Genomic DNA, 139,149 nt, shown 5'->3' with positions numbered 1-139,149 from the left:
ACAAAATCCGTTGTCGGAATTTCTGATTGTGTGTACACAAATCTGAAGCACAAAGTGCCACGCATGCTCAGAATAAATAAAGAGATGAAAGCTATTGGCCACTGCACCGTTTATAGTCCCGACGTACGTGTTTTACGTCACTGCGTTCAGAATGATCGGATTTTCCGACAACTTTGTGTGACCGTGTGTATGCAAGACAAGTTTGAGCCAACATCCGTCGGAAAAAATCCTAGGATTTTGTTGTTGGAATGTCCGATCAATGTCCGACCGTGTGTACGGGGCAGTAGAGGTGTCTGCTTTAATTGGTACCAGTGGTAGAGGTGTCTGCTTTAATTGGTACCAGTGGTAGAGGTGTCTCCTTTAATTGGTACCAGTGGTAGAGGTGTCTCCCTAAATTGATACCAATGGTAGAGGTTCAAGAACTTTAATTGGTACCAGTGGTAGAGGTGTCTCCTTTAATTGGTAAATTATATCTATAACTTTTTTTAAACGGGTTCCTCAAAATTTGGAAATTCCTCCAGGGGTTACCAGGTTGGGAAAGACCAGCTTAGAGTCTTTTTGAAGATTTTAATGCTGTGACTCCATTTTGGAGATTTCCACCGACTTTCACGACAGGAAGTGATGAGAAATCTCTCCAAAGGGAACACACAAAAACAAAATCACATTTTTTATCAGCTTGGGAAAGGGTTAGAAGAACTTCTGACAATGTCTCTATGGCTGGCTGGGCTGGTGACAACCGCTCCTCTCATTTTTTTTTTTTTTTTGGGTGCCACCACGAAACTCTCCCTATTGGGGGGTCACAGGAAGAAATAAAATAATCCCGATTGAAATTCCATCCAATACTGAAAAAAAAAAAAAATGTGTTTAGAGTTGGGGTTTAGAGTGGCGGCGTGCGCGCAGTTAGTTGTTTGTCTTCCTATTACGCCCTGGATAAATCTGACCTCGCTGGGTAAACACAACCATTTAAGTATCTAACAGCGGCGAGACTTCTTTAAACAAACAGAAAAGGAGAAAAACGCCGAGTGACAACAACGCAAGGCAAACAGATCGGGTGATCGCGGGGTCAGCCGAGGTAAAAGTGACACCAGATGTGACTGGACGGATTTGGAGCGCGCTCACTACGACGCTTCAGTCACGCTCGGACGGCGATGGGGAGCTTTATCGGAAAACCGCCACCTGTTGTCATTTTTAAAAAAAAGCCATCCTTGAGTTCCAGTGCAGTGACTTTGCCTGGGTCAAGAGGATGTCATCAGTTTGCTGCAGGCAGGAGGAAGAATTTCCTCAGTCTCCTCTCCCCTGTGATCAGTCTGCAACATTGTAACTTTGCAGCTCTACCTTCTGTCATTAGAATGTTGTTCTTGAACTTCATTGCAGCAACTATGAGAGAGTTGAGATGATGTCATCAGTCTTCTGCAGGCAGGAGGAAGCATTACCTCAGTCTCCTCACCCCTGTAATCAGACTGCAACACTGTAGGTACCTTAAAAAATAATAATAATAACACTGTAACTTTTCAGCTGTACCTTCTGCCAATACAACGTAGTTTTTGAAAATCATTGCAGTGGCTATGGGTGAGTTGAGATGATGTCATCAGTCCGCTGCAGGCAGGAGGAAGCATTTTCTTAGTCTCCTCTCCCCTGTGATCAGACTGCAACATTGAAACTTTGCATCTCTACCTTCTGTCATTAGAATGTTGTTCTTGAACTTCATTGCAACAACTATGAGTGAGTTGAGATGATGTCATCAGTCTGCTGCAGGCAGGGGGAAGCATTACCTCAGTCTCCTCACCCCTGTAATCAGACTGCAACACTGTAAGTACCCTAAATAATAATAATAATAATAATAACACTGTAACTTTGCAGCTGTACCCTCTGCCAATACAACATAGTTCTTGAAAATTATTGCAGTGGCTATGGGTGAGTTGAGATGATGTCATCAGTCTGCTGCAGGCAAGAGGAAACATTTCTTTAGTCTCCTCTCCCCTGTGATCAGACTGCAACATTGTAACTTTGTAGCTCTACCTTCTGCCATTACAACATAGTTCTTGAACCTCATTGCAGTGACTATGGGTGGGTTGAGATTATGTCATCAGTCTGCTGCAGGCAGGAGGAAGCATTTCTTCAGTCTCTTCCCCCCTGTGACCAGACTGCAACACTGTAAATTTGCAGCTTCACCTTCTGCCATTTCAACGTAGTCCTTAAACTTCATTGCAGTGACTATGGGTGGGTTGAGATATGTCATCAGTCTGCTGCAGGCAGGAGGAAGCATTTCTTCAGTCTCTTCCCCCCTGTGATCAGACTGCAACACTGTAAATTTGCAGCTTTACCTTCTGCCATTTCAACGTAGTCCTTAAACTTTATTGCAGTGAATATGGGAGGTTGAGATAATGTCGTCTGTCTGCTGCAGGCCGAAGGAAGCATTTCCTCAGTCTTCCCCAGTGATTGCATTATTTTTGACTCCCCTTGCTCTTCCATATTTTTGTTATTATATTTAAAGCTAAAGTTTAAAGTAGAACTATGTGCAAAACTTTTCTTTATCATTTTGGATAGAGCAGGGAAGGGTTATAACCCCTGTCAGGTTCCCCTCTGAAGAGTGATCTACATTTGGACTGCTTTTCAGAGGCGATCTGACCCTCTGTGATGACCCTCGACTCTTGGGTGCATCTGAAGTGCCCATCCCAGCCTACTGGGCAAAGTGTGGCTCGGAGATGCCACACTCCTAGGCAGCTTTGTATTAAATCAGTGGAAGAAAAGTTGCTCCTCCCCAGGCCACGCACTGACGTGTTTCGTCCCACTCTGGGGGCTTAGTCATAGAGGTTTCCTTTCCGTACAGGGAGTTGTACATATCTTCCTGCCTTAGTACTAATCTCAAGAGGCCCCACCCCTGATGTGAGCAGTGGGTTGGCTCTTGGGAGGAGTTATGCAAATATCAAACTGCCTTGATGGGAGGGTGTCAGTCTGGAGGAGTGGGCATTCCTAGGCAGGCTGTATTTGCATAGGTAACGCCCACGTGTGATGCTGAGCCCCTCCAATGAATGAAAGAACTGAAATCCAGTGAATAAAAGGGGTGGGCTAGAGACAGTCAGGCTGGGGAGCCTAGGCATGCGCACAGGGTGTGCAAGGTGTGCCTGGGCACACCCTAATTACCCTGTGTGGTGCAAATTCCCCCTGTTTAAACCCCGGGGGTTCCTAAAAAATTTGTAAAAGAAAAAATGTAAAATTGTAAAAAATAAAATACAAATAAAAAATTACTGACACTATCCACTGCCCTACTGACTCCTAACAGGGCTCCTAAAAAATTTGTAAAAAAATAAAAAGATAAAATTGTAAAAAATAGTAAAAAATAAAATAATACAAATAAAAACTACTGACACCAACCTCTGCCCTACTGACTCCTAACAGGGCTCCTAAAAAATTAGTAAAAAAAAAATTAAAATTAAAAAGATAAAATTGTCAAAAAAGATATAAAAAATAAAATAATACAAATAAAAACTACTGACACCATCCACTGCCCTACTGACACCAACCTCTGTCCTACTGACTCCTAACAGGTCTCCTAAAAAAATTGTAAAAAAAAATAAAAAGATAAAATTGTAAAAAATAATAAAAAATAAAATAATACAAATAAAAACTACTGACACCAACTTCTGCCCTACTGACACCAACCTCTGCCCTACTGACTCCTATCGGGGCTCCTAAAAAATTTGTAATAGTTATAATAAATAAATCTAATAAATAATACTGTACAATAATAATACATTTATATTATATATATATATATATATATATATATATATATATATATATATATATATATATATATTATAATAAAAAAAAAATATTATATAAATATACTGTAAATATAATATAATATGTTATAATAAATAAATAAAAAATATACTATAATAAATATATCTAATAATATAATATGTAGCAAGGTCTTTTACCTCTTTTGGTCCAATGAGAACCTCCAAGGCCAAAGATATCTGACATCCTTCAATATGTGGTGGGTTGTGAGGCATAGTGGGTGCAAAGATGGTGAAAGTCATTGGGCACCAGACTCTTCTTGGGCGTAAAAGAGGTTTTATTTCTTTTGACAGTCCTTTTTATATATTTTTGAGGGAAAGAGGGTTAGGGCCCCATTAGATAGTTGTAAACTCAATTAGCAGTCTCCGAGACTTCAATAGGAGGACAGCCTTGCCGGGAAAGGCCCCAGCAAGAAGCCACATCTGCACTTGCAGGAATGCTGTCTCCTATGGTAACAGTCCTTCAACAGTTCCTAACTCAAACGTAACAGTTCTCTCAGCTCCACTACAACTGCTCCTTGTAGTTCTTCAATACTGAGCTCCTGGCCTCTCACTAGACCCTTGAGCTCCTCAAAGGTTTGTGGTGATATCTCCCTCAAGCGTTACCCCAGCTTCTCTGCTGGGTCCCTAGTTGGCACTCCAGATACTCCTCAAGCTTCACCCCTGCAAACCGGCGAGGTCCTTGGCTTGACTCACAAGGCTGCTCTGCAAGCGTCTCCTCCACTGGTTGGGTCCCTGACTTGATCATCGCCTGAAGTTTCCCGACTCTCCACCGTGCCCTTTCAGTGAGAATATGGTTTCGGGACTTGCTTCAGTTACTCACTGTGGTCCCTGGTAAAGGTGATTGGTCCCTTTGTGGCGACAGCTTTCCCTTCTACCTCCAACCACTGACTGCAAGCCACAATCCCAACCCTGCGCAGCTCTCTCTTCTGGATAGGCCCTCACATGGCTTAGCAGCCAGATGCCCCCAGGATAGGCCCAATCTCCGGTCTAGCAGCCTGTGGCGTACGACACACATCCACCCAGACAGCCGTCCAGGTGGCACAGAACACAGATCACCTGACTCCACCCAAATATATAGGTTCTCCCAGCAGTCCAAGGGATTCAAGAAAACCCCTTCCCATATACCCATAACCCGACCTTGAGTTGTCCTTCTCATATCTAGTATCACCAAGTGCCCGGCCACCTAGTGGTAGAAGAGAAAAGTGCAACAAAGCCAAACTTAGGGAGAAATCAATTGATCTCTATCAACCAACCAAGATAACTACTCTTGGCAAGTCAATTCGTGAGGAGCTCCCTGCCTAAACTACAGGGTGCTACAAATATAATAAATACTATATATAAATAATTATAATAAATAAATATATTTATATGATATACTAGTAATATATCTATCTATCTATATACACACATTATATTGTCAAAAGTATTGGGACACCTGCCTTTACATGCACATGACCTTCAATGACATCCCAGTCTTAGTCCGTAGGGTTCAATATTGAGCTGGCCCACCCTTTGCAGCTATAACAGCTTCAACTCTTCTGGGAAGGCTTGTCCACAAGGATTAGGAGTGTGTCTATGGGGATGTTTGACCATTCTTCCAGAAGCTCATTTGTGAGGTCAGGCACTGATGTTGGGCGAGAAGGCCTGACTCGCAGTCTCCGTTCTAACTCATCCCAAAGGTGTTCTATCGGGGTTGAGGTCAGGACTCTGTGAAGGCCAATCAAGTTCCTCCACCCCAAACTCGTTCATCCATGTCTTCATGGACTTTGCTTTGTGCACTGGTGTGCAGTCATGTTGGAACAGGAAAGGGCCATCCCCAAACTGTTCCCACAAAGTTGGGAGCATGAGATTGTCCAAAATGTATTGGTATTCTGAACCCTTAAGCCCAACCCCTGAAAAACAATCCCCACACCACAAAATGATTTGGACCAGTGCACAAAGCAAGGGCCATAAAGACATGGATCTTCCTTACATTGGTGGTCAGTGAGAAGAATGCTCCTTACATTGGTGGTCAGTGGGAAGAATGTCCCTTACATTGGTGATCAGTGGGAAGAATGTTCCTTACATTGGTGATCAGTGAGAAGAATGTTCCTTACATTGGTGGTCAGTGTGGGAAGAATGTCTTCTCTGGAGGAACCCTGGTTGAGAAGGGCTGGTTTAGTGTCACCCTTCAGTGGTGGGTGCCTTCTGTACAATTAGAGAAGTAGCAGTATTGCTATGGAGAACAACACTGCCAGTTTGCAGGAGTGTGAAGACATCTTGGAGGGCACCAATTTAGTTTATATCTACTTTAGTCCTCGTATTTGGTCCTCCTGAGTCACTGAGAACTTTGAACCTTGTGTTGATGTCCTCCTATCCTGGACTATATAATATTTTTGGGTTTGGGCCTCAATACTCTTTAATACAAATATTCCTTTTATAACAAGATATTGCTGTTCCAAATATTTATTGGAGGCCCAGAAGAATTTACTGTACCTTCATTCTTGGACCTGGATGGTGAGCATTCGCTCAGCCCCACCACCGACTGTTCCTCTATTGATCTATCGGTGTGCGTGGAGCGCTGGGGCTGCGGTGACGCAGGTTTTGAAGGATAATGGACAAAGTCATGTATGTGGAAACATTTTTCTTGGCTGCGGACAGTCTCTGAAGAGTTGGGGAAGGGGGGGGGGGGGGGGGGGCCTGGTATAATTGAGGAAGAAAAAGATCCACTTGAGGGCCGTGTTTGCTCAGAGTATATTGAATCCAGCTTAGGCTGTGCTAAGCAAACAGCCCCCACCTCTCCAGAGGTCATTAATAGCTCAGAACTCAGGCTGAGCCCCCCCATCTCAAAGCAGGAGGAGAAGGGATGGGGGCTCTCACTGCAAGAATAAAGAGAACCACATGGGGGCTTATTGTTCCTGAAAACACTCAGATTAACCCTCTCAGCAACAGGGGAGCGGCCCATACGGATGACATATCGTTGTCATTAGGAGGCGTGAGGAGCGCTTTTCACAGCTTGTGACTGCGATTTTATATTTCTACAACGCTGACCTCTCAGCGGAACATGGATCGGAATTCTGCAGATTATTCCATTATTGCTGAGTCTAGTGATCTGCAGAACATTCCTCCATCCTGGCTGCCCTCTCTGCAGCACATTCCTCTATCCTGGCTACCCTCTCTGCAGCACATTCCTATATCCTGGCTGCCCTCTCTGCAGCACATTCCTATATCCTTGCTGCCCTCTCTGCAGAACATTCCTCTATCCTGGCTACCCTCTCTGCAGAACATTCCTCCATCCTGGCTACCCTCTCTGCAGAACATTCCTCTATCCTGGCTACCCTCTCTGCAGAACATTCCTCCATCCTGGCTACCCTCTCTGCAGCACATTCCTATATCCTGGCTGCCCTCTCTGCAGCACATTCCTATATCCTTGCTGCCCTCTCTGCAGAACATTCCTCCATCCTGGCTACCCTCTCTGCAGAACATTCCTCCATCCTGGCTACCCTCTCTGCAGAACATTCCTCCATCCTGGCTACCCTCTCTGTAGAACATTCCCTAATTCTGGCTGCCCTCTCTGCAGCACATTCCTCTATCCTGGCTGCGCTCTCTGCAGAACATTCCCCCGTCCTGGCTGCCCTCTCTGCAGAACATTCCCCCGTCCTGGCTGCCCTCTCTGCAGAACATTCCCTAATCCTGGCTGCCCTCTCTGCAGCACATTCCTCTATCCTGGCTGCCCTCTCTGCAGCACATTCCCCCATCCAGGCTGCCCTCTCTGCAGCACATTCCTCGATCCTGGCTGCCCTCTCTGCAGAAAATTCTTCCATTCTGGCTATCCTCTCTGCAGAACATTCTTCCATTCTGCAGAACACTCCTCCATCCTAGCTACCCTCTCTGCAGAACATTCCTCTATCCTGGCTGCCCTCTCTGCAGCACATTCCTCTATCCTGGCTGCCCTCTCGGCAGAACATTCCCCATCCTGTCTGCCCTCTCTGCAGAACATTCTTCCATCCCGGCTACCCTCTCTGCAGCACATTCCTCTATCCTGGCTGCCCTCTCTGCAGAAAATTCTTCCATTCTGGCTATCCTCTCTGCAGAACATTCTTCCATTCTGCAGAACACTCCTCCATCCTGGCTGCCCTCTCTGCAGAACACCCCCCCATCCCGGCTGCCCTCTCTGCAGAAGATTCCCCCATCCTGGCTGCCCTCTCTGCAGAACATTCCTCCATCCTAGCTACCCTCTCTGCAGAACATTCCTCTATCCTGGCTGCCCTCTCTGCAGAACATTCCTCTATCCTGGCTGCCCTCTCTGCAGCACATTCCTCTATCCTGGCTGCCCTCTCGGCAGAACATTCCCCATCCTGTCTGCCCTCTCTGCAGAACATTCTTCCATCCCGGCTACCCTCTCTGCAGCACATTCCTCTATCCTGGCTGCCCTCTCTGCAGCACATTCCTATATCCTTGCTGCCCTCTCTGCAGAACATTCCTCTATCCTGGCTACCCTCTCTGCAGAACATTCCTCCATCCTGGCTACCCTCTCTGCAGAACATTCCTCCATCCTGGCTGCCCTCTCTGCAGAACATTCCCTAATCCTGGCTGCCCTCTCTGCAGCACATTCCTCTATCCTGGCTGCCCTCTCTGCAGTACATTCCCCCATCCAGGCTGCCCTCTCTGCAGCACATTCCTCTATCCTGGCTGCCCTCTCTGCAGAAAATTCTTCCATTCTGACTATCCTCTCTGCAGAACATTCTTCCATTCTGCAGAACACTCCTCCATCCTGGCTGCCCTCTCTGCAGAACACCCCCCCATCCTGGCTGCCCTCTCTGCAGAACATCCCCCCATCCTGGCTGCCCTCTCTGCAGAAGATTCCCCCATCCTGGCTGCCCTCTCTGCAGAACATTCCTCCATCCTAGCTACCCTCTCTGCAGAACATTCCTCTATCCTGGCTGCCCTCTCTGCAGCACATTCCTCTATCCTGGCTGCCCTCTCGGCAGAACATTCCCCATCCTGTCTGCCCTCTCTGCAGAACATTCTTCCATCCCGGCTACCCTCTCTGCAGCACATTCCTCTATCCTGGCTGCCCTCTCTGCAGCACATTCCTCTATCCTGGCTGCCCTCTCTGCAGCACATTCCTCTATCCTGGCTACCCTCTCTGCAGCACATTCCTCTATCCTGGCTGACCTCTGTGCAGAACATTCATCTATCCTGGCTGACCTCTGTGCAGAACATTCATCTATCCTGGCTACCCTCTCTGCAGAACATTCCCCCATCCTGGCTGCCCTCTCTGCAGAACATTCCCCCATCCTGGCTGCCCCCTCTGGAGAACATTCCCCCATCCTGGCTGCCCTCTCTGCAGAACATTCCCCCATCCTGGCTGCCCCCTCTGGAGAACATTCCCCCATCCTGGCTGCCCCCTCTGGAGAACATTCCCCCATCCTGGCTACCCTCTCTGCAGAACATTCCTCCATCATGGTCACCCTCTCTGCAGACTATCCCCCCAACCTGTCTAGTCTCTCTGCAGAACATTCCTCTGTCCTGGCTGATTCTGATGGGGACCCGGATGTAAGAAGGAGCTCTGATATAAGAGGAACTCTAATGGGGACTATGAAAGGGACACTGATGTAAAAGGGGACTCTGATTGGGACTTTGTTGTAATGGGGACTCTGATAGGACACTGATGTAAGGTGGGTCAGTGGTGGCAAGTAGAAGAGCGCACATTGGGTGGAATTGTAGTTAATATTGTTCTATTACTAATCTTGTGATCTGCAGATCATTGCTCTGCCCCATCCCCCTCCATACTACTGATATATTACCTATTGATACTTATAATCTATTGCTATCTCTCCAGAGATCACGTCACTCAGTCCCACCTCCCCCCTCCTGACAGATACATATTGATATATTCTGCAGATGATTCCATCCCTGCCCCGCAGAACATCGCTCTGTTCCTCCATCCCGTGCATTTCCTCTACAGATCAGCTGGATGGAGAAGTGAGTGAAGTTCCTCTGGTGGGAACAGCTGCTCCTCCACCTGGGACGGCAATTATATCCTCCCACCGGCGGAGGTTTGGGGTTATGTAATTTGCCCACTTACCCACCACACCGCATGAACCTCAAGCAAAGCACAGCGATGTGGCTGCGTCTGCATGTCACATGACCCCCCCCTGTCTGCTCGGCTCCGACCTGGAGAGGAAACCTCGCTGCGGATCGGGCTCCGCCGCTAAAAAAACTACAAGAGAGTCCGCACAGTATTAGTTTTGTAGTTTTTTTTTTTTTTTTTCAGAGCTTTCTTTTGGTGATATTGTCTTGCAAAAAATGATTGTATTTTTTCATGCTATGCGCTACAAAAAAAACAACTTCCTTTCTAGTTTGACGTGCGTTCGTTTTCTAACTTCCTGGCCATCGCTCACAGTAATATCACTGCAAGCATGGAGGCAGGTACAAGCCTTCTTGCGGGTTTGGGACACCCCGCCCACCCGTGCTGTGATTGGACAACAGCACGAGTTTGGCAACAGGTTTCAGCCAATCATTTTTGGCTGAAATCAGCTGATTGGTGTTGTGTCCAATCACAGCACAGCGTTCTGGGCTTACAAACACACAGAGCTCTGGGAACATATAGGAACGGCAATCTGGCTGCTTCTTCTCCCTGAAAAGCAGGGAGAAAAAACAGATAGTAAAGTAAAAGCAACAGACATACATATTATTAAGACCCCTTCTCAGCCATTGTCATTAGTACAGTATTATCACTGATCACTGTATTAAGTGCCACTAGCAGGGCCATCTTTAATATTGATTGGACCCTGGGCAAATATTATATTGTGCCCTCCAAAATTCACTTATCAACTATTAAAGGGCTCAAGGGGCAGCTGCTTTGGGCCCCACAACAATGACTGAGCCCGGGGGGGAAGTTGCCCCTTTTGCCCTAAGTTTAAGATGGCCCTGGCCACTAGCAATGTCTGTGTCAGTTAGGGACCCTCCCAGCCAGTGTCTGTTAGTGCCAGTTTGTCCGTCACCCTATCACAGTCCCACTATATCGCTGATCACCACCAGTATAGTGTCATAGCTGCATAAATTCCAGTATATATATATACTGTACCGCCGTTTGCATAAGCTATGATTTCCACACAAAACAATTAATATACATTTATTGGGATTTTTTTTAATTCTATATTTTTTTTTTACAACAATGTATATGTATATATATATATATATATATATATATATATATAAACACATTTAATTGCATGCATACCATAAAGTATATCTTAACGCAAATCGATTATATTTTCATCAAATATATATAAGGCTACTATATGGATATTAATTAAGCAGGGGGGGGGGGGGGTACACAATTTTTTGTTTTTACCAAAGAGATGTAGTGGAATATATTTTGGCCTAAATTTATGAAGAAAGGTGATTTTTTTTTTTTTTTTAGGGTATGTCTTATCACGGAAATTATAAATCATTGTTTTCTTCTTTTTTCTAAATGTTTGGTCTTTTTTTTTTTCTTCGATTATATAGCAAAAAAATATAAATCCCAGGGGTGATCAAATACCACCAAAAGAAAGCTCTATTTGCGTAAAAAAAAGATAAAACTTTAATTTGGATACATTGTTGCATGACTGCGCAATTGCCAGTTAAAGTAGCGCAGTGCTGAATAGCACAAAATGCCCTGGTTATGAAGGAGTGTAAAACCTTTCAGAAGCTCAAGTGGGTAAATGCCACACCAAAAAAAAAAAAAAATAATAACAAACAAATAAACACATTTAAATATTAAGGGTTGGAGAAATAGAAACAAACAAAAAAATAAATAAATAAAATAGGAGCATCATTTATAAAGAATAATATCTGCAGATCAGGGTAGAGCTGTCCTGGGATTTTCAAACTAAATGTCTGAAGCGCCATCTACTGTCTGATAGAGAGTATGACCGTCTGGTCAACATAGAATCCTGCCACTGACTCCAACTATGTAGCGGCAACAGATTGCACAGCGCCTTACAAAATGAAGAGGGACAGTAGAGTTATAAAAAAATCGAAAAAAAAAATCTGTTTAGGCCAATATATATTCTGCTACATGTTTTTGGTTTAAAAAAAATCCCAATAAGCGTATATTGATTGGTTTGCGCAAAAGTTATAGCGTCTACAAACTATGGGATATATACTGGAATTTTTTATTTATTTTTTTTACTAGTAATGGCTGCAATCAGCGACTTATAGCAGGACTGCGATATTGCGGCCAACAAACTGACACTTTTGACACTTTGTGGGAACCAGTGACACTAAAAGAGTGATCAGTATATTATATATACGTGATTCTGCGCAGTGCGGCCGCCCAGTAGTACTGCCATGGATATATATATATAGTGCGATTTTTAAAGAAAACATGAGTGAGCAGCAAAACACATTTCTTGTATCTTTTTTAAGTATCATCATATTGTGCTCCTTGAAACAGCCACACCATCTTTTTTCCAGAGCAGCCTGTATTTCTCCTGAGGTCACCTGTGGGGGTTTTCTTTGTATCCTGAGCAATTCTTCTGGCAGTTGTGGCGCCAATCTTTCTTGGTCTACCTGACCTTGGCTTGGTATAAAGAGATCCCCAAATTTTTCACTTCTTAATAAGTGCTGACTGGCATATCCAAAGGCTTTGGATATCTTTTTATACCCTTTTTCCAGCTTTATAAAGTTCCATTACTTTGTTACGCAGGTCTTTTGACAGTTCTTTTCTGCTTCCCATGTCTCCGTATCTAGCCTGCTTAGTGCATCCCTGTGAGAGATAACAAACTCATTGACTATTTATACACAGACACTCATTGTGATTTAAAAAGCCACAAATGTGGGAAGTTTAAGGGGTTGTAAACCCTCGTGTTTTTTTCACCTTAAAGTGGAGTTCCAACTACAAACTATGTATATATTTTTTTAAACCTTTCACAAGCATTTAAAAAGGAATTTTAACACTCACGTCTTCTGTTAAATTTCTCCCCCGATGTCCGGTTTCATCTGTTTAAACAACTTTGATCCTGGTGTTCTGGCCGTTTTCATTTTGCTTGTGGGCATGTGAAGCCCACAAGCATCCTGTTCCGGGATACGGTGCCCGTTCTCTCTCCGATCTCACGCATGCGCATTGTGTCATTTTCGCAGCGCCGTTCTGACGAGAAATGCCCCCTGTCGAATAATGCCCGCCCTGTACTTGCGTACTATGGAGCCGCCGAACAGTGGAATCCAATGTTCGGTGGCTTTCGGCGGCTCCGTACTGCACAAGCGTTGCGCATGCGTAATACCGGGCGGGCATTATTCGACAGGAGGCATTTTTCGACAGGACACCATCAACGAATCCGGTTGCCATCACAACGGGCGTCGTCGTCGGAATTGCCCGCCCCACTGTGATGGCAACGAAGCCCTCTGCGTTTCCCACTGACTCCTGGGAAATGATGACACACATCTCCCGGGAGCAGTAGCGAGTGGAGGCGCCGAGGGAAGTGACGTCAGGAGCCGAGCTGATGAAGGAGGCAGATTTCGAGGGACCACATAGCAACAGGCATAAAAAGGTAAATTAAAAAAAAAAATTCTCCAAATTTATTTATTTATTTATTTATTTCATGCACATTAATGCCTTTTTTTTTTTTTTTTGGGTGGAACTCCATATTAAGTTGAAAAAACACCTGGCAGTCACCGGCCCCCCAAACCCCCCCCCTCGTTTTACCTACCTGAGCCCCTTCAGCTCTTCGGCGGGGAAGCGCTGTCCCTCTCTCCACGGGGTCCCGGCTCTTGATTGGATAGATTGATAGCAGCGCAGCCATTGGCTCCCGTTGCTGTTAATCAAATCCAATGACGCGGGCGCCGGGGGGAGGGGCTAAGTCCGGCATTCGTGTCTGTGTATGCAAATGCTGGGCTCGGGAGCGCGCCTGCAAGGTACCCCCCCCCCCGGGAGAGCGCTTCTCCCAGGGGGTTATCTAATGCGGGGAGGAGCCGCGAACCCCAGAAGACGAGGTTCGGGGGCCACTCTGTGCAAAACGAGCTGCACAGTGGAGGTAAGTATGATATGTTTGTTATTTAAAAAAAATTAAAAACGATCCTTTACAATCACTTTAAGCTTTAATTTCCATTTTAACCTGCGTGTGCCACCTTCTGTGTCTGTACCAGGGCCAGACATTCCAGGGTATGTAAACTTTTTATCAGGGCCATTTGGGAGATTTCTGTTATCATTATTATAAATATCAATGCCAAAATTTCACCATTTCTGCCAGAGGATTCACAACTTTATAGTGTGTGTGTGTAAGATATAAGTCTGATTTAAAGCGGAGCTCCAGCCCCCCCCCCCCCTACTGTAGCAGAGCTTCCCTTTTGGGGTGGAGCTCTGCTTTAAGTATCCTCTGCAACAAAAATGTCATTTTTTGATGAGACACTCAATGAGAGGTAAATACTTCTAAAGGGATGCAGACACTGCAACCTTTCTCATTAGAACACTGAGAGTGCACCAGGTGACTATAATTAACCAGACCCTCCCATTTAGAATCTGTCCGCACAGGACATGGTGGAACAAGCAGCTTTTTCTTCAGAGCAACAAAAAGGTAGGAATCTGCAACAATGTTTCTTTGTTAAAATCCCTGTGATGTGCATAGATCACCCAGAGGGGATTGTTCTTTTCTCAGGCAAAAGTGGAGCTACTCTTTATAGCGGAGTTCCACCCAAAATGGAACTTCCGCTTATTCGGCTCCTCCCCCCCTATGGTGTCACATTTGGCACCTTTCAGGGGGGAGCAGATACCTCTCTAATACAGGTATTTGCTCCCACTTCCGGCGATAGATCAGCACAGATTCCGTGGTGATCTACGCCATGTCTGGCCCCTCCTCCGTCCCCCCCCCGCTGTCTTCTGGGAGACACACAGGTCCCAGAAGACAGCAGGGACCAGTCAGAACGCGCATGCGCAGTAGGGAACCAGGCTGTGAAGCCGTCATGCCGCGTACACACGAGCGGACTTTACGTCAGACTTGGTCCGGCAGACTTTTCGACGAACTTTCCAACTGACTTTTCGAATGAACGGACTTGCCTACACGCAATCAACCAAAGTCCGACAGATTGGTACGTGATGACGTACGACCGGACAAAAACAAGGAAGATAGCCAGTAGCCAGTAGCTGCCCTAGCGTCGGTTTTCGTCCGTCGGACTAGCATACGAGCGGACTTGAAAGATTTGTAACGTGTTTCATTTCTAGGTCCGTCGAACTTTTGGGAAAAAAAAGTCCGCTGGAGCGCACACACGATCGTATTGTCCGACGGACTCCGGTACGCCGGACCAAGTATGCCGTAAAGTCCGCTCATGTGTACGCGGCATAAGGCTTCACTTCCTGATTCCCTTACTGAAGATGGCGGCGCCTCTACCCGGAGGGACGGGTCAGCTTTGGGTGAGGACATCGCGGGCGCCCTGGACAGGTAAGTGTCCTTATTTTAAAAGTCAGCAGCTGCAGTATTTGTAGCTGCTGACTTAAAAAAAAAAAAAAAATTAATTTTGACGCAACTCCGCTTTAAGTAAACTTACATATGCTGACGTTAAATTTGGACTGGACCTCTAGGCGTCAGTAACCTCTGGTCACAAATGGGTTGAACTTCCAAATGACCCAAAGTATTTATTCATGGTCTCCTTGATTTAGATATGGAATACAAATTCACACATGCAACATTTTCTCGGTTGCTATTCTTAGTCAGGAAGCTTAGAGCGCAAAAGTGTCCATCCCTTCCCCCACGCCTATTAAAATGAGGATCAATACTATCATCAACACTGTCACTTTGAATAAAGTAACTCATACACAAGCACAGAAGTAGGACTTTTGTACTTGGTGTAAAATCCCTTTTTTTTTCTTGTCCATTAAGGGACGCAGAAAGTCTTAAACCTTTGTGTTATACTGCCACCTACAGGAGGATTGGATACTGACAGCCTAGAGTAAAACCCATCCCACTACTCTTTGTCCCTTGGGGGACACAGAAAGTAATACACTTTTGTGTTATACTGCCACCTACAGGAGGATTGGATACTGGCAGCCTAGAGTAAAACCCTATCCCACTACTCTTTGTCCCTTGGGGGACACAGAAAGTAATACACTTTTGTGTTATACTGCCACCTACAGGAGGATTGGATACTGGCAGCCTAGAGTAAAACCCTTACCTGTGCTCCTTGCTCATTGAGGGTACACAGAAAGTCTTAAGTCTTCGGGTTATACTGCCACCTAAAGGTGGGTGGAAACTGGGAGACTAAGGTTATAACCCCTCCCACTACCCTAGGACTTTTGTACTCAGCGTAAAATCCCTTTTTTTGTTTCTTGTCCATTAAGGGACGCAGAAAGTCTTAAACCTTTAAATTATACTGCCACGTACAGGAGGATTGCTGACAGCCTAGGGATATAATACCCCTGCCACTACCTCCTGTCCATTTAAGGATACAGAAAGTTATAAATTCTCGGGATATACTGCCACCTACAGGAGGATTGAATTCTGGCAGCCTAGGGTATACCCCCTCTCACTACTCTTTGTCCATTGAGGGACACAAAGTCTTACACCTTCAGATTACACTGACACCTACAGGAGGATTGGATACTGGCAGCCTAGGCTAAACCCCTCCCACTACTCCTTGTCTATTGAGAGCCACAGAAAGTCTTTGGTTATACTGCCTCCTACAGGAGGATTGGATACTGGCAGCCTAGGGGTATATCCCTCCCACTACCCCTTGTTCATTGAGGGACACAGGAAGTTATAAATTCTCGGGTTATACTGCCACCTACAGGAGGACTGGATACTGGCAGCCTAGGTTAAAACCTCTCCCACTACTCTTTGTCCATTGAGGGCCACAGAAAGTCTTAAAGTGATTGTAAAGTCCTGTTTAAAAAAAATAAAATAGATAAGAAACATGTTATACTTACCTTCTCTGTGCAGTTGGTTTTGCAGAGAGCAGCCCGGATCCTCCTCTTCTTGGGTCCCTCTTTGCTGCTCCCGGCCCCTCCCTCTTATCAAGTGCCCCCACAGCCAGCAGCTTTCTATGGGAGCACCCGAGCCGAGTCAGAGCTTAGTGTATCCATTCAGACATGGAGCCCCACCCCCTCTCTCCCCTGATTGGCCGACTTTGATTGACAGCTGCGGGAGCCAATGGCGCCACTGCTGTGTCTCAGCCAATCAGGAGGAGTGTCCCGGACGGCTTAGACATTCGTAGACATTGCTGGAGAGAGAGGGGGCTGGGGTTAGTAATTAGGGGGTGCTGGGGAGGCTGCTATACACAAAAGGTTTTTTTATCTTAATGCATAGAATGCATTAAGATAAAAAAAAACCTTCTGCCTTTAAATCTTAGGGTTATACTGCCACCTACAGGAGGATTGGACACTGACAGCCTAGGTTAAAACCCCTCCCACTACTCCTTGTCAATTGAGAGACACAGAAAGTATTAAACCTTTGGGTTATACTGCCACCTACAGGAGGACTGAATACTGGCAGCCTAGGGTATAACCCTCCCACTATCTCAGTTTTCTGTTAGTGTCCTAGGAGGATGAACTTCTTTTCTTCAGCTCTGCTGTTTTAAAGAATAACCTGTGATTGGTTACATCCTCGGCTAATAGCCAACGTACTTTACCTTGGTACCTATGAAATCTGGGACTATACACCTCATATGAAACATAGGCCATCACCATACACAATGGGGGAGGGACAATTACATAACGTCTACCTAATGCAAAATACTTTATTGGTAGACATCGCAACTTCAAATACCTTCAAAGATAAACACAAAACAACCTGGACGGGGCCATGGCATACAACTTTATTTCATTTTATGAAAAACAATAAAAAGTTTCAACATTTAAAAAAATAAAAAAAAAAAGTGTCAACAGATTCCTGACGGATGTATTTCATTGTCTACTCTGCTGCTAAACCCATACTGACAAAGGGGTTTACATGGTCCGCATGAGACTTAAATTATCCAAATAACAGGTATAAATTAACGAAGGTAGCATCAAAATTCAAAAAACGTTCCATCATATTTCCCCCACCATGGATCACCTATGGGTGGGAATGTGATGTACGGTTTTAGGGTGTCATTACTGGCGGATGGGCGGTAGGATGCTCCCTCCTTTCTTGCTCAGCAGTGAGATCTCCTCCTTCAGGCTCTCCATCTCCTCCGCCTGAATCTGAGCACGATGGAGCAGCTTCTGTCTCTCGCGGATGTCTGCTTTCCGTGGCCCCTGGAATTCCGCCCCCTGAACAGTGATAAAGAAGGGTCAGATGGTTACATTAAAGAGCTGCCTGTTTTAGGATTGCTTAAATTGCATGTAAACCCTAAGACAGTGGCGGCTGGTGCTTAACATTTTTTGATAACTACTGGAAAAAAAAACATCAAATGCAGCCACCTTGCCCATCAATTGCAGCCACTGTGCCCACCAAATGCAGCCACTGTGCCATCAAATGCAGCCACCTTGCCCATCAATTGCAGCCACTGTGCCCATCAAATGCAGCCACTGTGCCCATCAAATGCAGCCACTGTGCCCATCAAATGCAGCCACTGTGCCCATCAAATGCAGCCACTGTACCCATCAAATGCAGCCACTGTGCCCATCAAATGCAGCCACTGTACCCATCAAATGCAGCCACTGTACCCATCAAATGCAGCCACTGTACCCATCAAATGCAGCCACTTTGCCATCAATTGCGGCCATTGTGCCCCATCAAATGCAGCCACTGTGCCCCATCAAATGCAGCCACTTATGCCCCATCATATGCAGCCACTTGTGCCCATCAAATGCAGCCAATTGTGCCCTATTAAATGCAGCCACTTTAGCCCATTAAATGCAGTCACTGTGACCCCCACCTGCCCGCTGTCTGCCCGGCACTTATCCCATCTTGGTGGCGGGTCAGGAAGCGGGTGACAGAGGCGAGCTGTGGGATGGCTCCTGTGTCCTCCATACCTCCCCCTTCCCCCTTCTCTAGGCGTCCAATAAGGGGTGCCTGTGCCTTCAGCCAATCAGGTGACAGGTATTAGACCAGCGTTGATTGATGAAGAGGCAGTTCAGTGTTAAAAAAACAAATCTTCATTTGCTTTTCTAACACATCTGGATAGGCTCCGTGCGCAATGCTCTGCGCTCCGCGTCCACCTTTTTTGAAGCCTATTAGAGCCTATGGCCTCTGGCTCTAATCAGGTGCTTCAAAAAAACACCCCCGCCGCTGGAATTCAGGCGCCCGGCGTCTAAAAAGGGGCCGGACACCTGAATAGGGGGTGGCAGCGGCGGTCATAGATAGATTAATGCAATGCATGAATCTATCCATTAGTCATATAGGGGAGGTGGCGTGATGGAGCAGGCGGCGCCCGTGCACCCTTAATGGACGGGCCACCTCTGCCCTAAGACCTCTTTACCCCCTTTGATCGCATTTTGTCAGAAGTGGATAGCAGGTTGTTGGCAGGCAACCAGGAGGCAATGTGCTGCCTCCCACATGCCTGTGCGAATAGGAGGGGTTCCAAACGGAAATCCCCCTTCAGCCCTGTTCAATGCAGCACCACCCCATTCACCTCTACAGGGCGCAGTGGCAGGCGTTAATAACTGCCGAAAGCAACATGCCCTAAATCTTTTGTGCGGCCGGCAATATATATTAGGGGCCGTCCAGTGGTCATTGCCTGATTCCGACAGGCGGCTGAGGCAGGTTACAGATGCAACTGAACCACCTACTTTTTGCCATCTGATAGTGGCCATGTGAAAGGGGCCTAGCAATGAACTTCTCTTAGTCGACATCGACTTTATGAAAGCGGAGTTCCAATCATTTGTGTGTTTATTAAAAGTCAGCAGCTACAAAAAGTGCCTTTTTTGTACATAGAAAAAGTCGTAGATCTTTAAGTTCAGCTCATGATAAATAGGGGAATACACAAAAGTGTTGTGTTTATAGTTTTGCTCAGTGTATATACAGCTGATGAGAAAAAGTATTTAGTTTATATTTACTAAAATAATTGCATTTCCATGTTCCGTGTACTGTTGTGCAGTGGCGGCCCGTAATGCAGGGCGCAGGGGCGCCGCCCCCCTATCCATGCGTCTAGGCCCCCCTAATTTACATGCGGGGCGCCGGATGCATGGCTTCCAATGGGGCAGGGATTGGGGGGATTGAAGCATGTGATCAGAGATGTTCTAATAGGCTTCAAAAAAAGGGCGGGCTCGGGGCGCAGCCCACTCAGTTGTGTGACAATAGCAAATTAATATTCGCTATTGTCTTCTTGATTCTTCTCCCAACTGGTCCTGAGACCCGACACCTGATTGGCCAAGAGGAGAAGCAATCCTAGGTTGAAGCCACCGTGATGCCGAGCAGGAGGAGACGCAGGGGAAGTGGCCGTCTGTAGGAAGCTCTGCCCATGACCTAGATGGGGTAAGTGCAGGGCTGGTGACCGACGGGGGGGGGGATGCGGTTGACCCGACCAAAGGTGGCAGGGGGGGGGGGTTCTGTGGGTGCATTGTTTGCCGCCCCCTCCTCCAAAAAATATACCACCAGCCACCACTGGTCCTGTGGGAGACCAGATATAGTGAATGCAGGGTCCTGGGTTTAGTAACACTTTAAGCTTTGACAATAAAACCTGGAAGCTGATTGGCTACCATGCTGAGCTGTTACCAGATTCTGCATGCTCCAGTTTTAGTAAATCTCCCTCAATTTTTGTAGAACACATTCATTAATAGTGTTTAATAAGTAGCAGTGATGAAGACATACCACAGCAGTCTGCCTGGTGTCCAGTTTTGCCTCTATGACTTTCTTCTCCGTCAGGATCTCATTCAATCTGTCCAGCTTCTTGGTGTTCTCTCGGGTCACCTCCACCACTTTCTTCTTGGTCTCCATTAATTTGGCCTTTTCACAGTAAAAATATGAAAGCAAAAATACGAGACAATGCATTTTTTTTTCCTACCTTCATAATCATCTTAGCAACTGCTGCATTGTAATTAGTTGCTCCTGATAGGTGCAGCTAGCTACATTGTAACAATGCTTGTTTACATTTGAACAATCACTGATTCCATGAGGTCCATGTTACACTTCTAATCCTAGAGACTGCCAAAGAACACTCACCTGTTTCTGCAGCATCGCTCCCTCGTTGGCCGGATCAGTAAGGCTTCACTCCCTTGCTGAGGAAGATCCTGCAGTATTCCAGCCAGAGAAGTGAGGCCATGCCAAGCTGGCCAACACCATAGAAACTGATGAGTAGCACACACAATTATACGTGTGGCATTGACCAAAAACTGGTTACAGCAGTTGGCGAAGAAAGATCTACTGACAACAGATCTGCTACATACAGCGGGTAAAATAAGAATTGAACACATCACCATTTTTCTAGGTAAATACATTTCTAAAGGTGCTATTGACATGAAATGTTCATCACATGTCGGTTACAACCCATGCAACCCATACATACAAAGACACCAACACAAATATGTTCAGAAATGAAGTTCTGTGTAATAAAATGGAATGACACTGGGAACAAGTATTAAAGAAAGGGAGGTGAAAAAAGGCATGGAAAGTCAAGACAACGGCTGAAATAGATCAGTGATTGGAAATCAATCCTGCCTCTTGTCAGGGCAATTAATATCAGCTGATTCAGTCTCAACTGATGGCCTATAAAAAGGTGTCTCATTACCAAGGTGTCACACAAAAAACATCTCATGATGAGTAAAAGCAAAGAGCTGTCTTTGCAACCTTATTGTTGCAAAACATACTGATGGAATTGGTTTAGAAGGATTTATAAACTTCTAAATGTTCCAGTGAGCACTATTGGGGCCATAATCTGGAAGTGGAAAGAACATCATTTCAACATACAGTATATCAGCCACAACCAGGTGCTCTTTACAAGATTTCTGACAGAGGAGTGAAAAGAATTACCAGAAGAGTTGTCCAAGAGCCAAGGACCACTTGTGTAGAGCTTCAGAAAGACCTGGAAATAGCAGGTAGAATTGTTTCAAAGAAAACAATAAGTAATGGACTCACCCGCCATGGCCTGTATGCACGCTCACCATGCAAGACTTCATTGCTGAAGAAAAAGCATGCTGAAGCTTGTTTAAAGTTTGCTGCACAACATTTAGACAAGCCTGTGAAATACTGGGGAGAATATAGTCTGGTCAGATGAGACCAAAATGGAACTCTTTGGATGCCATAATTAACTCCATGTTTGGAGGTCAAATGGCACATCACCCCAAAAACACTCCCCATACCAACAGTGAGGTTTGGAGGTGGAAACATCATGAGGGGTGGGGTTGTTTTTCAGCATATGGTACTGGCAAACTTCATATCATTGATGGACGGATGAATGGAAAAATGTACCAAGACATTCTTGATAAAAATCTGCTGCCATCTACCAGGATGATGAAGATGAAACGAGGGAGGACATTTCAGTAAGACAATGATCCCAAACACAAAGCCAAGGAAACTCTCAATTGGTTTCAAAGAAAGAAAGTAAAGCTGCTAGAATGGCCCAACCAATCACCTGACTTGAATCCAATAAAAAATCTATGTAAAGAACTAAAGATCAGAGATCATAGAAGAGGTCCACGGAGCCTTCAGGATTTAAAGACTGTGTGGAAGAACGGGCCAAAATCTCACCTGAGCAACACATGTGACTAGTTTCTCCATACAGGAGGTGTCTTGAAGCTCTCATTACCAACAAAGGATTTTATACCAAGTATTAAATAAATTTCAGTTAGCAGGTTGAATACTTTTTCCCTGTGTCATTCTATTTTATTACACAGAACTTAATTTCTGAACTTATTTTTTTTGGGGTCTTTGTATGTATGGGTTGCATGGGTTGTTACCAACATGTGGTGAAAATGTCATGTCAATAGCACCTTTACCAATATATTTACCTAAAACAATGGTGACGTGTTCAATTCTTATTTTTCCCGCTGTATATGGGACCTCAGCTGTTGATCTTTCCCACAGGTGTGCCCCCAGCAGGAGGGGTTCCAGAAAGTAACAGGTAGTCCTTGGTCATTATTAAGAATTACAAAATGTAAAATATAAAAGGTGTTTGTATGAATGTTTCTCGTATCTTGCTACTTTGGAAACAGGTATCCATGATGATCTCACAGTTTTAAAGTCAAGAGTGTTACAGAAGCATCAAGATATGAAGTGACAAATTATCTATTGGCCAACATAACAAAGTCCACGATGACCGTCTTACCTCCCACTCTGCTATCTCCTGGTCCATTTCCTTCTGTCTTTGTGATGATTTCATCTTCAGCTCCTCCAGGGTGGTGTTCACAGACAAGGTCTGTAGAGCTTCAAGGTCAACCAGGCGACCAAACTTCATCATCATCTGCTGACGACACTTCTCCTCCAGGCCTGACAAATGGAAGTTATTTGAAGTTATTTTTTAGAAGAAACAATTAGCGAAGTCGGTCCAGGAAAAAGCAGGCCACCCCAAGACAAGCATCTGCAGCTTTTATATATGGGCATAACAGGGACCTGTTTGGTCAGGAGGTTGAGTAAAAAACTAAAGAGGTGAGGCAGGGGAACTGAAGGCTCCTGAACAGGTGAGACCTTATATCTCACGTCTGCTGGATGACATATCACAGTAGAATCAGCAGTTAAAGTGGATAATGAAACCTGTTTAAAACATCTGGGATTCCATTCAAATAGCACATCTGGATGAAAATTTAAGGGCTACAGCAAAATGATTGTCAAGACAAAATGTTCTGTTGAACGGGTTTTCAAAACTTCCATACAGTATGAACAAAAATCTATGTATGCTTAGCTTAAGTTTTGCTGTGGCTCATCGGATCTGCGAGTGGATCACTGGATCGGCTCATCTCTACCCTCTGTTCCTCAAGGCGTTTAGAACTCACCCTCGATTTTACCCTCCATCTCCTTGCGTTCTCGGATCAGCTGCTTATGCTGCTCTCTGGCCTGCTTATACAGCTCCCTCTTCTCCACCTTCTCCAGATGTAGTTCTTTGATGCGATGCTGCAGACTCTCCAGGGAATGGTTGGTGAAGACCAGGGCCTGGGACAGGTCACTAGGAATCTCCCCGTTGATCATGTAATCAACCTGAACAAAGGACACACAAAGTTCAACAGAGGGTGGAACGCCGCTCAGGTGTATTTGTTAATCTGAAATCAATCCCAGGTGCCGGCCCTGGCTCGCCACTGCATAGACATGAAAAAAGTGAAAATTGGCCGCACACTGAAGATAGCATCCATAAAAGGTCCTTTATTCCACAACACAAGACAAACAGCACTGGGATGTGCAATACAGTTAATGCATTTCACACGAAAAGTGCTTAATCATGACTATGGTTATGATTAAGCACTCTTCGTGTGAAACGCGTTGACTGCATTGCACATCCCAGTGCTGTTTGTTCCATGTTATGGAAAAAAAGACCTTTATGGATGCTATCTACAGTGTGTGGCCAATTTTCACTTTTTAAAGGACACATAAAGTAACTCATTTAATTGGGGTAATAACCCAAGACAAGCAAGGCTACTGGGGAGTACCTACAGGAGTTGCAAAGGGTGCGATTACTACAGGCCCCCTGAGGCACACAGGTGAACAGTACAATTTAAATAAATGAACAGTTAACTTGCATGCAGATACTGGTCTCCCACTGTGATCGTTCACACATTGTACGCTGTTTTATTCATTTAAAACGCACTGACAATTACACAACATGTACCTCTCATTTCAGTCCATGCACCACAGAAGCTTACAGTCTAACACACCCAGTGTAGTCAAACTTATTTTTATTATAACTGGGCCGTTTTGTCTTGTGGTCTACTAAAGACAAAGCTGGTGTCTCTAACAAGCAGTAAATAGCTGGTTGTTAAGGAGTGGGCGGCCGCTGGCGTCCTTAATAACCAGAAACTGTCATGGTTGGTAAGAAGCAAGCAGTCGCGGTGTCCTTAACTACCGTAACTCATCTGCTATCAGCAGAGATTTCCTGCTGGCAGCGGAATGTAAACAAAAGAATTGTCGGCATTTAAAAATTAAGAAAGAAAAAACAGCATGGAGACACTGCCCCCCCCATACATACCAGGCACTTCAGGTCTGGTACAGATTTTAACGGGAATGCTAACATTTTTTAAAGAAACAGCGTGGGGTCCCCCCCAAAATCTTTACCAGACCCTCATCCGAGCATGCAGTCTCCTGAACCATACCAGGCCACATGACCTCAATGTCAGGGCTGGGCTCAGCCCTTCCTTCTCTGAGCTGGCCAGCTCCTATCTCTCCACAGTGACTCACCTGATGATGATATCCTGCACGTCAGTTCTGCCTAATTAAGCCGTCCAGTCCAGATGATCTCAGCCTTTGCCTTGGTCCCATCTCTAGAGACGCTCCCCTGTGTTCCTGTTAAAGACTTGCTTGGCTGACATTCCTTCTGGCTCAAGATCCTGCTTGCTGTTCTACTATGCTCATCTCTGGCTCCCTGATGTTTTGGCTTGTCTGATTATCCGTTCCGGTTCCTGAACTCTGGCTATGTTTTGATTACGTTTATTTTGTTTCATTTTTTTAATTATTATTAAACAAGTGAGATTTAACTGTACTTCAGTCTCAGTCTAATTCATGGTTTCTGACACTCAACATGGGGGCTGCTTTGGGGCAGGCGGGGCTCCCCCCCACCCCAAAGCACCCTGTCCCCATGTCGATGGGGACAAGGGCCTCTTCCCCACAACCCTGGTGGTTGTGGGGTCTGGGGGCCTTATCAGAATCTAAAAGGGCTCGGCTCCAGCTCCTCAGCAACCAGTTAAAATCAAGCACATTCCTTAAACATTGCATGCCTGGACCAATACTTAATTACCGCATGCATTTATTTTTTCCTTCTGTGAATTAACTTTAATGCTGTTTTATGTGGTATTTACCAAGTGTGTTTCCTTTTTTTTTTTTTAATACCATATGAAACAAAAGTGAATTGACATTTTTAGGATCGCATGCGGTATTTGGGAAAAATTTGGCAGATTTCCTAAATACAGCATGTAATCTGCTTTAGTAAATGGAGCCCATCATCACCAACTGATAAAATTGCAAGTAAAAGCACAGAAAACCAAGTATTTTTAAAGCTTACTTGCAGCATTTTGCCATTCCATAAACATTTTTTTTTACTTACATTGTGCCTGTGAACGTGCTAGAAAATTTGACTACCCTAGAAGGAGTCCATTCCTCAGCACAGTCCATTTTTTACTTACATATCATAGCCCTCTCCTCTCCTGGGAGTGTCTAGTTACTGTCTGTGCTGGCCACAGAGCCAGGACAAGGGGTGGACAGAGGATCTGTGCTTCCTGCACCTTTTATTACCCCACCAGTAATGAGATCGCCAGTCATCAGGCAGGCAGCTCTGGCATGAGGAAGAAAAGCCCTGCCTCTAACAAGATGGCAGCCTCTGCACACAGAAACAGAACATAGCAAGGCTTTGTAAGACAGTAATGAGGAAAAGATCAGCTGCAAGGAGACTACAAGGAAAACCGGTGACTAGTCCTTTGTCCTCTGCTTGCTTTTTTGGGCACAGCTTCCACAGTACAGGTCCTATTCATGCAGAACAATTCTTTCCAGGATTACATTGGGCTCAAGCGTGTTAAAGAGGGATGTAGGAGGGGGAAATATGGTACCTGGTGTAGCTTTAAGGGAACAACAACATGCAGCTCGTTCAGCTTCTGCTGCTTTTCCCTCTGGAATGCCTCAAGCTCCGCCACCGCCGACTTCAGATTCACTTCAACTATTTTCACCTGACAACGAAAAAGACTCTACATGTTACCAACTGTATGTATTTAAATAGAACTGGATTATAAATATACCTACTAATAATTATTATATCTACAGCTCACATTACATTTGAATGATAGTAGGAAGAAAGCTCCTAACATTGGTGGTCAGTGGGAAGAATGCTCCTAACATTGGTGGTCAGTGGGAAGAATGCTCCTAACATTGGTGATCAGTGAGAAGAATGTTCCTTACATTGGTGATCAGTGAGAAGAATGTTCCTTACATTGGTGATCAGTGAGAAGAATGTTCCTTACATTGGTGATCAGTGAGAAGAATGTTCCTTACATTGGTGATCAGTGGGAAGAATGTTCCTTACATTGGTGATCAGTGAGAAGAATGTTCCTTACATTGGTGATCAGTGAGAAGAATGTTCCTTACATTGGTGGTCAGTGGGAAGAATGTTCCTTACATTGGTGATCAGTGAGAAGAATGTTCCTTACATTGGTGATCAGTGAGAAGAATGTTCCTTACATTGGTGATCAGTGAGAAGAATGTTCCTTACATTGGTGATCAGTGGGAAGAATGTTCCTTACATTGGTGATCAGTGAGAAGAATGCTCCTTACATTGGTGATAGGTGAGAAGAATGTTCCTTACATTGGTGATCAGTGAGAAGAATGTTCCTTACATTGGTGATCAGTGAGAAGAATGCTCCTTACATTGGTGATAGGTGAGAAGAATGTTCCTTACATTGGTGATCAGTGAGAAGAATCTTCCTTACATTGGTGATCAGTGAGAAGAATGTTCCTTACATTGGTGATTAGTGGGAAGAATGTTCCTTATATTGGTGATCAGTGAGAAGAATGTTCCTTACATTGGTGATCAGTGAGAAGAATGCTCCTTACATTGGTGATCAGTGAGAAGAATGTTCCTTACATTGGTGATCAGTGAGAAGAATGTTCCTTACATTGGTGATCAGTGAGAAGAATGTTCCTTACATTGGTGATCAGTGAGAAGAATGTTCCTTACATTGGTGATCAGTGAGAAGAATGCTCCTTACATTGGTGATCAGTGAGAAGAATGTTCCTTACATTGGTGATCAGTGAGAAGAATGTTCCTTACATTGGTGATTAGTGGGAAGAATGTTCCTTACATTGGTGATCAGTGAGAAGAATGTTCCTTACATTGGTGATCAGTGGGAAGAATGTTCCTTACATTGGTGATCAGTGAGAAGAATGTTCCTTACATTGGTGATCAGTGAGAAGAATGTTCCTTACATTGGTGGTCAGTGGGAAGAATGTTCCTTACATTGGTGATCAGTGAGAAGAATGCTCCTTACATTGGTGATCAGTAAGAAGAATGTTCCTTACATTGGTGATCAGTGAGAAGAATGTTCCTTACATTGGTGATCAGTGGGAAGAATGTTCCTTACATTGGTGATCAGTGAGAAGAATGCTCCTTACATTGGTGATAGGTGAGAAGAATGTTCCTTACATTGGTGATCAGTGAGAAGAATGTTCCTTACATTGGTGATCAGTGAGAAGAATGCTCCTTACATTGGTGATAGGTGAGAAGAATGTTCCTTACATTGGTGATCAGTGAGAAGAATCTTCCTTACATTGGTGATCAGTGAGAAGAATGTTCCTTACATTGGTGATTAGTGGGAAGAATGTTCCTTACATTGGTGATCAGTGGGAAGAATGTTCCTTACATTGGTGATCAGTGAGAAGAATGCTCCTTACATTGGTGATCAGTGAGAAGAATGTTCCTTACATTGGTGATCAGTGAGAAGAATGTTCCTTACATTGGTGATCAGTGAGAAGAATGTTCCTTACATTGGTGATCAGTGAGAAGAATGTTCCTTACATTGGTGATCAGTGAGAAGAATGCTCCTTACATTGGTGATCAGTGGGAAGAATGTTCCTTACATTGGTGATCAGTGAGAAGAATGTTCCTTACATTGGTGATCAGTGAGAAGAATGTTCCTTACATTGGTGATCAGTGAGAAGAATGTTCCTTACATTGGTGATCAGTGAGAAGAATGTTCCTTACATTGGTGATCAGTGAGAAGAATGTTCCTTACATTGGTGATTAGTGGGAAGAATGTTCCTTATATTGGTGATCAGTGAGAAGAATGTTCCTTACATTGGTGATCAGTGAGAAGAATGTTCCTTATATTGGTGATCAGTGAGAAGAATGCTCCTTACATTGGTGATCAGTGAGAAGAATGTTCCTTATATTGGTGATCAGTGAGAAGAATGCTCCTTACATTGGTGATCAGTGAGAAGAATGTTCCTTACATTGGTGATAGGTGAGAAGAATGTTCCTTACATTGGTGATCAGTGAGAAGAATGCCCCTTACATTGGTGATCAGTGAGAAGAATGTTCCTTACATTGGTGATAGGTGAGAAGAATGCTTCCATTACAGATAGCTAAAAAGATCTTTAGTGTCAGTGGTAACTTATCTGAGAAGCAGAAATTGCTCATGGCTCAAGAAATCTTTAGCAACTTCCAGAGGAACTCTGGTTGAGAAAGGCTATTATAGTGTAACATGATATAGACCTAGGTTCCAATTTAAGGCACAGTATTTTCTGCACACATTTGAGTTAAGTTTGGTATAAAACACATATACTGTATATATGAATATTGTGATATCACAGTCCTAATAAACCACCTTTTTGGCCAATGCGTCATATTCCTTCTTCAGATTATCAACAAGTTTCTTTTCTTCTGCGAGGGCCTCCTCAATGTCCAGGCGCTTTTCTCGCAGTTGCAAGGTGTTGTCAAACAGTTGAGGGTCGCAATCTGTACAGGACAGAAAGATGGTGAAGAAATAAACATGGCTGACTCCAAAAACAATTATAAAAGTGGCGGCCCCTCCATTATGGGTGCCCGGGCACCACCCCCTCTCTCACCCCACCCCCTATATGAATAATGGATAGATTCATGCATAGCATGATACCAGGGCTGGTGGAAGGATTTTTGACACCCTAGGCAAAACCCCATTTTCTGCCCCCCCCCATTGGCTCCACCCCCTTTGCCCTGCCCATGTATACCCCACCTTTTTAATGAAGCGCCCATCAAATGCAGCCTCACCAACACCCATCAATGAATGTTTGCTTGCTTCTATTAATTCGTGAGTCAGGACAGAGACACAGTCCTGCCTGCTGGGATTTAGTTGCTTGCTGCAGAGAGAAGAGAGTAGGAACACCAGTGGCCGGGCGCCCTAGGCAGCAGTGCGCCCTAGGTGGCTGCCTAGTTTGCCTAGTAGTAACACCGGCCCTGCATGAATCTATCCATGGCCGCTGTAGTCATCCCTATTCAGGGCACCGGGCGCATGAATTACAGCGGCAGGGGATTTTTTTGAAGCACCTGATTAGAGCCACAGGCTCTAATACAATGGTTCTGAACCTTTCTAGTGCAGTGACCCCTTGATAACATTGCCCAAGTTGTGGGGACCCCAACAGTAAAATTATTTTTGTAGCGTGGGTTGTCAGCACCCAAGGCAAGACAAGTAATTTGTGCCCCTAAGCCACGGACATTTAGCCCTTCCTGAGTCCCTTCCACTCGTACAGTATGAAAACCCCTTCTGGTACATTTTAGGATGTACCACTCTTTCTCTTTGTTCTCCTTTCTTTGCCTTTTATCTCTCTCTATCCTAATTTCTTGTTTTTTTTTTCTACTCATCCCTCTCTCTAGCCCTCTTTCTTGTTCTTTCTCTTATTCTTTCTCTCTTTCTTTTTCTTTGTTCCCCCCCCCCCCCCTCTTTTCCTCTCCCTTCCATGTATTCTCTATTTTTATTCCTTCTCTTATTCCTTGGTGGGGGTGGGAGTGGGAGGAAAGGGGATGAGTGGCGGGGGTGGGAGTGGGAGGAATGGGATGAGTGGCAATGCTGGCGGGGAGTTGGGATGAGTGGCAGTGCTGGTGGAGGGTGGGATGAGTGGCAGTGCTGGTGGAGGGTGGGATGAGTGGCAGTGCTGGCGGGGAGTTGGGATGAGTGGCAGTGCTGGCGGGGAGTTGGGATGAGTGGCAGTGCTGGCGGGGAGTTGGGATGAGTGGCAGTGCTGGCGGGGGTTGGGATGAGTGGCAGTGCTGGCGGGGAGTTGGGATGAGTGGCAGTGCTGGCGGGGAGTTGGGATGAGTGGCAGTGCTGGCGGGGAGTTGGCGGGGAGTTGGGATGAGTGGCAGTGCTGGCGGGGAGTTGGGATGAGTGGCAGTGCTGGCGGGGAGTTGGGATGAGTGGCAGTGCTGGCAGGGAGTTAGGATGAGTGGCAGTGCTGGCGGGGAGTTGGGATGAGTGGCAGTGCTGGCGGGGAGTTGGGATGAGTGGCAGTGCTGGCGGGGAGTTGGGATGAGTGGCAGTGCTGGCGAGGGGTGAGATGAGTGGCAGTGCTGGCAGGGAGTTGGGATGAGTGGCAGTGCTGGCGGGGAGTTGGGATGAGTGGCAGTGCTGGCGGGGAGTTGGGATGAGTGGCAGTGCTGGTGAGGGGTGGGATGAGTGGCAGTGCTGGCGGGGAGTTGGGATGAGAGGCAGTGCTGGCGGGGAGTTGGGATGAGTGGCAGCACTGGCGGGGAGTTGGGATGAGTGGCGGTGCTGGCGGGGAGTTGGGGTGAGTGGCAGTGCTGGTGGGGGGTGGGATGAGTGGCAGTGCTGGCGGGGGGTGGGATAGGTGGCAGTGCTGGCGGGGGGGGTGGGATGAGTGGCAGTGCTGGCGGGGGGTGGGATAGGTGGCAGTGCTGGCGGGGGGGTGGGATGAGTGGCAGTGCTGGCGGGGAGTTGGGATGAGTGGCAGTGCTGGCGGGGGGGGGTGGGATGAGTGGCAGTGCTGGTGGGGGGTGGGATGAGTGGCAGTGCTGGTGGAGGGTGGGATGAGTGGCAGTGCTGGCGGGGGGGTGGGATGAGTGGCAGTGCTGGTGGGGGGTGGGATGAGTGGCAGTGCTGGTGGGGGGTGGGATGAGTGGCAGTGCTGGGGGGGGGGGGGTGGGATGAGTGGCAGTGCTGGCAGGGAGTTGGGATGAGTGGCAGTGCTGGCAGGGAGTTGGGATGAGTGGCAGTGCTGGCAGGGAGTTGGGATGAGTGGCAGTGCTGGCGGGGAGTTGGCGGGGAGTTGGGATGAGTGGCAGTGCTGGCGGGGAGTTGGGATGAGTGGCAGTGCTGGCGGGGAGTTGGGATGAGTGGCAGTGCTGGCAGGGAGTTAGGATGAGTGGCAGTGCTGGCGGGGAGTTGGGATGAGTGGCAGTGCTGGCGGGGAGTTGGGATGAGTGGCAGTGCTGGCGGGGAGTTGGGATGAGTGGCAGTGCTGGCGAGGGGTGAGATGAGTGGCAGTGCTGGCAGGGAGTTGGGATGAGTGGCAGTGCTGGCGGGGAGTTGGGATGAGTGGCAGTGCTGGCGGGGAGTTGGGATGAGTGGCAGTGCTGGTGAGGGGTGGGATGAGTGGCAGTGCTGGCGGGGAGTTGGGATGAGAGGCAGTGCTGGCGGGGAGTTGGGATGAGTGGCAGCACTGGCGGGGAGTTGGGATGAGTGGCGGTGCTGGCGGGGAGTTGGGGTGAGTGGCAGTGCTGGTGGGGGGTGGGATGAGTGGCAGTGCTGGCGGGGGGTGGGATAGGTGGCAGTGCTGGCGGGGGGGGTGGGATGAGTGGCAGTGCTGGCGGGGGGTGGGATAGGTGGCAGTGCTGGCGGGGGGGGTGGGATGAGTGGCAGTGCTGGCGGGGAGTTGGGATGAGTGGCAGTGCTGGCGGGGGGGGGTGGGATGAGTGGCAGTGCTGGTGGGGGGTGGGATGAGTGGCAGTGCTGGTGGAGGGTGGGATGAGTGGCAGTGCTGGCGGGGGGGTGGGATGAGTGGCAGTGCTGGTGGGGGGTGGGATGAGTGGCAGTGCTGGTGGGGGGTGGGATGAGTGGCAGTGCTGGGGGGGGGGGGTGGGATGAGTGGCAGTGCTGGCAGGGAGTTGGGATGAGTGGCAGTGCTGGCAGGGAGTTGGGATGAGTGGCAGTGCTGGCAGGGAGTTGGGATGAGTGGCAGTGCTGGCAAGGAGTTGGGATGAGTGGCAGTGCTGGCGGGGGGTGGGATGAGTGGCAGTGCTGGCGGGGAGTTGGGATGAGTGGCAGTGCTGGCGGGGGGTGGGATGAGTGGCAGTGCTGGCGGGGAGTTGGGATGAGTGGCAGTGCTGGCGAGGGGTGGGATGAGTGGCAGTGCTGGCAGGGAGTTGGGATGAGTGGCAGTGCTGGCGGGGAGTTGGGATGAGTGGCAGTGCTGGTGAGGGGTGGGATGAGTGGCAGTGCTGGCGGGGAGTTGGGATGAGTGGCAGTGCTGGCGGGGAGTTGGGATGAGTGGCAGTGCTGGCGGGGAGTTGGGATGAGTGGCAGTGCTGGCGGGGAGTTGGGATGAGTGGCAGTGCTGGCGGGGAGTTGGCGGGGAGTTGGGATGAGTGGCAGTGCTGGCGGGGAGTTGGGATGAGTGGCAGTGCTGGCGGGGAGTTGGGATGAGTGGCAGTGCTGGCAGGGAGTTAGGATGAGTGGCAGTGCTGGCGGGGAGTTGGGATGAGTGGCAGTGCTGGCGGGGAGTTGGGATGAGTGGCAGTGCTGGCGGGGAGTTGGGATGAGTGGCAGTGCTGGCGAGGGGTGAGATGAGTGGCAGTGCTGGCAGGGAGTTGGGATGAGTGGCAGTGCTGGCGGGGAGTTGGGATGAGTGGCAGTGCTGGCGGGGAGTTGGGATGAGTGGCAGTGCTGGTGAGGGGTGGGATGAGTGGCAGTGCTGGCGGGGAGTTGGGATGAGAGGCAGTGCTGGCGGGGAGTTGGGATGAGTGGCAGCACTGGCGGGGAGTTGGGATGAGTGGCGGTGCTGGCGGGGAGTTGGGGTGAGTGGCAGTGCTGGTGGGGGGTGGGATGAGTGGCAGTGCTGGCGGGGGGTGGGATAGGTGGCAGTGCTGGCGGGGGGGGTGGGATGAGTGGCAGTGCTGGCGGGGGGTGGGATAGGTGGCAGTGCTGGCGGGGGGGGTGGGATGAGTGGCAGTGCTGGCGGGGAGTTGGGATGAGTGGCAGTGCTGGCGGGGGGGGGTGGGATGAGTGGCAGTGCTGGTGGGGGGTGGGATGAGTGGCAGTGCTGGTGGAGGGTGGGATGAGTGGCAGTGCTGGCGGGGGGGTGGGATGAGTGGCAGTGCTGGTGGGGGGTGGGATGAGTGGCAGTGCTGGTGGGGGGTGGGATGAGTGGCAGTGCTGGGGGGGGGGGTGGGATGAGTGGCAGTGCTGGCAGGGAGTTGGGATGAGTGGCAGTGCTGGCAGGGAGTTGGGATGAGTGGCAGTGCTGGCAGGGAGTTGGGATGAGTGGCAGTGCTGGCGGGGAGTTGGCGGGGAGTTGGGATGAGTGGCAGTGCTGGCGGGGAGTTGGGATGAGTGGCAGTGCTGGCGGGGAGTTGGGATGAGTGGCAGTGCTGGCAGGGAGTTAGGATGAGTGGCAGTGCTGGCGGGGAGTTGGGATGAGTGGCAGTGCTGGCGGGGAGTTGGGATGAGTGGCAGTGCTGGCGGGGAGTTGGGATGAGTGGCAGTGCTGGCGAGGGGTGAGATGAGTGGCAGTGCTGGCAGGGAGTTGGGATGAGTGGCAGTGCTGGCGGGGAGTTGGGATGAGTGGCAGTGCTGGCGGGGAGTTGGGATGAGTGGCAGTGCTGGTGAGGGGTGGGATGAGTGGCAGTGCTGGCGGGGAGTTGGGATGAGAGGCAGTGCTGGCGGGGAGTTGGGATGAGTGGCAGCACTGGCGGGGAGTTGGGATGAGTGGCGGTGCTGGCGGGGAGTTGGGGTGAGTGGCAGTGCTGGTGGGGGGTGGGATGAGTGGCAGTGCTGGCGGGGGGTGGGATAGGTGGCAGTGCTGGCGGGGGGGGTGGGATGAGTGGCAGTGCTGGCGGGGGGTGGGATAGGTGGCAGTGCTGGCGGGGGGGGTGGGATGAGTGGCAGTGCTGGCGGGGAGTTGGGATGAGTGGCAGTGCTGGCGGGGGGGGGTGGGATGAGTGGCAGTGCTGGTGGGGGGTGGGATGAGTGGCAGTGCTGGTGGAGGGTGGGATGAGTGGCAGTGCTGGCGGGGGGGTGGGATGAGTGGCAGTGCTGGTGGGGGGTGGGATGAGTGGCAGTGCTGGTGGGGGGTGGGATGAGTGGCAGTGCTGGGGGGGGGGGTGGGATGAGTGGCAGTGCTGGCAGGGAGTTGGGATGAGTGGCAGTGCTGGCAGGGAGTTGGGATGAGTGGCAGTGCTGGCAGGGAGTTGGGATGAGTGGCAGTGCTGGCAAGGAGTTGGGATGAGTGGCAGTGCTGGCGGGGGGTGGGATGAGTGGCAGTGCTGGCGGGGAGTTGGGATGAGTGGCAGTGCTGGCGGGGGGTGGGATGAGTGGTAGTGCTGGCGGGGAGTTGGGATGAGTGGCAGTGCTGGCGAGGGGTGGGATGAGTGGCAGTGCTGGCAGGGAGTTGGGATGAGTGGCAGTGCTGGCGGGGAGTTGGGATGAGTGGCAGTGCTGGTGAGGGGTGGGATGAGTGGCAGTGCTGGCGGGGAGTTGGGATGAGTGGCAGTGCTGGCGGGGAGTTGGGATGAGTGGCAGTGCTGGCGGGGAGTTGGGATGAGTGGCAGCACTGGCGGGGAGTTGGGATGAGTGGCAGTGCTGGCGTGGAGTTGGGGTGAGTGGCAGTGCTGGCGGGGATTTGGGATGAGTGGCAGTGCTGGTGGGGGGTGGGATGAGTGGCAGTGCTGGCGGGGGGTGGGATGAGTGGCAGTGCTGGCGGGGGGGGGTGGGATGAGTGGCAGTGCTGGTGGGGGGTGAGATGAGTGGCAGTGCTGGTGGGGGGTGGGATGAGTGGCAGTGCTGGCGGGGAGTTGGGATGAGTGGCAGTGCTGGTGGGGGGTGGGATGAGTGGCAGTGCTGGCGGGGGGTGGGATGAGTGGCAGTGCTGGCGGGGGGTGGGATGAGTGGCAGTGCTGGCGGGGGGTGGGATGAGTGGCAGTGCTGGCGGGGAGTTGGGATGAGTGGCAGTGCTGGCGGGGGGTGGGATGAGTGCCAGTGCTGGTGGGGAGCTGGGGTGAGTGGCAGTGCTGGTGGGGAATTGGGATGAGTGGCAGTGCTGGGGGAAGTTCTGATCAGCCAACTTAGGTGCTCTTGATCAAGGTCATCTGCTGATCTCAGAACTGTAGTGGGGACTTTTAATGGCAACTCTAATCACAGGTAGTGTTACTCACTGCGTCTTCGGCTTCACTGTGTCTCTAGCTCCGTGGTGTCACGTAGCAGTGACACCTATGCTGAAATCAGGAGATAGAGTCTCCTCCAGCCCCTCCCACTTCACATTTCTTACCAGTCAGCTGACCTCTAGTCTCTGCCCCCCAGTCATGCCGTGAACTGAATCGGCGGCTGCGAAGAGGCTGAGTGGGCGGCCGCGGGCTCCAGGAGCAGCCCTGCTGGGCGGCCGTGAAAAGGCTGGGAGAGTGATGCAGGCTTCAGGAACAGTCTAGGATTCAGTGACCCCTGGCAAATCATCATTCGACCCCCGAGGGGGTCCCGATCCCCAGGTTGAGAACCACTGCTCTAATAGTCTTCAAAATAGGGTGGGCTTGGGTCGCAGAGCATGCAACCTGGAGCCTACCCAGGTGTGTTACAACAGCGAATTAATATTTGCTGTTGATACATTAATCCTCAATCCGGCCAATCAGAAGCGGGAGTGGGACCTCTTTTCCGATTTGCTGCAAAGAGAAGACTCCCGATTGGCCGCCGAGGAGGAGGGAGGAAACGGAACCCGCCGCTATGGAGAGCAGGAGAACGGGAGGCCGCCGAGCAGGAGAAGCCGCCGGTAATGGAGAGCAGGAGAACGGGAGGCTGCCGCCAAACAAGGGGAAGCTGCCGGTGATGGGGTAAGTCCTACTGACTGACCGACCGACGGGGGGGTTGGGGGGTTTTGGTGGGGTGGCATACTGTTTGCCGCCCCCCCCCCAACCCACCAGCCGTCACTGAATTATAATCAATCTTAGCTTTATTGGAAAATTATTGTTCAAACTGACAAATATACATACATTAATGGCAAAATCATACCATCAAACATCTTACAAATACATTATACAGACTAACATAACCAAAACAAAAAACAACAAACAAAATAAAAGAAAAAAGGGGGGAATGATGGCAACACATAGACATCATATATTGAAAATGTATTAGGTTGCGTTTAGGTTCTACTCTAATTCCCATAATACATTCTAGTTTCCTGTTGATTCCCTAAAGTCCTCCAGGGAGCCCATACCTGACGGCATTTTTCATATGTATCCAATTCATGTGCTAAGAGGGTCTCCATCCTCTCAATATAGTCCGTTTCCATTACCCATTCCTTCACCGATGGGGATTGTATTGATCGCCAATGACGCGGAATAACCAATCTCGCCGCCGTCAACCAGTGTCTGAGCAGACCCTTTTTAATATTTTTATAGGGGCCTGGTAAAATGGATAGCAAGGTACTTTGAGGTGTATTGTGGGCAATGGGTGGTGTTAGTGCATCAATCATCACTGCACCATGCTTGATATGGTGTCAGGGTGAAGCACATTATTTCTATTATTATTGCAGTGATAAATGAAATAGTTCAACTCACCATAATGCAGAATCAATGAGAGCCCTGAGCGTGTCACTTGGCACTGTCGCCTGCCACCAGAGTAATGGAGCATTTAGCAATAGCAATTAGACAGAACCCCTCTATCACTGGCATAAGGATAGATTAACAAGAAATAAAACTTGCCTTGTTCGCTGATGATCTGTTACTCTGGGTTACCAATCCACATATCTCTATGCCTTCTATTCTATCCCAGTACTGTGCCCTCCTGATCCCCCCCCCGTACTGTGCCCTCCTGATCTCCCCCTGTACTGTGCCCTCCTGATCCCCTCCTGTACTGTGCCCTCCTGATCCCCTCCTGTACTGTGCCCTCCTGATCCCCCCCTGTACTGTGCCCTCCTGATCCCCCCCTGTACTGTGCCCTCCTGATCCCCCCCCCGTACTGTGCCCTCCTGATCTCCCCCTGTACTGTGCCCTCCTGATATCCCCCCCGTACTGTGCCCTCCTGATCCCCTCCTGTACTGTGCCCTCCTGATCCCCCCCTGTACTGTGCCCTCCTGATCCCCCCCTGTACTGTGCCCTCCTGATCCCCTCCTGTACTGTGCTCTCCTGATCCCCCCCTGTACTGTGCCCTCCTGATCCCCCCCTGTACTGTGCCCTCCTGATCCCCCCCCGTACTGTGCCCTCCTGATCCCCCCCTGTACTGTGCCCTCCTGATCCCCCCCGTACTCTGCCCTCCTGATCCCCTCCTGTACTGTGCCCTCCTGATCCCCCCCTGTACTGTGCCCTCCTGATCCCCCCCTGTACTGTGCCCTCCTGATCCCCTCCTGTACTGTGCCCTCCTGATCCCCTCCTGTACTGTGCCCTCCTGATCCCCTCCTGTACTGTGCCCTCCTGATCCCCTCCTGTACTGTGCCCTCCTAATCCCCCCCTGTACTGTGCCCTCCTAATCCCCCCCTGTACTGTGCCCTCCTGATCCCCCCCTGTACTGTGCCCTCCTGATCCCCCCCTGTACTGTGCCCTCCTGATCCCCTCCTGTACTGTGCCCTCCTGATCCCCTCCTGTACTGTGCCCTCCTGATCCCCCCCTGTACTGTGCCCTCCTAATCCCCCCCCTGTACTGTGCCCTCCTGATCCCCCCCTGTACTGTGCCCTCCTGATCCCCCCCCCCCGTACTGTGCCCTTTGTGTTGATTAGTCTTGGATTTATGGCATGCTTTCTTATTGTTTAAAATCAGTTTTATTGAAAGTACTAATAAATATTTGTTTAATTCTATCACATATTTATACTTCTCGAGAGTAGGTGGGTAAATTGGGGCAGGCTGGTAAGGACCCCAGTACATTACTTTGCCCAGGGGCCCATGATGCTATTAAGATGGACCTGCTGACAAGTGGAAAGACAGAAAGGACTCACTGTTAGGACAAATGGAATCATCAAAGACACCGTCCTCTGAATCCGATTCCTCCTCATCGCTTTCATACGTCGACTCCTCATCAGACTCTTCATCGCTGTCCTCATCCTCTTCTAAAGAATAAATACAGAATATATTTATCCCGAGATAGAGCAGAATTGTGCTGTGATCACATACAGTACAAGATTCCATCAGAACGTCTGGGTTCCCTCTCTGGAGTGCAATCCCTATATATTCCTATAGTCTACTAGGGGGCCACCGACACCCACAATTTATAGTCAGAGAGTCCAGGTCCCAGTGGAGCCCCGGCTGACATTGTAAAACTGGAATGAATTTCCTCTAATGGGGTCACACAGACATATAAGCTTGGTAGGGGGGCAGATCCTTCCAAATATTACCCAAAACAAGATATTTTAGGTGGAGCTTGGTTATTACTCTCACCAATGGGGAGCACACTAAAGGGATTCAATGTCAATAGAAAGGCATTTTCGCTGTGAAATTAAGTTTTTCAAAATTTACACTAATGATGGGGCACTATTCCTCCCAGTGACACCAATGATGGGGCACTATTCCTCCCAGTGACACCAATGATGGGGGACTATTCCTCCCATTGACACCAATGATGGGGCACTATTCCTCCCATTGATACCAATGATGGGGCACTATTCCTCCCATTGAAACCAATGATGGGGCACTATTCCTCCCAGTGACACCAATGATGGGGCACTATTCCTCCCAGTGATACCAATGATGGGGCACTATTCCTCCTATTGATACCAATGATGGGGCACTATTCCTCTCATTGATACCAATGATGGGGCACTATTCCTCCCATTGATACTAATGATGGGACACTATTCCTCCCACTGATACCATTGATGGGGCACTATTCCTCCCACTGACACCAATGATGGGACACTATTCCTCCCACTGACACCAACAAAGGGGCACTATTCCTCCCACTGATACCAATGATGGGGCACTATTCATAGTTACATAGTAGGAAAGGTTGAATAAAGACAATAGTCCATCCAGTTCCTTTGTAGGTGTTCATGTGTCAGTGTCTATAATTATTTCCCATATCCCTGTATGTTGTGCTCTTTAGGATGTACATCCAAGAGTCTCTTAAAAATATCCATACTCCCCGCAGCCACCGCTGATTGTGGAAGAGAGATCCACATCCTTATTGCCCTCACAGTGAAAAACCCCCTGTGCAGTTTAAGTTTAAACTGCTTCTCCTCCAATCTTATTGTGTGTCCCCGTGACCTCCTACACTCCTTGAGACTGAATCGTTTTTTTTCCTATGCTGGGATTGCCATTGAGGTATTTGTAAATCGCTATCATGTCCCCTCTCAAGCATATTCCTCCCACTGAAACCAATGATGGGGCACTATTCCTCCCACTGACACCAATGATGGGGCACTGTTCCTCCCACTGACACCAATGATGGGGCACTATTCCTCCCACTGACACCGATGATGCGGCACTGTTCCTCTCACTGACCCCAATGATGGGGCACTATTCCTCTCACTGACACCAACAATGGGATTTTTTTCCTCCTACTGACACCAGCGATGGGGCACTATTCCTCCCACTGACACCAACAACGGGGCACTATTCCTCCCACTGACACCAACGATGTTTTTTTTTCCTTCCACTGACACCAACAATGGACACTATTCCTTCCACTGACACCAATGATTGGGCACTTTTCCTTCTCCTATTGACCACAGGTGCAATGTCGTTTTTTTTACTCCCACTGATCACCATAACTGATGCATTTTCTACTCCTACTGGCCACACTCAGCCCACTAAAGTCTGAAGGACAGTAAGCTGGCCCTTTGCTTAGAAAGTTTGGACACCCATGTTCTAGATCCTAGCTCTGGAAGCAGTCAATGCACCAACCCAGCAATGAATCTCGTTTATCCCATGATGAGCTGACACTCCTACAAACCTTCGTCCCCCGTCACCTCCTTCTTCTTGGTGCGTTTGATTTTCTTCTTAAAGACTTTGGTGAGAAAAGTGGCAAATTTGTTGTTCTCGCCCAGTGAGGTCTGAAAGGTGGCATGTAAGGTCTTTTCCTTCTCCTGCAGCTTCACAATGTCCTTCTTCTTCGTCTCCAGCTGCTGCAGATAATCTTCGGACTTCCTCTATGGAGAACCCAAAGAAGGTCTATATACAATGCTTAAGAAATCTGTTCCCTTGTCTGGCTGATCTTAGCTCTGTATACCCAGTGTGGTCATTGTTCACCTTCCTGGCTGGTCTTAGCTCTGTATAACCAGTGTGGTCACTGTTCACCTTCCTGGCTTAGCTCTGTATACCCAGTGTTATCAATGTTCAGTATTCTGGCTGGTCTTGCTTAGCTCATTATAACCAGTGTGGTCACTGTTCACCTTCCTGGCTGGTCCTAATTCTGTATAACCATTGTAGTCACCGTTCACGCTCCTTGACTGATCTTAGCTCTGTATAACCAGTGTGGTCACTGTTCACCTTCCTAGCTTAGCTTAGCTCTGTATACCCAATGTGGTCACTGTTCACCTTCCTGGTTGACCTCAGCTCTCTAAAACTAGTGTGGTCACTGTTCACCTTCCTGGTTGACCTCAGCTCTCTAAAACTAGTGTGGTCACTGTTCACCTTCCTGGTTGGTCCTAATTCTGTATAACAATTGTGGTCACTGTTGACGCTCCTTGGCTGATCTTAGCTCTGTATAACCAGTGTGGTCACGGTTCACCTCCTTGGCTGATCTTAGCTTTGCATACCTAGTGTGGTCACTGTTCCCCTTCCTAATTGACCTCAGCTCAGTATAACCAATGTGGTCTTTATAGACCGTCTTAGCTGATCTTAGCTCTGTCTAACCAGTGTGGTCACTGTTCACCTTCCTGGCTGATCTTAGCTCTGTATACCCAGTGTGGTCACTGTTCATCATCCTGGCTGGTCTTACTTAGCTCTTTATATTGAGTGTGGTCACTGTTCACATTCCTGGCTGGTCTTAGCTCTGTATAACCACCAGCGTAGTCACTGTTCATAATCCTAGCTGGTCTTACTTAGCTCTGTATACCCAGTGTGGTCACTGTTCAATCTCCTGGTTGATGTCAGCTCTCTATAACAAGTGTGGTCGCTATTCACCTTCCTGGCTGGACCTAATTCTGTATAACCATTGTGGTCACTGTTCACCTTCCTGGCTAATCTCAGTTCTGTATAACCAGTGTGGTCACGGTTCACCTCCTTGGCTGATCTTAGCTTTGCATACCTAGTGTGGTCACTGTTCACCTTCCTAATTGACCTCAGCTCAGTATAACCAGTGTGTTCTTTATAGACCGTCTTGGCTGATCTTAGCTCTGTATAACCAGTGTGGTCACTGTTCACCTTCCTGGCTGGTCTTAGCTCTGTATACCCAGTGTGGTCACTGTTCACCTTCCTGGCTGGTCTTAGCTCTGTATACCCAGTGTGGTCACTGTTCACCTTCCTGGCTGGTCTTAGCTCTGTATACCCAGTGTGGTCACTGTTCACCTTCCTGGCTGGTCTTAGCTCTGTATACCCAGTGTGGTCACTGTTCACCTTCCTGGCTGGTCTTAGCTCTGTATAACCAGTGTGGTCACTGTTCACCTTCCTGGCTGGTCTTAGCTCCGAATAACCAGTGTGGTAACTGTTCACCTTCCAGGCTGGTCTTAGCTCTGTATAACCAATGTGGTCACTGTTCACCTTCCTGGCTGGTCTTAGCTCTGTATAACCAGTGTGGTCACTGTTCATCTTCCTGGCTGGTCTTAGCTCTGTATAACCAGTGTGGTCACTGTTCTCCTTCCTGGCTGGTCTTAGCTCTGTATACCCAGTGTGGTCACTGTTCACATTCCTGGCTGGTCTTAGCTCTGTATAACCACCAGCGTAGTCACTGTTCATCATCCTAGCTGGTCTTACTTAGCTCTGTATACCCAGTGTGGTCACTGTTCAACTTCCTGGTTGATGTCAGCTCTCTATAACCAGTGTGGTCGCTATTCGCCTTCCTGGCTGGACCTAATTCTGTAAAACCATTGTGGTCACTGTTCACCTTCCTGGCTAATCTCAGTTCTGTATAACCAGTGTGGTCACGGTTCACCTCCTTGGCTGATCTTAGCTTTGCATACCTAGTGTGGTCACTGTTCAACTTCCTGGTTGATGTCAGCTCTCTATAACCAGTGTGGTCGCTATTCACCTTACTGGCTGGACCTAATTCTGTAAAACCATTGTGGTCACTGTTCACCTTCCTGGCTAATCTCAGTTCTGTATAACCAGTGTGGTCACGGTTCACCTCCTTGGCTGATCTTAGCTTTGCATACCTAGTGTGGTCACTGTTCACCTTCCTAATTGACCTCAGCTCAGTATAACCAGTGTGTTCTTTATAGACCGTCTTGGCTGATCTTAGCTCTGTCTAACCAGTGTGGTCACTGTTCACCTTCCACCCTGGTCTTAGCTCTGTATAGCCAGTGTGGCCACTGTTCACCTTCCTGGCTGGTCTTAGCTCTGTATACCCAATGTGGTCATTGTTCACATTCCTGGCTGGTCTTAGCTCCGTATAACCAGTGTGGCCACTGTTCACCTTCCTGGCTGGTCTTAGCTCTGTATACCCAATGTGGTCATTGTTCACCTTCCTGGCTGGTCTTAGCTCCGTATAACCAGTGTGGTCACTGTTCACCTTCCACCCTGGTCTTAGCTCTGTATAGCCAGTGTGGTCACTGTTCACCTTCCTGGCTGGTCTTAGCTCCGTATAACCAGTGTGGCCACTGTTCACCTTCCTGGCTGGTCTTAGCTCTGTATACCCAATGTGGTCATTGTTCACATTCCTGGCTGGTCTTAGCTCCGTATAACCAGTGTGGCCACTGTTCACCTTCCTGGCTGGTCTTAGCTCTGTATACCCAATGTGGTCATTGTTCACCTTTCTGGCTGGTCTTAGCTCCGTATAACCAGTGTGGTCACTGTTCACCTTCCTGGCTGGTCTTAGCTTTGTATAACCAGTGTGGTCACTGTTCAAATTCCTGGCTGGTCTTAGCTCTGTATAACCAGTGTGGTCACTGTTCACCTTCCTGGCTGGTCTTAGCTCTGTATACCCAATGTGGTCATTGTTCACCTTCCTGGCTGGTCTTAGCTCCGTATAACCAGTGTGGTCACTGTTCACCTTCCTGGCTGGTCTTAGCTTTGTATAACCAGTGTGGTCACTGTTCAAATTCCTGGCTGGTCTTAGCTCTGTATAACCAGTGTGGTCACTGTTCAACTTCCTGGCTGGTCTTAGCTCTGTATACCCAGTGTGGCCACTGTTCACCTTCCCGGCTGGTCTTAGCTCTGTAATATTAGTGTGGTCACTGTTCACCTTCCCGGCTGGTCTTAGCTCTGTATAACCAGTGTGGTCACTGTTCACCTTCCTGGCTGGTCTTAGCTCTGTATAACCAGTGTGGTCACTGTTCACCTTCCTGGCTGGACTTAGCTCTGTATAACCAGTGTGGTCACTGTTCACCTTCCTGGCTGGTCTTAGCTCTGTATAACCAGTGTGGTCACTGTTCACCTTCCTGGCTGGTCTTAGCTCTGTATAACCAGTGTGGTCACTGTTCACCTTCCTGGCTGGTCTTAGCTCTGTATACCCAGTGTGGTCACTGTTCACCTTCCTGGCTGGTCTTAGCTCTGTATAGTCAGTGTGGTCATTATAGACCGTCTTGGCTGATCTTAGCTCTGTATAACCAGTGTGGTCACTGTTAATCATCCTGGCTGGTCTTACTTAGCTCTTTATATTGAGTGTGGTCACTGTTCAACTTCCTGGTTGATGTCAGCTCTCTATAACCAGTGTGGTCACTGTTCACCTTCCTGGCTAATCTCAGTTCTGTATAACCAGTGTGGTCACAGTTCACCTCCTTGACTGATCTTAGCTTTGCATACCTAGTGTGGTCACTTCACCTTCCTAATTGACCTCAGCTCAGTATAACCAGTGTGTTCTTTATAGACCGTCTTGGCTGATCTTAGCTCTGTCTAACCAATGTGGCCACTGTTCACCTTCCTGGCTGGTCTTGCATCTGTATACCCAGTGTGGCCACTGTTCACCTTCCTGGCTGGTCTTAGCTCTGTATACCCAGTGTGGTCACTGTTCACCTTTTCCTGGCTGGTCTTAGCTCTGTATACCCAGTGTGGTCATTATAGACCGTCTTGGCAGATCTTAGCTCTGTATAACCAGTGCGGTTACCGTTCACCTTCGACTCACCTTCATCTCTTCCAGCTCAGAGACTCGGTCGTTGACCTTCTCCTGCAGAATGTCTTCTCTCTTCTCATATTCCTTCAGCAGCATCAGCTCCTCGAAAAGAGTGATGTGTCGGAGGTCAGCCATTTTCATTTGTACGTCCAGCTGCAGCTTCTTGTGTCGCAGAAGACGGAGCTCAGCATCAAAGCTAATTACCAGGTCGTTTATCTGCATGCAAGAAAGTATGTCGCTTAAATGAGCTGGGCCAGCCCAACAGAAGAATTCTGTATTTAAACATCTTCAGGTTCTTTAGCATATGATTATGCATTGCATGGAGAAGCAAAGAGACTCAATGATGAGATCAGATCAAAGCCGGCAACTCCGAGTGCTCTCGCAAAGAAAATCCTTTATTGGCTACATGTATAAAAACACAATAAAGTAGATGCTAATGTGTTTTGGCTATGCAGACCTCCTCATAGCTGTATGCTATGAAGAAGGCTGCATAGCCGAAACACGTTCGTTTTTCTACTGTATTGTGATTTTATACATGTAGCCAATAAAGGATTTTCTTTGCGAGAGCACTCGGAGTTGTCGACATTCACTTGATCAGTACTTGTTATTTTGGGAGTTGAACGCCCTAGCCAGAGTACCGGTCTCCGGCTTCTGGATCTTAGACACAGCAGTAGAGCTCGGGTAAATTTTATTATAAGTGATGACATCACTGAGTCTAAAATAAGTGTACAATAAGGTATGTAATGAAAACAGAAAGGAAAGCAAGTTACACTTTGCCTTTAAGTATATATATATATATATATATATATATATATATATATATATATATATATATATTTATATATATACTGTATACAGTAGCAAAATAATGATTTGATCCCCTGCAGATTGTGTAAGTTTGCCCACTTATAAAGAAATGAAGGGTCTATAATTTTTATCATAGGTGTATTTTAAACGATAGAGACAGAATATCAACCAAAAATCCAGAAAAAACACAATACAAATGTTATAAATTGAGTCGCAGTTCAGTGAGTAAAATAAGTATTTGATCCCCTACCAACCAACAATAATTCTGGCCCCCACAGACTGGCTACAGTAGGTGCTCATGTGGTACACAGATTAGTCCTGTCAATGTAAGAAGGTGCTCCTAACGACAACTCGTTATGTGTAAAAAAGACACCTGTCCACAGAATCCCTATCTTCCATTCAAACCTCACCATCCTGGGCAAGACCAAAGAGGTGTCAGGGGACGTCAGGGACAAGATTGTAGACCTACACAAGGCTGGAATGGGCTACAAGACCATCAGCAAGAAGCTTGGTGAGAAGAAGACAACTGTTGGAGTGATTATTCACAAATGGAAGAAATAAAAAATAACCATCAATCGCCCTCGGTCTGGAGCTCCATGCAAGATTTCTCCTCATGGGATAAGGATGATCATGAGAAAAGTGAGGGATCAGCCCAGAACTACATTGGAGGAGCTTGTGAATGATCTCAAGGCAGTTGGGACCACAGTCACCAAACAAACCATTGGTAATCCAATACGCCGCCATGGATTGAAGTCCAGCAGCGCCCGCAAGGTCCCCCTCCTCAAGAAGGCACATGTACAGGCCCATCTGAAGCTTGCAAATGAACATCTGAGTGATTCAGAGAAGGATTGGGAGAAAGTGCTGTGGTCAGATCAGACCATTATTGAGCTCTTTGGCATTAACTCAGCTTGCTGTATTTGGAGGAAATGAAGAAAAATGCTGGCTATGACCCTAAGAACACCATCCCTACAATCAAGCACGGAGGAGGAAACATGCTTTGGGGCTGTTTCTCTGTTAAAGGTACAGGCCGAATTTGCCACATTGAGGGGCCAATGGATGGGGGCCATGTATTGTAAAATCTTGGATGAGAACCTTCTTCCCTCAGCCAGAACACTGAAGATGGGTAGAGGATGGGTCTTCCAGCATGACAATGACCCAAAATATACCACCAAGGCGACAAAGCAGAAGCACACTAAGGCCATGGAGTGGCCTAGCCAGTCTCTAGACCAGGGATATGCAATTAGCGGACCTCCAGCTGTTGCAGAACTACAAGTCCCATGAGGCATAGCAAGACTCTGACAGCCACAAGCATGACACCCAGAGGCAGAGGCATGATGGGACTTGTAGCTTTGCAACAGCTGGAGGTCTGCTAATTGCCTATCCCTGCTCTAGACCCTAATCCTCTAGAAAATTTATGAAGGGAGCTGAAACTTCCAGTTGCCAAGCGAAAGCCAAGAAACCTTAAAGAGGAACTGCAGTCTGCTCACATAATTTGTAATAAAAACATCTTTGCCATTCTGAAGCTTCCCTTCAACCACTTTGCATATTATTTTATATATACTGTGATTCTGTACTTGCCAAATATGCTGCAGAAATCTCCCTCCACTGAGTCTGGCTGCAGCCATTTTAACTGTGGGCAGCTGAAGCTGCTGCCTGTTCACTTCCTGGATTTACAGACACACAGAGGCACACCTCCAGCTCTGCAGCTCTCATTGGCCCTCTTATGACTCATCCCTCCCTCCCTTCCTGGCAAACTCTCATGACAATAACAGTGAGAGAGAGAGCTGTGCATGATGTCATAAGCGTAGGCTAATGACCAGACAAGAAGCAGAAAGTGGGCTGTATAAGGGATTTACTGGCAGAAAAAAAATGTTTTACTATCCAAAGTTAAAACAACAACAAGGGCAGAAGATTTAATAGATGGAAAGATGAAAAATGACTGAAGGTCCGATTTAAGGATTTAGAGAAGATCTGTAAAGAAGAGTGGACCAAAATCCCTCCTGAGATGTGTGCAAACCTGGTCACCAACCACAAGAAACGTCTTACCTCTGTGCTTGTCAACAAGGGCATGTTTTGCTTGGGAATCAAATACTTATTTTACATATATATATATATTCCCCCCTATTAGTTATCATGGGTGGATGTACCTGTTTAATGATGTTTTTCTGCCTATAGAGATTTTGAATTTCCTCAATCTGAATCATCTCTTTCTCCAGCTCTGACAGTTCTGCACCCTCCCCATGCTGGGTTCCGGCAGACACGGCGCGGTAGGACCTGACGGTTGTTGTGGTAGATGGCCTTGAAGACCTGGCCTGCTTAACTGCAGCTTGCTTCTCCCCTCCAAACCCCTCAAAGGCTCCGAATCCCCCTCCTTCCGTCGTCCGCGGGGCCTGGACTTGCTTCGCTTGCTCCTGTTTGAATTTTTGGAGGGTTTCGCTGTCATACTGGAACTTCCTCTCCGGAATCTCATCGGGGTGCATTGATGGCACTTTGGGAATGGGGAGATGTTTGGAAGGGTCCAGCATGGACTGGATGACTTTCAGCTCCGCCACTAAACTCTTCATTTGTTCTATGGTCTCCGCCTTGAAATCTCGCAGCTCTAGGATGGAGCGGTTCATGGCCGACTTTTGCTCATGGATCTGTATGAAGGCATAAAAATAAAAACTGTAAGGCCACACTATGCTATAATGGACAGGAGAGAAGAGGAAGAACCAGTGGAATTAAAATCATAGCAGATTAAACTTTGGCTTTAAAGCAGTGTTAAACCCCAAACCAAAAATGTGATATAATGCAGCATTGCAATCATTAGATGTGGTGGCTGCATTACTTTTCTTTTGATGTTTGTTTTCCCCTCTGTTTTCACCTGGTGATCTGGCCAGTAACACACCTCTTGTATTAGAGCGACCCCCCCCCCACTCTGGATGAAGTAGTACAGGGGGGCACATTTGGACAGTAGCATTGTCAGTCTGGGGGGAGGTCAGTGTTAAATGGACTAGCAGATTTAGATACACTAACAAATTGAAACCAAACTAGCTCACACTTTAACCACTTGCCTACTGGGCACTGTCACCCCCTCCTGCCCAGGCAAATTTTTGGGCTTTCAGCGCTATCGCGCTTTGAATGAAAATTGCGCTGTCATGCAACACTGTATCCAAACTAAAAATGTATCATTTTTTTTTTTTAGCTTTATTTTGGTGGTATTTAATGGGGTTTTTTCTGCTAAATAAACTAAAAAAGACTGTCAATTTTGACAAAAGTTTTTCTTAGTTTCTGTTATAAAATTTTGTAAATAAGTAATTTTTCTCCTTCACTGATGGGCTGCACTGATGGGCAATGACGGGGATAGCACCAATGGGCAATGATGATGGGGCACTGATGGGCAATGATAAGGCAGCATTGGTGGGCACTGATGATGGGGCACCGATGGGCAATATTGAGGCTAGCACTGATGGGCACTGATGGGCAATGATGAGGCTAGCACTGATGGGCAATATTGAGGCTAGCACTGATGGACACTGATGATGGGGCACTGATGGGCAATGATAAGGCTAGCACTGATGGGCAATGATGATGGGGCACTGATGGGCAATGATGAGGCTAGCACTGATGGGCAATGATGATGGGGCACTGATGGGCAATATTGAGGCTAGCACTGATGGGTACTGATGATGGGGCACTGATGGGCAATGATGAGGCTAGCACTGATGGGCAATGATGATGGGGCACTGATCGGCAATGATGATGCAGCACTGGTGGGCACTGATGATGGGGCACTGGTGGGCAATGATGAAGTTAGCACTGATGATGGGGCACTGATGAGGCTAGCACCAATGGGCAATGATGATGGGGCACTGATGGGCAATGATGAGGCAGCACTGGTGGGCAATGTTGAGGGGGCACTAATGAGGTGGCACTGAAGGGCTGCACTAATAGGTGGCACCGATTGACACTGATGAGGCGGAACTAATAGGCGGTGCTGATATGCGGAAATGATGGGCACTGATAGGCATCACTGATAGACACTGACAGGCAGCACTAATGGGCACTGTTGGGGTTGCACTGATAATCAGTGCCCAAATTATCAATGGATGTGCCATGTGTGGATTTGCCGGTTATCAGCTCTCCTCTCATCACGCACTGTCAGCGTGAGGAGAGGAATGCCGATAACCAGCAAATCCTCTTTACACTGTGATCAGCTGTGATTGGACACAGCTGGTCACATGGTAAAGAGCAGCTGTGATTGGATCTTTACCCCAGTCTGTGATCAGCTGTGTTCGAAGGACACAGCAATCACAGGTCACTGCCGATACGTGGCGCGCGGGGGGGGGGGGGGGGGGCACGCGGGAAGCGCAAAAATGTAAGGATGTCAATAGAAGCCCTCCCGGAAACGTGCGACTGCGCTATAGCCATCATTTGGCTATAGTGTGGTAATGAAGAGGTTAAAAGGCAATTACAGTTTTTTTTTTACTGTACCTACACTAGTTGCACACTAGAGGGTGCTACATATGTATCAGGCCTATCAAAGATGAAATGTCCAAAGACAGTAAATATGCTACAGGTGGTTGGAGTATGGGCATGTGCAGCAGGAGGCACAGATTTGGGACACATTAGATGAGGTTTCTAGAAATCATCGCCATTACAGCCTGTTAATAAATCAATGCTCCACATCTGACTGCGGGGGGTCCAAGGACCCCAAAACAAGTTCTGAGGGCCCACAATATGGCAGCAGGTTGGGGCACCGGTGATATACGTACAATACTCTCCAGCATTGCCAGCTCGTTCCTCTTCTGCTCTGCATTGATACGCAGATGTTCCGGGACTGTGTAGTCCTCCGCCGTCTTCAGTTTGAAGTCCCCCATGTTTTCTTTGGCGTTTTTTATTGCCAGAACATCCTGCGGATCCTCGTAGTCCTCGCTGGGTTTAGTCTTATATCTGGAGAGGAACAATACGGTGGTCATTCTGATGCCGCTGTAAGGCCAGAACATTATAGATGTGATCGATGTACTGAACCTGATCACCGGACAGACAACAAGAATCCACCAACAGACCCAGTTATGTATTCTTTAATCACTTGCCGGCCGCGTACTTTGAGTGGTGATATCCGAATTCGTTAATTCGGAAATATCTGAATTAACGGGAACCCCTTTAACAAATTTCTCTGAATATTTTGAAATTCGAATATTCGGAAATTAGAAAATCCGAAAGTTCAAAAGAACGAAAATCCGAAAATTCAAAAGAACGAAAATCCGAAAATAAGAGCGAAAATCCAAAAATTTTAAAATCTGAGACAATAACCAACTAATAATAACTTAACTATTACTAAACTATAAAACTATAGGAATACGAATTATCTGAAATAATCTGAATTAACGAAAACCCGTTTAACAAATTTTTCTGAATATTTTGAAATTCTAATATTCAGAAATTCGAAAATCCAAAAATTCGGAAATAAGAACGAAAATCCCAAAATTCAAAAGAATGAAAATAAGAACGAAAATCCGAAAATAAGAATGAAAATCCAAAAATTCAACAAATGGAACGTAACAAATTACTTTTTATTATTATTATTATTATTATTATTATTATTATTAATAATAGTAATTTGTTCCATTCCTTTTGTTTAGATGCGGCAGTCGTTATTCGTAACCTCGGATAAATTTGTATTCGTTACGTTCACTAACAGCCAAATTTGAAAGGAAATCCCAATACCTATAATTTAATAGTTATTTTTTTCTTAGTTAGGCTCGCCATACATGGTCGAATCTCGAAAGAATTTTCTTTTGGAAATCAGAGAATTTGTGCGTTTTGTGATCCGATGGCGCCACCATTGATTTTGAAAAATTCAACCAACCAAACCTTCAATTTTACCTCCATGTTGCTACAGAAAATAATTTTCGTGGCTGGGAATCTTCTTTTCTTTCCGGCAATTTTCTTTTCTTGCACATGCACATTTCTTCTTCAATTACATTTCTCACACGATTCTCCCATCATTAATTAGAAAATCGCTCGTTTCCAACATGTCTGATTACTCAAATTTGATGGCCGCACGAAAATCGGCTGTTGCTGCAGCCCCACTAATGGTGCGAAATACGAAATGAAAATTCTTAGATAAGATTTTTGAAAGAAAAATTCTTTCAAAATTCGACCCGTGTATGGCCTGCCTAAGTAAATTATTTAGAATTTCGGATTTTATTTCTTATTTTCGGAATTTAGAATTTTCTAATTTCTGAATTTTCGAATTTCCGAATTTTCGAATTAGGAATTACGAATTTGAGAATTACGAATTTACGAATTTTAGAATTTACGAATTTTCAAATTTACGAATTTACGAAAAAAACAAAAAATAAAAACGAAGACATTTTTCGGCAGTGCACATGTCTGTGAATTATACTCGGGACTGTCTTCAGAAACAGAACTCACAGCTTATCCCATTCTTGCTTCCTCTGGAAAATCTTCGATTTGGCCTTCTCAGCCTTTTCTATGACTTTGCGAATTCTTTCAACTTGACCTTCGGACCTCTTCCATGCCCACTGGTCGTGCTTCCGGGTCCCAAGACCGGGCTCTGCTACTGCACCCGCCGCCACAACGCTCCGGGCCCCTATGATATATAACACAAAATAACTGGGATTAAAGACTGTGCCATGAGTATATTGTGGGGGGGGGGGGGGGGGTTAATTATTAGAGGGGAGTGGGGTGAGAAGATACACCAGAGGTACTCTTTAATGACATTAATTTTTCCAGGATAGAGGGATAGAGGACCATTGTGATAATAATTCAGTAACCTGTTTTAGTAATGGAGGGAAGTTAGCTGACTATAAGTCAGTTATGTTAGGAGTGAGTTGTATTCCTAGGTATGGAGGTCTATGAGGTGTCCAAGATAAGAGAAGTGAATCTTTAGCAAGCTGAAGGTCTGAAGGAGGCAAGGAAATGTTGAGTGCAGTCGATTTTTGATAGTTAACTGTTAAGCCCGAAATGTGTGCAAAACTGTTTAGGTCAGAGAGGAGATTAGGTGCTGTGATATGGGGAGATGACATGAAGATTAAGATGCCATCTGCAAAAAGACATACTTTATGATGACATCCAGCTCATTCAACACCTTTTATATTTGGATCAGATCTAATTAAACAGGCCAAGGGTTCAATAAGGGGTGCAAATAGGAGGGGGAAGAGAGGACATCCTTGACGGCTGCCTCTTCCAATAAGGAAAGGGTCTGATTTAAAACCAGCATATTTGATAAATGTATACGGCTTGTTGTATAAGGATGTAATCCACTTCAAAAAATGCAGTCTGAACCCCCATTTTTGAAGAATATATTGTAAGTATGGCCATGAGACAGTGTCAAATGCTTTTCTAATATCGAGCGATAAAAAACACGCAGGTAGACGTCTGGATTTATGAACGAATATTATCACTTGCTTGGCTCGAGGGGATAAACCCAACTTGATCTCGATGAACAAGTTCGCCTATTCACTTCCAACAATCTCAAACCACCCACCGGTCCAGAGCTGTCACACATACATTGGATTGCTATGCTCCTGGTTTCCGATTAGGTGCTGCCAGCAATGTCGATCCTTGCGCCACTCTGTGTCCTCCCCTATCACTACTATCAGGGTTGTTGGACAGGAGGTGCAAGAGAAGCCCCTCTTCAGCTCTTTCTCCACAAGGTACATACTGTTCCCAAGGTTTTAAGAGGCCACCACCAAAATCGGGCAGCAGGAATTTGTCTAGTTTAGTGTAGTGCTTCTTAGGAGTTCCGATAGGATCTGGAATATCGTGGTACATAATCACTTAGCAGTCAGGCATTTTTATCATACATGCATGTGGGATTCCAATTCTTTACACCCTTTAAAACAACGAGGCTAATATCTAAGGGTGAATTTGGTTATCCTGTTTGGCACCTAATACCAGCAAGAATTTACTTTGTTGTTCTTTTTCAAGGCAGCCATTCACAAGGTGCAGGATTTTGATGCAGCCCATAAATGTGACCATCTTGCCCCAATTCAAACCACAGAAATGAATACAAATTTTTCAGGGATAACCAAACCAGTCGCAGGGCTTTCCAGCGGGCCCACAGTGAGGATTAATACAAACAATACAAACAAATGCACTACAGATAATGGGGTTAATTTACTAAAACTGGAGAGTGCAAAATCTGGTGCCTCTGTATACGGTAGCCAATCAGCTTCTAACTTCAACTTGTTCAATTAAGCTTTGGCAATAAAAACTAGAAGCTGATTGGCTACCATGCACAGCTGCACGAGATTTTGCACTCTCAAGTTTTAGTAAATCAACCCCAATGTGTATAACATGAGCATTTCCTGATGGGCTCTCACCTGAATCCCGGTTTTCTTTAGCCATTTCTTCTTTCTGAAAGATGTCATATCGGGTGGGCCTTCTTTTAAGGATCATCCCCTTTATCTTGTAGTGTTTTTCTGGGAGAGACAGGAGTCTGTATGTGGATACTTGGTGTTCAGTGCTGATTGCACGCACCATCACTGTGTCAAACTCCACCTTATCCCGGAACCTGGCATACAACATGAAGACCTTTACTGGAAGAAAGACACAGTGTACTAGCAACTTTGGTAGGCAGCCTGCCCTCCATTCTCAACACTAATGCTCTGGGATTGCAGGTCCGGAACCCGCAATCTGGGCTTGTCGACCCGCTATCCCAGATCAGAAGACATGTGGTCCGCAGGCCAGCAGTTGGGCACCTCTGTTTTGGTTCAATAGTTTTGAACTATGACTGTGCTTTACTGTTCCTCTCACTTGATAATTGTCCACCAGTCTACCAAGATTCAGACTCCCTATGTGGCTTTATTTCCAGTCATCATATAAAGCTTGTTTGTGTGTGAGTGCATGGAACCATTTAGTCCCCATCCCCCAAAAGGACCTTACCATCTAATTTCCTTAGCACACTCATATGGTCACATTAGGTGGAGTTTGAGAAGGAACCAATAAACATACCAGTAAGTTCTTGGATTGTAAGAGGAAAATTAAGCACCTGGGTGAAACCTTTACAGACACAACATACAAATTGCATGCAGATTGTGCCATAAACACATGTATACCTTATGATGACTCTTACAACCTTGCACTCATGATGGGCATGAGGCTTTTGTCGCAGGACATAGGCTGACTTTGGGTATCACACTCGTTCCTTTGGCTCAGTCAACATTTTTTGGTATTCTTATTTCCAAGGCCGGAACTAAGAAACTACTCGACAGGCCCTGAAAACCAGATTTGGGACTACTTTGGTTCTTGGTTCCTTGTACATAGTTTCTTATGGTAGCACTTCCCCTCCTTTCTTTATGACCAGAGGCCCACTTCCTAGAAGAGTTCCTTCCTTTGTCTTTCCTCATGAACAAACCCCTTATTTTCCAGTGGAGCACTATTTGTCATCTCTGCCCGTGACCAAAGCCCTCACTTCCTAGAGGAGCACCTTCCCTCATCTCTTCTCATGACCATGGTCCTAACCTCCAATGCAAGCACCTCCATTCATCTCCCCTCATGACCAAAGCTCATCCTCACCTCCCACAGTAGTACCTTATCTAATTTCCCCTCATGACCAGAACCTCCAATTCCTAGAAAAACACCTTTGCTTACCCCCCTTCATGACCTTATCCCCCTTCATGACATTTACATCCCAAGGGGACCAGCTTTATTCAACCCCTGTGATGACCAGGACTAAGACCCTTGCTTCACAATAGGAGCACCTTCTCTCAGCTCAAGTAATCACCATGGTGTTCACATCCCAGGGAAATACTTTCCTTCAATTATTTTCATGATCAGGACCCTTGCTTCCCAGGCAAGCAGCTTCCCTCATCTCTCATTACCATGACCCTCACTTCTCCGCAAAACACCCTCTTCTCTCCTGATGGACGCGTTCCTCACATACCGGAACAGAACCTTCCATGTCTTTCGCTTTCCAGGGCTGTGTGTTCCCCCATCCCTCCTCATGACCAAGGCTCTGATTTCCCAGAGCAACACCTTCCCTTGTCTCTCCTAATGATCATGGCCCTCACTTCCTGGGGGAACACCTTTCCTCATCTCTCCTCATAACCAGAACTGGGACAAGGTCCTCCAGTGCCCAAGACGCCAAATTAAACCACCCCCCTTTTCATTATGTAAAAGCTTACGAGGAGCAGGAGAGAGAGCACAGCCTGCCCCTCTTCCCAGCTCTCTTCTCCTTTCCTTGCTGCTTCCAGCACTCGTCTGACAGTATTTATCTGCTGCAGCTCCCCCATCCCTACAATACATGCTGTGCCCAGGGCAGCCTTCCCTTTCTGCCCAACCCTTGTCCCAGCCCTGCTCATAACTATGGCTCTCACTTCCTAGGGGAGTATCTTTTCTTGCTTCCTCTCATGACCATGACTCTGAGTTTCCAGGGGAGTATACTTTCCCTGTTTCACGCATTACCAGGATACTAATTTCCCTGGGGAGTACCTTTCCTTGCTTCTCCTCATGACCTTGGGCCTCACATCCCAGGGGAGTACCTTCTCTTATCTCTCCTTATGAGCATGACCCTCACTTCCTAAAGCACATTCAGTTATCTATCCTCATGACCCTCCCCAGGGCCCTCACTTCCATGGGGAGGATCTTAGCTTCTCTATTCCTATATCTAGGATCCTTACTTCCCAGCGGAGTACCCTCCCTTGTTTATCCTCTTGGACAGGGCCCTCACCTTCCCTCATCTCTTCATGTGACTAGAGCCCTCACTTCCCAACACAACACACTGCTTCATCTTTCCTCATAACCATTGCCCTTAATGTCCAGGGGATTACCTCCCTCCCTCCTTACCTCACATCCCCCCTCTCTCCCTCTCCCATAGTGCACCGTTACTTCTGGTTCTTACACAGCACCTTTTATGGTGACCATAATAATTTGAGGCTTCCACATCAAATGCTGGAAAACTTGAATTCTACTTATCGTTCTCATTTGCTGTTCATTATTCTGCAACAAGGTTAGACAGGCTGAAATCTCTGTATATCTTCTCATCTCAGAGTTTGTCTTTTGCTTCATAATCATGAGTTTTTTACATAACGCCCAGAATGCACTAAATTACTAAAAGAAGGGCCTCCAGAATACTAGGGATTGGCTCATGAGAAAAAACTGCTCACTTGATCCCCCCCAAGACATTGAACACTTTATACCTATCTCCTGAATGGCCAGGAGAAGTCCACTGCATGCAGAAGTCTCCCCCCAGGCTTGTCCACCATTAATATCATGTCAAAAATGATCTATAAAAGTCTTTAGAAAACATCTGTATTTGCAGAGCAAGAGGAAGTCAATCCCTCTTTTCTTTTGTAGTCTGTTATATGAATAGTAAATCTTATCTTGGCAGTAATTTAGTAGGGCAGCTGTGTGAAAAGCAGACAGCAACTGAAAGAAACATCCACACATTTGGATATGAAACGCAGTTGTTAAAATGTAAAGCATCAAGAAAGTGCTAATTCTGAAGGCAATCTCTGCTTATGCATTTTTCACCATTGCTAAGTATAAATGACACAGGTTGATGACAGGTCCACTTTAGGATTAAAGTCCACTATATGTTCTGACATATTACTTACTGGGCTTGCAGTTTCTTCAGTCCAATGTTGTGCTTCTCTTGCTCCCATGCCAGCTCCTTTAGTGCGGTGCGCACGCTCTCCGACTTCTGACGCTCCATTTCCTCACGGATTCTGTGATCCATCTCAAACTCCTGCAGCATGGAAAAAATTAGAAGTGTGAACCGATAAGTGCATCCGTTCATGAATCGGGTCATCTGGCCCATCTCAATAAGGCAGGGGTCTCCAAACTTTCTGAACAAAGGGCCAGTCTATTGTCGATGAGACTTTAGGGAGGCCGGACGTGGCCAGTGGGAGTGGAAATTTTCCTGGCATCAGTGGGAGTAAACACCACCATATTTGGTATTAGGTGGAGGAATAGTGCCCCATCGTTGGTATCATTGGGGGGAATAGTGCCCTATTGTTGATGTCAATAGGAGAAATGGTGCCAGTTGGTAGAAATTGGGAGAAATTGGTGTCAGTTGGGAAAATAGTGCCCAAAGGGCTGCATCCCACACAAAGACTTTGTTGGGGACTTACAGTATCTCACAAAAGTGAGTACACCCCTCACATTTTTGTAAATATTTTATTATATCTTTTCATGTGACAACACTAAAGAAATGACACTTTGCTACAATGTAAAGTAGTGAGTGTACAGCTTGTATAACAGTGTAAATTTGCTGTCCCCTCAAAATAACTCAACACACAGCCATTAATGTCTAAACCGCTGGCAACAAAAGTGAGTACACCCCTAAGTGGAAATGTCCAAATTGGGCCCAATTAGCGATTTTCCCTCCCCGGTGTCATGTGACTCGTTAGTGTTACAAGGTCTCAGGTGTGAATGGGGAGCAGGAGTGTTAAATTTGGTGTTATCGCTCTCACTCTCTCATACTGGTCACTGGAAGTTAAACATGGCACCTCATGGCAAAGAACTCTCGGAGGATCTGAAAAAAAACAATTGTTGTTCTACATAAAGATGGCCTAGGCCAGTGATGGAGAACCTTGGCACCCCAGTTGTTTTGGAACTACATTTCCCATGATGCTCAACTACACTGCAGAGTGCATGAGCATCATGGGAAATTTAGTTCCAAAACATCTGGGGTGCCAAGGTTCGCCATCACTGGCCTAGGCTATAAGAAGATTGCTAAGACCCTGAAACTGAGCTGCAGCACGGTGGCCAAGACCATACGGCGGTTTAACAGGACAGGTTCCACTCAGAACAGGCCTCACCATGGTAAACCAAAGAAGTTGAGTGCACATGCTCAGCGTCATATTCAGAGGTTGTCTTTGGGAAATAGACGTATGAGTGCTGCCAGCATTGCTGAAGAGGTTGAAGGGGTAGGGGGTCAGCCTGTCAGTGCTCAGACCATACGCCACACACTGCATCAAAATGGTCTGCATGGCTGTCGTCCCAGAAGGAAGCCTCTTCTAAAAATGATGCACAAGAAAGCCCGCAATCAGTTTGCTGAAGACAAGCAGACTAAGGACATGGATTACTGGAACCATGTCCTGTGGTCTGATGAGACCAAGATCAACTTATTTGGTTCAGATGATGTCAAGCATGTGTGGCGGCAACCAGGTAAGGAGTACAAAGACAAATGTGTCTTGCCTACAGTCAAGCATGGTGGTGGGAGTGTCATGGTTTGGGACTGCATGAGTGCTGCCAGCACTGAGGAGCTACAGTTCATTGAGGGAACCATGAATGCCAACATGTACTGTGACATACTGAAGCAAAGCATGATCCCCTCCCTTCAGAGACTGGGCCCAAGGGCAGTATTCCAACATGATAACGACCCCAAACACACCTCCAAGACGATCACTGCCTTGCTAAAGAAGCTGAGGGTAAAGGTGATGGACTGGCCAAGCATGTCTCTCGACCTAAACCCTATTGAGCATCTGTGGGGCATCCTCAAACGGAAGGTGGAGGAGCGCAAGGTCTCTAACATCCACCAGCTCCATGATGTCGTCATGGAGGAGGGGAAGAGGACTCCAGTGGCAACCTGTGAAGCTCTGGTGAACTCCATGCCCAAGAGGGTTAAGGCAGTGCTGGAAAATAATGGTGGCCACACAAAATTTTGACACTTTGGACCCAATTTGGACATTTTCACTTAGGGGTGTACTCACTTTTGTTGCCAGTGGTTTAGACATTAATGGCTGTGTGTTGAGTTATTTTGAGGGGACAGCAAATTTACACTGTTATACAAGATGTACACTTACTACTTTACATTGTAGCAAAGTGTAATTTCTTCAGTGTTGTCACATGAAAAAATGTAATGACACATTTTTTTCAAAAATGTGAGGGGTGTACTCTCTTTTGTGAGATACTGTACATTTCCAAAGGTGTGAGACCTCTGTTTTTCATTTAAAGTAAAACCTGTGAGAATTTTAAAACTAGCAAACTGCTAGCAGAGGTGAAGAGCAGACACAAAGATAGAGGAGCCTTCATGTATCTTTGGATACCCCACAGTTTAGGCTTCCAGAGTGCTTTAAACATGATATGTTGCTTTGATGGCTATTTGGGCTAAATACTGGTGGGGAAATCCATAAGGTGTAGTTGGGCAGTATGGTGTAGGACAGGGTCTCCAAAACGTGGCCCTTTGCTAGCTTTTATCTGGTCCTTGGGGCACTATTCCACCAACTGACACCAGTGATGGGGCACCATTCCCCCTACTGACAGTATCAACGGGGCACTATTCTTCTCATTGATATTAAAAATGGGGCACTATTCCTGCCATTTAATCTAATAATGGGCACTGATGGCGGGGCATTTTTTACTCCTACAGGCCACAGTCCGTCCCCCCCCCCAAAGCCTGAAGGACAGTAAACTGGCCCTTTGCTTAGAAAGTTTAGAGACCCCTGATGTAGAAAATATATTCTAGAGATACATACGGCTCTTCCCATCTGCATGTGTTTTGGCAGCTCAGCATTCTTTCTCAGAAGCTTCTGGAACTCTTTTCTCATCTGGGCCAGCTCTTCACGCTTTCTGGCCTTCTTCTCCTCGGCTTGTTTCATGAGAAGATCATGCTGGCGCTTCTGTGTGGCATTCTCAATACTGGAGAAGAAACAGATGGGTCATCTAAGATGTGTTCCTTCAAATTCATGTTGTGGTGACCCAGCAGTCTTGGAAATATGGAGGTACATAGTGTCTTGTATATGTAGCCCAAAACAGACAGAATTGGGTTGTCAGGCTCCAGTAGACTTCAACAAAATGGTGGCCGACTGAACATAGACAGTAACTCCCTGTTGCATAAATGTAAATTAAATGGGTAAAAGATGGTTTCAGCTCCTGTTCTCCACCTGTAGAGAATTTCTCAGAAGCATTTCGCTCCTTTTCAAGGCTTAATCATAGAGGCCAAAGGGAGAAACGCATCTGAGTTTTCTTTAGATGAAGAACAGGAGCTGAAGCCATCTTTTACCCATTTCATTTACATTTATGCAGCAGGGAGTTGCTGTCTATGTTCAGACGGTCACCATTTTGTTGAAGTCTACTGGAGCCGATTCTGTCTGTTTTGCACCAGTCTAACCATCTCATTTACATTTATACATCACAATTTTGTTGAATTAATATGATGTTTTCTATTGCTTTTGGAGATGCCTTTGTCAGGTCTGGCAGCAACCCATGGATCCAGCAAGTCCTGTCACTGGTGGACTAAAATTAGGTCTATTGAAGCTTTAGTCCAGCACTTTGGGCTGCAAGGTAGCCAAGACACTTCCCCTTGAAAATTAAAGCCCAACTCCAGACAAAGCTTGTTTTTAGTTTGAACAAAAGAGTGGAACAGAACCTCAGTCAAGTGTTTATACTACCTTTCTTGTGTAGATTCCTTTCACTTTCTGTGTCAAAACAGGAATCCAAAAGGCACAGGAAGCAATAATGCCCCAACAGAGTTTCAAACCTGTCAGGGCTGGGCTCAGCCCTTCCTTCTCTGAGCTGGCGGCTGATTGCCAGCTCCCATCTCTCTCCACAGTTACTCAGCTGTTGATGATATCCTGCTCATCAGTCCTGCCTAAGCCGTTCAGTCCAGAGGATCTCTGCCTTCGCCTTGGTCAACATCACAGAAACTATCTCCTGCGATCCTGGTCAAGACTTGCTTTGCTGACATCCCTCCTGGCTCCAGATCCTACTTGCTGTTCCACTACATTAATCCCTGACTTCTGGCTTGGCTGACTATCCATTCCGGTTACTGAACTTTGGCTATGTTTTGACTACGTTTGTTCTTTTAAGATTAAACAATTGTGATTTAACTGTACTTCTCTCTTGGTCTGATTTCATGGTTTCTGGCAGAACCATTCCCCAACCATTTCCAAAACATAAAACCCAAATTCACCTTGGATTTGAAATGAAAAGATCAGTGGCCCAGCATATCTAGAAATAACGTAAGCAGTTTAAGTAAAGAATAAACATGCACCTCATTACTCCATGAATCATTAGAACATCAAGTTTACCTGTAAGCATTAGGATCCTCAATATCCTCTGCATGTTTTTCCCCCTCCCGGTTGACCTGAAAGATAATACAGATGGAGTTACGAGACTTCCTGACAAGGATTTGCTTTGGCTTTAGCATGCATACAGTGGTGCAAATAAGGATTTGATCCCCTGCAGATTTTATAAATTTGCCCACTTACAATGAAATGAAAGGTGTATACATTTTGATCATAGGTGTATTTTAAATGATAGAGACAGAATATCAACCGAAAATCCAGGGGGGTCCCTCAGACTAACAGGGAATTTACCTAAAGAAAATATAAGAATGGGGAACATTCCAGAGAGTGTGGGTGCAGGTGACATGAAATTTACCTTAGGTGAGGGTGAAATGAGAGGTCTTTCTAGAGAGTGTGGAATGCTAACAGGGAATGACCTAACACAACTGGCAAGGGTTAGTAGCCACAGTATCTTACAAAGAGGTCAGGTCGGGAAAGGTCAGGGGAAGAGGTGGTGGACATTCAAGTGGAGGTACAATTAGCTGGGAATATGACATAGGCAGTAATATTGCGGTAAGGATAAGGTGCGTCTAGACATACCCTTGGAGATGGCACTTTTGCTTTCTTGACTTTCAGGTCTCGTTCAATATCCTCCATGGAGAGGATGCTAAAGGTGAAGATGTTGCCATCAGCTCCACAGGTTACCAGGTACTGGTCATCATAGCTGCTGTTGATGGCTTGCATGCTGCCATATTGGTTGTCATGGACCCCGAGGGACCAATAACTGCCAATGGAGGTGAGTAGGGGGTCATTGGGCTGGAGAGGGTAAACACGAACTGCCCCATCCTTCGTCCCACAGAACAGCAGCTTTTTGTTGGAGCTATAGAGGAATTAAGGCAGAGCCAAGATTAGAGGGCAACAAACATCCACCAGCTGATTGCTAATACTATTCAGTAAACACAACAAAAGCAGAAAGTCCAATACATATTTATTAATCTGGTTATTATTTAATTTCCCGCAACAAGAATCAGCAGGATTTTCACACTGCTACAGAGGTAAGGGGAGGTGGGGAAGCTTTTTGTCACATGACTGCAGTGAAACCTCTTGTGCTGTAGATTTATAAAAAACTGTACCCATACTAGACATGTGTACTGCCGAAAAATCTATTAGTTTTCGTTTCATGCGTTTTTGTTTTTTTTCCGTTTTTCGGGTCATTCGTTATGATCGAAATTCGTTATTTCGAATAAATTCGTATAAATTTGAAAATTAGAAAATAGGAACGAAAATTTGAAAATTATAAAGAACGAATATCCAAAAAGAAGAACGAAAACTCGAAAATTTTAAAATTCTAAATAAGAACTAACTAATAATAATAATTATAGTAACTATTAAAATTATAGGTATTGGAATTTCCTTTCAAATTTGGCTGTTAGTGAACGTAACGAATACGAATGTATCCAAAGTTACGAATTATCCGAAATAACGAATGCTTCATATAAACGCATGGAACTTAATGAATTAATAATAATAAAAAAATGTATTATTATTATTTATTATTATTAATTTGTTATGTTCCATTCTTTTAAATGCAACATTCGTTATTTCAGATAATTCGGAACCTCGGATAAATTCGTATTCGTTACGTTCACTAACAGCCGAATTTGAAAGGAAATTTCAATACCTATAATTTAATAGTTAGTAATAGTTATAATTAGTTACTTATTTATTTTTTTGGATTTTCAATTTTTTTTGGTTTTTAAATCTTCAGATTTTTGTTCTTATTTACGGATTTTAGTTCTTTTGAATTTTCCTTCTAATTTTCGGATTTTAGAATTTAGGTTTTTCAAATTTTATGAAAAATTTGTTAAATGGGTTTTCGTTAATTTGATTATTTCCGAATTAGTCGAATTTAGTCGAAAAACTAATTCAGAACTAAAAGAATTGCACATGTAGTGGGGTCCCCCAGGGGTTGAGGGATCATCATTAGCATTCTGACTTTATAAGGAATGAAACAAGAAATATAGGGGTGCAATAAGGATGGCTAAGATAGAACACGAAAGACACATAGTGGAGGAAAGCAAAAAAAATTCCAAGAAATTCTTTAAGTATATAAACAGTAAAAAAGGGAGGACAGACCATATTGGCCCCATAAAGAATGAGGAAGGTCATCTGGTTACAAAGGATGGGAAGATGGCGAAGGTATTGAATTTATTCTTCTCCTCAGTCTTCACAAGGGAATCGGGGGGCTTCAGTAACCAAAACTGCAGTGTTTATCCTCATGACACATCACAGGAAGCACCTCCATCGCTAACAGAGGACAGAATTAAAATTGGGAAACTTAACATTAATAAATCCCCGGGACCAGATGGCTTGCACCCGAGGGTACTTAGGGAACTCAGTCATTGTTCCTAATTTTTACTGACTGTCTACTGACTGGAATGGTACCAGCTGATTAGAGAAAAGCCAATGTAGCACCAATATTTAAAAAGGGCCCAAAATACATCCTTGGGAATTACAGACCAGTTAGCCTAACATCAATAGTATGCAAGCTCTTGGAGGGGATGACAAGGGACTATATACAAGATTTTAGTAATGAGAACGGTATCATTAGCAGTAATCAGCATGGATTCATGAAGAATCGTTCTTGCCAAACCAATCTATTAATTAATTAATCATATTCTATGAGGAGGTGAGTTGCCATCTAGATAAGGAAGGCCCGTAGACGTGGTGTATCTGGATTTTGCAAAAGCATTTGACACAGTTCCCCATAAACATTTACTGCATAAAGTAAGGTCTGTTGGCATAGACCATAGGGTGAGTACATAGATTGAAAACTGGCTACAAGGGCGAGTTCAGAGGGTGGTAATAAATGGGGAGTACTCGGAATGGTCAGGGGTGGGTAGTGGGTTCCCCCAGGGTTCTGTGCTGGGACAAATCCTATTTAATTTATTCTTAAACGACCTGGAGGATGGGATAAACAGTTCAATCTCTGTATTTGCGGACGATACTAAGCTAAGCAGGGGTATAACTTCTCCACAGGATGTGGAAACCTTGCAAAAAGATCTGAACAAATTAATGGGGTGGGCAACTACATGGCAAATGAGGTTCAATGTAGAAAAATGTAAAATAATGCATTTGGGTGGCAAACATATGAATGCAATCTATACACTTGGGGGAGAACCTCTGGGGGAATCTAGGATGGAAAAGGACCTGGGGGTCCTTGTAGATGATAGGCTCGCTCAGCAATGGCATGCAATGCCAAGCTGCTGCTAACAAAGCAAACAGAATATTGTCATTAAAAAGGGGATCAACTCCAGAGATAAAACGATAATTCTCCCGCTCTACAAGACTCTGGTCCGGCCGCACCTAGAGTATGCTGTCCAGTTCTGGGCACCAGTCCTCAGGAAGAATGTAGTGGAAATGGAGCGAGTACAAAGAAGGGCAACAAAACTAATAAAGGGACTGGACTGAAATTATTCTCTCTGGAGAAGAGACGTTGAGAAAAGACGCTTGAGAGGGGATATGATTTCAAATTACAAATACTGTACTGGTGACCCCACAATAGGGAGAAAACTTTTTCGCAGAAGGGAGTTTAACAAGACTCGTGGCCACTGGATGTGAAATTCCCTTCCACAGGCGGTGGTCTCAGCGGGGAGCATCGATAGTTTCAAAAAACTATTAGATAAGCACCTAAACGACCGCAACATACAGGGATATACAATGTAATACTAACATATAATCACACACATAGGTTGGACTTGATGGACTTGTGTCTTTTTCAACGTCACCTACTATGTAACTATGTAACATGTCTACCCCATGTCGAGGTCCCCCTGCCACATCCCCAGCAGCATAAGCTCACCTTCAACCATTTTTGATTGTAAAAAAATGCGCATGATGCATGGTTATGAAAATACTGCGTAGAGAATTCAATTATGGACTGAGCCAATCAGGTCTTAAAGAGACCCTGCCATGGGAAAAAAAAATTGCTGCAGGTATAATGTGAAGGCATCTAGGTGCACATACCCGTAGCAGCTTCTATGGAAAAGCTTGGCCATTCTGATGGGCAAAGCTTTAACCTGACAGTGCTAAACCTTGACCACTTCTGCCCTGCCTCTTACATCCCTACTGACCACGAAGGCTGCCATCATAATAATGGAACATAGGATTGTGTGTGTGTGTGTGAGCTACGACTTTCTGCCTAGAAGTTTCAGAACACCCAGAATACCTGCAGCAATTGCAATTTGTTTGTTTTTTACCCCCCCCCCCCCCCATAAACACAGTCTTTTTAAGAAGATTTTGACCAATCCACCACCCTCCCTGTCTGATGGACTGGTCAAAATATGTTATTATTCTATGAGGTCCTATTCCCCCATTTTTGTACTGCACCTTAAATTGTCAATAAAATCCTTTAAACAAAAAAAAAGGATGTACAATAAATGACCATTCTGCATTCTCTAAGGGATGTGTGCACCTGAAATGAATCTTGTGGATGGGGTTGGTGCTGGTGTTGTCCATAGGCAAGACACTTAATGGCTCATCCTTCCTTGTTGAAGGGTCAATTTGATCTTCACTTTTGGAGAACTCACAGAGATAGAGGAACCCGGAGTCATATCCATCCTGCAGAGAGAAAGGAGAAAACATTTATGCCGTCTTAACAAACCATGTCAGAGGCCACAGGACAATATGTTGGTATCAAGTGCCAGCCTTGCTTGCTGTACCATGGAGAGCCAGAACTTTCCAGGGGAGGCATAGAAGCCACACAGGATGGGGCTGGGCTCTTTAGGGACATAAAGTTCTGGAAGTTTCTCCTCTTCGTCATCATATGGCTCCTGTAACTCCTCCTCGGTCAGTTCCACTCCTTGTTCTTTCTGTTTCTGCACCCAAGCCTGGTGCTCCTTCAGCTTCTGCTCTCTGCTCTTCCGTATCTGGGCCAACTGCTCCTCTCTCTGGTATACACAGAACAAGAGATAAAGGTTGTGTATTAGAACTCAGCATATCAAGGCGTGAACAAACAGGAAGTATGTTACTGGCAGGATCAACAGGGGAAAATAAAGAAAACTAATGTAAGCCACTACATCTAAGGACTGGTACGCTACAATATATAGGCCACTACCCAGGTAAGTGAAGTGACATATCTGGTACTTCAGTATAATGACAGTGTAGGTGCTTGGCGATTGGCTGCTCACTGTCAAACGGGGGTGGAGGAAAAACCTACAGCTCTGTGTAAGCTCCAAGTCACGACTTACACAAGGTTTATTCTCCTCACTCTCTGTAGCCTAAATGAGAACAATAGAAAGGTAAGTCTATGCAGCTGCAGGGGATAGCATTATACAGCACCTGCTGACTTGTTCTGCCTGGTCAAATCACAGGTTCTCTTTAGCTTAACACTTAAAGCAGACCCATACTTGCCTTGACTGATGCTTAAGTAATTGGGCCATCTTGTTCCCAATTCTGCACCAAAATCTTTCCAATTACGGTACATATGAATCAAGGATATACACTATATGGACACTTGAACATCACAACTATATACGTTTTTTGGGCATCCCATTTCAAAACCATGGACATTAATGTGCAGTTGCCCCCACACCCTCATTTTCAGCTTTAACATTCACCACTGTTCTAGGAAGGCTTATGCCCCTTTGTGAGGTCAGGTACTGATGTTAGGTGAAAAGAACTGGTTCACATTTGCCATTCTAATTCTTCATAAAAGTGTTCAGTAGGGCTGAGGTCAGGGCTCTGTGCAGGACAGTTGAGTTCCTCCACACCAAAGTCGTCAAAACATACATATTATTGATGGCTTTGTACATGGCCTTCACCAAACTGTCACCACAAGATTGGAAGAGCACAGTTGTCAACAATGTTTTTGTACGCTGTAGTATTAACAGTACCCTTCACTGGAAACACCTGCACTCAACCATTTGGAGGAGGGTCCTCATACTGTTGGCCATATTGTAGGTGTGATGGTCAGGTGTTCAAATACTGTTGGCCATATTGTAGCTGTAATGGTCAGGTGTTCACATACTGTTGGCCATATTGTAGGTGTGATGATCGGGTGTTCACATACTGTTGGCCATATTGTAGATGTGATGGTCAGGTGTTCACATACTGCTGGCCATATTGTAGGTGTGATGATCGGGTGTTCACATACTGTTGGTTATATTGCAGGTGTGATGGTCAGATGTTCAAATACTTTTGGCTATATTGAAGGTGTGATGGCCGGGTGTTCATATACTGTTGGCTATATTGTAGGTTTGACACTCCGGTGTTCACATACCGTTAGCTATATTGTAGGTGTGATTGTCAGGTATCCTCATACTGTTGGCCATATTACAGGTGTGATGGTCAGGTGTTCACATACTGTTGGCCATATTGAAGGCGTGATGGTCAGGTGTCTACATACTGTTGGCCATATTGTAGGTGTAATGGTCAGGTGTCCACATACTGTTGGCCATATTGTAGGTGTGATGGTCAGGTGTCTACATACTGTTGGCCATATTGTAGGTGTGATGGTCAGGTGTTTACATACTGTTGGCCATATTGTTGGTGTGATGGTCAGGTGTCTACATACTGTTGGCCATATTGTAGGTGTAATGGTCAGGTGTCCACATACTGTTGGCCATATTGTAGGTGTAATAGTCAGGTGTCTACATACTGTTGGCCATATTGTAGGTGTGATGGTCAGGTGTCTACATACTGTTGGCCATATTGAAGGTGTGATGGTCAGGTGTCTACATACTGTTGGCCATATTGTAGGTGTGATGGTCAGGTATTTACATACTGTTGGCCATATTGTTGGTGTGAGGGTCAGGTGTTCACATACTGTTGGCCAATTTGTTGGTGTGAGGGTCAGGTGTTCACATACTGTTCGCCATATTGTTGGTGTGATGGTCAGGTGTTCACATACTGTTGGCCATATTGTTGGTGTGCTGGTCAGGTGTCTACATACTGTTGGCCATATTGAAGGTGTGATGGTCAGGTGTCTACATACTGTTGGCCATATTGTAGGTGTGATGGTCAGGTATTTACATACTGTTGGCCATATTGTTGGTGTGAGGGTCAGGTGTTCACATACTGTTGGCCAATTTGTTGGTGTGAGGGTCAGGTGTTCACATACTGTTGGCCATATTGTTGGTGTGATGGTCAGGTGTTCACATACTGTTGGCCATATTGTTGGTGTGATGGTCAGGTGTTCACATACTGTTGGCCATATTGTAGGTGTGATGGCCAGTGTCTTTCTTAAGACTTTAGTCCAAGACAGCTCATACCTCAATCTTTGATTTGATGCTGCTGAATCGGAAGTAGCACAGAGGCAGTTTAGAGATCTCATAGGTAGAAACTAGGTTGTTCTTTTCAGCCGCCGGGGCCGGAATCTCTACAGCGAATCCATTCTCACATAGAACCAGTAATGTGTTTTCCTCCTGCCGGGATCCAAAAAAAAATGGCTTTTAGTGAATTCCACAGTCCATTCACACATTAGCTTAACCTCACTCACATCCACTAGAATAAGATACACTCAGGGCCTAAATGTATACAACATGCTGCCCAGGGTCCACAGACACTCTTTATACAAGCTCTGCCTCTTGTGTGATGTGATTATTTTAGGAAAAAAAACAACTGCCAAAATGGGCATGCTGCTTGCTTAGTATGCAAGGCCACGTTTTCACTACAGAGACCCCCAAACAAAAACACGTGGAGATGGTGTCACGCTCCCAGAACTGTAGAGAGTCTTGTGACTCTCTTCAACATCACCTGCTTCCTTTCCCCCTACAATTAATCATTTGTTGAATTAGGCCAGAAATGTCCAGAGGTTGACAGAAGAGGAACACCAAAAAAAAACTAACACAATAGGAACATGTTGAGACTCATTGCGCCCCCCTCAGTTCTTATTGTGCCAGGCACTTTCTCATGAGTGTCATTATGCTAAAATGTGCCTCTGATCCCAACTTCACCCACAGAAAGAAGAAAACCTTACTGCAGAGAGACATGGTTGCACATATTTGACATGACCATGCAAATATCACACAGATGTATATATTGGTAAAAGCTGTAAGCAGCACCTCTTCCATATCCAGCAACTTACGTGTGACGGAGGAGACCAGTGCAATTCCTTAACCGGTCCTGGAACACGGATGAATCCAACTGGCTCATAGGTGTCACCAACCGCAAAGAAGAAGACGGTTCTGTCCGTGCTCTATGGGGTAAGAATGGTTGCAGATGCAAGTTACAGACCAGGAGAAAATTATAATAATAATGTTTTGTTATATACACGTTTCTTGGGACTTGACCAACTTAAAGAGGAACCGCTGCCTGCGCACATAATTTGTAATAAAAACATATTTGCCCTTCTGAAGCTTCCCTCCAACCACTTTGCATATTATTTGATATATAATTTGATTCTGTACTTGCCAAATATGCTGCAGAAATCTCCCTCCACTGAGTCTGGCTGAAACCATATTAACTGTGGGCAGCTGAAGCTGCTGCCTGTTCACTTCCTGGATTTACACAGAGGCACACCTCCAGCTCTGCGGCTCTCATTGGCCCTCTTATGACTCATCCCCCCACCCTTCCTGGCAAACTCTTATGAGAAAGACAGAGAGAGAGCTGTGCATGATGTCATAAGCCTAGGCTAATGACCAGACAAGAAACAGGAAGTGGGCTGTATAAGGGATTTATGCCCTGTACACACGACCGGTTTTCCCGTCGGAATAAACTCTGAAGGTTTTTCCGACGGAGTTCCGACAGAATTCCGTCTTGCCTACACACGATCACACCAAAGTCCGACCGTCAAGAACGCGGTGACGTACAACATGTACGACGGGACTAGAAAAGGGAAGTTCAATATCCAGTAGCCAATAGGCTTCCGTCTCGTACTTGCTTCAGAGCATGCGTCGTTTTTGGTTCGTCGGAACAGCATACAGACGAGCGGGTTTACCGATAGGAATTGGTTCCGTCGGAAATATTTAGAACATGTTCCATTTCTAGGTCCGTCAGAATTTTCGAAAGAAAAAGTCCGATGAGGCCCACACACGATCGAAATAGACGATAAAAAGATTCCGTCAGACTTTTTCTGTCAGACATTCCGCTGGTATGTACGCAGCTTTACAGTACATCAAGGACCTTTGCCAGGAATTATAGAATCTCTGCCAGTACTTCCAATGGTGCTCGCAGAATCTCAACCAGTATTTCCAATAGTGCGCACAGAATTTCTGCCAGTACTTCCAATGGTGCTCACAGAATCTCTGCCAGTACTTCCAATGGTGCTCACAGAATCTCTGCCAGTACTTCCAATAGTGCTCAAAAAATCCCTGCCAGTACCTCCAATGATGCTCACAGAATCTATGCCAGTACTTCTAATGGTGCTAGCAGAATTTCTGCCAGTACTTTTAGTGATGCTCGCAGTATTTCTGCCAATACTTTTAATGGAGCTTGCAGAATCTCTGCCAGCATTTCCAATGGTGCTCACAGAATCCCTGCCAGTACTTCTAGAGGTGCTTGCAGAATGTCTGCCAGCATTTCTCTATGGTGCTCCCAGAATCTCTGTGAGTATTTCCAGGGGTGCTCACTGAATCCCTGCCAGTACCTCCAATGTTTCTCGCAGAATCTCTGCCAGTACTTCTAATGGTGCTAGCAGAATTTCTGCCAGTACTTTTAGTGATGCTCGCAGTATTTCTGCCAATACTTTTAATGGTGCTTGCAGAATCTCTGCCAGCATTTCCAATGGTGCTCACAGAATCCCTGCCAGTACTTCTAGTGATGCTTGCAGAATGTCTGCCAGCATTTCTCGATGGTGCTCCCAGAATCTCTGTGAGTATTTCCAGGGGTGCTCACAGAATCCCTGCCAGTACCTCCAATGTTTCTCGCAGAATCTCTGCCAGTACTTCCAATGATGGTCAAATAATCTCTGCCAGTACTTTCAATGGTGCTTGCAGAATCTCTGCCAGCATTTCCAATGGTGCTCACAGAATCCCTGCCAGTACTTCCAATGATGGTTGGAGAATCTCTGCCAGTACTTTCAATGGTGCTTTCAGAATCTCTGCCAGCATTTCCAATGGTGCTCACAAAATCCCTGCCAGTACTTCTAGTGGTGCTTGCAGAATCTCTGTGAGTATTTCCAGGGGTGCTCACAGAATCTCTGCCAGTACCTCCAATATTTCTCGCAGAATCTCTGCCAGTACTTCTAATGTTGCTTGCAGTATTTCTGCCAGTTCTTCTAATGTTGTTTGAAGTATTTCTGCCGGTACTTTTAATGGTACTTTAAGAATCTCTGCCAGCATTTCCAATGGTATTTGCAGAATCCCTGCCAGTACTTCCAATGATGGTTGAAGAAATCCCTGCCAGTACTTCTAATTGTGCTTGCAGAATTTCTGCCAGTACTTCCAATGGTGCTCCCAGGAATCTTAGGCAGTACTTCCAATAGTGCTCACAGAATCTCTGCCAGTGCTTCCAATGATGGTCGAAGAATCTCTGCCAGTACTTCTAATAGTGCTTGCAGAATTTCTGCCTGTACTTCTAATTGTGCTTGCAGAATTTCTGCCAGTACTTCCAATGGTGCTCCCAGGATGTCAGGCAGTACTTCCAATAGTGCTCACAGAATCTCTGCCAGTACTTCCAATGATGGTCGAAGAATCTCTGCCAGTACTTTCAATGATGCTCGCAAAATCTTTGCCAGCATTTCCAATGGTGCTTGCAGAATCCCTGCCAGTACTTCCAATGGTGCTTGCAGAACTTCTGCCATTACTTCCAATGGTGCTCGCAGAATTTCTGCCAGTACTTCTAATGCGGCTCACAGAATCTCTGCTAGCATTTTCAACGGTGCTTCTAGCAGGATTTCCAGAACTCTCTGAAACAACGGTGGGCATATCCTTTGACCCAAAGGCTATTAAGCATTATCATTGGAAGTGTCTGGTGCTGCCTTCCCAAGACCGACCCCTTGTTATGAAGAGCTATAAAACTTACCCTTGAGATCTGACCAGGATTGACCTGACTACTCTCCTGCTTGCCACCTGCCTCAACCCTTGCTTGATCCTGACTATTCTCTTGCTGATCCCCTAGTGTCCCCCCAGTGTGCACACCATAGCCATTCTGTCCTCATTGGTCTCCCTCTCTTCTACCTGGCGGCAGCCTCCATGCCAGTCTCATCTTTGCGGATGGCAGTGGAGAGTCCAAAATACGTGGTGGGGGTGCCCGTGGAGGGGAAGAATGTTCCCAGGGTGTGTGTAAAGCCACCTAATTACTTCCAGTGGCAGCTAAAAGGTTAAAATTAAAATAAACATTTTGGCTGAAGTTGAGCTTATAAAACAACACAAGAAGAAACGTCACCCCGGTGGCAAGGATCTCTCCGTTGCGTTCGTAGGCCAGACATGTGACGGGGGCCTCGTGAGGTTTGAACGCTTGCTTTAGACTTATTGCAGCATCCTGAGTGTCGCTGCGCCCGACCAGAAGTCTCATCCCGGAGGAGTTATAGACCTCCAAGATACGGACGACTCCATCCTGGAATCCCGCCACAAATAATCCTCCTTTAGGGTTGACCTGTAGAAGACAAGACGCGGAACAGAGTAAGCGAGGTTCAAAGTCACAGGATATTGGTCAGCTTCCCAGACTAAGTGAGAGGTGAAGCCTAGCTACTCACCATGCGGGGAGCCCAAATCAGCGATGTTCCTCCTTGTTTAAACTTCATCTCCACTAATGGAAGCTTCCCGGCAAAGTCATAAATCCTCACCGATCCTAAACAGGGAAAATGTTCAAGAAGACACAAAGTAAAACTCAAGTTGGATGTAAAATACACAAATAAATCCAGTGTAAGTACCTAAAAATTAACCTGGTATAGCAGAGCTCACACAGAGAGTGAAAAGCAGGAGCACAAGGAGCAAGCTGACAGAAGAAGAGAGCAGAGTGACAGAGAGATGAACCCATAAGTTTGCTGCTTCTCCTTTAACTGTCCAATCACAGGCTGGGGGAGGGACAAGATCTGTGGGTGTTGCTAAACTGCAACAGAAAAAAAATCAGACAGACAGGGCTGTGCTGTTTGGCAGAGCTGTGTAAATCTCAGGATTGGATGGATAGAAGTACAGGGGGAGAGGGAGAGAGGAGAAGAGGGAGAGAGGGAGATAGGGAGAGGGGGAGGGAGAGAGGGAGGGAGATGGAGAGCGGAGGAGTGGGAGAGAGAGTGGGAGAGGGAGAGGGGGGGAGAGGGAGAGGGAGGGGGGATCGGGAGAGAGAGGGAGAGGGGGGGGAGAGAGAGAGAGAGAGAGAGAGAGAGAGACTATGCCTGCCCCTCCCGTCTGCTGCTCATTCAGAGAGGCCTTTGTATTTTATGAATGTGTTCACATAATACAAAGGCTTCTGTGAATGGGCAGGAAGAGAGGAGGGGTGGGCATAGCTGCTACAGCGACTCTCCTGTTGAAGATACAGTGCTCAGAAGGATCAGTGTCAGGCTTCCGAAATCAAAGGTGAACATGCAAAGCAGTTGTTTGGATGATATTTATAATAGGTGTGGACTGAACGCACGGTCTGACGATGTCGTTGCCATGAGGTATGTGGAGGGAGAAGCATCTAAGGCATTAATCTCCCCGGCATGGAAGGAGAAGAGCTGTTCGGGGTCCTGGGTCTGGAGAAAAAATATGAATAAGAACCAATGTAAATGCAGAGCCATGCAACACATTAACATCGCTACAGGTATAAACAGAAGGTAATTTAACTGGTCATAACTATACGAACTGTACCCTCCCTTTATAATGGGAAGCTGCCAATCGCCATCTTGGATGTGATTTCAGCAGCCCCAGCAGACTCACAGCTGTCACTCTAGTGACACTGTATACTAGGGGTAGGCAACCTTTTCGGGGGGGGGGGGGGGTCGAGATCTACCTGACAACATGGAGGAAATCAAATATTAGGTAAGGGGGGTGCCTCTGCCTCCTTCACATCAGCCCTCAGCCCCTGTTGTGTCTTCTGCCCCCCCTCCCATAGTAGTGCCATCTGCCCCCCCATCACATCACCCCCCCCACACACACACACAGAGTAGTGTCCTTTTCCCCCCTCACAGTAGTGTCCTGTGCCCCCCCAAGCAGCGTCCTCTGCCCCTTCACATCACCCCTCCCCCACAGTAGTGTTATCTTCACATTAACCCCTCTACACACACTGTAGTGTCCTCTGCCCCCTTCACAATTCCTTCCCTCCTTCCCCACAGTAGTATCCTCTTCCTCCCTTCATATCCCCCCCCCCCTTTCATATCACCCCCACTCTTCACTGAAGAGCGGAGAGTGGGAGGCAGCACAGTACTGGATAGAGGGCCAGAGTGGGAGCTGCCTCAGTTAACTTTTCACATTAAAAAGCTGGTAATTGGTTGCTAGGGCCTCCTGGCTTCCTAACAACCAATCCGTTAACTAAGGCAGCCCCTGCTCCCGCCCCCCATCCAGTACTGTGCTGTGTTCCACTCTGCAGTGAAGAGGAGAGCGACAGAGGCTGAAGGGGAAGGACTGGCAAAGCAGGGCCCTGTTCACAATCTAGAAGTGAGCTGCCCACGGTCAATGGGTAGATCGCGATCCCCAGCTTGCCAACCCCGCTCCATACTATTCTTTTCACTCCTCCCCCAGAGCTACATAAAAGATTATGTAGAGAGGTGAGGGGAGGAGGAGCTGGGCCAGCACAGAGAGTAAGTAGACACTCCCAGAAGAGAAGAATAGGGCTATGATGTGCAGGAAGGGAGGTGGCTGTGCAAGGGAATTGATTCCTCAGACTTGCTAGCAGGTTCGGAAGCACAATGCAAGTCATCAAAAAATTGTTTATGGAAAGGAAAAACACTGTGGCCCCGTTCAGACATCACGTTCCCGATTGCGATTCTTAAAGCGCAATTTACACGTATTTCCGCATCTCACTCCTAGGGCAGCCTATTTCCTTCAATGGGCTACCCTATGCGCATTTGTCACCGAAAAGAAGCTTCTGCTGTATGTAAACGTTTTCTGCATATGTAAATTACAGGGACAGATAAACAATAAGAAAAAATAATATTACTATATTTGAAAAGGACAGGTCCAGTTTCCAGATTCCACCGCAGGCATCCTAAAAAATAAAAAGAGAAAGTGAATTAAAGAAGGATCACATTTTCTAGATATAAATCTGGTTATCTCCGCATAAATGATGAGTTTATAGAACAACTCCGGTTTTGTAGAACATTTATATATAATGTGCATAATTGCTACATATGGCGTTTTGTAAATTAATAAATTATAAATTACGGTACATTACTATCTTAGTTTTTAGCCAGCCATGATATCCCAACTCTGCCACTATTACAACATTCATTGATGAACACCAGGTGTTATTCCAAGCTAAAGTTCTGGTTAGATTTAGATTTAAATTACAGAGTTTGATGCAGAAATATGTCTTCTGTGTCCTGACTGTCTCTGCATGTCATAGCAGATACATCATTAAAAAAAAAGTAATTACATCTACGTAGACCTTGATGAGTCTGGTATACCTGAGCAAACCACAAAGGTGAGTCATTTTCTTTTGTCTTCACCATAAAGCGAAGGTTTACATTCTTCCCAACCAACAGTTCATTCATTGGTTCCATTTCTAGTAGCCCAGTGTCATCGATGGTGTCAGCGGTGTCCACAGCCTCAAAGTCCCAGACCTTTACACAGGAACATGATGATGGAGAGGAAGTCAGAATCACGTTCTTTAAAAAAAGCCCTAGAGATGTTCTAAAAACATATTTTGTACTCACCCTAACATATCCATCTGCTCCAATAGTGATAAGCTCGCCTTCATCCAGAACAAACTGGTTAATAGGACCATTATGGCATTGCCTACGACCTCTTCTGCAGATCTCCACTTTGATGAGACCTCCTTCCCAAAGCAGCATGTTTCCCCATTCAGAGCCTGATATCACCTGAAAGATTAGAGGCGAGTGGGGTTGAGACCGTACCCATTGCAGTACCCTAAAAACCATTGAACTCACTGCAATTTGTTTTGATTTTCTTAGGTTTCAATTCTTTCTCCTTTAACCTGTCCTCCATTTCCCAAGCATTAAATTCATAAGCTTTTGTCTTTGAATAAAAATCCATCACACCTAAGTACTTACTGGCATATCAGACTGTTCCTGGCTTATCTAAATTATCAAGACAAATTGACATGGCTTTGCCTATAACAGGGGTAAATCACCTCTGTATTAAAAAATCCCTTTTCATCACCTACACAAAAGTACTTAGAGTTTTACCTTCCCATCTGGTAGTTCCACGTATCCCTCTATATCAGTAAGTGCAGTCTTTCCAAATCTTCCAAGTTCTCCCTGAAGCTTTAAGCCAGTAAAGGTGCGTGCCATTTTCCAAAATCTAGGCAGGAAGAAGTCAGACACTTGATAGTAAATTTCAATTATTTTATAATATATTTCTAGGTGGGGAAACCCTTTATCTAGGCTTGGTAAAACAGGAAGATCTCACCTGATGTGTCCTGTCCCACAAGTGGTCAACTGCTCCTCATTCTCTGGAGAGAAAGTGACCTGGAAGACATCCTGGGAAAAAGCCTTCGACCTCAGCATGATCTTCTCCTGTTTCCAGTCCCAAATAGTCAACATGTAATCTGGGCTGCTCCCCACGCTGGCCAGGAGGGTCCCAGACATATTAAAGTCTATAAAGGTGTAGGCTTCTTCTGTACCCCCTGATGAAGGAAAGATGGCCATTAATTTATATGCATCTGGGATATAAACTCTACAAGGAGGATGCAGTGAATCTGGAGTAGTTGATCACAGTAATTGTAATTTTTTTAACCTCCTGTGTGACTCTGAGAAGTATCTACTTCTTACCAGGAACCATCACAGGGACATATGGGTTCCTATGCATAAAAATCTCCCTGCCCTTGGCTTTGCCCAACTAGCAGCTCCTGACATTTAGGAAACTACCGAAAGCCTTAAGTAAGAATGCACTCTGTTAACAAGCTTCTTTAGGGTAAGCTGTGTCAAGGCTACATTTTTAGACTGGTAAGTCCATGGCAAGTAGCAAAAACCTACAGAATTCCTAAAGGACCAATAAAAAGAGGCTCTATTGCATGGAGAATTTATATTTGAGATCAGATACATTCTCTATTTTAGCCAATGCACAGCTACAGGAATAATTACTTCCCCAAACTGAGGAGAGATGTGGGGGCAGAGGACTGGCAGAAACCAATGAGAGGTAAGCAGTAACTAGATCACTAAAGGTAATCAAATAGGTTCTTGCTTAAGCTAAGCCATGTTTGAGTCCAGGTTCAGTGATGTGGGCTCTGAGGGTCACCTGCTTTCAACTGTTGGGCTCTGAGACTCCCTTTTCCTGAGTCTAAAAATGCTTATCTCTCTTGGAGTTTCAACTCCTCCAACACTGCCTATCTTTCCCCAGCCAAAGATGTGATCAGCAGGGATTGCTCATTTCAAAAAAAAAGTGCAGTAACTCCCACTGTGAACCTGCACTAAAAAATGTAAACTCCTGTGCAGGGAATAAAAAGAATTTGATATACAAATATGTAGCAAATAGCCAAATATATACAGTATGGTTCTAATCACCCCTGAGAATCCGAAATGGTTTTAACGATGGAAATTCATAAAGGATGATGTTTGGTTTGTGTCCTTTCTCCGCCACGGCAAAATATTTCCTGCTGGGATGGACCTGGAAGTAAAGAAATCCAAGATGTCCAAGAGTAACATATGTATATAAATTTGCTACTAAATTAAAGCCCCATCTGTCCCCCCAAAAATAGAAACAATATATAATATATTAAGATAGACTAGAATTGCTAAAAAATATTAGGATCGGAACAGACATCTCTAAAAAATAAAAAAGCAGCTCCCTGGGGCTCAAGAGGATAAAGAGAAAATACGGTGTATTTTCAGTCAGTGAATATTCAGTGTTGCCATTGTCGTAGTTACCTTACAGGATTTTAAGGATATTTTCACATTTTTACATGCTTGCTCTTCCATATTTGAGTTATTGTAGTAAATATAGAGGTCTCTAGATGAGCCATTAGAGGGAGCTCTCGGTGGTCAAGTACAATAACTTTTTTTTTCTTTTAGCAACTGCTGCATAGGGAGGGCAGAATGATCAAATGAAGCAGCTGGTTCTAAACAAGAACATGTTCAATGTCCTCACAGACCAGAGGACAGCTGGGGTGACAGCTTACAAAAGACAGATTTTTCCACCATGTGATCTGGAAAATATTGGGCGAGAGGAAAAAAAAACATGACAGGAGGGGTTGACCTCACCACTGAACATGGTGCTGCCACAACTCTGTATAGAAGAGCTCAGTCCCAGAACATTCATCATCAGGGTTAAGTTGATTAGTGCTCCAACCTACATAGCCTACTGGAAATGCCCATCAGCAGCACTGATGCCACCCCTTTTCAAGGGACAGTTCCAGTGCTGTTGATGGGCATTTGCACTGCCAGCTCAATAGGGATGCTGGTATATTCTATACCAGGGATATGCAATTAGCGGACCTCCAGCTGTTGCAAAACTACAAGTCCCATCATGCCTCTGCCTCTGGGTGCCATGCTTGTGGCTGTCAGAGTCTTGCTATGCCTCAGGGGACTTGTAGTTCTGCAACAGCTGGAGGTCCACTAATTGCATATCCCTGCTTTATACGATAATGTTGTGAGCATTTCCTTTAACTGTTCCTCAAAAAACCAAACTAAATCAAGTGTCTGTCTTCTATGAAATATCTTTGTTACTCTACTGGATTAAAATGATCCAAGAAAACGTACTGTGACCGCTCCGATTCCCCCACCACTGCTGCTCCTCAGATATCGCTGTTCCTGCGTCTTCAGAGTTAGGATGATAATCACTGTACCGGCAACATACAGCAGTGTCTGGTCATCCAGTAAATGGAGGTTGGCTCTTTTGTTGCAGTCATAACCAAACGAATGTCTGAGATATATTGAGGACACAAATAAGAGAATCTTGTCTGCCTGTACAACAGATCCTACATGTTCTCTACAGGAACTGATCCACCTGGACTACAGCCCCAATACAAAATAGACCCTGCCTCTTCTCTACATAAAAAATACAGGTATTGGTACACCTGGACTACATTGCCTTATACAACAGAACATGCATGTTCTAATTTTCACCAGAAGACTACAGGAACTGATCCACTTGGACTACATCCCCTGTACAACAGACCCCTATCTGTTCTCTACAGGAAGACTACAAGAACTGATCCACCTTGACTACACTCCCTTACGCAACACACCCTACGTATTCTCTACAGGAACTGATCCAACTGGACTACATCCCCTGTACAACATACCCTATATGTTCTCTACAGGAAAACTACAGCAACTGATCCACTTGGACGGCATCCCCTGTACAACAGATCCTACATGTTCTCTACAGGAAAACTACAGACACCAATTCACCTGGACTACATCCCCCTATACAACAGACGCTACCTGTTCTCTACAGGAAGACTACTGGAACTGATCCACCTGGACTGCATCCCCTGTACAACAGATCCTACATGTTCTCTACAGGAAAACTACAGACACCAATTCACCTGGACTACATCCCCCTATACAACAGACGCTACCTGTTCTTTACAGGAAAACTACAGACGCCAATTCACCTGGACTACATCCCCCTATACAACAGACCCTACCTGTTCTCTACAGGAAGACTACAGGAACTGATCCACTTGGACTGCATCCCCTGTACAACAGATCCTACATGTTCTCTACAGGAACTGGTCCACCTGGACTACATCCCCTACACAACAAACCCATACCTGTTCTCTACAGGAAAACTACAGAAACTGATCCACCTGGACTACATCACCCTGTACAACAGACCCTACCTGTTCTCTACAGGAAGACTACAGGAATGGGTCCACCTGGACTACATCCCCTGTACAACAGACACTACATGTTCTCTACAGGAATTGGTCCACCTGGACTACATCCCCTATACAACAGAACCCTACATGTTTTCTACAGGAAAACTACAGCAACTGATCCACCTGGACTACACCCCCTCTTACAATATACCCTACACATTCTCTACAGGAAAACTACAGGAACTGATCCACCTGGACTACATCACCCTGTACAACAGACCCTACCTGTTGTCTACAGGAAGACTACAGGAACTGGTCCACCTGGACTACATCCCCTATACAACATACCCTACATGTTCTCTACAGGAAAACTAAAGCAACTGATCCACCAGGAGTACATCTCCTATACAACATACCCTACATGTTCTCTACAGGAGAAACATAGGAACTGATCCACCTGGACTACATCACCCTGTACAACAGACACTAACTGTTCTCTACAGGAAGACTACAGGAACTGATCCACCTGGACTACATCCCCTGTACAACACACCCTACATGTTCTCTACAGGAATTGGTCCACCGGGACTACAACCCCTATACAACAGACCCCTACATGTTTTCTACAGGAAAACTACAGCAACTGATCCACCTGGACTACATCCCCTCTTACAACATACCCTACACATTCTCTACAGGAAAACTACAGGAACTGATCCACCTGGACTACATCACCATGTACAACAGACCCTACATGTTCTCTACAAGAGAACTACAGGAACTGATCCCCCTGGACTACATCCCCTATGCAACAGACCCCTACCTGTTCTCTACAGGAAAGCTACAGCAACTGATCCACCTGGACTACATCCCCTTTTACAACATACCCTACATGTTCTCTTCAGGAAGACTATAGGAACTGATTCACCTGGACTACATCCACCTATGCAACAGACCCCTACCTGTTCTCTACAGGAAAACTACAGGAACTGATCCACTTGGACTGCATCCCCTGTACAACGGACCCTTCATGTTCTCTTCAGGAAGACTATAGGAACTGGTCCCCCTGGTCTACATCCCCTGTACTACAGACCCCTACCTGTTCTCTACAGGAAGACTACAGGGACTGATTCACCTGGACTATATCCCCCTATACACAGGGGCGGATCCAGAGTCTTGTCTCGGGAGGGGAACTGTCAGAAATACGTTTCTTTGTGGGCAATTTATCTGGGAAATGGCTGATGTTGGCGCTTCATTCATCACTGCACCATGCTTGTTATGGTGTCAGGATGATTGAAGCGCATTATTTCTATTATTACATTGTAATATAAAATGAAATGGTTCAACTCACCATAATGCAGAATCAGTGGGAGCCCCGAGTGTGTCACTTTCCACCGTCACCTTCCACACGTTGCGAATTGTCACCTGCCACACCTTGTGGATTGTCACTTGCCACACCTTGTGGATTGTCACGTGCCACGTCACCTGCCACACCTTGCGGATTGTCACTTGCCACACATTGCGAATTGTCACTTGCCATGTCACCTGCCACACCTTGCGGATTGTCACTTGCCACGTCACTTGCCACACATTGCGAATTGTCACTTGCCACGTCACCTGCCACACCTTGCAGATTGTCACGTCACATGCCACACATTGCGGATTCTCCACTTGCCACACCTTGCGGATTGTCCACTTGCCACGTTACCTGTCACTTGCCACGTCACCTGCCACACCTTGTGGATTGTCACTTGCCACGTCACTTGCCACACATTGCGGATTGTCCGCGTCACCTGCCACACCTTGCGGATTGTCCACTTGCCACATCACCTGCCACAATTTGCGGATAGTCACCTGCCTGCTAAGGTGGTGTTTTGTCTGTTTCTTGCTGTGTCCCAGACTCAGGCAGCAGAGAGATAATGTAATCTCTCTGCTGCTCACGCTGCCTGCACAGTGAGGGCGGAACTTGGTTACTGCAGGGATGCAGGGCGGTGAGAGATGTTCTCATCTCTCTGCTCCCCGTCCTTCGGCTAGCTGATTGGCCAGCTGTGGTTGGCCTGCTGTGCGCTCACGCTGAGCCGCCCGCACACTGACGCGGCGGCCCGCCCGCCCACAACTCACGCTGACTGCTCGCAAACCACGAGCTGACTGCTCGCCCGGTTCGCCCGCGGAGAGACCTGTGGAGCGGCTCGCGGAGCCGCCCACTCTCTCATCTGCCAGGCCCCCAACAAATTTATCGGGGGTGGCAATTGCCCCGTTGCCCCCCCCTGGATCCGCCCCTGCCTATACAACATACCCCTATCTGTTCTCTACAGAAGAACTACAGGAACTGATCCACCTGGACTACATCACTCTGTACAACAGACCCTACCTGTTCTCTTCAGGAAGACTACAGGAACTGGTCCATATGGACTACATCCCCTGTACAACATACCCTACCTGTTCTCTACAGGAAGACCACAGGAACTGAACCACCTGGACTACATCCCCTTTACAATGGACCCCTACCTTTTCTCTACATTAAGACGACAGCAACTAATCCACATGAACATACCCCACATGTTCTCTACAGGAATACTACAGAAACTGACCAACCTGGACTACATCCCCTGTACAACAGATCCTTCCTGTTCTCTACAGGAAGAACAAAAGAAGCTGACCTACCTGGGATATGTTCCTCTATACGAAAGCACTATTCTCAGGAGATGACTCACCTGGGCTATGGTCCCCTGTATAATAGAGCCTACATGTTCTCCACAAGAAGAAAACAGGAAGTGACCCTTGTGGGCTACGATATGTACCCTGTACAGTATTCTCTAAAAGAAAATACAGAAGGTGAGCCACCTGAGCTATGCCTCCCTGTACTACAGATTCTGCTTGATTTCTACAGGAAGTACAGCAGATCCTACCTGTACTCTACAGGAAGAATAAAGGAGTTAACCCGCCTGGACTATGGTCTTCTGTACATCAGCACTATTCTTTAGGGAACTATTCCTCTTCTCTACAGGGAGACTATAGAAAGTGGCCCACCTGGGTTATGTTCCCTGTACAACAGACCCTACCTGTTCCCTATAGTAACACTACAGGAAATAACCCAGCTGGGTTATGCCGTCCCGTACAACAGATCCTACCTGTTCCCTACAGGAAGAACACAGGAGTTGACTAGCTGACAGCAGCCTGGACTATGTGCCTCTGTTCATTAGCCTTATTTTCTAGGGAACTATTCCTGTTCTCTACCATAAAATTATAGCGAGTGATCCACCTAGGCCAAGTTCCTTTGTAGAACAGATCCTACAGGAGATGACCCACCTGGTCCATGTTTTTCTGTATAACAGATCCTACCTGCTCTCAGGGAGTAATGCACCTGAACTATGGCCCCCTGTTCAGCCTTTATAAATACTGTAGATCCCTGTGGAGTAGAATAGACTCTTCATTTTCATAATAGAAGGATACAGGAGTTGGAGGACTCCACTTGGGATTCCTGAGTCTGGGGTGATGTACGGCTGGGAGCAGATACTCTCATAGTCATAGTAGAAGTCCTCTGGGATCTTCTCCTCCGTTTCTTCCTCCTCCTCATTTTCTCCTTCTTCTGGCTTCGGTTGTCCATTGGGTTGTTCATTGGCTAATGACTCAGGTACTTGGCCTAGGTCCACAAACACAATCTCATAGCAGATATACAGACATAAAAATATACCACCTTGATTACTATGTTAACTAACCAAAGTATTCACGCCCCTCCTCCAAACTTTAATTTAAAACCCTTTTATTAAAAAGAACAAATACCCAGAAGGGTTATGGTGAGGATGACCTTAACTGCCGAGTCACTGCTGGAGGGAGAGGGCGAGCTAAGTAAGTTCAGAATGAAAAGAAAGGTGAGCTGAGCTAGTCACTGCTGAGAGGGGCAACAGGGTGAGCTGTTCTGTTTAGTCACTGCTGGGGGGGGGGGGGGGGGGGGCAACAGGGGGAGCTGTTCTGTTTAGTCACTGCTGAGAGGGGGCAACAGGGTGAGCTCATCTGCTTAGTCACTGCTGAGAGGTTGCAACAGGGTGAGCTGTTCTGTTTAGTCACTTCTGGGAGAGGGCAACAGGGGGAGTTGGGTTGCCTAGAGAACAAGGTGAGCTGAGTCGCCTGGAGAAGGAATTGAAGTATAACTAAAGGCAAAACTTTTTAGTTTTGGATAGAGTGGAGATGGATTACAACACCTGTCAGTTTTTATTGCTGTCTGTGTCCCTGTTAGGGAGATTTACCCCCTTTTTTGTCCTGTTTACTGTTATCATTGAAAGTGAAAGAAAATCACAAATTCTCGGTTGTCCCTAGAAAAGTAATAGAGGGGAAATCTTCCAATGGAGACACTAGTTCAGGTAACCTGGGGGTCCCCAAGAGATTCTCTTAATTTGCAAGAATCTCCTCTCACGTCCTGTTTTGGCTATAGGAAAGGAAGTGAAGGGGAATCTACCCAATGGGACAAAGAGAGCAAAATAAATCTTATAGGGGTTATAATCCTTTCTTACGCTATCCAAAATGAAAAAAAAAAAAAAGTTTTGTCTATAGTTCTACTTTAAGTGTTTCTTCTATGAATTTTGAGGACAAATTGCTGCATAGTACCTGCAGCTACAGAGTTCAGAAAGGGCATTTTTTATAGTTTGGCTAGAGTAAGGGAGGGTTGCAGCCCCTGTAAGTTTTTTTTTTTTGCCTTCTGTGTCCCTTTGGGAGGATTTGCCTTCAGTTCTTGTTCCATATCCAAAATAGGAAGCAAGAGGAAATCTCTCCAAAGTGAAGGAATTATCACCAGAATAGTGTCCCCGTTGGAAGATTTTCTCTCGATTCCTGTTCTGGTGACAACTCAAAATTTGGGATTTTCTTTCATTTTTTGGTAATAACGGTGAACAGGACAAATAGAGAGGGTGAATCTCCCTAATGTCGGCACAAACAGCAATAGCAACCTGATCTCGGAGGAATCTCCTTCTTCATTTATGTTTCCCTGGTCAGCCATGGCTAGAATAACACAAAACCATCACCCTTATTATTGTAGTTAGGGGCCCTTTTACCTCTAAACCTTTACAGTTACAAACTTATGATACTTGCTACCGTTTGCATTATTAAACAAATGCTTTTATCGCATGTTGATGAGCATTTTTAAAGACATGAGCTTTTCCCGGGTGCTTATACACTAAAAATCTGCCGAAACCCAGGATTAACCCTTTTTTTTGTGACCATAGGCTATTGAAGCCCATTTGCCCTTAGCAGTGTCAGTATGATTTGGTTAACTTGAATCTAACTCAACGTCTAATTTGTACATATAACTAATTCATAGATTTATATCTTTTGTCTTATAGGCCACATAATGCACACAAACGTAAAAAATATATATATATCTTTTTACATTATTTACTTATATATATATTTATTTATTTATTTATTTTTGTAATACTGTAATTGTGTCTAACCATTACAGTTCTAAACAGAGGCACACTGCCATCTTCAGGCTGCAGTGGCATCTGCAGTCTGAAGGCTTATTTTGCAAACTAAGCCATCAGCCTGCATGTGATCACTTTGTCATAGGTGACATAGCGATCGCACGGTCGGGAATCACTCTGGTCAGAGACAGAAGGGTCTAACAGGCAGCACTCAGGCACTGTGCTCGCTGCTACCTCTAAAAATGTGAAGGTTCCCCCAGCATTGGCAATCATGCTTGGTAATGTTTATCTACACCAGGGATATGCAATTAGCAGACCTCCAGCTGTTGTAGAACTACAAGTCCCATGAGGCATAGCAAGACTCTGACAACCACAAGCATGCCACCCAGAGGCAGAGGCATGATGGGACTTGTTTTTGTACATTTGCAATTTATTCCAAAGGGCCGGATTAATATACAACTGAGGGCCATCTGAGATGGGGGACTCTGTGGCTGGTGGTGACTAGGCCCTCACACAAGAAATACAACAGGTGGGAATTATGAACATGGTTTTATTTTTGAGAATGCTGCACATTGGAGACCTACAAAGTAAGGGAATGCCGTTCCCATCAGACCAGACATAATAATAGGGTAGACTCCCAGGAGGTGAGCCGAGGTCTCTGGGTTTGTAGTGCAGACCCATCCAAGTGAAGAATAAATTATCAGTATGTAAGTTTACCTTCTGCTTCCTCATCGGGACTCTGCTGTGCCGTTTCTCCTGTCTGATCTTCATCACTTCCAGCTCCAGCAGCTGCAATTTCCCCTGAAGTGACTCCCTCCTTCCCTGAATCCACAACCATAGCTTCAACCACACTGCCATCTGCTGGTAGGATAGCAAAAGACATGTCTAAATTATATTTATTTACCATTTTCAAATACTTGATCTACAGTAGTGATTAACAACTTCAGCCCCGGAAGATTACCCCCCTTAATGACCAGGCCATTTTTTGCGATACGGCACTGCATCTCTTTAACTGACAACTGCACGGTCGTGCGATGTTGTACCTAAACAGAATTTATGTCCTTTTTTCCCCACAAATAGAGCTTTTTTTTTTTGGTGGTGTAAAAACACCTCTGCGTTTGTTTTTTTTTGCACTATAAACAAAAGAAGAGCGACAATTTTGAAAAAAAAAACACAATATTTTGTACTTTTTGCTATAATAAATATCCCAAATTAAAAAAAAAAAATAAAAACAAAATTTCTTCATCAGTTTGGACCGATATGTATTCTTCTAAATACTTTTGGTAAAAAAAAATTGCAATAAGCGTACATTGATTGGTTTGCGCAAAAGTTATAGTGTCTACAAAATAGGGGATAGATGTACGGCATTTTCTTTTTATTCTTATTTTTTTACTAGTAATGGTGACAATCTGCGATTTTTAATGGAACTGCAACAAATCGGACACTTTTGACACTTTTTTGGGACCGTTGACATTTATACAGCGATCAATGCTATCAATAGCCACTGATTACTGTATAAATGTCACTGGCAAGGAAGGTGTTAACACTAGGGGGTGATCAAGGGGTTAACTGTGTTCCCTAGGTGTGTTCTAACTGTGAGGGGGAATGTGGCTGACTAGAGGAGGAGAGAGATCGTTGTTCCTTCTTGGTAGGAACACACGATCTGTCTCCTCTCCCCTGACAGAACTGGGATTTGTGTGTTTACACACACAGATCCTGGTTTCTCGCTCTGTCACGAGCGATCGTGGGTGCCCGACTCGCATCAGATCCAGGGACACGCTGCGGGCATGCGCCTGATACAGCGTCTTAAAGAGCCAACGTACAGCTACAACGGCTCACGCAGGGGAGTCAACCTGCCGCAGTTACTGCGGCGGCTGATCGAGAAAGGGTTAATAATATCACATAGAAATTTTTATATTTTTAAGTTACTTTACGCAGCTCTGACATTTTCTACAAACTGATGTTGAAATGCTTTGAAAGGAACATTAAACAATATATCTTATTTTAGTTCTGACAAATTCTGTAGCACTGCACAGAGAACATTGAGCCAGTCACATCAGTCTCTGCACCAGAGGAGCTTCTCCACCAGGTGGTGCTGTTGGCTCACTCTGCTGGGATCTCAGCCAAAGGAAACATCAAGCCTGGGACTGTCCTGCAGGCTTCTCCCCCAGCCCCCATGCAGTGTGTGGGGGAAGTTGAAGGTGGAGGCTCTCCAGAGGCACTGAGGCCTACTCCATGTGCTCAGGCTGCAATGGATGCTGGGCCTGTCCCTATGCAAGAGGAGTCCTTACCAGTCTTCCAGGATAAAGTGGTGAACAGACTTCGCTGCATTGCTAAAGAGGAACAGAAACTTTCTGTCATGAAAGAAGATCTCAGGAAAAAGAAATCCCTGCATAGTAAGTCTGGAAACAGTAAGAGGGAAGTATCCAAGCTGAATGCTCGGGAGGAGGCATTGAAAAACCAGGAGAAGTTTGTTGCTTCTCTGAAGGAGAGCAGCGGTGTGTTCAGAGAAAAGTGTGAGTATGAGGAGAGATTCCAAAAGATAAAGGAGAGTGCCTGTGCCAGTACCAGCCAGAGGGTGGATGCCACAGCAACGGCGACAGTATGGATGGGGGGTAAGGAAGTGGCTTCACATGGTGGCCTCAGTACTATCCCTGTCTCAGGATCTGTAAGTATCTGCCCCCTTCCCTCCCCAGCGGCCTGGGTCATCTCAGGAGGAGGTTGAGGAAAATGGCGGATTGCTGCAGACCATTACAGAAAATGGAATCTCCCTTGAGTGGCACCGACTCATCAGATGAGGATCATGGGAATGCAAGAAAAGATGGCATGTATCCAGACAGAGAAGTTTCTGCTGACTGTGAGGAGTCCCACGTGGACATTAACAGTGCAGAGCAGGAATGTTGCATGAACATTGAATCTGCAGAGCAGGAATGTCGCATGAACATTGAAACTGCAGAGCAGGAGGGCTGTATGAATGCTGAAACAGCTGGTGTTTTTTCTAAACAGAAGACCTTACTTAATGATGGGACTGCTGGTATCTGTGGTACTTCTGGGACTATGGTGAGCGGGACTGTTGTGCTGGAGGGGAGGAGGGAGGATCAAGTGGTGGGTAATTTACCAAACCAGATTTCAGAGGTTCTTATGCAGCCAGTTAATGTGTCCTCTGGCCCAGTTATGAACTATGCTAAGGTTGTGTCGGGACAAAGTCATGCAGCTGGTGGTGGAAGGGAGCCAGTTGTGCGACTTTCACCTAACGCACCTTCCATTAAACGCAGGAATGTGGTACAGCTCAGGTGGAAGGGAGAAGATATTCCACCTATCTGGAGGGTAGTTGTGGATAAGATCCTAGCCATGGAATTTGAGGAGGAGGATATTTATGTGCTTATCAGTCCGGCTGGTTCCTATGAATATGATTTATCCTTTGTGCGTCCAGAGTCGCTGGATCTGTTTTGGGAGCGGTTTGAGCATGTATATAGGGACCAGCCAGACTGGAAGGGGCTTGTCCCCAAAGTTGTCTCACGACAGCCCTTGATTAAGAATGTGACTATCCTGACTAGGAATGAGTCTATACCCCCTGAGGATTTATGGGTCTGGTTGAGGAGGTTTGGTGAAACGTTGTGTCCCCTAAAAAAGATTGTGGATGATGGAGGAATCTGGATGGGTGGGTGGTCGGTGTCAATGAGGTTGAGTGTGTGTGGGAATGTGGTCCAGCATTTGCCCTCCTCTGCCTTTATTGGTAGAGATAGGATTACTGTTTTCTACCCTGGTCAATCTAAGCTGTGCCATAAATGTGGAGTCAAGGGACCTTTCTCCTCTAAATGTCCAGAACAGAAGTGTCCTTTGTGCCAGGAACTGGGGCATCTGGCGAGGGACTGTAACATCATTAAATGTAACCTATGTGATAAGGTTGGTCACCCTTATAGCCGGTGCCCTGAGGCTTTGCACAATAAGCCAGAGTTAGTGGAGGAATTCTTCCGTCTGGATAGAGAAGAGTCTGGGTTGGCAGAGGTTGTACCAGGGAATCATAGTGTCTCTGTCCTGTCAGAATCTGTGTCTTTGAGCCCTTCTGTGGTGTCAGTGTCCCCCCAGTCGGTGGTTCCCTAGTCAGTGTCAGAAAGTGTGGTTGTCAAGTCTGTGTCTGCACCTATTGTTTCTTCTAGTGTAGTGGAGGGTGCTGGACCAGTGTGTATGGTGGTGCCAACCCCTCCCCCTGGGCGTGGCAGAAGTGCGGGTGGAGTGAGGGATGGATTGGATGATGGTGGGGGGGGGGATGAGGGTGGCTGGTGCAGAATGCAAGGTGAATGATGTGGAAGTCGGGGTGAATGATGGGGGGGGGGGGGGGTTAATGGGGGGTTTTGGAATTGCATCCTGATGGCGATTAAATCTCAAAATGTTTCTTAGCCTGGATTGTGTTTAAGTTGAGGTTCAGGGTTTGTAGTCTCTTTTTTGTTGACATTAAAATATGTTTCTTTCTATGTTATCTTGTCAGGAAACCGTGTTCTTTACTTGCTGATGTAAGCACACTTGTTTTTGTATAGTTGTTGTTTATTTCTGTGTAAATATGTTTTTATTAATGAACTGTGTTTGTATGATTTTTTAATAAAAAAAATTACTCTAATGTCCCACCACAGTCACACATTAATATTATTATACATTTATATATCTCTGACCTATTCCATATTGCTGTACAAAGAACACTGAGCCAGTCACATCAGTCTTTGAACCAGAGGAGCTTACACTATAATGTTCCCCCACAGTCACATACTATTATCACCAAGCGAAAATGGTGACAGGGGAGAGAGCTCCAACACACAGCCTGTGATTGACAGCCTCAGCTTTGTTCCTGTGTGTTGTGTTAAGGGGGGGGGGGGGGAGTGTCCCTTCCCTCCAATAAGCTCTCAGAGCTCTCCTCACTGAGCTCTGCAGAGTGTAACCTCAGCTCCCCCACCCCCCTTTTTTTCTGAACTTTCAGACAAGCTTTATAAATTTTGAACAATTTAGGAGGACTGGTTTCATCTCTGTGTATCACCTTAGGATAGTCCCTTCACTGGGTATATGTAAGGGTTTACAACCACTTAAAGCATTCCAGTTCACACCGAGGTTTTATCTGCCATGGGGAAAAATAGTGATTAGACAGGAAAATCCATTTTGGTTGGTAAATTTCCATAAAGCAGACTCATCCAGGGAGGTTTGGCTGGGATCATTGAGAGGCCCCCAAACGTTCCCCAATCTGACCATAAATGGCTGGATCTGGAGAAGGTCCTCTTATTAACCATAACAGACAAAAACAGAACGTTCCATAGCTCAACTCGCCAACCAGATTAACCTGTCCAACAGTCTGCATTAAAAACAGAGGTTTAGTTAGCATGCATTTGCAAACGCATGCGTAAGCTGCAAGGCCTCTTCACGGCACCCTGTTTATGCTTGCAGAAATGTGTTTGCCCTTCCATGTGCTCCTTGCTGTGAAGGTCAGTTATAGGTGGGGGCAGGAGCCATTTGTTTGTCCTCTTATTAACCAGCCAGGATGAATTTTCCTGCCCAGTCACTATTTTCCCCAAGGCAGATCAAACCTCAGTGAGAACTGGCATGTTTAATCACTTGACATCCGCGTTATAGCCGAATGACGACCACAGCGTGGACGTGAATTTCCGGGAGGCCGTAATATGACGGCCTCCCCTGTGCACGCTCCCTGTGATCACCAAGTCACTGAGACTCAGTCCCGGCCCGTTACCATGTGATCAGCTGTCAGCCAATGACAGATGATCACATGATCAAAACAAAAGCTCTGTGATCGTTTTTGTTTTTTTTCTCCTCACGCTGACAGAGCGAGGAGGAAAAAAAGCCGATCACCGGCTTATCTGCAATGGACATCGGTCCCGAAGAGGAAGAGGCAATTCTGCCTCATATGTGCCACCAGTACCCCCTGCCAGTGCCACCTGCCATTGCCACCTATCAATGTCCACAAGTGGTGCCAATCAGTGCCACCTAGCAGTGCTGCCTATCAGTGTAACCCATCAGTGCCCATTATTGCCACCCATCAGTGTCCATCACTGCCGCCTCATCAGCGTACATCAATGAAGGAGAAAAATTACCTTTTTTAAAATTTTATAACAAAATATAAAATAAAATAAAAAAATTTTTTTTTTTTCAAATTCGGTCTTTTTACATTTTTTTTAACAAAAAATTAAAACCACAAAGGTGATCAAATACCACCGAAAGAAAGCTCTATCTGTGGGGAAAAAATGATAAAAATTTCATTTGGGTACAGCGTTGTATGACCGCGCAATTGTCATTCAAAGTGCGTCAGCGTTGAAAGCTGAAAATTGGTCTGGATAGGAGGGGGGTTTAGGTGCCCAGTAAGCAAGTGGTTAAAGAAAGTTTTTTGTGTTGGATTGATCATGTACCTACAGGCACCTTTAGACTGTGGTGCCTTTTGGTGTCATATAAATTCAAAAGTACTACAAGCCACTGCATGTTTCACACACAGCAAAATGAAAGTAAAATAAAGGCCCACCTGCTGAGCTTTCCAGGTTTTGGTCATGCTGGATCTCCTGAGGTTTTCCAAGAGTTCCTTCCACATCAGGTTGTTCAGTTCCTCCTTCTTTTCCTGGTGGCTCCTCCACAGTTTTAATCCCTGAGCCAGTGTCTGCTTCAATTTGCTGGATCTCCTGATCTTCTCCAATAGTTCCTTCCACAGCAGGTTGCTCCGTTCCTCCTTCCTCTTCTAGTGGCTCCTCCAAAGTTTCCGTCCCTGAGCCAGTGTCTGCTTCATTTTGCTGGATCTCCTGATCTTCTTCAATAGTTCCCCCCACGGCAGGTTGCTTGGTTCCTCCTTCATCACCCATCACAGTTTCAATCCCTGAGCCAGTGTCTGCTTCAGTATGCTGAATCTCCTGATCTTCTTCAATAGTTTCCCCCACTGCGGGTTGCTCAGTTCCTTCTTCCTCCTTTGGTGGCCTCTCTATAGTTTCAATCCCTGAGCCAGTGTCTGCTTCATTATGCTGGATCACCTGATCTTCTCCAATAGTTGCCCCCATTGCAGGTTGTTCGGTTCCTCCTTCATTGCTCATCACAGTTTCAATCTCTGAGCTAGTGTCTGCTTCAATTTGCTGGATCTCCTGATCTTCTCCAATAGTTCCTTCCACAGCATGTTGCTCGGTTCTTCCTCCCTCCTCTGGTGGCTCCTCCATAGCTTCAGTCCCTGAGCCAGTGTCTGCTTCAGTATGCTGGATCTCCTGGTCTTCTTCAATGGTTCCTCCCATGGTAGGTTGCTCAGTTTCCCCTTCATCACCCAGTGGCTCCTCCACAGTTTCAATTCCTGAGCCAGTGTCTGCTTCATTATGCTGGATCTCCTGATCATCTACAATAGTTTCTTCCACAGCAGATTTCTCGGTTCCTCCTTCCTCCCCTGCCGTCTCCTCTACTGTTTCAGTCCCTAATCCAGTGACTTGTTCATTACCGACATCAAGGTTATCTGACATCTGCTCCGCCTCTTCCTCAGACTTGTCAGCCAACTTTGGCTCATGCATGGTACCTGATCCATCATCTTCACCTGCAGACCCCTGGGTGACTGCCTCTTCTTCCCTCTGACCTTCTTCATCTCCCCCTTCTGTATCCTCCGTAGTAGAATCAGGGTTGTGTTCATCTTGTAAATTTTCTTTGCTGCTATCCAAAGTTTCAACATCTGCTTTTTCCTTTTGGAGTTGGTCAGACTCAACCTCTAGAGTAATAAAAGAAGATAATGTGGTTATTGAACAAACACATATACTGTAAATAATAATAAATAAAGTTACTGTCCAGAAAACACCTGTGATAGGATCAATCTGTATTTTACAAATGATGGACTACTAAATAAGGGAGGTCCACTTAGGAGCAGAATATGACCAGTCAGTCCAGCAGTATCTACTCACTGTACGGAACGCTCACAAAGCTGCTTTATTGATGCTGTAGGCATCAATAAAGACACCACATTTTACTGCTATCATAATGAGACCCTGTTCTTTGTGTCGGTTGGGTTATCTAGCCATAATTACTTGGAAAGACCTTCCTAATCCTCCCCCAACATTATGTTCCATTGCCAGAGCCCCCCAAAACTCCTGTGTAAGTTTCAACTGCAAGCATAGACTTGTGGAGGTCTATGAATACTCCTCCTCTGCCCTACGTGACAGCAAATAGGCCTGGCGATCGTCTGCCCAGGGGTCGAGCACTGAATTTATAGGAGGCGGAGGAAATCTGGGCCTCCGTACCTGGAAGTACTGGGTGTTTAACCAGTGTATGAACTAAGCAACAGGGAGTGCTGATATCTTAGAGCCTTCAAATCTGCTAAATTCTAAACTCACACACAGTACAGTTTTGCTTCTAAAGTACACCCTATGTGCCCAATGTCTCCAAGACCACCCTGTGTACCCCATGTCTGCAAGTGCGCCTTGTGTACCCCATGTCTCCAAGTTAACCCTATGTGCCCCATGTCTCCAAGTGCACCTTGTGTACCCCATGTCTTCAAGTATACCCTGTGTGCCCCATGTCTTCAAGTGCACCTTGTGTACCCCATGTCTCCAAGTTTACCCTGTGTGCCCCATGTCTCCAAGTGCGCCTTGTGTGCCCCATGTCTCCAAGTGCGCCTTGTGTGTCCCATGTCTCCAAGTGCGCCTTGTGTGTCCCATGTCTCCAAGTGCGCCCTGTGTGCCCCATGTCTCCAAGTGCGCCTTGTGTACCCCATGTCTCCAAGTTTACCCTGTGTGCCCCATGTCTCCAAGTGCACCTTGTGTACCCCTTGGCCCCAAGTTTACCTTGTGTGCCCCATATCTCCAATTGCACCTTGTGTACCCTATGTCTTCAAATTCACCTTGTGTAACCCATGTCCCCAAGTTCACCTTGTGTACCCCATGTCTCCAAGTGCAACTTGTGTACACCATGTCTTCAAGTTCACATTGTGTACTTCATGTCCCCAAGTTCACCTTGTGTACCCAATGTCTCCAAGTGCACCTTGTGTACCCCATGTCTTCAAGTTCACCTTGTGTACTCCATGTCTTCAAGTTCACCTTGTGTACTCCATGTCTTCAAGTTCACCTTGTGTTCCCCATGTCCCCAAGTTCACCTTGTGTACCCCATGTCTCTGAGTGCACCCTTTGCACCATTTGTCTCCAAATGCACCCCCTTGTTTGCCTTATACGCCCTGGAGCTTCCAAGTGCCGTTGTTTGCGCCCCGAGTCTCCAAGTGTGCCCCTGTCCCTCCAAGAGCACATCTATACACCCCGTGTCTTCAAGTGTGTCTTGTGCACCCTGTGTTTTCAAGTGCACTCCTGTGTGCCCTGAGTCTCCAGATATGTCCTTGTACCTCCAAGTGCATCCCATGTCTCCAAGTTCACCCTTGTGCTCCCAATGCCCCTAAGTGGGCCCGTATTTCTAAGTGGACCCCTGTGGCCATTACCTAGACTCAGATGTACTGGGCTGGGTGAGCAGCGTCCTACATTTTCTATACACGTCGGCACTTTAGGATAAGTGAAAGGATGCCAGCACCCTAACTCTGAGCTCCAGTGGGCAGCACATCACACCTCGGGCTTAAATGAGCACTATAAGGTCTTTGAGGTCACATTAAAGTGGACCTGTTAAATGTAAAAGTTTAACCTGGTTTCACATTGTTACTAGGGATAAGTACCAATACCTGCCATTCCCTGCACAATGTCAGAGCCCTTATTGCCCAATAGGGTCTCTCTCTCTCTCTCTCTCTCTCTCTCTCTCTCTCTTTGTCATTTGATAGGTGGATAGTAGTTCAGGAGCTTCACATACAACATACTTCTGGTATAAAATGATACTGACCTGTTTGATCAGGCCCCCGCTGGGAGCTCTCATCTTCTCCGGCTTGGCCTTCTGAACTGTCCATACCTGCAACTAATGCAGAAAAATAAGTGATCAAAAATGAAAACTCTGGAAACACATGAGGCTTGTCAGTCAGTCATGGTCCAATGCCGAACCTGAGTCATCAGGACTGGTTTACTCAGGACCTGTGCTGAAAAGCTCTTCTTCACTTCAAGCAGATTTTGTCATTTTATACAAGTCTATGAGAATGCAAAACCAGCTCGAAGGAGGTCAGAAGGAGGTGAACTGCATAGCTGCCAATTCTTCTGGATTTGCAGGATGAGTCCCGCATCTTGGTCCTCAGTCCTGAAACTTGAGTTTCTGCACCTGCAAGGTCTGGGCTTAGGGTTGCCACCTTTTCGTCAAGCCAAATCCGAACACTTTAGTGGCCTGTGACACCCCAAGGAGAGTAGTAATGGGGTGCACATAGCGTCCTGCAGAGAACAGTGGGTGTGGCCAAACATTTCTTGCTTACATTATTGCCCTGCCCCCCCTCCCCAGTGATGCCGTACCTGCCCCCAGAAAGCCGCCCACAGCTCCTGGAGGGTAACGGATTTGCGTGTGACTATCTCGGTTTCTTGGGGAGCCACAGCCCAGTCTGAATAATGTGTCTGGGTTTCAGTCCACTTAAAACCCGGACACTTGATTCAAAATTCGGACTGTCCAGGTGAATCCCGGACAGGTGGCCACCGTATCTGGGCTGTTACCTCTATCCACTCCAAATCTTAACATTCAAAAAGGCATTGGAAATGCACATTAAAGTGTAAGACACTGAGCCTGACTAACGCTACAAAAGCTGCACCTCCTACACACCCACAGACCACCTGGGCTTCATTGCTGGAGCACCCCGATAGCGGAATTCTCACCCCGGAAACAGCATGATAGGAATATATTCGGGAAGTGAAGTGTGGCACAGATTTATAACACACAGACTGTGCTGCTGCATGGCCCATCGGAGCACATATAGAACAAAGGTCAACATAAGTCAGATCAGAGGTTTTTTTTTTTCCCATGAATAAACATTAAAGCATAAAAAAAAAGTATTTTTAGATACATGATATGAAAATTAATTCTAAATAATTATATAAATGATATCATGTAAAATTATAATATTATCACACAATTATATTTTATATATTGTATATAATTATATCTATTGTATATTATAATTATTTTGTATTTTTTTTATATATATATATACAGTATCTCACAAAAGTGAGTACACCCCTCACATTTCTGTAAATATTTTATTCTATCTTTTCATGTGACAACACTGAAGAAATGACACTTTGCTACAATGTAAAGTAGTGAGTGTACAGCTTGTATAACAGTGTAAATTTGCTGTCCCCTCAAAATAACTCAACACACAGCCATTAATGTCTAAACCGCTGGCAACAAAAGTGAGTACACCCCCAAGTGAAAATGTCCAAATTGGGCCCAATTAGCCATTTAACCTCTCTGGTGTCAAGTGACTCATTAGTGTTACAAGGTCTCAGGTGTGAATGGGGAGCAGGTGTGTTAAATTTGGTGTTATCGCTCTCACTCTCTCATACTGGTCACTGGAAGTTCAACATGGCACCTCATAGCAAAGAACTCTCTGAGGATCTGAAAAAAAAAATTGTTGCTCTACATAAAGTTGGCCTAGGCTATACGAAGATTGCCAAGACCCTGAAACTGAGCTGCAGCATGGTGGCCAAGACCATACAGCGGTTTAACAGGACAGGTTCCACTCAGAACAGGCCTCGCCATGGTCCACCAAAGAAGTTGAGTGCACGTGCTCAGCATCATATCCAGAGGTTGTCTTTGGGAAATAGACGTATGAGTGCTGCCAGCATTGCTGCAGAGGTTGAAGGGGTGGGGGGTCAGCCTGTCAGTGATCAGACCATACGCCGCACGCTGCATCAAATTGGTCTGCATGGCTGTCATCCCAGAAGGAAGCCTCTTCTAAAGAGGATGCACAAGAAAGCCCACAGTTTGCTGAAGACAAGCAGACTAAGGACATGGATTACTGGAACCATGTCCTGTGGTCTGATGAGACCAACATAAACTTATTTGGTTCAGATGGTGTCAAGCGTGTGTGGTGGCAACCAGATGAGAAGTACAAAGACAAGTGTGTCTTGCCTACAGCCAAGCATGGTGGTGGGAGTGTCATGGTCTGGGGCTGCCTGAGTGCTGCCGGCACTGAGGAGCTACAGTTCATTGAGGGAACCATGAATGCCAACATGTACTGTGACATACTGAAGCAGAGCATGATCCCCTCCCTTCAGAGACTGGGCCGCAGGGCAGTATTCCAACATGATAACGACCCCAAACACACCTCCAAAATGACCACTGCCATACTAAAGAAGCTGAGGGTAAAGGTGATGGACTGGCCAAACATATCTCCAGACCTAAACCCTATTGATCATCTGTGGTACATCCTCAAACAGAAGGTGGAGGAGCACAAGGTCTCTAACATCCACCAGCTCTGTGATGTCATCATGGAGGAGTGGAAGAGGACTCCAGTGGTAACCTGTGAAGCTCTGGTGAACTCCATGCCCAAGAGGGTTAAGGCAGTGCTGGAAAATAATGGCGGCCACACAAAATATTGACACTTTGGGCCCAATTTGGACATTTTCACTTAGGGGTGTACTCACTTTTGTTACCAGCGGTTTAGACATTAATGGCTGTATGTTGAGTTATTTTGAGGGGACAGCAAATTTACACTGTTATACAAGCTGTACACTCATTACTTTACATTGTAGAAAAGTGTCATTTCTTCAGTGTTGTCACATGAAAAGATAGAAGAAAATATTTACAGAAATGTGAGGGTGTACTCACTTTTGTGCGATACTGTGTGTATATATATATATATATTTGGAATCGAGTATTTAGATTTATAATAAGCAGCACCCACACACATTTTTATCATTTTTTTTTTCATTTTTAGGGTAAGCGCGAGATATTATCTTTTTAAATATGTCTAATAATTTGTTGTTATTTTTATATATTTTATATCAATATAAAAAGTTATAAATAATTATATAAATTATCATATTATAATACAGATTTATAAATATATATATATATATATATATATATATATATATATATATATATATATATATATATATATATATATATTTTTTTTTTTTTTTTTTTTCCCATTAGAAAATACATAAATATTAAATACAATTATTAATCAAATATTGAATTAGTCTAAAATACATGTAAAAAATATGTTGACGTGCATTTTTCTTTTTTTTTGTACCCATGTCGATGTGTAATACAAATTACGCTGCAGCACACGTATGTTCCAGGTAAATGTCGCGCTTTAATGTGTGCGTCGCCGCGTAAATGTGAACCCCCCCAGAATGGTGACAGGTGACCTCACAGTGTGGGAATGGCGGGTGGTCAGAGTTCTCTGATGCCAGGGATGAGGACAGATCACACACAGTGCCCCCCCTGTGCCCGCTCTACCTGCCTTCGCCGCCTCCTCCTGCGCCGCCATCTTTGTTGCTGTGGTTGCTAGGAGACAAGAGAGCGGCGTCCCGGGGTCTCCCTGCCAACAGCACCACGTGATCAGGAGGCGGGACTCGGGGATTCCGTCCTCCGTGACCCCCCGACGTCACTTCTCCCTGATGGATGTATAGCACTCTCCGCCGGACGGTGGCGCTGCTGTGTACAGTCGTAGTCAGGTGCCACTAGGTGGCGATGTGTCGTCTCAGCTAATAGGAGTTGGCAGAACTACATTTCCCGGCATGCTCCTCCTTCCACCCGGCTTCCTGCGCCGCAAGGGAGTGCGCCTGCGCAGGTGTTTCCTCATTTATGTAAGGCACGTGATTGTGAAGGAGAGAGGTGAGCGCAACATTGTATCCTTATCATACCGGTGTATGTGTGGGGGGTCACCTGGGGTCAGTGACATAGGGGGAGGGGAGCACTGACAGCTGTCATGTGACACAGAGGGATCCACTGGGTGTCCGGGGAGGGGGGCAGATGACATTGATGGGGGTCACCCTGATAAGGGGGGGAATAGAGAGCAAAATACTGACCTGTGAGAGTCTGGGGGTGTCACATGTCTTCTATAGATTGTTACTGATCTCATACATCTGACCCTTTGACCCCTACAACTGCCCCTCTCCCGGGGCCCCATGATCCCTCCACGACTGCCCCTGTCCCGGGGCCCCGATCCCTCCACGACTGCCCCTGTCAAGGGGCCCCGATCCCTCCACGACTGCCCCTCTCCCAGGGCCCCGATCCCTCCACGACTGCCCCTGTCCCGGGGCCCCGATCCCTCCAGGACTGTCCCCCCGATCCCTCCACGACTGCCCCTCTCCCGGGGCCCCGATCGCTCCACAACAGCCCCTCTCCCAGGGCCCCGATCCCTCCACGACTACCCCTGTCCCCCCGATCCCTCCACGACTACCCCTGTCCCCCCGATCCCTCCACGACTGTCCCTCTCCCGGGGCCCCGATCCCTCCACGACTGCCCCCAACCCGGGGCCCCGATCCCTCCACGACTGCCCCTCCCCCGGGGCCCCGATCCCTCCACGACTGCCCCTCTCGCGGGGCCCCGATCCCTCCACGACTGCCCCTCTCGCGGGGCCCCGATCCCTCCACGACTGCCCCTCTCGCGGGGCCCCGATCCCTCCACGACTGCCCCTCTCGCGGGGCCCCGATCCCTCCACGACTGCCCCTCTCGCGGGGCCCCGATCCCTCCACGACTGCCCCTCTCGCGGGGCCCCGATCACTCCACGACTGCCCCTGTCCCGATCCCCAATCCCCCCACAATTGCTCCTCACCCGGGCCCCTGATCTCTCCATGACTGCTCCTATCCCGGAGCCACGATCCCTCTACGCAGGGCCCTCTTTAATATTGACTGGACCCTGGGCAAAAATTTTCTTGGGCCCCCCCCATGCAATTTCACTCTCTACCTGCTCTGAGACATAAAATAAATATCAGCTAGACTTAGAATCAGTTTACTGTATCAGATAAGGCAGCAATTGCGATTGGTTGCTAGCGGTTACAGCATATCATTACTGCTTACTGACTGGTTGCTAGAGGTTACAGCACACATTACGGCTCACTGAATAGTTGCTAGAGGTTACAGAAAATGATTTTTGCTTGTTAATTGGTTGCTAGAGATTACTGTACAGTATTACCACTCACTGATTGGTTGCTAGAGGTTACAGCACATCATCTCTCCACTGCAGGGGGGCAATATATACATATGAATGCCACCTTTATTTACATATCGATGCCACCGGCCGCAGCTATTAACTTATGAATGCTGCCACTATTTACATATTAATGCCGGTTATTTACATGTAAACACAGGGTCTGCAGGTCATCTGTACACAACAATAAGGCAGAGCTGGGCAGCATTAGTACCAGCACTTCACACTGAGCCATTGAGACACAGCACAGGACTAAAACTTCAAAGGACAAGGGAATTTAAACTGTTATAGTTGGCAAGTATGAGGCAGCTGCTTTGGGCCCCACAACAATGACAGGGCCCAGGGCAGCTGCCCCTTTTGCCCTGCCCTAAAGACGGCCCTGCCTCTACGACTGCCCCACGTCCTGGGGCCCCTGATACCTCCACAACTGCCCCTGTCCCTGATCATTCTACAACTGACCCACCCTGGGGCCCCTGATAGTTCTATAACATAAAAAATAACCTTATAAATAGAAAAAGAGGAGCAAGGAGAGCGTGTAATGAAGAAAATACATCTGATAGAAGAGAGAGAAATATTTAAATAATACAATAATAAATATATAAAGATATAATTTAATAATGCATAAAAAAATAAACATAGAAATAGGGGAATAAGACGAGAATAAATAAACATATAAATAGCAAGATAAAAATATAACCAATAAACATATTAAGAACAATAAATAGAGGAATAAGGAGGGAACAAATAAAAAGAATAATAAATAAACATATAGCTATAAAAAGAGGAAACGGGAGAGAATGTAATGAAGGAAATATAAGAGACAGTAGATAATAATAAGACAGGATGAAAGGTATCCAGGATAGAACACACATTAAATGATTGGATAAGTCCGCAGATTTGCCGTCTGCTGAGAGTGATACATTGTTATATATATATATATTTGGGATGAGATATGAAATAAAAGTTACATTGTAGTGTTATGTGAGTTGGGTGCACTTTGTATCTCAGTGTTGCTTTTTTTTATTTTTTTTCTTCTTCAGATTTTAGCAGGGGTGGAAGCACAATGTCCAGTTTGGCCGCTGCGAGCTGCGAGTCGACCCCTGCGACCTCCGACACGCAGGAGAAGAAGCCATTGAAGCCGTGCTGCGCCTGTCCTGAGACCAAGAAGGTTCGGGATGCCTGGTAAGCGGAGCGGTAACTCGTATATCTCTACCAAACCCCTTTTTATTTTGATAGATTAGGAAGGAGATTAAACCCCTGAAATTTTATTTTTCCTGTTGTGGATATTCCATTCAGACAGCTGAACTCACACCGCAACAGTCAGTCTAACACTGTGAGCATACATACAGGAGGATTGAGGTGGTGATACTTTTTTAGCCACTTGAAGACCACCAACGTACATATCATAGGTGTGCGCAGCCTCTTGCATTAGGGTGTGCACCCCAAAGCTCAAATACATATGCATGTGTATATGTACTGATGGTGTCAGTAGGGCAGTGGACAGTGTAATTTTGTTAATTTTCTTTTCCCAAAATTTATGGGCTTGTGTAACATTTTTTTGGGGGGGAATGAAATATCAGTGGTCTAAACAGGGGGGAATATGCAGCACACAAGGCAAATAGGGTGTGCCCAGGCACACCTGGCACACCCTGTGCGCACACCTATGGTACATATACATCGCTGCATTCAAGTGGTATACCCGCAGCTACACGCATTATCCCGGTATTGTTTTTTTCAAGAGGCGATTGGCCTTTTTGTAAAAGCCATTCTAGCGGCTAAATAGCCGCTGGATTTGTTTTACAGGCCCCCACCCCCCTTCCTGCCATCCGCCGGTGCCTCTTCAGGCTCTCCCCTCCCACCGGTGAGCCCAGAATGAAGCTGGCAGTTCTGCTAGTTTACTATAGAGCGGATCGAGGACCGGAAAGGCCCCCCGATCATGTCTATGGTATAGAAAACGGAAAGCGTTGAGTATTTTGTCACTTCCGGATGTAAATGGTGCCATGTTTACATTGTAAAAGCATCGGATCAAACCGATCTTGGTGTGATCAGATGCTCTTAAGGGCAGAGAAGACATCTGGGGTCCAGTGGCGGCTGGTGTTGTTTTTTTTTTTTGTTTTGTTTTGTTTTTGGGGGGGCGGCGGCGGCAAACAATCCTGAAATTTTGCATGTGTGGATGTCTTCAGTTATCCAACTATTCAGTCTTTCCAATCTGATATCTGCCCCTTTTATTTTGTATTTTGTCCAGCATCATTGAGAAGGGTGAAGAGCACTGCGGGGATCTGATCGAGGCTCACAAGGAGTGCATGAGGGCGCTGGGGTTCAAGGTGTAACCCCGTCATTGCAATGGAGTGTTTGGTAAGCCCCTACCACCCCATAATAATAATGTTGTTGGTGTTGTTATGTGTTATTACTCTAGGGTGACCGTAGACTGGTACCAAGATAGGCAGATGTCTCCTAACAGCAAACCATCTAAAGGCCACCGCCATCACCTGTGGCATCTCGCCTGATAGAAAGTTGACCCCGGCTTAACCTGCCATACCTATTCTGCTCAGAAAAAGGGGTCACCAGTGCAGGCACCGAGCCCAGCACCCTCTGGCACTTCATAAACGGAAGCACTTGGCTTGTCCATGGAGAAGTGGCATATCGTAAGGAGAAATGCTGCCACTTCTTTGGATGACATTGATAAGGAAATGAGCAACCTCTGATCAAGGTGAAGGTTCTGGAAATATATTTAGTGGAAAGGATTTATAAAGTAAAAGTAAAGAGAAATTAATATGCATGGATATCCTTTAGGCATGGCATGTGTACATCAATTACAAGAGACATTAATTTCTGGTATCTTGGAATACCTTAGCTTGGTTTGCCTGTAGACTTCCTAATCCCTCCTTGTAGAACAAATCAATTACTAGAGACATTCATTTCTGGTATCTTGCCTCTATGTAATACAATAAGATGTTGCATGGATCCAGAGAATGAAACATTCTTTCTCATGATAATAAATTGCACAAACAGCACATCAATTACAAGAGACATTAATTTCTGCTATCTTGGAACACCTCCTCAGCTTGATTGACCTGAAGAATCAAACTTTCTTTCTTATAACATTGTTCCCGAAATGCATTCTAGCAAGTCATTATAAAAATAATCTAGCATTAGCATATGAGCACTTAGTAAAATATATATTTGGTCAACCAAGAGACTTTTAAGCTCCAATCATGGACAGCTGCCCTCCCCAACATAACCATTTCATATATATAATTATACACATAAGAAACATAAGAAAACATTCATTCTAATGATAAGAAATTTCACAAATGGCACATCAATTACAAGAGACATTAATTTCTGTTATCTTGGAATACCTCATCAGCTTTATTGACCTCTAAACTCCCAAATACCCCCTTGTAGAACAAGGAGATCTACCTCAGGGGTGCCCAACCTTTTGAAGAGCGAGGGCCACTTTCATTTTTTGGTAACCAGTCACAGGCCACAACGAGCGAAGCGGGAAGATGACAGGTCTGTGTCCACTCTGCATATGCAAAGCAAACACATACACAGCCCGCTCTACTCTATGGACCCTCCAGTCCTATCCGCCCAGACGGAAGGGGACGGATACCCTTCTGTTTTTTTAAAGTGCTTCGGATTGGAGATTGGCAGGTGTAAAAGGACACAAATCCATCTACATCTGCCGCTCCATAGAGATGAATGGAGGGTCTGATTGGGTCCGCCCAAAAAACGGACAGGCCGAACTGATGGGACCGATTGTGTGAAGGGGACCTAAGGCTGCTTTCACACTGACTTACTGCAGTTTACCTGCACCTCAACTGACCTCAATGGTCCTTTTTTCCTCCAGATTCCTCCCAGTATTGCTGGCTGCTGCTGTCCCCCAGGCAGGTATGGCTGGTGTCTGCTGCTGGCTGTCCTCCAGGGCTGGTACTGCTGCTGGTCCTGCTGGTGGGTACTGCTGCGGATTCTGCTGGCTGGTACTGCTGCGGGTCCCCCAGTGGTAAGAATAGTGGCCCTTTATTGGTGTCAGTGGGAGGAATAGTGCCCCATCATTGGTTTCAGTGGTAAGAATAGTGCCCTATCATTGGCATCAGTGGGAGTAATAGTGCCCCATCATTTACGTCAGTGGGAGTAATAGTGCCCCATCATTGATGGCAGTAATAGTGCCCCATCATTGGTGTCAGTGGCAGTAATAGTGCCCCATCATTGGTGTCAGTGGGAGTAATAGTGCCCCATCATTGGTGTCAGTGGGAGTAATAGTGCCCCATCATTAATGGCAGTAATAGTGCCCATCATTGGTGTCAGTGGCAGTAATAGTGCCCCATCATTGGTGTCAGTAATAGTGCCCCATCATTGGTGTCAGTGGCAGTAATAGTGCCCCATCATTGGTGTCAGTGGCAGTAATAGTGCCCCATCATTGGTGTCAGTGGCAGTAATAGTGCCCCATCATTGGTGTCAGTGGCAGTAATAGTGCCCCATCATTGGTGTCGGTGGCAGTAATAGTGCTGCAACATTGGTGTCAGTGGCAGTAATAGGGCCCCATCATTGGTGTCAGTGGGAGGAATAGTGCCTCATCATTGGTGTCAGTGGGAGGAATGGTGCCCCATCATTGGTGTCAGTGGGAGGAATGGTGCCCCATCATTGGTGTCAGTGGGAGGAATGGTGCCCCATCGTTGGTGTCAGTGGGAGGAATGGTGCCCCATCGTTGGTGTCAGTGGGAGGAATGGTGCCCCATCGTTGGTGTCAGTGGGAGGAATGGTGCCCCATCGTTGGTGTCAGTGGGAGGAATGGTGCCCCATCGTTGGTGTCAGTGGGAGCAATAGTGCCCCATCATTGGTGTCAGTGGGAGCAATAGTGCCCCATCATTGGTGTCAGTGGGAGGAATACTGCCCCATCATTGGTATTAGTGGAAGGAATGGTGCCCCATCATTGGTGTCAGTGGGAGGAATGCTGCCCCATCATTGGTATTAGTGGAAGGAATGGTGCCCTATTGTTAGTAATAGTGGAAGGAATAGTGTCTCAAGGGAAAAAGACTGCAGTTAGGGCGCCGCTAGTGTATACTGCATATTACCATCAGTAACTGATGATGAATGATTCCCTCATACCTGTAGGGGGCAGTGTAGAGATGTGGAGGCATCTGCTGTAAATACTGTATGTTTCTGCAGTAACGATGACAAATGATCTCTTTCAGGGTTTCTTCCTGTGTGCTGCTTCGGATTTCTAACTTATTTCCTGAATGGTGAGAGTGGAATTGAATGGAGAAGAGGAACTCTTTGGTTTTGGTCACATTTATACCCTGTTCTCCTGCTCACTTAGAGTGTAAAGTTTATTTTTTTGAAATTCTAAATTCTATTAAATGATGCTGATTAAATAAAAATGCATTGGGTCGTGTGATTTTTTTTTTTTTTTTTTTTTAATTTAATTTTAATTTGTATCCTCAATTCCCCCAGAAGAAGATATTTACCCAAGTTGAGAAATCATCTAAGCCCCTTCCTGTTCGTTCCCAAAAAAAAAAAAAATTGGCTCAAGTACCAATTTTAACAATTTACAGTATTAAATGACACTTTAGACCACAAGAATAATGCCGATGTTGTTGGTGGTATTATGGTGGTGTTATTGCAGTAGAGGAGGACCATAGACTGATGGCAAGACGAGAGGCGATGAGACGTCCAACCGATCAGCAGATCATCTGGAAGCCACCAACATCACCCGTGTGACTCGGCTGATAGAAAAGGTGACCTTGATTTAACCTGGCTAATAATCAACAATCTCCACTCACAGTGTTTTGGAAAGTTTTATCTAGTAGAAAAGACTTACAAAGTACAAGTAAAGATAGAAAGAAGAGAGATGAATATGCATGGAGATCCTTTAGGCATGGCAGGTGTACCAGGGGTCTGCTTATTTGGTCAACCAAAGGACTTGTAGGTTCCAATCCTGGACAGCTGCCCTCCCCAATATAAACATTTTATATATACAATCATACACTTAAGAAATTGCACATCAATTACAAGAGACATTAATTTCTGGTATCTTGGAAGACCTCATCAGATTGATTGACCTCTAAACTCCCAAATACCTCCTTGTAGAATAAGGGAGACCATCTCCCTCTATGTTAAGAGTAGGGGTCAGCCGAATTCAGGCCCTTCAGGTCTGGTATGGATTTCTAGGGGAACCCCGAGCCAACTTTAAAAAAAAAAATGGCATGGGGTCCCCCCCCAAAATCCATACCAGACCCTTTTCCGAGCACGCAACCTGGCAGGCCGCAGGAAAAGGGGAGGGGACAAGAGAGCGCCCCCCCTCCCCGAACCGTACCAGGCCACATGCCCTCAGCATGGAAAGGGTGTTTTTGAGTCCCCCCCCCCCCAAAACACCTTATCCCCATGTTGATAGGGACAAGGGCCTCTTCCCCACAACACTTGCCTGGTGGTTGTGGGGGTCTGTGGGCATGGGGCTCACTAGAATATGGAAGCCCCCTTTAACAAGGGGACCCCAAGATCCTGGCCTCCCCCCTCTGTGTGAATGGGTATCGGGTACATTGTACCCCTACTCATTCACCAAAAAAAGTAAAAATGACATGAGAGAGTTTGGGACAAGTCTTTTATTAAAAAAAAAAAAAAAGTCCCACGATGTCCATCCATCTTTGATCACAGCGTCCGACGACCCGAGAAGAAAAAAAAAAAAAAAACTCTGCCTCCATGGGAGTTTTTCTTTTTTTTTTTCTCAGTCTGTCAGCGCTGAGATAGAAGATGAATGGACATCGTGGGACTTTTTTTTAATAAAGGTCCCAAACTGTGTCCTGTCATTTTTACTTTTTGACACTTTTTTTGGTGAATGAGTAGGGGTACAATGTACCCGATACCCATTCACATAGGGTGGGGGGCAGGATCTGGGGGTCCCCTTGTTAAAGGGTGCTTCCAGATTCTGACAAGCTCCCCTGCCCGCAGACCCCCACAACCACCCTCTCCATTTTAAGGGCATGTGGCCTGGTACAGTTCAGGAGGGGGGGGGGGGGGGCGCTTTTTGCCCAACCCCCCCCCCCTTTTTCCTGCGGCCATTTTAATTTTTTTTTTTTTGGCGTGGGGTTCCCCTTACAATCCATACCAGACCTGAAGGGCCTGGTATGGGTTTTGGGGGGGTGCCCACGCCATTTGTTTTTAAAATTTTGGCGCAGGGTTCTCCTCAACCACTTTAATACACTATATTATATATACTACACTGCCTGAATATAGATTCTACACTTAATATCTAATGTACACTAAATGCAGAGTATATACTAGGCTGTGTGTGTTTGTGTATTTATATATATAATATATATATCAAATACACTACCTGTACTGACTGAATATAGATTCTACACTGAATATCTAATCTATGCTAAATGCAGAGTATGTATATATATGACTGTACGTGTATATATATATATATATGTCAAATACACTGCCTGCACCAGTGTTAATTTTGGCAGCAAATCTCGATTTAGTTTTAGTCTTAGTCTTAGGCCTAAAATGACATTTTAGTTTTTGTCCCTTTTTAGTCTTCTGCAATTGTTTTAGTTTTAGTCGTATTTAGTCGACTAAATCTCCAGTACATTTTAGTCATCTAAAATCTAATGGGTGTAATTAAATTGTAATGCATTATTTAAGCATTTCTCTACAGTTTCCAAACTCATTATATACTGCCCATTCTTTTTGGCAAAATATCTCAAGTTCTGTCAGATTGGATGGAGAGCGTCTGTGATCAGCAATTTTTAAGTCTTGCCACAGATTCTCAACTGGATTTAGGTCTGGACTTTGACTCGGCCATTCTAACACATGAATATGCTTTGATCTAAACCATTCCATTGTAGATCTGGCTGTATGTTTAGGGTCGTTGTCCTGCTGGAAGGTGAACCTCCACCCCAGTCTCAAGTCTTTTGAAGACTCTAACAGGTTTTCTTCTAAGATTGCCCTGTATTTGGCTCCATCCATCTTCCCATCAACTCTGACCAGCTTCCCTGTCCCTGCTGGCAAAAAAGCATCCCCACAACATGATGCTGCCACCACAATGTTTCACGGTAGAGATGGTGTGTTCAGGGTGATGAACAGTGTTCGTTTTCCCCCAGTCGTCTTCCAGGGCAGCCCTTGAGAGATGGAGTTCCTCCCTCCGAACAGGAAACGTGTTGCGAATTAGTCTTTTAAGGCGGTCCCTCAGGTCCCTGGTCAGTCTTAGTGTTTCCTAGTGTTTCCTCCATCCAGAGAAGGCTCCATCTCCCAAGGGCTGAACAGGGAGCATGTGTCTCATGGCTGCAGCAGAGAGAGCGGTGTGTGAGCCTCTGGGCTGCTGGGGTGAGTGCACCCTTACCAGAATACTGGGTGGAGGAGGTCCGATGTACGGCTGCGAGCAACCCTCCTTAGGCAGGAGGTGACCCCGATTCAGGCTTCTTCTGAGCCCAGGCGTGGAGAGAGGTGCCGATGCACCATCCCCTTGGTGGCTCTGGCGGGGGGGGAGCGCATACCCACAGCCAGAGGCCACTGGACCCGGAAGACACGGCGCGTCATTTCCAGGGCAGGTCATCAGCACGCATTGGGGATCTGGACCAACCCCCTGACCAGAGCACTTTTTACAATTTGGCACTGCGTCGCTTTAACTGCTAATTGCGCGATCATGCAATGCTGTACCCAAACGAAATTTGCGTCCTTTTCTTCCCACAAATAGAGCTTTCTTTTGATGGTATTTGATCACCTCTGCGGTTTTTATTTTTTGCGCTATAAACAGAAAAAGACCGGAAATGTTTAAAAAATTATATTTTCTACTTTTTGTTTTAAAAAAAATCCAATAAACTCAATTTTAGTCATACATTTAGGCCAAAATGTATTCGGCCACATGTCTTTGGTAAAAAAAAATGTCAATAAGTGTATATTTATTGGTTTGTGCAAAAGTTATAACATCTACAAACTAGGGTACATTTTCTGGAATTTACACAGCTTTTAGTTTATGACTGCCTATGTCATTTCTTGAGGTGCTAAAATGGCAGGGCAGTACAAACCCCCACAAATGACCCCATTTTGGAAAGTAGACACCCCAAGGAAATTGCTGAGAGGCATGTTGAGCCCATTGAATATTATTTTTTTTTGTGATTGAATAATGACAAAAAAAAAAATTTACAAAAAGTTGTCACTAAATGATATGTTGCTCACACAGGCCATGGGCATATGTGGAATTGCACCCCAAAATACATTTAGCTGCTTCTCCTGAGTACGGGGATACCACATGTGTGGGACTTTTTGGGAGCCTAGCTGCGTACGGGGCCCCGAAAAACCAAGCACCGCCTTCAGGATTTCTAAGGGCGTAAATTTTTGATTTCACTCCTCACTACCTATCACAGTTTTGAAGGCCATAAAATGCCCAGATGGCACAACCTCCCCCCAAATGACCCCATTTTGGAAAGTAGACACCCCAAGCTATTTGCTGAGATGCATGGTGAGTATTTTGCAGCTCTCATTTGTTTTTGAAAATGAAGAAAGAAAAGAAAAATGTATTTTTTTTCTTTTTTCAATTTTCAAAAGTTTGTGACAAAAAGTGAGGTCTGCAAAATACTCACTATACCTCTCAGCAAATAGCTTGGGGTGTCTACTTTCCAAAATGGGTTCATTTGGGGGGGGGGGGGGGTTGTGCCACCTGGGCATTCCATGGCCTCCGAAACTGTGATAGGCAGTGAAGAGTGAAATCAAAAATTTACTTAGAAAGCCTGAAGGCGGTGCTTGGTTTTCGGGGTCCCGTGCGCGGCTAGGCTCCCGAAAAGTCTCACACATGTGGTATCCCCGTACTCAGGAGAAGCAGCAGAATGTATTTTGGGGTGTAATTTCACATATTTCCATGGCATGTTTGAGCAATATATCATTTAGTGACAACTTTGTGCAAAAAAAAAAAAAAAATTGTCTGTCTTTTTCCCTCAACTTGTGTCACAATATAAAATATTCCATGGACTCGACATGCCTCTCAGCAAATAGCTTGGGGTGTCTACTTTCCAAAATGGGGTCATTTGGGGGGGTTTTGAACTGTCCTGGCATTTTATGCACAACATTTAGAAGCTTATGTCACACATCACCCACTCTTCTAACCACTTGAAGACAAAGCCCTTTCTGATACTATTTGTTTACATGAAAAAAAAAAATTTTTTTGAAAGAAAATTACAATTTTAATGCACTAAAACACACTATCTTGCCCAAATGTTTGATGAAATAAAAAAGATGATCTTAGGCCGAGTACATGGATACCAAACATGACATGCTTTAAAATTGCGCACAAACGTGCAGTGGCGACAAACTACATACATTTTTAAAAGCCTTTACAGGTTACCACATTAGATTTACAGAGGAGGTCTACTGCTAAAATTACTGCCCCCGATCTGACCTTCGCGGTGATACCTCACATGCATGGTGCAATTGCTGTTTTTTTTTTAATCAGAAAAAGGGTTTATTGTGCCACCAAAGACAAAAAACACAGTACATATCATTTCACAAAGAATGACATATGTTATGACGGCAGAGCATGCATTGTGCAAATAAAGATCAGTAAAACAGTGGCACCAAAAGAAATTGCTTTAAAACATCTTACCTAAAAAGGAGAAGGAGAGTTGTGTCGGACAGGCAAACATAGCCCCTCCGACCCAACACAGCCAAGAAAATGACCAACAGGCCATCTAATAACACTGTCCACAGCCTGCCCAACCATATGAACTCATCCTCAAACAGATGTAGGCATATGTCCCATGTTTCGTCATTCACTTCCCCTAAGTCCTCTATCCAGCCCCGTCTACTCGGCAGAGACATGGAATCTTGTATAGGTGACAACAAATAGGAGTAAATACGGGATATTAGGCCCTTTTTCTCCTGACCGTAGAAAACATCCTTTATCAGGGAGTGATTGGCAAGTGATAGAGTGGAGGTCTGACCTTGGGCCTGGAGAGCATGCCGTACCTGAAGGTATCTGTAGAATTGATGCCTGGGAAGGTTAAGTTCTGTTTGCAGTTCCAAAAATGATTTTAGTACGTTTTGGTTATATAATTGGGAGATATTACAAATTCCGGCCAGCCTCCACGTCTGGAAGCCGTCCAATTTGCATACCTCTGTCAAGTTGGGGTTATCCCATAATGGGGTTTCTGCCAGAAATCCTAAAATCTTCAAACTGGACCTGACCACCGACCAGAGTTTTTTCAGGAGAATAACAGTGGGTGCTGTTTGTGGAAGGTGATGTAACCCCCGCCTCCAAGCTCGTTAGCACCGAGGTATTCTGCGTTCCAGTGCGCAATATGTTTTCAACTGAGTCAGATTCGCCCAGTAACGCAAAACCACTTAATTGTTGTAGTTGAGAGGCATAAAAATAGAGTTTAGGGTTAGGGACTGCAGCTCCTCCCCGATCTTTGCCATATTGCAGAGTAGAAAGACTTATTCTGGCCACTTTTTTTTCCATATCAAGGACCTAAACAAAGTATCAATACGGTTGAACCATCTGCGGGGTATCCACTACGGAGAATTATGCATAATGTATAGTAGTTGGGGTCCCCAAACCATTTTAATTAAATGTATTCTTCCTATTACTGACAGTGGAAGTTTGCACCAGGTATTACACGTCATTTGGAGTCTTTTGAAAAGGGGTAGGAGATTGTCCTCTAAATATGTCAGTGGGTTAGCAGACACCTGTACTCCCAGATATTTAAACGAGGAAACTACTTTGAGGGACTCCGCAGCAGCCGGCAGCGAGATAGTTGGATCATCTACTGGTAGAAGGACAGATTTGCTCCAATTGATGGAAAATTCTGATAAGGATCCGAATTGTTAGATTACCTGCATTACGTTTGTAAGGGAAGCGTCCACGTCTCCTAAGTATAATAAGGTATCATCCGCGTAAAGGGAGATCTTGTCTGTGATTGGTCCCCTGTTAAAGCCCACAATAGACTGGGATGATCTAACAATAGCCGCGAGTGGTTCAAGGGCCAATGCAAATAACAGGGGTGACAATGGACACCCCCGTCTTGTGCCCCTAAAGAGGGGAAATGGATCTAAAAGGCCTCCATTTATGCAGATCCTAGCCGTGGGGGCTGCGTACAGCAGCCTTACCCATTGAATAAAATTGTCCCCTGGACCAAAGCGCTTCAAAACTTCCCATAGGTAAGGCCATTCAACGCTATCAAAGGCCTTAGCCGCGTCTAGGGATAGGATCGCTCTTCATCCCAGGTTATCAACTGATATCTGGAGGTTGAGAAAGAGTCGCCTGATGTTAAGGGCTGTTGATCTCGATGTGATAAACCCTGATTGGTCCCTGTGGACCACTTTATGAATAACTTTGGCTAGCCTGGTAGCCAGGACCCTTGCCAGTAGTTTTCCGTCAGTTGTTAATAGTGAAATGGGCCTATAAGAATCTGGGGAATGAGCCTCTTTGTAAATTATCAGCAACACAGTCAGCGCAAAAACCCTCAAAAATAAAGCAAAGCTGCTGAACACTAAAGGTAAATATATAAATCCTTTCACGTGGTACAATAAAAAAGATAGTGCAGCGCTGTAATCTGAAACTATAATAAATGTCCATAAATGAACAATCTGTATCAACGGTGGTGCAGAGTGCTTCATGCAAATCCAAAGTGCTCTTAAATCCGTGCTCCCCCTCTTGTCAGTCAAACCGCTCACCTTGTTAAAAGGACCCCTGAACAAACAGGAAGGTCAGATAAGCGTTCACCACTCAAATGGTGGTCAGGATAATGTCTTGGCTGAAAGGCAGGAACCTCTTCCTTTGTAAGGATCAACACTTTTCTTTTCGATATGCATGGGATAAACAAAGAAGATACATAGTGCTCTCTGTATGACTTTAAAAATGATTCCTTTATTAAAAGACAGGTACTCACATAATTAGCACTATGGCCAGTGCTAGGCTAAAAGGCGCATAATAGTAACAGATGACAGTGTAAGATGACTGCAGGGGCGTCTAAACCAGGATAAAACCAATCCGCACGCGTATCGTCCGATGGGACTTCCTCAGCGGTCTATGGATCCTTAGGTAAAGTCAGTATTAAATATACAAGCCCCATGTTTAAATCATCTGTTGTTAATTACTCCCGAGTGGCGCTCGTCCAATCAGAACGCTCAATTCGGGAGTAGGAAGTGTAAAAAGGTGCAATGTTGGTGATGGTATCCATAGCGATCGGCGTCGTGATGTCACGACGCCAGACCGCAAGGCTAACACGTCTGTGCCAGCTTCCCCTTCTTGAGTATACAGGAAGGGAATCAGCTGCTTCAATTGGCTAATAGATTTGGAGGAGGCGTGTTGTAATAACAACACATGACGCGATCGCGTCATCCCCATTACGCGGCGTATGATCACGTGACTAGCCACGTCACGAGAACGACCTTCCAGCAGTAATGGCGTCCCACACTGAGCGTCTAACAGTGCGGTCGTCCCTTCACAATGACGCGATCGCGTCATCATAATGACGCAGTTTCCGGTCACGTGGTCACATGCGTCAATGGGTACCTCCTACAATAGTTTGAAACAGAAAAAACAAATAAGCTAGGATAGGGTGAGAGTATGTCACGTGATGTGGTACTGCAGCTGAAAAAAGAAATGTAAGCAGAGAAGGGATAGTAGGTGGCGTCTCCTAAGTGAAAGAGAAATCAGTACCCATAACCCGCTAATGCAATCAGCACCATTGTGCTGAGCTATTCTAATTCAGCAAACATAATCACATAATGTCACTATTAAATTAGATAAATCTGAAGTATAATTTCTAAAAATAAAAATAAAAAATAAAAATTATACTAAAGACAAATGTCCCACCATAGGTAAATAAAATTATATTAATATAAAAACATAAAAACATAAATAAGACACTTCCCTGCAGCCACCTTTCACAACAGAGTCATCATACAAATAAATATCAAGTCAGTAAATCCCTGATTCTTATATATAATATATAATACATAAAGGACTCACCGATATAAAATAGATTATCTATCTGAAATGAAGCAGTTCAAATCGAACTCGACATTGAGCCCCTTGGGTACTCCCACATGGGTCTCGTACACCCAGAAAGACTCGCGGCGGCTCAATTGTCTTATAAAGTTACCCCCTCGCCAGTGGGGTGTAACGTTTTCGACTCCCCAAAATTTCAATTTAGCGGGACTGCGCTTATGACATATTTTAAAATGCTTGGAGACATTATGTGAGTCTAATCCTTTTTTAATATTAGTGATGTGTTCACCAATACGGACATGCAAGGGGCGAGACGTTCTACCCACATATTGTAAGCCGCACTCACATTCCATCATATAAACCACCCCTGTCGTGGAGCATGTAATAAAATCTTTTATCTGATAAATCTTCCTCGTTGCTGTAGCTGTAAATTCTTTGCGTTTTTTAATATTCCCCCTCGCTTGTTTACAAGCTGGACAGCGTCCACATGCATAAAAACCTGTCAAGATGTTAGATAACCTATTTTCGGAAGCAAGAGGTGGATCAATAACCCCCGGAGCAAGCTTATCTCTGAGGGAGGGGGCCCTTTTGTAGACAAACTGGGGACGTTCAGGAAGGACAGGGCCGAGAATTTTATCTTGCTTTAGAATGGGCCAGTATCTCCGAATGATCTTTTCAAATTTCTTGTATTGGACGTTATAGTCCAAAACAATCCTTATATTCCCTGTATTATCTTGTTTAACCCTGGGACCATTGGAAACAAGAGTGGTTCTGTCCATCTTGCGGACAGTCTCAATATGTTTCATAATGTCTGATTTGTTGTATCCTTTTTGGACAAAACGTGTTGATAGGATATCAGACTGTACAAGATACTCCTGTTCATGTGTACAATTCCGCCTAATGCGTACAAATTGCCCCTTAGGAATGTTGCACAACCATTGTAAATGGTGGCAACTTCCGAGGGGGATGTACGCATTACGGTCAGTGGGTTTAAAGTGGTTTCTTAATTCTAACCCGTTATCTTTTAGATGAATATCAAGATCTAAATACGTAACATGATCGTTACCCACATTCCAGGAGAGGACGATATTTCTATCGTTCTCATCCAATTTTTTCATAAAAATGTCGAGGTTCGATCTGTCACCATTCCAAATCATGATAATATCATCGATGTACCGTTGGTAACAGATGAGTTCCGGGGGTGTGTTCTTATAGATCACTTCTTCCTCCCAGTGTGCCATAAATAAGTTGGCAACACTGGGAGCAAAACGAGCCCCCATTGCCACTCCCCTTGTTTGGAGAAAAAACCGTCTATTGTACCAAAAATAATTTTTGGCTAAACAAAATCTTAAACAATCCAGAATAAAGTTCTTTTGTCTTTTTGTCAGATCAGCTGATCCAAATGCCCACTGTACTGAAGTCAGCGCATCTTCATGGCTGATGATCGTATAGAGGGAACTAACATCCGCTGTAATTAATACACAAGAAGATGTAAGTGGGAGAGACTCTAAGATGTGGATAATATGTTTAGTATCTTTTACAAAAGAGCGGGTTTTTATGACCATAGGCTGTAGAAAATGGTCTATATATTGACCCAGTCTGGAGGAGACTGAGTCAATCCCATTGACTATGGGACGACCAGGGGGGTGGGTACTGTTTTTGTGTATTTTAGGCAAAAAATAAATAATAGGAGTACGGCAAAAAAAAGGATCCAAATACGAAGCTTCTTTTGAGCTAAGGACACCAATGTGTTTCCCTCTTGCTATAAGGTAGTGTAACTCCTCTTTGTATTGGAGCATCGGGTCCTTCGTTAGTAAAACATAAGTGTTGTGATCTGCCAGTATATTCTCCATTTCATTGTTATAATATGTTTTACTTAAGACAACCAAACCCCCTCCCTTGTCAGCTGGGGGTATAACCAGATCTTTGCGTTCAGTCAAGGACTCAATTCCTCTTTTGATATGTAAAGGATCGTTAATTTTCCGGACTTTTAATGCATCCAGATCTTTGTTAACCATGTTCCTAATGGGGCTTGTATATTTAATACTGACTTTACCTAAGGATCCATAGACCGCTGAGGAAGTCCCATCGGACGATACGCGTGCGGATTGGTTTTATCCTGGTTTAGACGCCCCTGCAGTCATCTTACACTGTCATCTGTTACTATTATGCGCCTTTTAGCCTAGCACTGGCCATAGTGCTAATTATGTGAGTACCTGTCTTTTAATAAAGGAATCATTTTTAAAGTCATACAGAGAGCACTATGTATCTTCTTTGTTTATCCCATGCATATCGAAAAGAAAAGTGTTGATCCTTACAAAGGAAGAGGTTCCTGCCTTTCAGCCAAGACATTATCCTGACCACCATTTGAGTGGTGAACGCTTATCTGACCTTCCTGTTTGTTCAGGGGTCCTTTTAACAAGGTGAGCGGTTTGACTGACAAGAGGGGGAGCACGGATTTAAGAGCACTTTGGATTTGCATGAAGCACTCTGCACCACCGTTGATACAGATTGTTCATTTATGGACATTTATTATAGTTTCAGAATGAGCCTCTTTACCAGGTTTCAAAAGAAGCACAATGATCGCTTCATTCATGGATTAACCACTTCAGCCCCGGAAGGATTTACCCCCTTCCTGACCAGAGCTCTTTTTACAATTTGGCACTGTGTCGCTTTAACTGCTAATTGCGCGGTCATGCAATGCTGTACCCAAACGAAATTTGCGTCCTTTTATTCCCACAAATAGAGCTTTCTTTTTATGGTATTTGATCACCTCTGCGGTTTTTATTTTTTGCGCTATAAATGGAAAAAGACAGAATATTTTGAAAAAAAATTATATTTTCTACTTTTTGTTATAAAAAAAATCCAATAAACTCAATTTTAGCCATACATTTAGGCCAAAATGTATTCGGCCACATGTCTTTGGTAAAAAAAATGTCAATAAGCGTATATTTATTGGTTTGCGCAAAAGTTATAGCGTCTACAAACTAGGGTACATTTTCTGGAATTTACACAGCTTTTAGTTTATGACTGCCTATGTCATTTCTTGAGGTACTAAAATGGCAGGGCAGTACAAAACCCCCCCAAATGACCCCATTTGGGAAAGTAGACACCCCAAGGAAATTGCTGAGAGGCATGTTGAGCCCATTGAATATTTATTTTTTTTGTCCCAAGTGATTGAATAATGACAAAAAAAATTACAAAAAGTTGTCACTAAATGATATATTGCTCACACAGGCCATGGGCATATGTGGAATTGCACCCTAAAATACATTCAGCTGCTTCTCCTGAGTATGGGGATACCACATGTGTGGGACTTTTTGGGAGCCTAGCGGCGTATGGGGCCCTGAAAACCAATCACTGCCTTCAGGATTTCTAAGGGCGTAAATTTTTGATTTCACTCCTCACTACCTATCACAGTTTTGAAGGCCATAAAATGCCAAGATGACACAAAACCCCCCCAAATGACCCCATTTTGGAAAGTAGACACCCCAAGCTATTTGCTGAGAGGCATGTTGAGTCCATGGAATATTTTATATTTTGACACAAGTTGCGGGAAAGTGACAATTTTTTTGCACAAAGTTGTCACTAAATGATATATTGCTCAAACATGCCATGGGCATATGTGCAATTACACCCCAAAATACATTCTGCTGCTTCTCCTGAGTACGGGGATACCACATGTTTAGGACTTTTTGGGAGCCTAGCCGCGTACGGGGCCCCGAAAACCAAGCACCGCCTTCAGGATTTCTAAGGGCGTAAATTTTTTATTTCACTCCTCACTACCTATCACAGTTTTGAAAGCCATAAAATGCCAAGATGGCACAAAACCCCCCAAATGACCCCATTTTGGAAAGTAGACACCCCAAGCTATTTGCTGAGAGGCATGTTGAGACAATGGAATATTTTATTTTTTGACACAAGTTGCGGGAAAGTGACAATTTTTTTTTTTTTGCACAAAGTTGTCACTAAATGATATATTGCTCACACAGGCCATGGGCATATGTGGAATTGCACCCCAAAATACATTCAGCTGCTTCTCCTGAGTATGGGGATACCACATGTGTGGGACTTTTTGGGAGCCTAGCTTCATACGGGGCCCCAAAAACCAAGCACCGCCTTCAGGATTTCTAAGGGCGTAAAGTTGTGATTTCACTCCTCACTACCTATCACAGTTTTGAAGGCCATAAAATGCCCAGATGGCACAAAACTAGGGGTGCAACGGATCGTCACCGATCCGTGATCCGAACGGGCCAGGCTGTTCGGATGGGCACACCCGCGATCCGCGGTGCGCTCCGCGGCCTCGGGTTTTAGGAAAGGCCGCGGCTTCGGCCTAGCTCTGGAGCCGCGGCCATCTTGGTACACCCGGCGGCGCTCAGCTGCGTGCTGACGTCATCACCCCGCCCTCAACTCGTGGGTCCGGCGGCTGGCTTGGCGGCTTCTCTTAACACTAAGGTAAGACTAACAGCACTGTAATGTATACAGTTGGGAGTCTGTGGATATTACATTGAGGACATGTGGACTGGCTATATTACAGTGGGGGACATGTGGCTATATTACAGTGGGGGACATGTGGTTATATTACAGTGGGGGACATGTGGCTATATTACAGTGGGGGACATGTGGCTATATTACAGTGGGGGACATGTGGACTGGCTATATTACAGTGGGGGAAATGTGGACTGGCTATATTACAGTGGGGGAAATGTGGACTGGCTATATTACAGTGGGGGACATGTGGACTGGCTATATTACAGTGGGGGACATGTGGATTGGCTATATTACAGTGGGGGACATGTGGACTGGCTATATTACAGTGGGGGACATGTGACTATATTACAGTGGCTGACATGTGGACTGGCTATATTACAGTGGGGGACATGTGGCTATATTACAGTGGGGGACATGTGGACTGGCTATATTACAGTGGGGGACATGTGGCTGTATTACAGTGGGGGACATGTGGCTGTATTACAGTGGGGGACATGTGGCTATATTACAGTGGGGGACATGTGGCTATATCACAGTGGGGAACATGTAGCTATATTACAGTGGGGGACATGTGGACTGGCTATATTACAGTGGGGGAAATGTGGACTGGCTATATTACAGTGGGGGACATGTGGACTGGCTATATTACAGTGGGGGACATGTGGATTGGCTATATTACAGTGGGGGACATGTGGACTGGCTATATTACAGTGGGGGACATGTGGCTATATTACAGTGGCTGACATGTGGACTGGCTATATTACAGTGGGGGACATGTGGCTATATTACAGTGGGGGACATGTGGACTGGCTATATTACAGTGGGGGACATGTGGCTGTATTACAGTGGGGGACATGTGGCTGTATTACAGTGGGGGACATGTGGCTATATTACAGTGGGGGACATGTGGCTGTATTACAGTGGGGGACATGTGGCAATATTACAGTGGGGGACATGTGGCTATATTACAGTGGGGGACATGTGGCTGTATTACAGTGGGGGACATGTGGCTATATTACAGTGGGGAACAGGTGTTCTGTCACATTAGCAACCATGTAAGGTCAGCAGGTTTGCTGTTGCTTTTAAAATCTAACATCTAAACAGTCTGTCCGGTCTACAAATACTGTATTTATGCATATAAGCTCGGTTTTGTGTTGAAAATAGCTTTTAAATCTAAAACTCTGGTGGGTGTAACAAGATTTGTGTGTTTTTTTTGGGGGGTTTTTTTTGCTGATCCGAAAATGATCTGATCCGTGACTCTGATCCGAGGATCGATCCGATCCGTGAGTTTTTTGATCCGCTGCACCCCCACACAAAACCCCCCCAAATGACCCCATTTTGGAAAGTAGACACCCCAAGCTATTTGCTGAGAGGCATGTTGAGTCCATGGAATATTTTATATTTTGACACAAGTTGCGGGAAAGTGACAATTTTTTTTTTTTTTTTTTGCACAAAGTTGTCACTAAATGATATATTGCTCAAACATGCCATGGGCATATGTGGAATTACACCCCAAAATACATTCTGCTGCTTCTCCTGAGTACGGGGATACCACATGTGTGGTACTTTTTGGGAGCCTAGCTTCATACGGGGCCCCGAAATCCAATCACCGCATTCAGGATTCCTAAGGGCGTAAATTTTTGATTTCACTCCTCACTACCTATCACAGTTTCGAAGGCCATAAAATGCCAAGATAGCACAAAACCCTCCAAAATGACCCCATTTTGGAAAGTAGACACCCCAAGCTATTTGCTGAGAGGCATGGTGAGTATTTTGCAGCTCTCATTTGTTTTTGAAAATGAAGAAAGACAAGAAAAATGTATTTTTTTTGTCTTTTTTCAATTTTCAAAAGTTTGTGACAAAAAGTGAGGTCTGCAAAATACTCGCTATACCTCTCAGCAAATAGCTTTGGGTGTCTATTTTCCAAAATGGGGTCATTTGGGGGGGGGTTGTGCCATCTGGGCATTCCATGGCCTCCGAAACTGTAATAGGCAGTGAAGAGTGAAATCAAAAATTTACGCCCTTAGAAAGCCTGAAGGCGGTGCTTGGTTTTCGGGGTCCCGTACGTGGCTAGGCTCCCAAAAAGTCTCACACATGTGGTATCCCCATACTCAGGAGAAGCAACAGAATTTATTTTGGGGTGTAATTTCACATATTCCCATGGCATGTTTGAGCAATATACCATTTAGTGACAACTTTGTGCAAAAAAAAAAAATGTGTCTTTTTCCCGCAACTTGTGTCACAATATAAAATATTCCATGGACTCGACATGCCTCTCAGCAAATAGCTTGGGGTGTCTACTTTCCAAAATGGGGTCATTTGGGGGGGTTTTGAACTTTCCTGGCATTTTATGCACAACATTTAGAAGCTTATGTCACACATCACCCACTCTTCTAACCACTTGAAGACAAAGCCCGTTCTGACACTTTTTGTTTACATGAAAAAATTAATTTTTTTTGCAAGAAAATTACTTTGAACCCCCAAACATTATATATTTTTTTAAAGCAAATGCCCTACAGATTAAAACATCTGCTCGTATCGTGCCCTGGTCATGGAGGCCGAGAACACGGGCATATGGTAAATTGGGTCAGTGGACCAATATGACCGCAACTCACTCATTTTAGTTATGCCCATGAGGAGGGAAAGGCCCAGAAAGATCTTAAATTCGGAGATCGTAATTGGTCTCCAATCTCTGGTAAGGGAGGACTGGTGAATAGTGGCGATGTGTTGACCAGCGTACAAATTGCTTTGGTCCACAATAGATCTATAGAGATCTTCGGTGAAAAACAGTGAATAAAAATCAAGTAAAATCAACTGTTTCCACCTGAATTCCGGGTTTGCCAGTGAATGGGGGAAATACGGGTGCTGCAGAAGTGGTGGGTTCCCAATTAGGATTGGCGAATGCAGCAGGAAGGGCACTATGGGCACGACGGGCCTGTGTTCATCTTCTTGGTGGCAGCGGGACACTACTTGTGCTTGCCACCTCACCAGCTTGAACTGCACTTATGGGACTCACCACGTCACCACGTGATACTACAGTGCTGGATGTACGACCAGGGTGTACTAGGCCGCTGGTTGCTTGCCAGTTCACCAGAAGGAATAGCGGCGCTAGTACTGCTCTGCTCCATACGAGGGACCTGCAGTTCTTGCACATCAACGACAGAAGAAGAAGTTCAGGGTCTGGTACGCCTGACCTTGGCAGGGACCAAAACTCCGTCGTCAGAGCTATCTGTCATGGAGCCGCTGTCCTCTACAGGATCGTATTCTGAGCCTGAATCTGACAGATGAGTGACTTCCTCTTCACTATCTGTCATGCTCAGAAACGTGTAGGCCTCTTCACTAGTGTACCGTCGGTTTGCGTGGTTAGGGGTACACTAGTGAGACTCACTGGTAAAAAAGCTCCTGACTGTCAGCGACTGTATCAAAACGCTACCAACAAAAACTGTTAGCGAGCGCAGGGATCAGGCCTGACTCTGCGAACGCTGCAGTTATGTGTGTTTAGTGTTTTGTAAGTGACAGTGATTGATCAATACTGCACTTGGGTGGGCTGGGCAGGGCTGGGCCGAGGGGCAAAACGCAGGTGCTAGCAGGTATCTGGGCTGATCCCGCTAACACTGCATTTTTGGGAACCCTAAACTGCTGGGGACGCTAGTATAGATCTGATCGGATCAGATATTGATCCGTTCAGATACTATACCACTAAGGGAGGTGTATGCTGCGTGCGTGGGTGTTAGGGGTACTGGCACTAACCTGACGCTGCCTGGGGAGACGCAGACCTTATCTGACCCTAAAACTTAACTTATATCACCGCCGGGTGATCAGGGGGCTAAACCTTTATTAGGTAATAAACGGCGGGTGCCCTGAAACTATAATAAACAAACTAACTAACCAGTATCATCCGTAACAGTTATATGGTGATCAGTGGTGAAAGGGTTAACTAGGGGGCAATCAGGGGGTTAAAACCTTTATTAGGTAGTATATGGGGGTCCCTGACGCTATAAAACACTGACGGCGAACCTATATATTTACCTCCCTAACTAGCGTCACCTGTGACACTAATACAGCGATCAGAAAAACGATTGCTTAGTGACACTGGCGACGGGGGGTGATCAAGGGGTTAAAACTTTATTAGGGGGGGTTAGGGGGGTATCCTAGACCTAAAGGGGGCCTAACACTAACTGCCCTACCACTTCTAACTGTCACAAACTGACACCAATGCAAAAATCAGTAAAAAAAAAAAAAAAAAATGCTATTGGCGTCACTGTGACAGGGGGTACAGGGGGGTGATGGGGGGTGAAAAGTGTGCCTAGAGTTTTCTACTGTTAGTGTAGTGTTGGTGCAGACTTACTTGATGTCTTCTCTCCTCGGCGCCGGAACGAAAAAGACCGACTCGAGGAGAGATGACATCACTTCCTCTGCCGCTGTTTACATTACAGAGGCAGAGGAAGATTGTCATTCGTTGGGAGCGATCGCGAGGGGGTGGCCACGAATGAGTGGCCTCCCCCTCAGCATTGATCTCTCCCCTAACGATGCCGACTGCCTCATACCAGGTACGTGATTTTGCCTGCCCGTGCCATTCTGCCGCAGTATATCTGCTTTAGGCAGTCGGCAAGTGGTTAAAGGAACAGGAGCACACTGGACACCCAGCAAGAGCACAATGGCAGCAAAGGTGTACAGTGTGTCCCCGGACAAAATATACACCAGTAACAAACAAATGGCCCCTGCTCCCACCTATAACTGGCCTTCACAGCAAGGAGCACATGGAAGGGCTATCACATGAAATACAAAAACAGAACATTCCATAGCTCAACTCACCAACCAGTCTGCCAACTGACCAAATTAACCTGTCCAATAGTCTGCTTTAAAAACGGGGGTTTAGTTAGCATGCATTTGGCAAAGGCCTCTTGCAGCTTATGCATCCCTTTAAGGGTGATTGGGCTGCCTCCAGGCCCACCTGCCCCTCATCTATCCATTTAATGCATGTGCTTCCATTGTGGAGACGCTTATAAATTCAGTAGTGTTAGGACTGCAAGCATACACAGGGTGCCATGAAGAGGCCTTGCAGCTTATGCATGAGTTTGCAAATGCGTGCTAACCAAACCCCTGTTTTTAAAGCAGACTGTTGGACAGGTTAATTTGGTCAGTTGGCAGACTGGTTGGTGAGTTGAGCTATGGAATGTTCTGTTTTTGTCAGCAGCTTGCCATCAAAAAGTCACCTGGACTGGATGGCTTGACGGCTGAGTTTTACAAAACCTTTAAGTCTATTCTGGCCCCACATTCAGGGCCGGTGCTACCACTAGGCAAACTAGGCGGCCGCCTAGGGCGCCCTGCTGCCTAGGGGGCACCCGGCCACTGGTTTTCCTACTCTCTTCTCTCTGCAGCAAGCAACTAAGTCTCAGCATCAGCAGGCAGCCGCAGCTCCGTTCACACATAGTGTCAGAGATGCAGCAGTGGTGGAGGACTGTGTCTGTGTCCCGACTCCCACAGCAAGCAAACATTCATTGATGGGCACTGGTAGTCTGTATTGAAGGGCACTGGTAGGCTGCATTTGATGGGTGCTGGTGAGGTTACATTTGATGGGCGCTGGTGAGGCTACATTTGATGGGCGCTGGTGAGGCTACATTTGATGGGCGCTGGTGAGGCTGCATTTGATGGGCGCTGGTGAGGCTGCATTTGATGGGCGCTGGTGAGGCTGCATTTGATGGGCGCTGGTGAGGCTGCATTTGATGGGCGCTGGTGAGGCTGCATTTGATGGGCGCTGGTGAGGCTGCATTTGATGGGCGCTGGTGAGGCTACATTTGATGGGCGCTGGTGAGGCTACATTTGATGGGCGCTGGTGAGGCTACATTTGATGGGCGCTGGTGAGGCTACATTTGATGGGCGCTGGTGAGGCTGCATTTGATGGGCGCTGGTGAGGCTACATTTGATGGGCGCTGGTGAGGCTGCATTTGATGGGCGCTGGTGAGGCTACATTTGATGGGTGCTGGTTGGGGCTGCATTTGATGGCGCTGGTGAGGCTACATTTGATGGGCGCTGGTGAGGCTGCATTTGATGGGTGCTGGTGAGGCTGCATTTGATGGGTGCTGGTGAGGCTGCATTTGATGGGTGCTGGTGAGGCTGCATTTGATGGGTGCTGGTGAGGCTGTATTCGATGGGTGTTTTATTAAAAAGGTGCGATTTGCATGGGCAGGGAAAAGAGGGCGGGGGGGGGGGGGGGCGGCAAAATGAGGTTTCGCCTAGGGTGTCAAAAATCCTTGTACCAGCCCTGCCCACATTTGTTAGAAGTTTTTAACCGTTGCCTTGCTGAAGGGGTGCTTTTCTCTTCCTTGAGGCACTCGGCTGTGATTCTTCTTTCAAAAGGTAAAGATCCTTCGATGATTGAGAATTGGCGCCCCATCAGCCTTCTCAATATCGATAGAAAGTTGCTGGCAAAGATATTTTTCTGGCGCCTATCGTCAGTAGCAAAGTCTTTGCTTTCTCGCCTTCAGCACTGTTCGGTCCAGGGTAGGAGCACCTTCACAGCGGTTTTAGCTGTCCGGGAGGCCTTGGAGCGGTGCAGGGCTGCAGGCTGGGGAATGTATTTGCTGACATTGGATCAGGTAAAGGCTTTTGATCGTGTTAACCATGAGTACCTGTGGTTGCTCCTTAGTAAGTACGGCCGGGTGGTTTTGTTGATTGGTTGAAAGTCTTGTATAAGGGGGCAGAAAGTTTTCCTCTTGTTAATGGTTGGGTTGGGCAGTCCTTTGAGGTTGGCTCTGGGGTGCACCAGGGTTGTCGCCTGAGTCCCCTGCTCTATGTGTTTCAATTGACCCCTTCATCAGGAGGCTAGAGAGCGGCATGTTGTGTGGGGTATCAGTGGGGCTCCCGGGTGAGCCGACATTGAGGGTTGTTGCCTATGCGGACGATGTGTCGGTGATTGTCACTGGGGCGGATGAAGCAGAGGAGATGGTCTCTCTGACATCACGTTATTCTGAAGCATCAGGCTCCAAGATCAATCAGGAAAAGAGTGAAGTTTTCTGGATGGGAAAGGAAGGTGAGGGGTTTGATCTCCTGGGCACCTTTCCAGTGCCCCAAGAAAAAAATTAAGATACTAGGCATTGAATTTGGACCGGGTGATTATGGCCTCAAAAACTGGGAAGGCAGACTGGAAATTGCCAATACTAAGGTGGTCAGCTGTAAGAGATGGAAGTTATCTCTGAGGGAAAAGGTTGATCTGATTAAGACTTACCTGATTACGCTCTTCTTGTATGTCAGCTTTGTCTGCATCTTTCCAGTGCCTCTCTATGCTAGGGTCAGTAGTGTGTTCTTCCAGATGCTGTGGGGGAAAAGACTGAACCCCATCAAGAGCAATGTCACCTATCTATCCAGGAGGGAGGGTGGCTTAGGTATGGTCAACCCAGTTTTTTTCTTTTCCCTGCTTTGGATAACATTGGTAATATACTTGCAGTGGAACCTCCTGGATGGGTAGGCATATTTAGATCTTGGTTTAGGCCTTTTCTACGACTTTGGGAAGAAGGTGGTCAAGTGAAGAATCTCATGGGTCATCATGGTCAGCTACCAGCCTATGTCACTCCAAGCCTTAAGTTACTGCAGCAGTGGCGATTTTCCGCTGAAGATCTCAGATCGGTTCAGAGGAAAGTCTTTATGATTCGAGTCTTGAGCGAAGTCTTTCATGATCCACTGGCCTTAAGGTATTTGCCCAGGCCCAATTTTGAGGGCAGGGTTAAGACTGATTATTTTTGGATAGAGTCCCCTTTAAATTTAGGGATCTGGCCTGGTTGTGCTCCCATGGGAGGCTCTATGTTCGGGGCAATTTGAAAATCCACAGTGAGTTGGATCGTAGCTGTCCTCGGGAGGAGTGTGCAAGTGAGGAGGAGACCAGGGACCATTTTCTGCTTCATTGCCCTTTTAACATAGAGGTGTACAAACAGGTGGGGCGGGCCCTCGGTGTTCCTTTCCTCTCCAGGCTGGGTTATGCTGAGTGGGTATACGGAGTATTCAATACTGGTGGTGTTTTTTGTTTGGATACTGTCAGGGCTGGGCTCAGCCCTTCCTTCTCTGAGCTTGCTGCTCAGCTGTCGGCTAATTGCCAGCTCCCATCTCTCTCCACAGTGACGCAGCTGTTGATGATCTGCTCGTCAGTCCTGGCTACTTAACCGCTTAACTGCAGAAGGGCTTGTATAGGCAAAATCACGTACCTGTACGTTGCCCTTTAAGAGGCGGCCAGCGGGTGCGCGCGGCAAGCTCCGTGAGTCGGGTCACGGGTCCCGTGGACTCGATTGCCGCAGGGATACTCGCGATCGCCTTACGGGGAGGAAGAACGGGGAGATGCTGATGTAAACAGCATCTCCCCGTTCTGCCTAGTGACCGTGTCACTCGATCTCTGCTCCCTGTCATCGGAGCAGAGATCAGTGACATCACACACACAGCCCATCCCCCTGACAGTTATAAAACACTCCCTAGTACTGATTTAACCCCTCCCTGCCCCCTAGTGGTTAACCCTTTCACTGCCAGTGTCATTTACACAGGAATCAGTGCATTTTTATAGCACTGATTGCTGTATAAATGACAATGGTCCCAAAAAACGCGTGTCAAAAATGTCCGATGTGTCTGCCATAATGTCGCAGTCACGATAAAAATCGCTGATCGCCGCCATTTAAAAAAAAAAATAAATTATTTATAAAAATGCCATAAAACTATCCCCTATTTTGTAAACGCTATAACTTTTGTGCAAACCGATCAATAATCGCTTATTGCGATTTTTTTACCAAAAATATGTAGAAGAATACGTATCGGCCTAAACTGAGGAAAAAAAATGTTTTTTTATATATATTTTTGGGGGATATTTATTATAGCAAAAAGTTTAAAAAAATGCGTTTTTTTCAAAATTGTCGTTCTATTTTTGTTTATAGCGCAAAAAATAAAAACCGCAGAGGCGATCAAATACCAACAAAAGAAAGCTCTATTTGTGGAAAAAAAAGGACGTCAATTTTGTTTGGGAGCAACGTCGCACAACCGCGCAATTGTCAGTTAAAGCGACGCAGTGCCGAATCGCAAAAAGTGCTCTGGTCAGGAAGGGGGTAAATTCTTCCGGGGCTGAAGTGGTTAAAGCCGTCCAGCTCACTTGATCTCTGCCTTCGCCTTTGGTCACATCACAGAGACTTTCTCCTGCATTCCTGTTGAAGACTTGCTCAGCTGACGTCCCTTCTGGCTCCTGATCCTGCTTGCTGTACTACTACGTTGATCTCTGGCTCTCTGACATTGACATTGGCTGACTACCCGATCTGGTTACTGAACTCTGGCTATGTATTGATTACGCTTACTCTGTTTTGGTAGTGGACTATGTATATATTGTATATACTCTGAACATGGATGTGTATTCCTTTGATTTCTGTTGAAGTTTTTGTACTATGGTTTTGTTTTTTACTTTTGTATAAAATTGGTTGCTTGATTCTTTTCAATAAACGATCAATAGTGCCCCATCATTGGTGTCAGTGGGAGGAATAGTGCCTCATCATTGGTGTCAGTGGGGGGAATAGTGCCTCATCATTGGTGTCAGTGGAAGGAATAGTGCCCCATCATTGATATCAGTGGGAAGAATAGTGCCCCATCGTTGGTGTCAGTGGGAGGAGGAATAGCACCCCATTGTTGGTGTCATTGAGGGGAGGAATAGCCCCCTATTGTTTGTTTCATTGGGAGGAAGAATAGTACCCCATCGTTGATTTTAGTGGGAGGAATAGTGCTCTATCATTGGTATCAGTGGGAGGAATGGTTCCCCATCATTGGTGTCAGTGGAAAAATAGTGCCCCATCATTGGTGTCAGTTGGAGGAATAGTGCCCCATCATTGGTGTCAGTGCGAGGAAGAGTGCCCCATTATTGGTGTCAGTGGGAGGTATAGTGGCTGCATTCCTGGACACTGGTGAGTCTGCATTGCTGGGCACTGGTGAGGCTGCATTGCTGGGCACGGCAGAGTCTGCATTCCTGGGCACTGGTGAGGCTGAATTCCTGGGCACTTGTGAGTCTGCATTCCTGGGCACAGGTTCAGTGAGGCCCTAGGTCCTGCAGGCACTACCGTTTAAATCATATTTTTACTCAACTCCGATTGTGGTGAACTAGGGAATTTTATCAAGGTTGTACCTTGAGCTACCATTGCTTAACCTTTTTATCTTGTTACAATTCCATTATTTGTATGAACATTACAATGTTTGTTTATATTTTATTATTTATCTATGTATCATATGTTTGTTTTTATGCATTTTGCGATTGTAACTTGTATGCTCTAGCATTATGTGAATAAAATTCCTTTACGATCACCCTACTACCTTCTTGCTGTCACGTGCGTCATATAAAGTCCCACCCTTCCCCATAAACACAAACCCCCTTTTTCATGGCCTCTATGTCCGCCCACACTCCAATCCCCGGCGCTGTGCCTCTGAAAAGAAAAGCGGGGGCTGGAAATTTGAAGTCCAGCAGCCTCAAATACATTTGGATGAAAGGTGCTGAATGCCAAGGGGTGAGTGAGCTCACCATCCATCCCTGTCTGTGACTGAAGTCTCCCCCCTTCTCTCTCCTGCCTCTGAGTGAATACACTAAGGTAAATCAGGGTTCTCAGAGCACCCCTTACTTTAGAGTTCCCCCTCCTTAAATCAGGGTTCCCAGAGCATCCTATATGTTGGGGTCCCCAGCGTTCTCCCTTACATCAGAGTCTGCAGAGTCCCCCCTTACAAAAGGGAACTCTGCGAGTTCAGATGTAAAAGGGGAACTCTGTGGACTCTGATGTAAAGGGAGACTCTTGTTATTAACTTCATACGATTAGAAATGTTGTTTATTAGCAAAATATATGTATAGTTTATGCAAAAAAATTTAAATATTGCTGTGCGTCGTTAAAGTGTTCGGGTTTGACTTGAAGAAAAGGAGGCGACCCTACAGTACACCTATAAGGTCACTATGGTTTATTATATTCTTTTTCCACTCAAAGTGATTCTAAAGACCGAAGGTTTTTTTTTTTTAACCTTAAAGCGGAGGTTCACACAAAAATTGAACCTCCGCTTTTTAGAACCCTCCCCACCTCCGGAGTCACATTTGGCACCTTTCAGGGGGGAGGGGGTGCAGATACCTGTCTAAGACAGGTATTTGCACCCACTTCTGGGCATAGACTTCCACGGGACCCTGATGTATGGGGGGGCTCTCTGGGACCCTGATGTATGGGAGGCTCTCTGGGGACCCTGATGTATGGGGGGGGCTCTCTGGGGACCCTGATGTATGGGGGGCTTTCTGGGGACCCTGATGTATGGGGGGGCTCTCTGGGGACCCAGATCTATGGTGGGGCTCTCTGGGACCCTGATGTATGGGGCTCTCTGGGGACCCTGTTGTATGGGGGGCTCCCTGGGGACCCTGATGTATGGGGGGCTCTCTGGGGACCCTGATGTATGGGGGGGGCTCTCTGGGGAGTGGACCCTGATGTAATGGGGGCTCTCTGGAGACCTTAATGTAAGGCGGGGCTCTCTGGGACACTAATGTATGGGGGGGGGCTCTCTGGGGACCCTGATGTATGGGGGGCTCTCTAGAGACCTTGATGTAAGGGAGGGCTCTCTGGGGACCCTGATGTATGGGGGGCTCTCTGGGGACCCTGATGTATGGGGGGCTCTCTGGGACCCTGATGTATGGGGGGCTCTCTGGGGACCCTGATGTATGGGGGGGCTCTCTGGGGACCCTGATGTATGGGGGGGCTCTCTGGGGACCCTGATGTATGGGGGTCTCTCGGGCAACCCTGGTGTATGGGGGGGGCTCTCTGGGGACCCTGATGTATGGGAGGAGGCTCTCTAGGGACCCTGATGTATGGGGGGGCTCTCTGGGGACCCTGATGTATGGGGGGGCTCTCTGGGAACCCTGATGTATGGGGGATGCTCTCTGGGGACCCTGATGTATGGGGGGGCTCTCTGGGGACCCTGATGTATGGGGGGGCTCTCTGGGGACCCTGATGTATGGGGGGGCTCTCTGGGGACTCTGATGTATGGGGGGCTCTCTGGGGACCCTGATGTATGGGGGCTCTCTGGGGACCCTGTTGTATGGAGGGCTCTCTGGGGACCCTGATGTATGGGGGGGCTCTCTGGGGACCCTGATGTATGGGGGGGCTCTCTGGGGAGTGGACCCTGATGTATGGGGGGCTCTCTGGAGACCTTGATGTAAGGCGGGGCTCTCTGGGACCCTAATGGGGGGGCTCTCTGGGGACCCTGATGTATGGAGGGCTCTCTGGAGACCTTGATGTAAGGGAGGGCTCTCTGGGGACCCTGATGTAAGGGGGGCTCTCTGGGGACCCTGATGTATGGAGGGGCTCTCTGGGACCCTGATGTATGGGGGGCTTTCTGGGGACCCTGATGTATGGGGGGGCTCTCTGGGGACCCAGATCTATGGTGGGGCTCTCTGGGACCCTGATGTATGGGGCTCTCTGGGGACCCTGTTGTATGGGGGGCTCCCTGGGGACCCTGATGTATGGGGGGCTCTCTGGGGACCCTGATGTATGGGGGGGGCTCTCTGGGGAGTGGACCCTGATGTAATGGGGGCTCTCTGGAGACCTTAATGTAAGGCGGGGCTCTCTGGGACACTAATGTATGGGGGGGGGCTCTCTGGGGACCCTGATGTATGGGGGGCTCTCTAGAGACCTTGATGTAAGGGAGGGCTCTCTGGGGACCCTGATGTATGGGGGGCTCTCTGGGGACCCTGATGTATGGGGGGCTCTCTGGGACCCTGATGTATGGGGGGCTCTCTGGGGACCCTGATGTATGGGGGGGCTCTCTGGGGACCCTGATGTATGGGGGGGCTCTCTGGGGACCCTGATGTATGGGGGTCTCTCGGGCAACCCTGGTGTATGGGGGGGCTCTCTGGGGACCCTGATGTATGGGAGGAGGCTCTCTAGGGACCCTGATGTATGGGGGGGCTCTCTGGGGACCCTGATGTATGGGGGGGCTCTCTGGGAACCCTGATGTATGGGGGATGCTCTCTGGGGACCCTGATGTATGGGGGGGCTCTCTGGGGACCCTGATGTATGGGGGGGCTCTCTGGGGACCCTGATGTATGGGGGGGCTCTCTGGGGACTCTGATGTATGGGGGGCTCTCTGGGGACCCTGATGTATGGGGGCTCTCTGGGGACCCTGTTGTATGGAGGGCTCTCTGGGGACCCTGATGTATGGGGGGGCTCTCTGGGGACCCTGATGTATGGGGGGGCTCTCTGGGGAGTGGACCCTGATGTATGGGGGGCTCTCTGGAGACCTTGATGTAAGGCGGGGCTCTCTGGGACCCTAATGGGGGGGCTCTCTGGGGACCCTGATGTATGGAGGGCTCTCTGGAGACCTTGATGTAAGGGAGGGCTCTCTGGGGACCCTGATGTAAGGGGGGCTCTCTGGGGACCCTGATGTATGGGGGGGCTCTCTGGGACCCTGATGTATGGGGGGGGCTCTCTGGGGACCCTGATGTATGGGGGGGCTCTCTGGGGACCATGATGTATGGGGGGGCTCTCTGGGACCCTGATGTATGGGGGGCTCTCTGGGGAACCTGATGTATGGGGGGGGCTCTCTGGGGAACCTGATGTATGGGGGGGGCTCTCTGGGGACCCTGATGTATGGGGGGCTCTCGGGGACCCTGATGTATGGGGGGACTCTCTGGGGACCCTGATGTATGGGGGGCTCTCTGGGAACCCTGATGTATGGGGGAGGCTCTCTGGGGACCCTGATGTATGGGGGGCTCTCTGGGGACCCTGATGTATGGGGGGGGCTCTCTGGGGACCCTGATGTATGGGGGGAGGCTCTCTAGGGACCCTGATGTATGGGGGGCTCTCGGGGACCCTGATGTATGGGGTGGCTCTCTGGGGACCCTGATGTATGGGGGGCTCTCTGGGAACCCTGATGTATGGGGGAGGCTCTCTGGGGACCCTGATGTATGGGGGGCTCTCTGGGGACCCTGATGTATGGGGGGCTCTCTGGGGACCCATATCTATGGTGGGGGTCTCTGGGACCCTAATGTATGGGGGCTCTCTGGGGAGCCTGTTGTATGGGGGGCTCTCTTGGGGACCCTGATGTATGGGGGGGCTCTCTGGGGAGTGGACCCCGATGTATGGGGGGGCTCTCTGGAGACCTTGATGTAAGGCGGGGCTCTCTGGGACCCTAATGTATAGGGGGCTCTCTGTAGACCTTGATGTAAGGGAGGGCTCCCTGGGGACCCTAATGTAAGGGGGGCCTCTCTGGGGAGCCTGAGGTAAGGGGAGGCTCTCTGGGGACCCTGATGTAAGGGGGGGCCTCTCTGGGGACCCTGATGTAAGGGGGGGCTCTCTGGGGACCCTGATGTAAGGGGGGGGGCTCTCTGGGGAGCCTGAGGTAAGGGGAGGCTCTCTGGGGACCCTGATGTAAGGGAAGGGCTCTCTGGGGACCCTGATGTAAGGGGGGTCGAGGGCTTTCTGGGGACCCTGATGTAAGGAGGGGGCTCTCTGGGGACCCTTATGTAAGTGGGGGGGCTCTCTGGGTACTTTTTTACATCGGCAGACCACCGTTCTGCCTCTGTTGGAAACGATCTTCGGGGCCCGGCGGACATCGGGTCCGCCGGACCCGCTGATTAGCTCTCGGTGTGTTCAATCACAGTGGCAGCGGGTCAAACAGCACGCAGACCCGCAAGTGCAGAATCAAGTACCTGTACGTGATTCTGCTCACAGGAGACGCAGCCCCGCAGTAAATGCACGTGGTTAAAGTGAGTTTATTTTTCTTTATTTTCTTAACTCTTTAAACATTTATTTTGAACATACATTAGAGAAATTCTGTGACCAATGCATGTAATGTAGCAGTGCAATATATATGTGGGGCTTTGTGAGGGTGAGGTTTGTATGTGGGTGGGTGGGGACAAAGGGGGCCCCATGATCCCCTATTGCCTGGGGGCCCCATGAGTTGTCAGTCCGCCCCTGTTCAGCGCTGTGCATGAGAGCAGTGGCTCTCTCCCTCCTCACTAAGCAAATTGATAGCAGTGGGAGCCATTGGCTCCCACTGCTGTCAATCCAATCCTATGATGAGGGAGTGGGGGTGGGGCCAAGCCCCCCACTGTCTGTGTCAATTGATGCAGGCAGTGGGGCTTGGGAGTGAGCACACACAAGTGCCCCCCATAGGAATCCACTTGCTTTTGGGGTACTCACTAAAGAGGAGGAGCCAGTAGGGGGACCCCAGAAGAGAAGGATTGGGTCTGCTCTGTACAAATTACAGAGCAGATAAGTATAACATGTTTGTCATTAAAAAAAAAAAAAAAAAAAAAAAACTTTTAGAATCACCTTAAAGCATCACTAAAAATAATTTTTTTTTTTTTTTTTAAATAACAAACATGTTATACTTACCTCCACTGTGCAGCTCATTTTGCACAGAGTGGTCCAGAACCTGGTCTTCTGGGGTCCCTCAGAGGCTGTCTCGGCTCCTCCCCAGAAGGACTCAACACCTTCATGCGAGCTCCCTCGCATGGTGTTGAGTGCTTGCGGGCGCGCTCCCATGATACAGCCGGCGGCCATAGCAGCTCACTGTATCACTTGGCCCCGCCCTCCCTCATTGGATGTGATTGACAGCAGCGTGAGCCAATGGCTGCGCTGCTTTCAGTCCATCCACTGTAATCAATCAACGGCCAGGCTGAGCAGCGAAGAGGATGGCGGGGGCGAGCACGGGACTTTTGAGGGGTCATGTAAGTAAAACAGGGGGGGCTGGGGGGGGGGGCCGGTATTGTCGGATGTTTTTTCACCTTAATGCATAGAATGGTGAAAAAACTGTTACCTTTACAAACCCTTTTATCTTGGCCTATACATCCTATAGTAATTAAAAATATTCTTAGCCAGACACAGACAATATGGAAACACAGTATATGTGGCTGAGTTTACACAGATATCCCCCCCCCCCCCACCCTCACACAGAGGAAGAGTACAAAGACGGCTCTCTCCACTCCTCCTTTCTTTTGGGTGCCCCCTTAGCAAGTCCAAGTGTTAAGGGGCACCCGTGCTTGCACTCCCAAGCCGAACTGTGTGCCACGTAAGCCACGCCCCTGCTCCCTACTTACAGGAGAGTTTCACTGACAGCAGCGAGAGTTCTAAGTGTCTCATTGAATTCCCTGCCGTGCCACTGCGAGCCCGCCGGTGGCCGGGAGCCCCGTGAGTCAGGTCGCGGGTCCAGCGGACTCGACCGCCGCGGGGATACCCGCGATCGCCTCACGGAGAGGACGAACGGGGAGGTGCTGATGTAAACAAGCATCTCCCCGTTCTGCCTAGTGACAAGTGTCACTGATCTCTGCTCTCTGTCATCAGGAGCAGAGATCAGTGACGTGTCACAGCTAGCCCATCCCCCTAGAGTTAGAAAACACTCCCTAGTACTGACTTAACCCCTCCCCGCCCCCCTAGTGGTTAACGCCTTCACTGCCAGTGTCATTTACACAGGAATCAGTGCATTTTTATAGCACTGATCGCTGTATAAATGACAATGGTCCCAAATATGTGTTAAAAATGTCCGATGTGTCCGCCATAATGTCACAGTCACAATAAAAATCGCTGATCGCCGCAAGTACTAGTATAAAAAAAAATTATTAATAAAAATGCCATAAAACTATCCCCTAGTTTGTAAACGCTACAACTTTTGCGCAAACCAATCAATAAACACTTATTGCGATATTTTGCAGCCCGGTGTCTGATCAATCATTGGATCAGTCGATATGGACTTCCTGCTACCATATACTCTGACCAAGGCCCAGCATTTACTTCAAAGCTGGTGAAAGAATTGACAAGGGTATTAGGGATACAGTGGAAGCTACACATCCCATATCACCCACAGAGTTCAGGGGTAGTGGAAAGAATGAATAGAACAATCAAGGACAAATTTAAAAAAGCCACTAACGGTACCATGAAGGACTGGCCTAAAATACCTGCCAGGGGTCCTCTTCCAGATAAGAACCACCCCCCATAGCAGGACAGGCTTATCCCCATATGAAATACTAATGGGAAAGCCAGCCCAGAAGAAAGCAATTGAGGGAGAGGAGGTTAATCTTTATTCCTTACAGGAAGAGCATGTGAAACATCTGGTAAGTAGCCTTACTGAAAACTACGACAAGGTAGCTATCACTTTTCCTTCTCTCTCCACAGAGCCTACACACCCTTTCATACTTGGTGACAAAGTCCTGATAAAGCAGCTTGCAGCAAGAAAGGTACCAGGGCCCATCTACCAAGGACCATTTGAAGTACTCAAAGCAACCCGAACCTCCATCCTCACAGACCACGGACCACAATGGATCCACGCATCAAAGATAAAAAAAGCACCAAGCCTAGAAGCAAGCCAAGACCTGCAAAAGAAAGAGACATTGAACTCAAACCCCTGCCCAAGCCCCCCAAACCCCCCTGCAGAAGCAAGCCAAGAACCGCAGAGGAAAGAGACATTGAATTCAAGCCCCTGCCCAAGCCCCCCAAACCCCCCTGCAGCACCCTTCCTAGAGGACTCCGGCGCCCCAGAGACCTTGAACCTAATGACATTCAAGTGATAGATGTTCAAATATTTCCTCTAGGTTCCCAGGATCCACCCAAACAGAGGCCCTGGAAATGCACCACTCGAATAATCTTAATCTTTGCCATCCTGATTATGTTTAAGATTTTTCTACTAACCACTTTTGTATGTTGGATGACTAACAGTTGTGGTTTTCAGCCCCCCTCTAATTATACTAACCGTACTCGGCGAAGTTTTATAGGAAGTCCTCTTTATCCTTGCTGCATTCAGGTAGCCGGACAAATGTCCAAAGCCCTATCTCAAGCAGTTACAGGGTATCATATTCAAAGAAGGGATGGGAATTGCCACATAGCAGCCATTATCTTGACAGCCAAATATAAGGGAGTAGAAAAGACCTGGTGTATGAATCTCAATCATAGACCAAGTCAGAACCTGGTGTCCAAATTTAAAAGGGCCAAACTCAGGGATAGAGGGATCAGTCAAGTTATTCAAAACAAGAGATCAAACTACGCACCCTTGGCACCATTAAATAATACCAATATGAAAAAGGCCCCCAAATCAAAATTCTAATTCCTAAAATCCAGAAGGGAACTCCTAAAACCAGACTTTAAAAGTATTAATAACGGGGCACAGCTAGATCCTGAAACGTACTCAGTACCAGACTCAATTCCTCATCATTTCATAATGATGCATGCTTTTTCAAAGAAGCAGAATTATTCAGAATGCTGGGTTTGTTCCCATATGGGAACTGGCCGACACTCAGTCCCAATGGTTGGAAGGCCAGTGACCCTAGAGCAGTTGCTAAACTTCACCCAACCCATTCCCCCTGAGAGCATCACAACCAATAGTAAACCCCTTCTCTTTACAGGGTACACAAGGAGTCCGCAATTTTGTTTTCTTAATGGAGCAGGTAAAAATTTGTATAATGGTAGATTTTGCAGAAACACGGTAGTGAATTTTACACTGGTGGATTTAGTGCTCATAGCCAATGGGACATTAGATATAGAGGGACTTCTCACACACAACATATCAGACCCTGATGAGCGCATTGGAAATATGTCCTCCTACAAAATTTCAAATTGTATAAAAGGGAATAGCTCGGTAACAAAATCATGGCTCATCAGCACACATATGAATAGCTCATGGATGGAGGAGAGTGAGGATGAGGCACCCTCCATAGGGGACTGGATGTGCCTAGTGGGGTTAAGGTTAAACCTAGATTCACCTGGGGATGTACCCGCCCCTCATATGCCCCACGGATGGATGGTGTGCTGCGGTCTTTGGTGCCACACTACCATCCCATACCCCCTCGATAGAAAGACTTCAGGATGGTGCACCCTAGTAGAAATGATCCCTTTCATGGGTGCTTCTTCCGGGGACTCCCCTGTCGAGATGATACCAGCCCATGGTCATTTAGAGTTCGGGAGACACAAAAGAGAGGTCACAACCTGGTGGGACAAGGTGTTTGCTTCAATGGGTGGGGCAGGCATGTACAATGCACTAACAAAGGTAGATGAGTTTGGGGAACTAGTAAATTCCTGGATGAATAAAACATCAACTGATGTGGGCTTCATCAATGAGGAATTGAGGAAAATCCTGTTTGAACAAGAAATAATCAAGCAGCGTCAAGAGAGGATGATGATGGTACTGACAGGGCTGTGTGACGTGACAGGGGATAAAAGCCTCTGTTGCACATATATGAACAATTTAACTAAACCTAGTGAAGATTTAGAGGTACCAGACTATTATGATATAATTAAAGGACACCAGGAGGAGAGGGCAAAGCTGCAAACGCAAATGAGAAGGCTGGGAGACTCTTGGAACCCACTCTCAGGAATTGGGGGATGGTTTGGATCATTTTGGGACAGTGTTATGGGATTCTTTAAAAAGGCAGGCATGATACTGATCATGATAGTACTCCTGGGTACTGCCACTTATGCCACTATCAAATTCCTATTATACATCACCAGTAAAGTTCCTAACATTGTAGCAAAAATTAAACCGGACTCTAGGCTTAAGGAAACCTTGACCATGTTCTACATTGAGCCTGAAGAAGCCACAGCTATGTTCCACACAGAACAAACCTGGTACTCCAAGAATTAGGGGATTAGTGATCAGGGAGAATGAAATCCTCCCTGATCAAAGGAGGGATTGTAAGGAAAATGGCTACACTTAGGTTCACTATATGCTTTAGATAAGGGGCTTGAACTTTTGAACTTTTTATACGAGATATATGAAATACTTTTGCAAGATTTTTATAAATGTCAAGATGACAATTTACTAGAAAGGAAAATAGGGAAGTTAGCTAGCTCACCGCACATTTGGATTAAAGCCAAAGGTACACTGTCTGCACAGATGACTGTCTCAAAAGATTATTCCCATATTTCAAAATCATTCATATCATTCATTTTCTCGGAATTCAAGCTAGGTACTTTTTTAGCGTCACTGAGCGTCACTGACCATGACATATAAAAAGTAACTTGTGATGACTTGTGATATATAACTTGTGATATCTGTACTCTTGTGATTGGATAAACTAAGGGACCGCCCCTTGGTTTGCCCCTACTGA

General features: G+C 46.4%; 2 protein-coding genes across 3 annotated transcripts; one reads left to right on the top strand and one right to left on the bottom strand.

Moving 5' to 3' along the window:
- Positions 1 to 17,545: 17,545 nt before the first annotated feature.
- On the bottom strand, positions 17,546 to 99,072 carry CFAP44 (cilia and flagella associated protein 44). Of its 2 annotated transcripts, none has more exons than XM_073617407.1 (36): positions 98,945 to 99,072; positions 95,447 to 95,518; positions 92,142 to 93,347; positions 86,345 to 86,488; positions 83,664 to 83,853; positions 79,144 to 79,306; positions 77,950 to 78,052; positions 76,856 to 77,072; positions 76,633 to 76,747; positions 76,141 to 76,305; positions 75,892 to 76,047; positions 75,426 to 75,473; positions 73,923 to 74,022; positions 73,045 to 73,139; positions 72,735 to 72,944; positions 69,496 to 69,606; positions 68,681 to 68,833; positions 66,131 to 66,358; positions 65,884 to 66,029; positions 62,010 to 62,289; positions 61,434 to 61,489; positions 59,880 to 60,042; positions 57,015 to 57,145; positions 53,781 to 53,971; positions 51,868 to 52,045; positions 50,202 to 50,379; positions 47,595 to 48,086; positions 44,653 to 44,856; positions 40,387 to 40,582; positions 38,435 to 38,545; positions 29,134 to 29,264; positions 26,368 to 26,484; positions 23,614 to 23,815; positions 22,950 to 23,110; positions 20,498 to 20,632; positions 17,546 to 18,015 (listed from the first exon to the last, which is right to left on the bottom strand). In XM_073617407.1, the coding sequence occupies exons 1-36, from the start codon at positions 98,973 to 98,975 to the stop codon at positions 17,857 to 17,859; spliced, it is 6,738 nt and encodes a 2,245-aa protein (XP_073473508.1). In that variant the 5' UTR covers positions 98,976 to 99,072; the 3' UTR covers positions 17,546 to 17,856. The 2 variants fall into 2 exon arrangements, with proteins under 2 accessions (XP_073473508.1, XP_073473509.1); XM_073617408.1 differs by having other exon boundaries at positions 86,345 to 86,485.
- A 103-nt stretch (positions 99,073 to 99,175) lies between these two features.
- Positions 99,176 to 106,023, top strand: COX17 (cytochrome c oxidase copper chaperone COX17). Its single transcript, XM_073617421.1, has 4 exons — positions 99,176 to 99,322; positions 101,681 to 101,822; positions 102,886 to 102,995; positions 105,838 to 106,023. The coding sequence occupies exons 1-3, from the start codon at positions 99,226 to 99,228 to the stop codon at positions 102,968 to 102,970; spliced, it is 324 nt and encodes a 107-aa protein (XP_073473522.1). The 5' UTR covers positions 99,176 to 99,225; the 3' UTR covers positions 102,971 to 102,995; positions 105,838 to 106,023.
- The last annotated feature ends 33,126 nt before the right edge of the window (positions 106,024 to 139,149 follow it).

The sequence above is a fragment of the Aquarana catesbeiana genome, linkage group LG02 (genome assembly GCF_042186555.1).
Source record: "Aquarana catesbeiana isolate 2022-GZ linkage group LG02, ASM4218655v1, whole genome shotgun sequence".
In the NCBI taxonomy this organism is placed as follows: Eukaryota; Metazoa; Chordata; class Amphibia; order Anura; family Ranidae; genus Aquarana; species Aquarana catesbeiana.
Note: the sequence above shows the minus strand (reverse complement) of the source record. Positions and strands in the feature narration are given on the sequence as shown.

Coding starts and splice junctions, on each gene's coding strand:
- CFAP44 (XM_073617407.1), bottom strand. CDS start 98,975: ATGGCGGCGCAGGAGGAGGCGGCGAAGGCAG. Junction 66,030..66,130: donor GAAAGTTCTGGCTCTCCATG/GTACAGCAAGCA, acceptor TTCTCTCTGCAG/GATGGATATGACTCCGGGTT. Junction 50,380..51,867: donor AAGCAAGAATGGGATAAGCT/GTGAGTTCTGTT, acceptor GTTCCTCTCCAG/ATATAAGACTAAACCCAGCG.
- COX17 (XM_073617421.1), top strand. CDS start 99,226: ATGCTCCTCCTTCCACCCGGCTTCCTGCGCCGCAAGGGAGTGCGCCTG. Junction 99,323..101,680: donor CGTGATTGTGAAGGAGAGAG/GTGAGCGCAACA, acceptor TTTCTTCTTCAG/ATTTTAGCAGGGGTGGAAGC. Junction 101,823..102,885: donor AAGAAGGTTCGGGATGCCTG/GTAAGCGGAGCG, acceptor TATTTTGTCCAG/CATCATTGAGAAGGGTGAAG.